Source organism: Ipomoea triloba, chromosome 5 (assembly GCF_003576645.1).
Source record: "Ipomoea triloba cultivar NCNSP0323 chromosome 5, ASM357664v1".
Lineage (NCBI taxonomy): Eukaryota > Viridiplantae > Streptophyta > Magnoliopsida > Solanales > Convolvulaceae > Ipomoea > Ipomoea triloba.
In genome coordinates this window covers 16842686-16986864 of record NC_044920.1, presented here as the reverse complement: position 1 = coordinate 16986864, position 144179 = coordinate 16842686, and the positions used below count along the sequence as shown (strand labels likewise).

The 144179-nt window shown below is 36.4% G+C and overlaps 5 protein-coding genes and 1 pseudogene across 9 annotated transcripts; 3 read left to right on the top strand and 3 right to left on the bottom strand.

The window, feature by feature from the left end:
* Positions 1-25941: 25941 nt before the first annotated feature.
* LOC116019229 lies at positions 25942-27726 on the top strand. Of its 2 annotated transcripts, XM_031259376.1 has the most exons (3): positions 25942-26189; positions 26289-26332; positions 26433-27726. In XM_031259376.1, exon 3 carries the CDS (start codon positions 26435-26437, stop codon positions 27548-27550), a length of 1116 nt encoding a protein of 371 aa, XP_031115236.1. In that variant the 5' UTR covers positions 25942-26189; positions 26289-26332; positions 26433-26434; the 3' UTR covers positions 27551-27726. The 2 variants fall into 2 exon arrangements, with proteins under 2 accessions (XP_031115236.1, XP_031115235.1); XM_031259375.1 differs by lacking the exon at positions 26289-26332 and having other exon boundaries at positions 25944-26189.
* Positions 27727-54260: 26534 nt separating this feature from the next.
* LOC116019352 (synaptonemal complex protein 1-like) lies at positions 54261-62921 on the bottom strand. 4 transcript variants are annotated; one of them, XM_031259525.1, is made up of 19 exons: positions 62404-62921; positions 62257-62306; positions 61909-62116; positions 61702-61827; positions 61480-61578; positions 59192-59868; positions 58866-59114; positions 58655-58783; positions 58501-58569; positions 58315-58425; positions 58100-58207; positions 57894-58004; positions 57731-57817; positions 56474-56563; positions 56276-56380; positions 55829-55933; positions 55647-55715; positions 55342-55445; positions 54261-54622 (listed from the first exon to the last, which is right to left on the bottom strand). In XM_031259525.1, the coding sequence occupies exons 1-18, from the start codon at positions 62561-62563 to the stop codon at positions 55344-55346; spliced, it is 2655 nt and encodes an 884-aa protein (XP_031115385.1). In that variant the 5' UTR covers positions 62564-62921; the 3' UTR covers positions 54261-54622; positions 55342-55343. The 4 variants fall into 4 exon arrangements, with proteins under 4 accessions (XP_031115385.1, XP_031115386.1, XP_031115387.1 ...); XM_031259526.1 differs by having other exon boundaries at positions 55647-55709; XM_031259527.1 differs by having other exon boundaries at positions 55829-55921.
* A 9210-nt stretch (positions 62922-72131) lies between these two features.
* On the bottom strand, positions 72132-72897 carry LOC116019403 (multifunctional methyltransferase subunit TRM112 homolog A). The gene has a single exon (XM_031259586.1). The coding sequence runs from the start codon at positions 72751-72753 to the stop codon at positions 72379-72381; it is 375 nt and encodes a 124-aa protein (XP_031115446.1). The 5' UTR covers positions 72754-72897; the 3' UTR covers positions 72132-72378.
* Positions 72898-92895: 19998 nt separating this feature from the next.
* Positions 92896-99524, top strand: LOC116019309 (syntaxin-81-like). The gene is made up of 8 exons (XM_031259461.1): positions 92896-93050; positions 95552-95631; positions 96210-96293; positions 96484-96588; positions 96781-96927; positions 98591-98857; positions 98982-99113; positions 99227-99524. The coding sequence occupies exons 2-8, from the start codon at positions 95554-95556 to the stop codon at positions 99368-99370; spliced, it is 957 nt and encodes a 318-aa protein (XP_031115321.1). The 5' UTR covers positions 92896-93050; positions 95552-95553; the 3' UTR covers positions 99371-99524.
* A 248-nt stretch (positions 99525-99772) lies between these two features.
* Positions 99773-118237, bottom strand: LOC116020323 (annotated as a pseudogene).
* Positions 118238-135173: 16936 nt separating this feature from the next.
* Positions 135174-137211, top strand: LOC116020749 (transcription factor MYB93-like). The gene is made up of 3 exons (XM_031261268.1): positions 135174-135306; positions 135425-135554; positions 136331-137211. Exons 1-3 carry the CDS (start codon positions 135174-135176, stop codon positions 137046-137048), a joined length of 981 nt encoding a protein of 326 aa, XP_031117128.1. The 3' UTR covers positions 137049-137211.
* The last annotated feature ends 6968 nt before the right edge of the window (positions 137212-144179 follow it).

Below are 144179 nucleotides of genomic sequence, written 5' to 3'. Positions count from 1 at the left end.
AGATTGAAGCTTCTTCTGGAAAGTGGTGAAAATCCATAATTGATCTCTACAATCCTTCTTGGAGATTTGCTTGATCTAACTTTTCAAAATCCTCAACAGATAGTGCATAGAAACTTTCCTCCATAACCGGCAACTTTTCTTTAGATCTTGCCAACTTTGCCTGCACTTTGTTTGTATAAGCTTTTTCAATTGTAGACATCTGGATAGCAGTGGCTATATCCCTGGTTCCTAGCCAATCAAGTGCAAATAATTCTTCCTTCTCAATCTCAGGTCCAACTCTGGAAATATGAGATTGATACTCTTCTAATCTCCATTTTCTCCATTCTTTTACCCTCAACAACTCAATAGCTAATATTGGATCTTCATCAAAGAAAGGCTCACTCCCCTTTTCCAGAATATTTGCCTCAAGTTGGGAGTCCAGTCCTTCAATTTGTAGTGGAGATATAAGAGCTTCATTATTTGTAAATTCAGTTGGCAGTGATGGTGGATATGTTTGATGGTCCCCAGTTGGCATGACAGGCACAATGGCAGTTTCAATCAAATTTGAAGTTACTACCTCATCATTTGCAGACTCCATAACCACCAGGGATGCTTCATTTGATCTTAGCCCTTCAGAAATTCTAGAAGTTCTCTTTACTGGCCTTCCTCTTTTCTTTTTAGGAGCATTGGAACCCACAGTATCTCTGCTGGTGGTAGAGGCCTCAGTAGGTTTCCTCCTTCTCAAGGTTTTAGGGTTCCTAAACAAATATTTGAAGCTAGCAACATTCTTTGGCTTTCTTAGAGGCACTCCCTTCTTCCTCATAATCTCAGAGATAACAAAACCATAACTCACATGTTGCTTCAATTTCTTGAGTACAAAAGTTTCATCAGGTTTATCAGGTTTAGCATTCTTACAGAATTCTGCAATGTTATTGTAAACATACCCAGCCCAATTAAACTTAATTCCCTGCCATACTCCATTCATCAAGACAATTTTCTATGTCTTTATCTCATCTAGACTAGATGTCTTACAATCTAAGCATTTGTATAATATGTCAATGAATTTTTCAAACTCCCACTTCAATGTGTTCTTAAAACCAGAAAATTTTGGTGTAACAGACGAATTTTCCCCTCGAATTAAAGACCAAAATTCTTCGTGATCAAACTCATGATTATCAACCTCCAAGTCAGTTTCAGGCAAATCAAATATATCCCTTAGGTCACTAGGCTTAATCTCAAAAGGGGTTTCATTCACAATAGACTTGATAGATAGATTATCTATTGATGAATGTAAGTAGAATTCAGCAACATCTTCTTCATATATACCTGAGAATGGATAGATACATAACCTGAGTATACCACTGTTCCCTAGGACTTGAATAATTTGATTTCCCAAAATTTTGTCGTCGACCACATTGAGAAAATCGGGAACGTGCAGTATTTGCCCAGTGTGAGTCTGCTTTGCCAGTTGAGCTAGGGTAGGCTTCTCCAAATTTTCTTGTTCAGTTGAGCTAGGGTAGGCTTCTCCAAATTTTCTTGTTCTTCTGCATTTGATGGATGGTTCCCTTGAGGTACTGGGTTTGTCGCTGAGAGATTTTTAGAGATTGGCGGTGGGTTGACTGGATAGTATGTTTGAGTGGGTTTCTTTGGGTAGTGAATGGGTTTCAGACTTTGAAGGTGAAGGGTTTTATACGTTGTATGGGAGAGTGTGTAGTGTGTTTTCTCATTTTTGCCCCAAAAGGATGGCTTATAACTATTAAGAACAAAGGGTAAGATAGGGAATTTTTTTGAGAGGTGGCGCCAATTCTGATGGATTTCATCATTAGGAAAACATGGGCATTAAATGCCATGCAAACCTAATGTGTAGGTTTAGAAGAATGTCTGACTATGGCCACTCCAGAGAAGAAAAGATTAGAATTATATAAGACCTAGAACACTCAGGGATAATAATAAAACATATAGGAAAATAGATTTTTCTTGAAAACTAATTTTCAAGGTTTGATGAATACGTTTATTTTAAACAAAAAGATTAACCAAAATAGACCTTGGAATTTTGGGAAAATAATTTTTTAAAAAAAAAATTATTCACGAAAGAAAAATAAATATTGGACATATTTGAGGAAATTGAGACCATTTTAAAAGCTTGTGCCCAACAATTGGGATAATTATAAACCATTTTAAAAGCTTGTGCCCAACAATTGGGATAATTATAAGTATGTATATATATACGCATATAAAGAAAAATTAATATACATGATTAATTACATATACGCATATAAAGAAAAATTAATATACATGATTAATTACATATGTCACAAGATAAAGGCATCTAACAAATATTCTATAAGAGAAATATTTTGGAAACAAAGTTATAAAATATTTAAACATATTTTCTATAAGCAAGTATACAGAATAATAAAATTTCCCAAAACAATTTAAAGAAATTAAGCATAAGGAATCCTTGGCTCATGCGCGACTCATAAGGGAGTTTAACAAATTTTGCCACAAAATAATTAATGAATTTTATGCATAAAAAGGCAAATTATTCACATAGTATATTTCACATGCTCAGAATGTCAAAGATTCATGCTTCAAGACTTAAATCTTGTCCTAAGCTTATTCCTAAGCTCAATATACACTTTCATGCATACACATGCATTCAAGAGACACGTAGCAAATTGTATAATCCATGCACACAATACTCATATTTAATCAATTAAATCACACATGTGACATAGAATCTATGCTCAAATTAATAAATAGTCAAGTTTGCTAGATACAAAAGAAATTTAAATTCAAGCCTTATATAAACCTAAACTCATACCTAGGTTTAGACCTAAGCTTTATGATTGTTAGCTTAGCTTTATATAAGTCTTCATGCACACATATATCATGTAACAAAATATTTTGTGTGTGTGATCTAAGAATTGTGGAATAAGTGTGACAAACATATATAATAATATCATATAAATCACATAGAAAATTGAGAATATAATAAGAAATGTTTTAGAGAATAATTAAGTACTTAGCTCAACTCAATCATGCCCATCTCATGCCTTAGTGTTGCAAATCTCGTCTCGCACAAGGGCTTAGTGAGAATGTCGGCAATTTGATCTTTAGATCTTTCTTTTCAACGTGATCCCTAATAAAGTGATGTCGAATATCGATGTGTTTAGTTCTGGAGTGAAGCACTGGATTTTGTGTGATAGCAATAGCACTAGTATTGTCACAGAAAATACTAATGTCTGCGCATTTTATTCCATAATCCATCAGTTGTTGCTTCATCCACAATATTTGTGCACAACAGCTTCCTGCAGCAATGTATTCGGCCTCGGCAATACTGGTTGCTATTGAATTTTGCTTTTTGCTGAACTAAGATACAAGTCTTCCCCCTAAGAACTGGCATGTCCCGAATGTGCTTTTTCTGTCTATTTTGCATCCTGCAAAGTCAGCATCTGAAAAACCAGTTAGAGTAAAATCAATACCTTTAGGATACCACAACCCTACATTGATTGTGCCCTTCAAATATCTTATGATTTTCTTTGTGGCAGTGAGATGACTCTCTTTTGGATTTGATTGAAATCTTGCACATACTCCCACGGCATAAGATATGTCTGGCCTGCTTGTAGTGAGATATAGGAGTGAACCAATCATTCCCCTATATTTTGTTTGATCGACATCCTTTCCATCTTCATCTTTGTCTAGCCTCAATGATGTGCTCATTGGTATTTTCACTGAAGATTTTCCATCAAGGCCAAATTTCTTGATCAGGTCTTTGGTATACTTGGCTTGATTGATGAATATTTCTTCTTTCAATTGTTTGACTTGTAAGCCCAAGAACTAATTTAATTCACCCATCATGGTCATCTCAAACCTATTCTGCATAAGCTTAGAGAACTTTTCACACAAAGAATTATTAGTGCTACCAAATATAATATCATCAACATAAATTTGTACTAATAAAATGTGTTCTCCATCTTGAATTCTAAATAAAGTTTTATCAACAAGGTCTTTGGTGAAACCACAACTAATTAAGAACATTGATAGGGTATCATACCAAGCTCTAGGTGCTTGTTTCAACCCATACAATGCCTTCTTTAGTTTATAGACTTTATCACCTTCGCCTTTTACCTCGAAACCTGGGGGTTGTTAGACATACACCTCTTCCTCGAGTAATCCATTCAAGAATGCACTTTTGACGTCCATTTGATACACTGTGAAGTTTTTGAATGCGGCGTAAGCTAGAAAAATTCTGATTGTTTCAAGTCTTGCAACTGGTGCAAAGGTCTCATCAAAATCAATTCCTTCTTCTTGTGAGTACCCATTTGCTACTAGTCTTGCTTTATTCCTAACAATCACCCCGTCTTCATTTGCTTTGTCCCTAAAGACCCACTTTGTACCAACAACATTATGATTCTTTGGTCTCGGAACAAGCTCCCAAACGTCATTTCTTTTGAATTGATTGAGCTCTTCATGCATAGCATCTATCCAGCTTGGATCGCATAGATCTTCGTCTATCTCCTTCGGTTCAATTTGTGACAAAAAACACGTGAATAAGGCGTCTCTTGTTGCAGATCTTGTCTTTACGCCATCTCGCACATTTCCAATGACTTCTTCTGGAGGGTGATCCCTTAACCATTGATAGACGCCAAAAGTACCCAATTATCTAGAACTAATTAAGTTGATTTCTTGCCAAAACAAAGTTTTAGAGAATGCAGTTACGCGTTTCCATGTTATTTTACTAACAAATTGCAAATGAGTTTCATGTGGAGTGTTTTGAAGAATTCCCACAGGAATGAAGGCTGAAATCAACCAAAGAGAGCAAAAACCAGTAAAAGGAAGAATCAAACCACACGGCAGTACACAAAGACCAAATTGGAAACAACAAAAGAGACGAAAACGAAGAAACCCACGCCCACGAGCACCACCATGCGTGTGAGCTGGCGTGGAATTATTCCAGTAACCGTCCACACCAGTCCACACGCGTGTGAGCAGGCGTGGGACGGCACCAGAATCCTACACGATGTTTTAGTATTTAAGGATCATTTCAGCTAGGGGGAAGGAGTCTTTTGTCCATTTTTCACTCCTCACTTTAGGTTAGGGTTAGATAGGATTAGGGAGAGGAGGAAGAGCTCCTTGGAGAAGAGAACTTGGATCTTCATAGCCTTGAGATCCTTTGGGTAAACTCTTTCATTAAGACTTGTTTTCTCTTTGGATTTCTCTTGCTTTTCCTTTTCCTTAAAGTTATTTGCTTTTTTATCTTGATCTTGTAAATATGCTTTTCTATTTGAATGAGATGATATTGTTAAGGCCTATGAAGGGCTAATCCCTAGGATAGGGGCTAGGTAAAATGGAGATTTGGTATTCATGATCTAATTTGATGAATGAGTTTGATTTCTGTGGGGAATGTTGAAATTGTGTGTATGTTTTGTATGATCTTGTTAGATCGAGGGCCCTGATCTCTTCAAGAGTATAGGATCATCTCTTTGGCGAGATATCGCAAAGAGATGTAGCCCACTACCCACATCTCCCGCTTTCAATCTGAGAAGATGAGATCCGGAGGGAACTTGTAGACAAGGTGTTTGACAAAATTCCCCAACCGACTGAGGATTGGGAGCTTGAGTGTGACACCACTCAGGACAATGTTCCAAGCTCCTTCTGGGACGAGCCGTATCTCTTCAAGGTGTGTGCTGATCAAATAATTCGACGTTGTGTAACAGAGGCTGAAGGACATGAAATTCTGGGAGAATGCCACCGAATGGGCCATCACTCAGCAAACAAAACTGCAAAGAGAGTACTCGAAGAAGGATTCTATTGGCTCTCAATATTTTGGGACGCTCAAATTTGTGTAAGAAATTGTGACAGATGTCAACGGACTGGGAACATCACTGGGAGAGATGAGATGCCACAAAATTACATACTGGCATGCGAAATTTTTGATATATGGGGATTAGACTTTGCAGGACCATTTTCGGATTCCAAAGGTTTCAAATATATCCTTATAGCAGTGGATTACGTATCAAAGTGGGTTGAAGCAGAAGCACTTCGAAACAATGATGCCAAGAGCGTAACAAGATTTCTAAAGAAATTATTCACAAGGTTTGGAGTGCCACGGATTGTCATTAGGGATAGGGGAACACACTTCCGGAATGTGCCCATGCGGAGATTACTTCAAAAGCAAGGCATACAACATCGGGGAGGAGTTCCGTATCATCCTCAGACCACCGGGCAGGTTGAGAGTGCAAATAGAGATATCAAGGCCATATTGGAAAAGACAGTGGCTCGACATAGAAAGGATTGAGTTGACAAGCTTAGCGACACACTATGGGCTTTCCAGACTGCTTATAAGACGCCGATAGGGACTACTCCATACAGATTGGTATATGGCAAAGCGTGTCACCTTCCAGTTGAAATCGAGCTAAGGCGTATTGGGCCATTAAAAAATTGAATGAAGATCTATTCATAGTAGGACAGGAGCGAATGTTTCAACTGAATGAATTGGAAGAATGGCGTTTGCTTGCCTATGAGACATCCAGATCTTACAAGGAACGATCCAAGTTTTACCACGACATGCATATCAGGAAGAACAAAGAATTCACTGAAGGATATAAAGTGTTGTTATTCAATTCCAGACTGCGACTGTTTCCTGGAAAGCTTAAATCGCGATGGACGGGGCCATATATTGTTACAAAGGTTTTCCCTTACGGAACTTTAGAAATCATGCATCCCAAGAAATGAACTTTTCAAAGTAAACGGCCACCAAGTCAAGAAATACTATGGGATGGAAAATGCGCAAGGGATAGTCCAGTGTTGCAGGTTGGTACCCTGGGATGCTGAGTAACAAGATCCTCATGTCATTATCGTCGGGCTAAAGACGTTAAACGTAGCGCTGATTGGGAGGCAACCCGCTATTTACTCGTCTTTATTATCATCTTTACTTTATTCTATCAAATAACCCTCCAAGTTGAAATTCCCTATTTTTGTAGATTCTATATTTCCATGCAGATCTCGTTGCAAGAACATGAGAATCATCTATCCAAGCATTATGAGCAACATGACAGGGGATGCTTACTAGGTCCTCTACCTCTTATCCCTTGTTTATCTATTATGTGAACCTCATGTTTTCATTTTAAAGTGTGGAAAAATGCATGTTTGTTGTTTCTTTGTTTCATTATATTATAAGTCAACATCGAGGACGATGTTGGATCTAAAGTGTGGAAAAAGTTGTGCTTAAAATGAAAATTTTCCCTAAAACTAAGCTCTATCTCATTTGTTTGAAAGATAATCAAGCCACAAGTATGTGTTGTTATTCATTCTATCTTTGGAGAATGCTAAATCTGTGCCAAAAAGTTTCATCTTTGAATAACCTTGGAAGTACCCCTTTTCTGACCCTAAAAATTTGAAAAATTTGCATGCTTGTTTGGTATTCGCCTCTTATTTTGTAAAAACCTTAGTTAAGTCTCTCGAAGTGGGAGTGTGCAACCCCTAATTTTAGAAAGATAAGTTAAGCGAAGCCCGGAATTGAATAATCATAGAATAGAACATGGGGCAAAAGGAGAGCTTTCTGTGAGCATTGAGTGAAATATCCCTTTTCCCAAAGTAAAAGGCATGAGGGGTCGTTGTTCGGAGAAAAAAGTAGAAAAGGCAAAAGGCCAATCCCCGAGATAAGATACGAGGAAAGCCATCTCGCTAGGTGGTGAGCAACCATAGTCTTCGAAATACATAAATGCTATATCTAAAGTCGGTTCTCACAATAAAATGGCCCTAGGAGATGAGGAAAGCCGCTTCGCTAGGGTTCAGGAACCCATTGCACTGTCTTCGAAAAAGCATGGAGCTCCATGTGAAGTCGGGTCGCTGGATGATGGTACCCTAGGAAGTGAGAAAAATGAGTAACTGCCCAAGCCACTGGCGGAGAGAGGTCCATGTATCTATTTTCACTTACTTTTATGTTGGGCTTTGGCAATAAGGGATGCCGATTGATTAGGTTTTGTACATCGTTCCCACTAGGGGGATCAGCTTAAGGCCTTGGCACAATAAGAGGTGAATGAAACTTTTGGACTGCATGCTTGATATTGTGAAAACTTCTTAACTGTCCAGTTTATGACCAACAGGGGTTTTGCTTTGTTTGAATATTCATAGCAGTGTATGGCACATTTTTATCATTCGTTGAAGATATTGTGAAGGATTTCACATCTCCTGGTAGATTGTGTTTTGAATGTATGCTTATCATTGAGCATATCTTTAGCTTAGATACTTTTGGAATCTAAATGAGAAGGCTTTGAATGTATAATTTGCTCGTGGACGAGCAATCTAAAGTGTGGAAACTTTGATAGACGCCAAAAGTACCCAATTATCTAGAACTAATTAAGTTGATTTCTTGCCAAAACAAAGTTTTAGAGAATGCAATTACGCGTTTCCATGTTATTTTACTAACAAATTGCAATTGAGTTTCGTGTGGTGTGTTTTGAAGAATTCCCACAGGAATTAAGGCTGAAATCAACCAAAGAGAGCAAAAACCAGTAAAAGGAAGAATCAAGCCACACGGGAGTACACAAAGACCAAATTGGAAACAACAAAAGAGACGAAAATGAAGAAACCCACGCCCACGAGCACCACCACGCGTGTGAGCTGGCGTGGAATTATTCCAGTAACCGTCCACGCCAGTCCACACGCGTGTGAGCAGGCGTGGGATGGCACCTGAATCCTGCGCGATGTTTTAGTATTTAAGGAACATTTCAGCTAGGGGGAAGGAGTCTTTTGTCCATTTTTCACTCCTCACATTAGGTTAGGGTTAGATAGGATTAGGGAGAGGAGAACGAGCTCCTTGGAGAAGAGAACTTGGATCTTCATAGCCTTGAGATCCTTTGGGTAAACTCTTTCATTAAGACTTGTTTTCTCTTTGGATTTCTCTTGCTTTTCCTTTTCCTTAAAGTTATTTTCTTTTTTATCTTGATCTTGTAAATATGCTTTTCTATTTGAATGAGATGATATTGTTAAGGCCTATGAAGGGCTAATCCCTAGGATAGGGGCTAGGTAAAATGGAGATTTGGTATTCATGATCTAATTTGATGAATGAGTTTGATTTCTGTGGGGAATGTTGAAATTGTGTGTATGTTTTGTATGATCTTGTTAGATCGAGGGCCCCGATCTCTACAAGAGTATAGGATCATCTCTTTGGCGAGATATCGCAAAGAGATGTAGCCCACTACCCACATCTCCCGCTCTCAATTTGAGAAGATGAGATCCGGAGGGAACTTGTAGACAAGGTGTTTGACAAAATTCCCCAACCGACTGAGGATTGGGAGCTTGAGTGTGACGCCACTCAGGACAATGTTCCAAGCTCCTTCAACCATGACTCAATGGAAATCAATCCTCTACCGCATGCTCCAAACCAATCTCCATGATACTCTAGCCCCCATCCGCTTTTATTTACATTTACTTACCTCCAATCTTATCAACCTCTGCACCCTTACTACTTCAATCCAACCATCTCTACATGTTTGACCTTAGTGTTATCCAAACAACTCAAGATAGGAAATCCGTATATTCTCCAATTTGCCATCCGCGAGAGACACAACACTCGGAGAGTTCATGACTCTTCGTTTTAACATCCTCCACATTCACTCACACCGTACTCATAGCATCAACCATCTTAGATCTGGCTCAAAGGTGTTTGAGCTTCTCATGGTGTTGGCTTGTTGTGTGCTTGTGGTTGGTCGGTCTTCGACTCTTTCATTAGTTTCGACCTCATTTCCAGCTTCACTTGCATGTCCATCATTAATTTCATCTCCAACTTCATTTCTTTCTATTGTGTGGTGGATGGGATTTTCTAAAGAATTAATTTCTAACTCATGTAATCCCTACAAAACGTCATCTCCACACAATTCATTAGTATCACAAAAATCAATCCGACTTTCTTTACCGTCATTCACAACTTGCATAACATTTTTGGCATTGTCTTTCTCATCAAATACGACGTGTTTGGATTCTTCTACTACCATTGTCCTTTTATTCAAAATTCTGAATGCCTTGCTGGTAGTCGAATAACCTAAGAAGATTCATTCATCTGCACGCTCATCAAAAGTTCTTAGATGCATTTTATCATTAACATGAATAAAGCATTTGCAACCAAAAGAATGAAAATAGCTAATGTTAGGTTTTCTCCCGTTCCAAAGTGCGTATGGCGTCTTGTTGTACTGCTTGTGGATCATGCTTCTATTTTGAGTATAGCAAGTAGTGTTAATTGCTTCCGCCCAATAACGTTTAGGGAGTTCGGCTGCTGAAATCATCACACGTGCAGCTTCTTTGAGTTTTCGATTTCTTCTCTCAGCTACACCATTTTGCTGAGGTGTTCTTGCAGCAGACAATTGGTGAGAGATTCCTTGTGAATTGCAGAAGGATTGAATTATACTATTCACGAACTCGGTTCCTCGATCAGTTCGGATTTTTGATATTTGCATTTCTTTCTCGTTTTGGAGTTGCTTCAATAGCTTTGGCAATGCTTGCTCAACTTCATTCTTCTTTTTGAGAAATGTAGTCCAAGTGTACCTAGAAAAATCATCAACAACAACAAGAGTATATTTCTTACCACTTACACTTACTGGATCAACTGGNGGTTTTTCCTTGCAAGTTGATTGATAGTCTTGAAGTTTAAGTGATTGAGCTTCCTATGCTATTCCCAACTAGTCACGTTTGAGTTGTTGACAACTAGGCATACTGAGCTTTTGGTAGTGTTCCAGTCTACAACATACATATTCTTCCTTCTTGTTCCTGTAAGTACTACTTCATTTGTAGACTCATTTTTGACTTGACATTTGTCTTTACAAAATTCAACAAGGTAGCCTTTGTCGCAAAATTGACTTGTGCTTAGCAGGTTGAATTTTAATCCTTCGACGTAGGAAACATCTTCTATTTTCAAACCATTCTTGATAACTGTTCCTACTCCTTCGGTGATGCCATGATTTCCACTTCCACCAAAAATGACTTTTGGTCCTTTGACTTCCTTGAGTTGTACTAGGTTTGACTTTTCTCCGGTATATGCCGTGAACATCCATTGTCAAAGTACCAAGTATCGTACAAAAAAGATTAGTTCATTTTAGGTACCCACACTTGTTTGGGTCCTTCACTGTTAGTAATTTTTGGTAGCCAAATCCACCTAGANGTAACCATTGAGAACTTTATAGTTATAATAAATCCGTGAAAATGATTTTGGTGCCTGGTTTTGAAAATTCATTTTGTTGTTTGGCACCGGGAAGTAGATTGTTGTTTAAGCCTATGGAAGTTGGTATATCTAGCCTTGTTCCATGGTTTGGCTTCATACAACCAATCTTGCTCGGTGGGATAAAGTCTCCCAGCCCCATTCATAGAAAAACTTCCCTTTTTCCTATGGGTTCTTTGTGCACTAGACTCATTGGTCTCATGTTGAGAAACAAACTTATGCACTTTAAGTGCTTTCTGCTTTGGCGGAGTAATGTTTTGATGTTTTGCCTTTGCAATACTTTTTGTGGCATTAGTTTGGTAACCAATTCCTCGTCTCATTGTGCTATCCTGACTTTTAACGAATTTTACTGCTTGAACATTATTGATTAAAGGAGTAGCAAAATTAGTCAGGTTTTCAGGGGTTTTAGAACATATACGATTGTAGCCAAGTCCGGCTTTATCTCCCGAGGGTTTTTGCATGCTTATCATTTTATCCATTATCTTGGATGAATTTGTAAACGTAGCTATAGTTGCCCTCAGGTTATGTTCTCTAACCTCTCTTGATTTGCACTCTTCTTGAAGACGAATTACTTCAGCCTTCAAGTTTCTCACTTCAAGTAGAGCATTTTGCAATTTTTCAGTCATTTCTTCTTTTTCAAGAATTAGAAGATTATTGCGCTCTTTGAGTTGAGAATGAGTAGTCATAATCTCTTGACAATCCTTCATTAGGTTAACGATGGATTCTCTAGAGTTAAATGATGAAGTAACTGAGTCAAAGGTGTTAGAAGTTACCTCTTCTTCATCTATTTCGTGAGCCATTAAGCATTCTTCATCTGAATTCAATTCTATTGTCTTGCTCACCAAGCAGCATAGAGCCATGTCTTCTTCTGATGATTGACTTTCATCACTAGATGATGGCTCTTCTGACTCATTTAATTCAACTGGTTCATTTCCGATGAGTGTTTTTCTTCTATCTTTTCTAGGTTTTCTTTCCCTTGATTCGAACTTTTCCTGTGAGGATTCAATAGGATTTTTACCTTTATTTTTACTCACTTTGGGATAAGGACATTCAGCTATGAAGTGTCCTGGCCTTCTGCAGTTGTAGCATATATTTGTGTTTTCTTCGACAATTTCTTTTCTTGGCTTTCTGGAGGAACTTCCTTGATTTCCTTGGGTTGGCTTTTTGAAGTTGTTCTTTCTCATAAATTTTTTTAATTTCCTAACAAATAGAGCAAACTGTTCATCAGTCATAAAATTTATATCATCTACTGACCTTAAGGACGATGGCTGTTCGACTATGAGAGCCGTGGTTCTTTCTTCACGTTCATCTTCTGCTTTTGTCTTCATTTCGAACTCGTAAGCTTTCAGATCACTAAAAAGCTTATCCGTAGAGAGAGTTCTAAGATCTCTATGATCTCTCATTGCTGTTACTTTCATATCCCAACTTGAAGGTAGTNGTAACCATTGAGAACTTTATAGTTATAATAAATCCGTGAAAATGATTTTGGTGCCTGGTTTTGAAAATTCATTTTGTTGTTTGGCACCGGGAAGTAGATTGTTGTTTAAGCCTATGGAAGTTGGTATATCTAGCCTTGTTCCATGGTTTGGCTTCATACAACCAATCTTGCTCGGTGGGATAAAGTCTCCCAGCCCCATTCATAGAAAAACTTCCCTTTTTCCTATGGGTTCTTTGTGCACTAGACTCATTGGTCTCATGTTGAGAAACAAACTTATGCACTTTAAGTGCTTTCTGCTTTGGCGGAGTAATGTTTTGATGTTTTGCCTTTGCAATACTTTTTGTGGCATTAGTTTGGTAACCAATTCCTCGTCTCATTGTGCTATCCTGACTTTTAACGAATTTTACTGCTTGAACATTATTGATTAAAGGAGTAGCAAAATTAGTCAGGTTTTCAGGGGTTTTAGAACATATACGATTGTAGCCAAGTCCGGCTTTATCTCCCGAGGGTTTTTGCATGCTTATCATTTTATCCATTATCTTGGATGAATTTGTAAACGTAGCTATAGTTGCCCTCAGGTTATGTTCTCTAACCTCTCTTGATTTGCACTCTTCTTGAAGACGAATTACTTCAGCCTTCAAGTTTCTCACTTCAAGTAGAGCATTTTGCAATTTTTCAGTCATTTCTTCTTTTTCAAGAATTAGAAGATTATTGCGCTCTTTGAGTTGAGAATGAGTAGTCATAATCTCTTGACAATCCTTCATTAGGTTAACGATGGATTCTCTAGAGTTAAATGATGAAGTAACTGAGTCAAAGGTGTTAGAAGTTACCTCTTCTTCATCTATTTCGTGAGCCATTAAGCATTCTTCATCTGAATTCAATTCTATTGTCTTGCTCACCAAGCAGCATAGAGCCATGTCTTCTTCTGATGATTGACTTTCATCACTAGATGATGGCTCTTCTGACTCATTTAATTCAACTGGTTCATTTCCGATGAGTGTTTTTCTTCTATCTTTTCTAGGTTTTCTTTCCCTTGATTCGAACTTTTCCTGTGAGGATTCAATAGGATTTTTACCTTTATTTTTACTCACTTTGGGATAAGGACATTCAGCTATGAAGTGTCCTGGCCTTCTGCAGTTGTAGCATATATTTGTGTTTTCTTCGACAATTTCTTTTCTTGGCTTTCTGGAGGAACTTCCTTGATTTCCTTGGGTTGGCTTTTTGAAGTTGTTCTTTCTCATAAATTTTTTTAATTTCCTAACAAATAGAGCAAACTGTTCATCAGTCATAAAATTTATATCATCTACTGACCTTAAGGACGATGGCTGTTCGACTATGAGAGCCGTGGTTCTTTCTTCACGTTCATCTTCTGCTTTTGTCTTCATTTCGAACTCGTAAGCTTTCAGATCACTAAAAAGCTTATCCGTAGAGAGAGTTCTAAGATCTCTATGATCTCTCATTGCTGTTACTTTCATATCCCAACTTGAAGGTAGTCCACGTAATACTTTGAGAGATATTTCTTTCTGAGTAATGGTTTTACCCAGATCATTTATCTCTCCTAGTATTTTGATCATCCTTGCTTCCATGTCGTCTATACTTTCATTTGAAAGCATTTTGAAGTCTTCAAATTTCTTCATGGCAATTGTTAACTTATTGTCTTTTTCCTGTTCGTCTCCTTCACCTATTTTGATGAGTGTCTCTCATATTTCTTTGGCAGTTTTGCACTTCCTTATTTTTGGAAATATGGTATCATCAACGGCTTTGAACAAAATATCATTGGCAATGATGTCCAAGTTATTTCGTATTCTATCGTCAGAAGTCCATTCCGGCTTTGGCTTTTGTATGTACTGAGGAGCATCCGGTGATAGGACAAATGCCGTGTTAGCCTTCAATATTTCTATTGGGCCATTTGAGATTACTTCCCACATTTCATCGTGTAATGCAGATAAATGTACCTGCATACGTATTTTCCAATCATCAAATTTGTCAAGCGAGAATAATAAGTTTTGAGCTAAATCTCTCTTCATTTTGAAGTTAAGATCTGTCTAGCAGTCAAGGATTGACTCAAATAGACAACGTGCTCTGATACCACTTGTTGGTCCCAAATGGGTGGTGAAAAGTCTAGAGGGGGGTGAATAGACTTTTCAAACAAATTAAAATTTATAACAGTTTAACAAAATAACTCAAATTAAATTAGACTTGAATAAATCTAAAGTAGAGTGCACAGCAGAATAATCATATGTAAAGTGCTATAATAAAATGAAGAATTAACTGGGCATTCACGGTATGCAAAATTATAAAGAAATACGTGAGTTGTGTGTGAACTTAATTGTGTTGCATGCAAGATAAAGTATGCGTAAAAATAATAAGTAAAGTAAAGAGAGAGAGAGAGATAGGCGATTTTATAGTGGTTCGAAGGTGATGTAATCCTTCTACTCCACTCTTCTCCTTTCACTCCAAGGAGGAATTCACTATCTTCTGTCACCAAGATACAATAGTGATTGCACCAGTGCTAGTTCTTCTAACTCAGCACTTCTACAACTTCTCCTTAGTGCCTTGAACACAAAGCCAGCACTAATCTCACTTCGAGTGCCTCTGCACAAAGCTTGCACTCCCTAGGGCTTTCACAACTCCTCTGCTACTCAACCCTCTACCCACACTCAGTAGGGAATTTGTTTTACAAGGAAAACAATTTTTCTTTCTTTCTCCAACTCTAAGAGACTCTCAGAATATTTATTTGAAATAGCTTAGTCTCTAGATGAAATATTGAAGAATTTCTCTCTCTTAATTTTTGTATAGCACTTGTATTTAGCATGCGTAGAATTTGTGTTGTGTGATTGGTTGTTCTTCTTCTTCAAGTCTTCATCTATTTATAGTTGTGAATTTTTTAAGTTGCCCGTTGGAGATAGGCAATTTCAAAATTTGAAATCTTGTACTTGAGATCTTGCTGTGTAGAAATGTTGAAAATAATTTCAACTTTTAAAAGATGTCAGGATGATTTTTTACTTTGTAATATTTTCCTGATCTTGCAAGTAATCTCCATGCTTTCTTGTCAGATGTGTGTCTTGAGCTTCCGTGGCTGATGAATATATTCCTTAGCTGATGAATATATTCCTTGGCTAAGCAATTAATTCATTGACTTTATGAATTAATTCCTTAGCTCATGAATTAATTCCTTGGCTCATGAATTAATTCATTGGCTCAATATTTAATCCTTTGCTCTTTTTGGATTAACTGCTCTCAGTGGGATTCGAACTCAGCTTCTAGGACCGTGACTCATAGCGTAGCTCCTTCGAACTCAGCTTCTAGGACCGTGACTCATAGCGTAGCTCCTTAATTAAATCCTTCTAGGACCGTGACTCATAGCGTAGCTCCTTAATTAAATCCTTGGCTGATCATTTTAATTTTGCTTCCATTAGGAATTGATGCATGGATCAAATCAGCGTAGCTCCTTAATTAATAAATAAGAGCGTGGCTCATTTACTTCATAAAATAGAGACCGTGGCTCATTATTTAAAATGTTCCTCATGAGTGTTGATCCCTGGTTTTCTTCAATATCAACCGTAGCTCATCTCCTTGAATAAATTTAGAGCGTGACTTTTCCTATTTAATTAAATTTGAGCGTAGCATCCTTTTAATTCCAATCCTTAGCTGATTCCTTTTATGAAATAAGAACCGTGGCTCATCCTTAAATAAATTGAGACCGTAGCTCATCTCTATTTCCAATCCTTAGCTAATTTTAGAGATCCATCCGTAGCTCTTCTTCTTTCTTGGCTTCTTCAAGAAATTCCCGGACTTAAATATTTCTTGTTCTTGATCAAAATAAAATGACTCAAAATTCAAATAAAAATTGGGGGTCTAAAATTTTTATCCTAGAAATACAATTTGGCTCATCAAAATCTAATTACAATTTATTCCTAACAACAACTAAGTGCAAAACACAATGCAATAACACCCCCCCCCCCAAAAAAAAAAATAATGCTATGTTTAACGTCTTTAGCCCAACGAAACATTCTTTCATTAGCTAACTCCTAGAGAGGGGAACCACTTGGCTTCCATTGCTTGCACCCCGAACTAGCTCCTCCTTTCCTTGACTCTTTGTTGCCTTTGCTCGCATCCTTTGTGGTTCTTGTCTCCAACACCACTTTCGGACTTTTAAATTGAGAGGGGTCTAAAGCGCTTATACATTTATTTCACTTTACATCATCAAAATCTATTACAAATATTCCTAACAAACATTTGAAAAGTCTTTAAAAGTCTATAAATTCATGAGTGAATACATCTCCATTAATTACACAAATTCGACTTGATCAAGGAATTAATTACAACTTTTGAGTTAGATATCTTAATTAAATTTTCGTGTGCAGTTCAATGGCTAGTTTGGCACTTATTCCATTTTTTAATTCAAATATTCAAATAATCAAGTTTGGATAAGATTTTTTTTACTATAAATAAAAGTCACCACTCCAAATGAAGGGTAGACGGAAATATTATCCAAGCAAGTGCATAGAGATTCTGAGGCAATTGGATGCAAGTATTCAAAAATTTAGGTAAAAATGTCTAAATACTCAAATCCAAGTGCTCAAGCTTCAAATATTCAAGTTGTTGAAGTCCAAGTTTGTTGCATTCGAGCCAAATTTGTTCATGTCAAATATTGATCCTCAAGTAATTTCTAAGGGAACAATAAAGTGTTTGAAATACTAATAAGTTAAGGGATAAATTGGTTATTAAGTATGAAAAAATGTGTGACACTTTTGTAGAAAAATATAATAATTTTAAAATAAAATGTAATATTTAGGGTTGAATAGTTACTTATGTGAAAAAGAATAATACTAATTATNACTCAGCTTCTAGGACCGTGACTCATAGCGTAGCTCCTTAATTAAATCCTTGGCTGATCATTTTAATTTTGCTTCCATTAGGAATTGATGCATGGATCAAATCAGCGTAGCTCCTTAATTAATAAATAAGAGCGTGGCTCATTTACTTCATAAAATAGAGACCGTGGCTCATTATTTAAAATGTTCCTCATGAGTGTTGATCCCTGGTTTTCTTCAATATCAACCGTAGCTCATCTCCTTGAATAAATTTAGAGCGTGACTTTTCCTATTTAATTAAATTTGAGCGTAGCATCCTTTTAATTCCAATCCTTAGCTGATTCCTTTTATGAAATAAGAACCGTGGCTCATCCTTAAATAAATTGAGACCGTAGCTCATCTCTATTTCCAATCCTTAGCTAATTTTAGAGATCCATCCGTAGCTCTTCTTCTTTCTTGGCTTCTTCAAGAAATTCCCGGACTTAAATATTTCTTGTTCTTGATCAAAATAAAATGACTCAAAATTCAAATAAAAATTGGGGGTCTAAAATTTTTATCCTAGAAATACAATTTGGCTCATCAAAATCTAATTACAATTTATTCCTAACAACAACTAAGTGCAAAACACAATGCAATAACACCCCCCCCCCCAAAAAAAAAAATAATGCTATGTTTAACGTCTTTAGCCCAACGAAACATTCTTTCATTAGCTAACTCCTAGAGAGGGGAACCACTTGGCTTCCATTGCTTGCACCCCGAACTAGCTCCTCCTTTCCTTGACTCTTTGTTGCCTTTGCTCGCATCCTTTGTGGTTCTTGTCTCCAACACCACTTTCGGACTTTTAAATTGAGAGGGGTCTAAAGCGCTTATACATTTATTTCACTTTACATCATCAAAATCTATTACAAATATTCCTAACAAACATTTGAAAAGTCTTTAAAAGTCTATAAATTCATGAGTGAATACATCTCCATTAATTACACAAATTCGACTTGATCAAGGAATTAATTACAACTTTTGAGTTAGATATCTTAATTAAATTTTCGTGTGCAGTTCAATGGCTAGTTTGGCACTTATTCCATTTTTTAATTCAAATATTCAAATAATCAAGTTTGGATAAGATTTTTTTTACTATAAATAAAAGTCACCACTCCAAATGAAGGGTAGACGGAAATATTATCCAAGCAAGTGCATAGAGATTCTGAGGCAATTGGATGCAAGTATTCAAAAATTTAGGTAAAAATGTCTAAATACTCAAATCCAAGTGCTCAAGCTTCAAATATTCAAGTTGTTGAAGTCCAAGTTTGTTGCATTCGAGCCAAATTTGTTCATGTCAAATATTGATCCTCAAGTAATTTCTAAGGGAACAATAAAGTGTTTGAAATACTAATAAGTTAAGGGATAAATTGGTTATTAAGTATGAAAAAATGTGTGACACTTTTGTAGAAAAATATAATAATTTTAAAATAAAATGTAATATTTAGGGTTGAATAGTTACTTATGTGAAAAAGAATAATACTAATTATGATAAATTGATTAATTATTACAAATGGGAGGAAGTGCAATGTTAATGTTTTTAGCCTAAAACCCCACCGATGTAACTGGCTATTTTATTATGCAAATTAGTTAGAGATAAGTCTAGAGTCTGTTAGTGTTAAGAGTGAAGACCTGATTGATCAGACTCTACATCAAAGCGTCCGGGAATATTCGCTGATCTTCACTAACTTATCCTTGTTGATCTAAGTAGAACGGTTATCATCAAATAGGTGTGTTTACAAGAAAGTCCCTATCATTTGGACACCTCAAAGGGTATCATGGTAATTATCTACAAGGCTTCAAACTCTAAGGATTACTGTGTTGCCTAATTCAGAGTTCTATTTAAAGGTGGTGGATGGTTCAAGACATTGATACACGAGAATATAGAAGTTCTAAACAAAAGAATAACCATCATCCCTTAGCTCTAAAAGTTTCACTATGACTACTTCGTCTTCTCAAGAAAACAAGTTATGGAGATTTTCAGTTGAAGAACTTGAGAAGGCAAAATTCATTTATCCTTAATAAGTAGACATAAAGTCCATGCAACTGTGGAAGAGTAAAGGGTGAGTCAGCAAGACGAACTACATCAGAATAGCTCCCTAAGAAGGGGACTTCATTAGACTTCTGACGCACGGATATCCGGTCTTGACAATCTATTGTAAACCTTAGTCAGTCGGGCACATACCTTGTGAGGGATCACTTGGGTGAGAACGTTTCTCTTACCTTCTATACTTTGGGTGTTGTGTATAGTGGATTGGATGAACTGTGGCCGTCTCCCATACGTAGATACTGAGGTATCAAACTGGGTTAACAATATTGTTTGCCAGTTTAGTTTCTGCATTTACTTCCCGCATTAGTATCTATATAACTGTTGCATAATCTGAGCGAAATATTAACCATGGTTCTTAAATGATATCTTTCTATAGAAGCCTAATCAGCAACTTACTATATCTGACAGCAAGTCGACTAGATATTACGCATAGTGTAGGCATGTGTGCAAGGTACCCAACAGCTCCAAAGAAATCACATTTGATTGCAACAAAAAGAATTATAAAGTATGTAAAAGGAACTGTGGAATATGGATTATGGTATTCAAAAGACAGTGAGATATACCTTGTATGTTACTGTGATGCTGACTGGGCAGGTAACATTGATGATCGCAAGAGTACCTCTAGTGGATGTTTCTTCATTGGGAAAAATCTAGTCTCATGGATGAGTAAGAAACAAAATTCAATCTCCTTAAGTACTGCAGAGGCTGAATATATTGCAGCTGGTAGATGTTGTACACAATTAGTTTGGATGAAACATATGTTTTTGGATTATGGAATAACTCATCAGGACACAATGACTCTTTACTGTGATAATATCAATGCTATAAACATCCCGAAGAATCTAGTGCAACACTCCAGGACAAAGCATATAAACATAAGACACCATTATATAAGGCAATTGGTTGAAGACAAGGAAATTGAGCTAGTGTATGTTCAGTCAAACCACTTGATGTCTCGGAACCATCAGATGGAAATAAGGCTGGAGCCTTTCTCAAATTTTTTGGACAACGTGCCCTAGCCTGGGAGAAGGCTCATAAGGAAGCAAAAGAAGCAGCCAAAACATCGCATCAAGGTTCTTTAGTCATAGATAAGGTCACCCTCTGAAACCCCTGTTATTGATTTATCTCCTGATGAGAAGGTTGATGATAGTAATGTGTCTGTTCCTGAAACTGTTATTACTATTGGTGATTTACTTGGGTCTGGGTCCATAAATCAGTTTGTTGAACCCGTTTTACCTGTTTCTGATCGATCAATATGTTGAACCTGTTATGCCTGTCTCTGAATCTATTGCTTTGACTTCGGATAAGTATAATTTACCTGAAAATACATTGAGTAAACCTAAGGAGAAAATTTATGAGTCTGAAGAAGGGATCCCTGTTTATGTGTCACAAAATTTGAGCCAATTACACTCCACTATCACCCAACTATATGATTTACCTTCTGACCCATTAGTTGGTGAAAAGAATTTTGTTGCTATCCGATAAGCTCCCAAGATACCCATTATTTGAGTGCAAACTAGGGTGCTTTATAATGTTTTCAGTATCCTTAAATGATAATTTTATGATGATTTGTGCTTTAAATTCGTTAACCGCACACAAAGCTACCTTTGGAATGATTTGAGATAATACAGAGGTCCCGGGAGCTATTAGGAACAAAGAACGAGCTTAAGAAGCAAACCGAGCAAGTCTGGAGCCCCGAAGGACCTGGAATGATGCCCACACGCGTGGTGGTGCCCATGGCAACATTCCAGTAGCCAACCACGTACGCCACCATGCGTGTGGGAGACGTGGTTGGGACTCTGCACGAGAATTTTCCCTAGGGCGAAATTTCGAAGACTATTTAAGCCCCCTTGATAGAATTTCAGGGAGAGCCCCTTTTTCCATTTTTGGGAGAGTTCCTCCTTCTTGCAATATTTTCATTTCTTAGTTTTTAGAATAGTTTAGCTTAGCAATTTCTCTTTGTAAGGAAGACAACAAGCTTGGATTGAAGAAACACTTCAATACTAGGTGATTTCTATTACATCGTAATCTATTTTACTATTTTGTTCTTGGATTAAATTAGCTATTGTCTTTGAATTCTTGATCATGAGTGGCTAGTTTAATCTAGGGATTTGGATTGTGTGAAGATATGTTGCTAGTGTGATGATCTTATATCTTATTTTGGATTTAAATGCTTGGATTGTTGGAATTTCTATTCTTGTCTATTGATTGTTGTTTTGATGATATCTTGTTTGGATTTGGCCAATCTAGATGAGAGATTGAGCTCTTGACTCTTTCATGTCTTTGATTAGAATTAGGATTGAAAGCTTTTTAATAATCATAGATCCTATGGACTTCTTAAGAATAGTAGGAAAGTGTGTAGCTAAGGTGTTCGATAAAATGTCTCTTAGGACTTTGGTTGCTTAAAGGCACTCCTAAGTCCAAGAAGCCCTAGTACACAAAGGTGGAAGAGGACTAAGAAGACACACTCCTGAATAGCCAACATCTTTGCTCCGTTTATCCATTGCCTTAGACACACGAGGATGCAACATAGATGAGCACTATCCAATCTCTTATTTCCTTACACACATTTACTCATACTTATTTTACTCTTATTCTCACACAAACCTTATGAACCCCTTCACTCTTGAATCATTATTCACCACACTCAAATCCTTAGCATGGCTCAATCAATTAAACGCACAAACACTTGACACACCTCCACGTCCTTCCTTCGAGACCGACACTCGGGGAGTCACTGACTTTCCGTTTTATCACATTCACACATCTTTTGACATTTCACCCTATGCACGCAAGTGTTGTCACTATCCCTGCTTACAATATTAAGCCTAAGCCTACTAAGGAAACTTATCTTGAGATTGAGTGACTAAGGCCGTAGATGAGCCTGTAGAACCTATTACTGAGTTGAGCCTGTTGAATTAAAGATTGCACATCCCAAGTCTACTACGCTTAAGGTCCAAAACCTGGAAAATATTTTCTCAAGGGCACAGTCTGTTCCAATTACTTCTGTATTTGTCCCAAACTCACCTGCAAGAGGAACCAGACAATAAAAAATGAAGGGTATTCCAGAGAAGTTTACTGAGTCTGTGTCTGATACTATTCTAACCTCATGTTCTGAGAAGAAAAGGAAGTCCACTAAAGAAGAAGTTGATCCCCTAGTCCATCAAGTGTTCAAACAATTACAATCTGCTACTAAGGGCAAATAGTCGGTTGCTACTCCACTAAATATTTCGAAAGGGAAGAAAGCCAAGTCCACAAGAAAGAGGAGTATGACATCAGATGTTGATACATCATAATCCACTAAGTTCATACCTACATTGGCTAATGAAGTTGCTGAAGATAAATGACCCTCAATGATCAAATGGTAATCGACAGTTCAGAGGAACATAGATATGATCAGTTAAATTCTGTGTGTGATATTGTGCATTTATTGCAATAAGTGGGTCTAATGACAACTGTTGAAGATGTTGGATCATACTCTAAGCTGTTGGTTAGTGAATTCTACCGCAACCTTATAGATTATATCAAAGATGTCACCTCCAAGAAATTTCACAAGATCTTTATTAGAGGAAAGTGGTACAACTTCAGTCCAGAAGTGATAAACAGCTACTATGGTCGAGATTGTTTTAAGACGACCAAATCACTGATTGGGATCTAGTAGCAAAGACACTCACTGGAGGAATTACAACACAATGGCCATCCGTAGAATTTGATGTTCTCTATAGGACTGATCTGTCTTCAAAGTTTGTGATCCTACATCTTCTATCGACTTATAACTGGCTTCCATCTGCCCATCACTACATAGTACCAAAGGAACTTGCTGGCTTTCTCTACAGGATTGGTATAAAGAAGAAGTTTGATTTGGGCCGTAGCATATTTGAGCATGTTGTGACATTCATCAATCCCAGAGAGCAAAAGGTAAAATTGCATTTTCCCAATTTGATATATGGAATACTCACTGCACAGGGACTAAAGCCTGAGGGAAATGAAATTATTCGGTCATCTCTATTGTATAAAGTTGATGAAAGGCTAGTGGGAGGTAAACATGTAAAGGATGTAAAGCCAGTGACACAACTGGAAGACAATGTTATGGCTAACCAAGATGAAACAATGCTCACTCCCTATGTTTGTGATCTAAAGCAATGTAAGGTTCTGAAGGTGAAAATTGCAGAGTTGGAGACTATCAATCGATTGGTCAATGGACAATTGGAGGTTGCTAGAACAGAACTTGCAACAGTGTTGCTGCGTCTGAGTTTGACTAAAGGTGAGTCTGAGACCCCTGCCGAGAGTGGAGGAATGACTCCTACGACTTGAATGCTACTTTGGCTATTATTTAGCAATCCAAGGGGAGTAATCAGACTCAGGGGGAGTATGCGTTGCTGGATTAAAGAATTGAAGAAAAAGAAAAAGAAGAAAGTTTGTTTGTTTTTAGTTTTTGATTACTATGATCTAGATTACAGACATAGCATAGTGTGTGTGCTTTTAGTTTATGGGCTTTTCGGGTCTGTATTATTTGAATTAAGACAATTGGTCCTTAATAGGACTTTCTATGTTTTTCATATGTTATTCAACTCTTTGCATTACCTGTGTGTTCGTCCTTATTGAGTTATTTTGCCAAATAAAAGCCAAAGAGGGAGTTTGTTAGTGTTTTTAGTCTAAAACCCCACTTTTATAATTTTCTGTTTTGTTATGGAAAATTAGTTAGAGATAAGTCTAGAGACTGTCAGTGTTAAGAGTGAAGACCTGATTGATCAGACTCTACACTAGAGCGTCCGGGAATATTCGTTGATCTTCACCGACTTATCCTTGCTGATCTAAGTAGAGCAGTTATCAACAAAAATGTGTGTTTGCAAGAAAGTCCCTAGCATTTGGACTCCTCAAAGGGTATCACGATAATTATCTACAAGTCTTCAAACTCTAAGGATATGATTACGTGTTGCCTAAGCCAGAGTTCTATTTAAAGATGGTGGATGGTTCAAGACAATGATACACGAGAATATACAAGTTCTGAATGAAAGAATAACAGTTATCCCTTAGCTCTAAAAGATTCACTCTAACTACTTCGTCTTCTCAAGAAAACCACTTTTGGAGATTTACAGTTGAAAAACTTGAGAAGGCAAAATTCATTGATGCTTAATCAGTGGACGTAAAGGCCATGCAACTGTGGAATATTGAAAGGTGAGTCAGCAAGAAGGACTGCATCATAATAGCTTTCCAATAAGGGGCCTTCATTGGACTTCTGACACACGGATCTCCGGTCTTGGCAATCTACTGTAAACCCTAGTCAATCGGGTACATACCTTGTGAGAGATCACTTGGGTGAGAACGTTTCTCTTACCTTCTATACTTTGGGTATTGAATATACGGGATTGGACGAACTGTGGTCATCCCCCAGACGTAGATATAGAGGTATCGAACTGGTTTAACAATATCGTGTGCCGGTTTAGTTTCTGCATTTACTTTCCACATTAGTATCTACAACTGTTGCATAATTTGAGCGAAATATTAACCAAGGTTCTTAAATGATAATCTTTGTATAGATAAGACAGAAACCTAATCAGACTTAATAGAATATTAGGGTTGGTGAAATTTCATGTAATACTTATGAGGAAAAGTTTTTTATAAATTGATTATTACTTATAAAGAAAAAATATAAGTAATATAATACTTATGAGAATAATGTAATACTTTTTTTAAAACACCAAATGTAATTGTTTTAAATTAAAATTTAACATTTAGTTATTGTTTATATTTTTAAAATGAGACTATACGAGCTGGATCCATTGACTATTGCGATTTACATGTAAAAGTATCTGGCATGTTTAATTTTTTACTCGATTTAATCCCTAAACAACTAAAACCTTACCTAAAATTGTCCTCTTCTATTTCATTTTCCGTTAATTCTCCATCCAAATTAGGGGTATACTTGTCCTTTCAAGTCCAAAAAAAAAAAAGCAAGGCACTCTAATTCAGAGAAACCAAAGCCCTCCGGCTCATCACTGGTGGCGCTGCCAAAGGAGCACCGGCGTGTTCGCCACATTCCAATTCCCCTTATTTCAAATACTATGTTGGATTTGAAAGGGCGAGTATACCCCTAACTTGGATGGAAAGTTAACGTAAAATGTAACAGAGGACTATTATTTTAGATAAAATTTTAATTGTTTAGGGACGAAATTCAATAAAAAATTAAACATTAAACTTTTACATATAAATCGCAATAGTCAAAGGACCCGGCCACTGGTATAATCTCTTTTAAAATTTTTGTCAACATAATTTTCTTGTTTTCACACTCAACGTCAAAGGGTTGCCAAATGCCAACTATCCTCTCAACTTTCCCAATCCATTTGAGTTTGACCCGTCGCCACCAACTGGCCGCAGCTTCTCTTTGCCTCCAATGGAGACCCCACCCACCCACTCTCTTCAATCTCAGAGCCCTCCATAAAAGCTCAACTTTTCTTTTCTTCTTTCTTTTTCTCGATCTCCTCTTTCCTAAACCCTAATAATCTCCAGCGACAAAGTTCATAAAGTGAAAAAGACTCAGGATATCTGGCCGGAAAAAGAAACCCAAATCTCGATTCCTTGTGTATTCAAGCTTGTGGTCCAAGAAAAGAAACACAACAAAGAGATAAGCGAGCTTTATATACCATATAGGTACTTCAATTAATTGATTGGTTTCATATGTGATGATGTTAGCTGTTTTCTATGTTGAAATTTGAAAATCTCGTATATATGTATTTGCTGCTTTTTCAGATTCTTAGTTTTCAAACTTTGCAACTATCACCATCTCTTTGCAGGTTTCAGCATGCTTCTTTTTAGACTTTTTTACACTCTTTTTTTTTGTTTCTTTTGTTCACTTTTCTATTTTAATGTTTTTTTTTTTTGGTTTCTTTTAAGCTATGGATTCCGGTAGCCTGCAGTCATCGAGCGGTGGGGAGGAAGAGTATGATTCACGCGGAGAGACTTTTTTGAACAATTTAGATTTGGTCTCGCCATCATCATCATCGACTTCACAACAAGGACAGTTTTTGTCCCACTCGGGTTTATTATTTGATCATAACTTTCAGCAATCACTAGCGTTAACAGCTCTCAATTCCCAATACAATAATGATAATAATGCTCTTCTATGGCCTCTGGGGATGGGTTTAAGAACCCAACCCAATAATTATGGTGGCCTAAGTTCTCAGCCTCTCTTGGAACAGCCATTGGTGGAGACTACAAATGTTGTGGGTCGATCAAATCATTCTCCGCCGTCGGATCAGCCACCGCTGCCTAAGAACCCCAAGAAACGGACCAGGGCTTCCAGGAGAGCACCCACCACGGTCCTCACCACCGACACCACTAACTTCCGGCAAATGGTTCAAGAATTCACCGGCATACCGGCCGGTCCGTTCTCGGGTAGTGGCGGTGGGTCGCTTTATTCTCGCCGCCTCGATCTCTTCTCCACCGCCGGATCCTCAGTGAGGACCGCCCATTCTGACCCTCTAGGAACCTTTCACCACCACTCCTTAGGGCAGAAAGTCCATAGTTTACCCCTCCACAAACTGTCAGGTCAGAATGGGGACGATTCCCCGTTTTGTCACAAGAAAGCAGAAATGCCATCCTTCATTCCTTCCTCTTCCAACACAAATTTTCAACTCTCCACAGAAGTTGGCCTTGGGATCACAAAGCAACAAAGTAGTGCACTTTTCAACATGGAAGAACAGATCCTCACATTCCAGCCTCTCCTACAATCCTCACTCAAGAACCCATTGGGGAATCATGAACCTAATGAACCGGTTTTCGGGTCGAAATCTCGGGGGAGTAACAGTCACCTGTCCGCCATAGATGGATTGGGGATAAGCCATGAACAAGCAAGTGGGAGTCTTAGTGGGTTTCTAGGTCAAGGAAGTGCTAATAATTCTGATCAAGCAAGAAACTGTTCAACTTCTTCTGCTCATGATAAGGGTTTGGAGAATGCTGTTCGCTCAGGTGGTGATGGAGATGCTGGTTCTAGTTGGCCATGTCCTAATTAACATTTCCATTACAAGTAATTACTGGTTAGGTTTCATTCATATATACAATTATCATTGACACCTAGTTTTTATTCAATATCTAATGGTGTTTATTCTAGAAAATTTAGAGCATGTTTGCTTGGATGGAAAATTGTTTTTTTAAGGAATTCAAATTCTTAAAATTTGATAGAGAAAAATGTTGTTTTTATTGTTGCTTCCTTGAATTTATTTTCCAAATGAAATAGAACATATACCTAACATTTGACGAAAAAGTTCTTTCCCCAACTAAGGTATTTTATTTTTCATGAGAAATGTTTTCTTTGCTCACTTGATAGGATAATTTTGTCTCCATAGAACTTTTTAAATTACCATTATTATTATTATTATTATTATTATTAGGGTCACAGTTGTGTGAGACGGTCTCACGGATCCTTATCTGTGAGAGACGGGTTTAGTTGGGTCAAGTTAATACGCAAATGTAATACTAAATTAATTTTTTTGAGGACAAATACAATACTTTTATATGTTGATTTAAAATATTACTTTTTTCATCAAAAGTATTATATTTTCCCTAATAAGTAATGTTGCACTAATAAAAGAAAATGTAATACTTTTGATAAAAAATGTAATACATTTATATCAAAATGTTAAAGTATTACTCCCTCCGTCCCATTTGATATGTCTGGTTCGATTAACGAGGCTTGACAAAAGTTATTTTTAATTCAATTTTTCATAATATTAAGTTTAGTATTAATATACAAAATTTATATATTTAGAAACTACACTAAAAGTACTATTAAACATAAAAAAATCAAATTTAAAAATAAGTAAAAAAGATAATAAAGATAATAAACAAAAGAAGAAAGAGTTAGTTTGACCAATGAATAGTAAGTAGGACAGATAAAATTGGACAGAGTGAGTACATTTTTTTTTTCAAAAGTATTACATTTTCCATGCATATAAGTAATAAACATTTTATTCTTGATGATTTAGTATTACATTTACTAGTATAAGTATTACAATTCATCTTAACCCGACCTGTCTCACGGACAAGGATCCGTGATACGATCTCATACAATTTTTTGCCTTATTATTATTATTATTGTTATTATTATTGTTATTTAGGTACATATTGACTCTTTACTCATTATTATTACTTACAATTCAAAACCCAAGCCAAACAAATGAATCAATATTTTCAATAATATAATTTTTTTTATCACCCACCAAATCATGAAATATAATTAATCTTCTTAGTATTTTTTTTCATAAAATTTCAATTTCATTTCTATTCAAATATTTTTTGTACACTAAACCGGCCGTTAATTGACATATCACTCCTCGTTATTGAATGTTAATTAGTTTCGTCTTGTGAGCTATATCTAGAAAATAAACATTTTACTATACATTACACTTTTTAATACATTCCTGGTGCACAAGCTAGGACTTTGATCAAAGGTATGGCAAAGGAGTGCACACGTATATTATAGGCCTCATTTTACTAATCTACTCTATGATGATTAAAACTCTTAATGATAGATTCGAGATTTTCATTATATTGTTGATGATTTCATCTCTTTATTCTTAATTTATATGTTCATAGTAATAATCAGTAGTAAATTTCTATTATTATAATCCTTTTATATTAATTCTTTATTTTAGAAATATTTATGTCATCCTTATAGAAAATGGTGGGATATGTTGAGATTTCTGTAGTTTCAGAAATCAAAATTTCAGCAATGACATTAGTTTGGCTTGGGGGGAAAGGGGGTGTTCATATATATATATATATATATAGAATATGGCTCATATGCGGCCTTGTCACCCCATGCGATTGTGTGGTTGAATCTGTGTCATCCAATTGAATTAATCTAATGGTGGCAATTGCAGTTCGTGCATATTAAGTGAGAGTTGTTTGGTAATTTTAGTATCTATATTGAAATGGTGCATTTTAGTACATGGTGTGGTGCGTTTTAATATATGATGTGGTGCGTTTTATTACGTATGTTGGTACATTAACTGTGTTGTGGAATGGTGTGTTTTTATCCATCCGCTGGTGCATTTTCATACGTAGAATGGTGTGTAACTGTGTTGTGGAATGGTGTATTTTAATCTGTCCTCTGATATATTTTAATACGTAGAATGGTGTGTATTTTAACACATGTTTTCTAATAAGTGTAATAGTGCATGTTTATAATCTGGGACGAGTATTTTCAATAAGTGAAATTGTGCATTTTAATAGACGTTGTGGTGCATTTTAATACGTAGAATGGTGCATATTGTAGCGCATGTTTTCTAATATGTGTAAATGGTGTATGTTTATAATCTGACATGAAACACGTTGTGGTGCATTTTAATACGTAAAATGATGCGTTTTATTACGTATATTGATGAATTTTAAGTGAATAGGTGCATTTGGTTATAGTGTGGAATGATGTGTTGTATCAGTCCTCTGGTACATTTTAGTACGTAGAATTGTGCGTTTTGTAACATATATATAATATATATTGAGCGTTGATTTGATGACTTGATGTAATCTAATGGCTGAAAAAGGCCACACAACCACACCTAAAGAGTAGGCCACACTTGAACTCAACTATATATATATATATATATATATATATATATATATATATATATATATATATATATATAAAGACGGATCAGGTGCGGATGTTTTCTTAGGTGAAAAATAAAGTTTAATCTTATCTATTGATTCAATCAAGATTATGGGTCCAAAATGGGGATATCTTTTAAAAAATATGCGGTGGCATTATCGTAATTTTGTGCAAGTTAATTTTTTTTGTCTTTCAGTGCATTTTTTTCCTTCTTGCAGAGCGCAATATTGTACAATTCAAAGTACAATGTTGTGCTTTCTAGAGCACACTGATGTGCCTTTCAAAGCACGCGAATTGGTGTGTCTTCTAGTGCATATTGTTAAGCGTTTTACAACACATTATTGAGCCTTCCAGAACATATTATTGTGTCTTCTAGAGTACATCGTTGTGCCTTCAAAGTAAATATTGTTGCCTTAGAGTGCACATTGTTGAGCCATCTAGAGCACATTGTTGTGCCTTCGAAGTGCATATTGTTTTGCCTTGGAGTGCACATTGTTGAGCATTCTAGACCATATTGTTGTGCTTTCTAGTGTTTAGACTATTCTGCCTTCTAGGAGACAATTTTGTGCCTTCCAAGAGACAATTTTGTGTCTTCCATTAATTGAACAAAATGCAAAGACAGTAGATCAAAGATGGTTTACTAGAGAATATGGCGTCGTGTAAATTAGAATCACTTTTTTTTTCTTTGAGTCGTTGATTTGGACAGATCAAAGGCTCAAATCTCTCCTCACTTTTGCACTTGAGGCCTTCTTCGTACTAGAGTCTAAGTATATATATATATATATATATATATATATAGAGAGAGAGAGAGAGAGAGTAGAGTTTAGATGCGACCTCCTCCTTAGGTGCGGTTGTGAGGCTATTTTGCAGTCATTAGATTACAACAAGTTAGCAAATCAACGCTCAATATATATGTGTTAAAATACTCACCATTCTACGTACTAAAATGTACCAGAGGACAGATTAAACACACCGTACCATTCCACACTATAAACAAATGCACCTATTCACTTAAAATGCATCAACATACGTAATAAAACGCATCATTCTACGTATTAAAATGCACCACAACGTGCCTCATGTCAGATTATAAACATGCACTATTACACATATTAGAAAATATGTGCTAAAATATGCACCGTTCTACGTATTAAAATGCACTACAACGTGTGTTAAAATGCACAATTCCACTTATTGAAAATCTTCATCCCAGATTATAAACATGCACTATTATACTTATTAGAAAACATGTGTTAAAATACACACCATTCTACGTATTAAAATGCACCAGATGACGGATTAAAACACACCATTCCACAACACAGTTACACACCATTCTACGTATGAAAATACACCAGCGGATGGATTAAAACATACCATTCCACAACACAGTTAAATGTACCAACATACGTAATAAAATGCACCGCAACATGTATTAAAACGCTACCACACCATGTACTAAAATTCACAATTTTAATTCACGTAATATAGATACTAAAATTACCATAACACTCTCCACTTAACATACGTGAATTGCAATTTCTTAAACACTAAGATTAAATATTGCCACCGTTAGATTACTCTGATCCGACGACAAAAATGCAGCCACACGACCGCATAGAGCTTTAGGCCACATATGAGCATATATATATATATTTCAAATCAAATGAGGACCCTTCCTTAGGCGAGGATGTGAGGACTAATATTGTGCGTTCATTTTTTTTATTTGAATAACAAGGATTTGATTTTCTAAGATGACATGGATTGATCTTTTTCTCTTTTTTTTTTTTTTGTTAAAGTGGAGATAGTAGTGTCTTTTTCTATTTTTTAAGCGTGAACGCATGGGTAATCCTTGGCTAAATTGGTTTCCTATTTTCTTGGATCATCTTCCTTGTGGTTTGGAGTCGCGATTTCTTCATCATCGATCAAGTGTTCGTCCATGCAAAGCGATCAGTATTTTTTATTTTTCACTCATTCTTTTGAGTATAATATTGCCTATATTTGAATGTTGGTGTATATGTACACATGTCTGGGTAGTACGGTTGTGCATTTTGGTGTGCTGGTTGTGCAACCTAGTGTTGTAAGTTCTGCATCATAGGCTGGTGAGCTGTGCATTAGTGCACTTACTCTGATGCATCATAGGACATTGAGATGTTTATTGTTTATCGTAGAATTTTTTGACATAATTTGAATGCACAATCAGAGGGTTACCGTTGCACAACGCTTGATATAAGAATGCACAATGTTCTGTATAGGAATGCACTAGTTCTAATAAGGTTGATTTACCGCTGAATGTATATTTTCTAATATTTTGAAGAGATTTGTTTCCTTAATCCGTGTGATTTGTTTCTTTTAATCTTATCCATGCATCATTATGATTTAATGGTCTCAATTAGTCTTCACGTCCTCACCTAAGGATAGGTTCTCATGTGCACCTTAAGTGTAAAACTTATGCACCATTAGGAATGGCAACTGGGCGGGACGGGGACAGGGAGTACCCGTCCCCGCGGGGAATTTGGCCGGGACGCTGAATCCCCATCCCCGGTCAACTACATAATCATTAGTTTAAAATAGTACAATTTTAAAAAAAAAATTGAAATTCATAAGTTCTATCGAAATATTTTTAACAACATCCGAAATACCGAAATTCAAATTCTAATCCAAAAATAACAAATACAAACTACAAATAGTCCAAATGTACAATGTTCTATAGTCCAAATCTTCAATCAACATGATTATATACAAATACAATAACAATACAATAAAAATAATAATATATAATTATATTATATAATGGCATAGGGTTATGCCTTATGCGAATACTGGCATACTGCCTTTCACCAAATATATATATATATATATATATATATATATATATATATATATATTATTTGGGGATGGGGCGGGGCGGGGAGGGGAGGGGTATCACCACATTTTTTAAAAAAATTGATCTAATCCATCCGAATAGAAGGGGGCAAGTTCGCGAGGAAGTCATTCGCCTAGGAACATACAAGCTTAGAACAGTAGGAGGCAAAATGGTCAACAGAATATGGAATTCAGAACATTTAACCAAATATTATCAGTGATGTTTCGCAGAAGTAGTATTAATCATGGTCCGCCCAAATTAATTTGTTCTAATAAATTTTTATTTACGAAGTTAAAATGCAGCTATCACAGTCTACTAAAAAAACAACTTAAAGGCCGAGACCACCGAATGGGAGAACACTTGAATAAAAGATGTTTTATTAAGCGTATAAAAGCTATCAAAAACAACGAAATGTCTAAATATTAGGTGAAGATTTCAAATATAGGAGACATGAGAAGTGTAATAACAAACTATTCATCCTCGGTAATATCTTCATGACTATGTTCTCTAGGGGAACATTAGGAGCATTGCTGGTATTCACACGGAGAAGGTCGACAATGGAAGAAATTTCGCGGTCGGCATCCTTCCCTGCAGCAGCCGTATCAACTTTATTATTAGCATCTAGGTCAAGATTCTCTTCCATCACTAGCAAACCTATGGCCACTAGGTCAAAACCGTGAACTTTCTTGCTTAACACCGGATAAATTTCTTGATGCAAAGTTTACATCCCAAGCTCAAATGCAACTTGAGCTTCTGCCTCAAATGCTTCTAGGCTCGTTTTGGTCTTCAGAAATTCCTTAGCACCCTCAGCAGTGCTCAGGTACTCCCTTGCATCTTCTTTGTATTTGGCGGACTACTTGTAGACCTCATCCGCCTCTTTAAGGGTAGTAGCATGGGACTCTTTCAAAGCAAGGATAGTGGCTCGAGTCTTTTAATGATCCTCATGTTCTTGTGTCAATGCAGCTGTTAGCGCGTCATTATTTTTCCTCAGCATCCCAAGCTCACCTTCCCATGCCACTAAAAGCTCCTTAAGGCATTTATTATATGCAAGGGCCCAGTACATAGTTGCTCGCACTGGCGTGAAAGACTTGTCCTTCCAGCAAAGCCTGCAATATAAGAATAAGGTGAGAGGTGTTGAAGTATAAGTAAAATAAGCTTTTTGAAGTAAATATCGAACCTCCAGCATGTGTCTGAGGTACCGCTCCTAGAGCACGCTCACATCCTTGGCGCCTAGGAAGCTCACATCAGCAGGAGGAGCGAGGCAGGAAGCAAACTCAACGGCATTGATACTCCCATTTATTATAGATGCTCAAGGAGGCACGTCCGCTCCTAGCCAAATCAGGTTGGTTTGGACACGTAGATTTCAGTCTACAAAAGTTTCTCCCTACTTGGGGAGCTGGGAAGAAGGAACAGATGAATTCAGTAGAGCCGACATAGAATTCAGGTTTGGCGAGGAAGGCATCCCATCCTCCGCCACTATTGCTTGACTCTTTTTTCCTTTCTTGTCCGTCTTGCTTTTTTTAGACAGAAGATTTTTTGCAAGCCGCAACAAATATCGGTCTGCTCTTGAAGACATGGTACCTTCAAAGCAAACACGATTAGTGTAAGCAGTTAAGAAAAATAGTCAAGCGTCATGAACAGTAGAATAATACCGGTTGGATCAAGGACAACTAGTCGAGTCCTCAAAAAACCCAACTTTGCAAACTCCCACTCGGTAGTATATTTAGCAACCTTTAGAAGACCACCTCTCCTCAGCTCAACTACACCCTTACGCATAGAAGGACTCTTATCTAAAGGTGGGTGGCACCTAACTTGGGATCCCCACCTAACGACAAAAGGGGGTGGACAACCGAGGGAGACAAATATAAATTTTGATTTTCACACCTTGTTAAAAGTAGCATGATCGTCAAAAAGTTTGAGGCGGGGTATGGAGGAAATCACAATAAAACATTTACCCACGGAGGAGGTGGACGACCTACCAACTAGAAACAGGGATTGGAAAAAACTTAATGTGGGTACTACCCCCCCCCCCCCCTCTCGGCATAGAGAAAGGAAACCAGCAATTGCTTGGTGGCCATCGGGACAAGTTGACCTGGGACTATCTCGTAATAATTTAAAAACTCTGAGGAAGCTATGGAGAAGAAACCTGAACCCCAACTGCATGGGAAAAAGATGAGCTCTAAAATATGTGTCAGGAGGGCTCATAATATTATAGTCAGGATCAAGACTTGGAATGAGAACATTAGGACCAACAAGACCTCGGGCATCCTCCAAATCTTGGGAATCTAATTGAGGTTATTGTATAAATGTTATAAGAGAATTGTCAAGGGGGGAATGCGAGGCCCCGCGCCTCTTCATTTTTAGACGAGTTTTTTTCACTTGTAAATCGGAAGAAGAAGGGTCATGAGTATAAGGAATAGTGGGGAATTTTTAAAAGGGGAAGTAAGGCTATCATCATCTGGTAAATACTCCTCCTCGTCATCATCTAAAGAAGGGAGATCATCAACATCAATTGAATATAGCACATCCATTAAAGAATTAGGGAAACTAACCTGGTTAGTGAATAAGAAGAGAACCAACCTGGTCAAACAAGCAAGAAAACATTTTTTTTAAATGCCGCTTCAGCCACATCAGGCTAAGGCTGCACCTTGGCAAAGGCTCTGTCGACACACCCCATTATTATTACCCAGCGCTCAATGTAGGTGTGTCATTATGAGAGCCCGCAATAAAATATATTATACTAATTATACTCAATATTATAATATCAGTGTCGATAAATACCATAAAACTGCTATATTTATAATAATTGAAATGCATTCATATGTTGTGCATTCGTATACATAATGTCATGCATTCCTATACCAAATATCGTACACTGATAACTCTCTAGTTGTGCATTCAAACACCGCAAAAAATCTTACAATGGACATCCCATTGTCTTACGGTGCACCGCACTAAGTGCACTAATGCAGAACTCATCAGCGTAAGATGCACAACACTGGGTTGCATAACCAGCACACCCGAATGCACAACCGTACTACTTAGACATGTGTACATATACACCAATATCCAAATATAGGCAATATTATATTCAATAAAACGAGCGAAAAATACTAATCTCTTTCCATCGACGAACACTCGATCGACGATAAAGAAATCACGACTCCAAATCGCAATGGTGATGATCCAAGAAAAAGGAAACAAATTTGGCAAAGGATTACCCATACGTTCACACTTTAACAAAAAAAAAACAAAAACAAAAAGACACTACTACCCCCACCTTAACAATAAAGATCAATCAATATCATCCTAGGAAATCAAATTTGGGTCATCCAAATAAATAAATAAATAACGAATATACAAGATTAGTCATCATATTCTCATATTAAGAGTGATTCTCATTTGAACGCAATTATATATATATATATATATATATATATATATATATATATATAAAAGAGAGAGAGGTGATATGATTTGGCATGAGCTTAGGGGAAATTGATGTGGGGAAATGAGTAAATAATAATTCACTTTCAAGAGTGCAATGATAGTGAAATCTGGGATGGGAGTGGGAGAACAAAGCTGGGAAAATGAGATGATTATCCCTGGAGATTTTTTAGAGGAGTTTGAAAGGATGTTATGGCATGTGACACCCCCTCTTTATGGAATCATGGTGGCCCCCTCCCACTGAATTATCTGGTTTTTAGCAATCATGACTGTTCCTCTCCATCCATTCATCATACCTCTCTTTCACCTTCTCAACTTGTCCTCCTGCCTAGCCTTGTTTAACTAGCTAGCTTACCTACTAATACAAATCCCACCATAAGCGCGATGGGCGAATCCCTTCCCTACCTAGCTACCATTTTAAATTAATTAGAGATATGGGAAAATTATAATTTCAGTCTCTCAATTATTTCTCAACTATTAATGTAGTCTCTAGTTTTCAATTTCAATCAATTTGATCATAGAATTGTTTAAAATTTCGTCAATTAAACCCTTTTAGAGACTAAATTGACGAAATTTTAAAAATGTGAAAAATTATCATTTTGATCCCTGAAAGGGTTTAATTGACAAAATTTTAAACAATTCAAGAGTTAAATTGGTTGAAATTGAAAACGAAAAACTATAATGACATTTGAGAACTAATTGAGGGAGTAAAGTGGTAACTATTAGATATATATATATATATATATATATATATATATATATATAGAATATTTATTGTTGTCATAATCAATGTGTGATATACAATTACACATGTAGGCAGAATCCAAATCAAAGTAAAAATTATTATAACTTTATAAGTCAATTATACACAATAACATTATAATCGAATGAGATTATTCTATAATTTGCTATAGAACAACAATATTATTCTATTCTGTAAAGTCTGTGTGAAATTTTGTCCACATTATATGAATGATTACAAGTGAACCATTCAAATGATCTAAAGAATGGATGTATCCATGAAAATTTACTAAAAGCTTCTTTATGGTCACGAGGAAAACTTGCAATCACTATCGTATCCTAAGGTGTCCACCAGGTAAACCCCGCTTTGTGATCTTAACCGATTAATCACAAGGACGTAAACAAGTCTAAATTGTCCATAGTTGACTCTTGGCTTTTGTAGCTCATGAATGTTTTTATTTGACTTTTTAATTAAATAAAATGTTATTATATTATATTGTATTATATTTTGGAGGTGACTTGAAATAGAAGAGATATAAAGAAAATATTAAATAAATTGTAAATATGATGATATATTATATATATTATATTATATTATATTTTGAAGATGATTTGAAATAGAAGAGATGTAAAGAAAATATTAAATAAATTGTAAATATGATGATATGATTGTACAATTTTTTTTTAGGTGAGAAAGTTTAAACGGATAAAGTTAGTTTTAGGGTGTGTTTGGTTGGAGGGTTTAGGCATAAGGAATGGGTATGAAAGTGATTGTTTGTGTTTGGTTGATAGGTTTTGTGAATGCTACTATGGGTTTGGAATACCCCATTAATGACAAAACCCATACCCTTATTAAATAAGGGTTTCATCTCCCTTCCTCCTTTCTTCCTCAACTATTAATAATCATTCCCATTCCACCTAATTACCAAACATGTTAAATACTTTCACCAAAACCCATTACCATTACCAAGTATTTGATACCCATTCCGATTCCGATTCCCATGTGCGAACCAAACGCACCCTTAGTTTCCCCTGTAAACTAATTTATACGTAGTATGATTTTAGCCTTGTGTTGTCGTCTAAATTACTATATTAGTGTTAAACTATTTTTAGAAAACAAATTAAAGATCTATAATCCCCATCGGCCGTTTTCCATTTAGGATGGGAGAGAAGTAAAGCAAGATAAAAACAGTTGGACTATTTTCCCACAAGATCAGATCTTAGATCAAGATTTTGCAATTATGACATATAAGTGCATTTGTCTTTCTTTCAATAAGTCATCTCTTCTCGAATATTAAAAACAGAAAACTTTTTTTTAATAAACCATGAAAAATATATAATCTTCTTTTTTAAAAATAATCCAGCTTTCCCTCGGCAGGTCTTCACCACCACAAATAGGGCGGTTAACGAATCGAACATAAACGAATAGAGATTGTTTGTGTTTGTTTATTAAGGTTTTTGGAGTGTTCGTGTTCATTTGTTAAGGTTTTGTAAATTCTGTTCGTGTTCGTTTGTTAAGTGTTCATTAGTGTCTGTTAACGTTTGCGAACACGTTCACGAACGTGTTCGTTAACGTTAACTAACATGTTCACGGACATTTGCGAACATGTTCGTTCACGTTTGTGAAGGCTTAATAATCAAATATATGCACATGTTCATGATCACAATTCGTTTGTGAACAAGAAATAATCTATGTTCACGAACAATAACCAAACAAGTAACACAACTATAGTTATGTGTGTGTGTGTGTGTGTGTGTGTTTGTGAACATGCTCGCAAACATTATTAAACGAACACTAAACGAGCTTGTTCGCGAACATTATAAAACGAACACAAACGAGCTTATTCAAAACCTCTTAGCAAACGAGCTTACAAGTATTCAGACTTTGTTCGTTTATTAACGAAGCTCTAAATTTTGTTTGTTAATGTTCGTTTACCTTAATAAACAAACATAAACAAACATTTACCGAACACGAACACAAGTAGTTTATCGGATGCTCTATTTGCTAACACCCCTAACCACAAATCATTGAAAACAAGACTAAATGTTGACTAAGAAACCACTTGAACTATTACAATGAGACATAAAAAATTTACTATGCCTATAGATGTATTAGCTTAGTCCTTCTATTAAAGTTTGGAGTTCAATTGGATGTGTTCGAATAGTGAGAGGTCAAGAAAGTGAAAAGAAAAAGTATAATTTGAAAAAAAAAAAGTCTAATTCAAATGTTTACAAGGTGAAAATGGAATAGAAACCAGAACTGCTGCACAGAATATGGAAGAAACTTCAGAGAGGATGTCAAAGCTATCAGGAGATCTATCACTGCATGAGAGGCCTCGTGATACGATAAATGCGAGAGTATAATTTGAAAAAGTTTTTTTTTTCATTTGGAGGGGGGGGGGAGGGGGGGGATCAGACATTAGTTTCATTCTCCATTCTTAGAACCCTAGATAGAAAATTTACTTTATTTCTCCTTTCAATTTCAAGGTTCAATACAAGCATTAGTTAGATTCAAGTTTCATTTCTACTTTGGAGCAAGGATTGAAGATTTTGATTTGCAATTTCATCTTCAAATAGATAAGTCCATTCCAATTTCATTTCATTGCAATTTTGCTTATTAGTTTTTTACTTCGATCTATTGCTTTGTGATTATTATGAATTCCTCCTTTAATTTGATCTTTAATCAAACCTATTTCTATTATGATAATATGTGAGTAGTCTACTTAGGAGGGAGATATGAATATATATTTGGTTCATGGGGATGTGACTTTGAATTGGTTAATTAGGGGTGACGGGATTTAACTTTGATGATGTTAATCAACATGAAAGAGTCTCAAGTAGGAGGGATTATTACCTAATCAAGCTCATGGGGTTGACTAATCACACTTCACCTTTGAGAAAAGGGGAGTATGGGATATCAAGACCAATGTGTTTTATTAAATGTCTCTTAAACATTTATAGGTTATGAGAATGTCCTTGTGTGTTCTAAGAGTGTAAAATGACCTTGAGAAAGGCTTTCTCTCGATTAAATGGTATTTGTTGTCAAGTCAATTGATTCTCACTCTTGATCTGGTTTGGTCACATTACCTTGACCTAATCCAATTTCCTATTCTCCCCTACTTTTTATATTCTTGTTATTCATCTTAATCTTTCTTGTTTTACTTTGTTACTTGTCATAACGCATCTTTGTTAGGCTAAATTTCCATGAAATTGATAGTACTTTGTGCTTGAGAACGCATAAGCTTAATTACATCTATTGCCAATCTTTTGAAACAACAAATTCACCCTAATACTCCTTCAATTACCCAATATCCTTTACAAGTAATGATGATGTGGCATTGAAATAAAAATTTTCTATATCTAACATGGATAAAACCAAATTCATATTGGAAAGTCATCTTAAAAATTATTTAAAAAAAAAAACCGTTACAAATCCAAATTTAAGGGTTGTTTCCTCTTTGTCGACTGTTTTTTTTTTTTTTTTTTTTTGAGGAGAATGCATTCAAATTTCATTTTGTCCACCATGAAAGATAGTTGAATAAGTTTTTTATAAAATCGTTTTATGTGAAACATGTAAGGTTGTTTACAAACAGAAGGGGCCTATTACTAGCTTTTGAAGATACCCTACCTAGATCTTAGCATAAATTTTGTGTACGACATCTACATGAGAATATGAAAGTTTTTGGATTTAAAGGAAAGGCAATTAAAGATGCTATGTGGAATTGTGATAGGTCATGCATGTATTGTATCTACTTTCACAACAGCTTTAAGAGAGTTAAAGGATTTCGATGTCAAGTTATAGGAGTGGTTAAATGGCAAGCACCTAAGAGAATGGTCAAGATCTCAATTCTCATGCACTCCACAATCTAACATGCATGCTTGTAAACAATGTTTGTGAGTGTTTCAATTCAATTATCATGGGAGCTAGAGAAAACCCCATAATTGCTTGCCTAGAAGCCATGAGGCATATATTGATGACTAGGTTTTATGATTCATATGAGAAAGCTAAGGAACTGAGTTCTAAAATCTGTCCTAGAGTGCCAAAGAAGTTGTAGGTGAATGAGAAGCAATTTGCCAGTTATAGAGGATTTTAGTGTGGTCAACATGAGTTTGAATTACAATGTTTTTATGGAGACCAATCGTCTATCAATTTAGAAAACAAATCATGTACTTGTAGAAGATAGGATTTAACTTGATTACCATGAAAACATGCTATATATGCCATTTGGATTAGGCATGGGAAAGGTTCTATGTATGCCTATTTCAATCCTTGTTATACAAAAGCAAGGTATTTACATATATATGAAGGATTAATTCATCTTATGATAGGTCAAGTGAATGGCCCATTGTTGATAGACCTGTTGGAAAAAATAGCATAAAATGACATTTTTAGTGGCTATTTTAAGATACAAATATATGTGGGGTCCACTTCTGATTTAGGTCGGGTCAATGTGGATTCGGGTTCTTCGTAGTTAGACGAAGAGATTGATATATTGTACGCACAAAACGGATAATGGGTGAATGAGAAATTGGTTCTCAAAGTTGACCCATTTGAGTTGAAAAAATGGAGGGAAAAGCTTTAAAGTAAGCTTTTGTCCCACATTCGTTTGGGAAGTAGGTGTATACCACTATTTATACAGGAGTTTTTCTAAGGCTTATTGAATTGTATAGCATAACGGCTCTCTCTCGTGCGCAGGGGGTGTGCCTCGGCACTTATGGGCATGGATGTCATTCAAAAAATTAGTTGGCCTTGCGGGCTGAGTTATGCCAAATTTTCGTAACATTTTTCCAACACAGAGCCACTAACGAGCATTCTGGTACAGTCACTGATTCGGCCTTCGGCTCGTGGTACCATTCGATCAACTTGGGTTGGTCGAATGGTCGAATTCGGCCTTCTTGTTATCTCGTCTCGGTCGAATTCGACTCAAGCTTACCTCCTTCCAGAAAATCCTTTCTTTTTCTTGTGCTTGTTATTTTTCCGAAAATATTATTTTCGTAGTATTATTTCCTAACAAGCTTAAAATCATATTCGTTTATTCCTTTCTATTTTTGTCTCTAATTTCCTCAAAAAATATAGAACCTCGAATTGCTAGTTCACAATCGGGAGGAGAATGTTGTTATTGAGAACAACAGTGGTGGGAACGGCAACAATGTTGAACATTCCCAGGCATCGGTGAATGTTGGTTCACAGGACGGTGTGAGCATTGAGGGGTATATCCCTACGATGCGGGTACCTATGGTACCGAGTGGTTCGGCCGAAAGGCCGGAGAAGTTCACTGGTTTGAACTTCAAGAGGTGGCAGCAAAAGATGTTGTTCTACTTGGCAACTCTCGGCTTGGCACGGTTCTTGACCGAGAGGGTTCTTGAGTTGAAGGAACATAATCCACAATCCGTGATGGCTGTTGAGTTTTGGAAGGATTCGAACTTCCTTTGCCGCAACTACATTCTGAATGGGTTGTGTAATGCTCTTTACGATGTATATCGTAAGATTGGCATAGCGAGAGCACTATGGGAACCCTTGAATCATAAGTATAAATGTGAGGATGCCGGCGCAAAGAAATTTGTTATTGGCTGATTCCTTTACTTTAAAATGTTTATTCTAAGATCGTGCTAAGTCAGGTTGAAAATTTGCAATTAATATTTGATGAGATTCGTGACGAGGGCATGGAGATAACTGTATCCTTCCTTGTGGCATCTATGATCCACTTGTTGCCTCCAGGTTGGAAGGATTTCAAGAACTACCTTAAGCACAAGCGAAAGGAGATGAGCCTGGAGGTCCTGATCCAGCGACTCAGAATTAAGGAGGGGAACAGGAAGATTGACGGGAAAGGTCCTGTCATTGGTGGTGCTAAGGCCAACGTGGTGGAGCACGGTCAAAACTCCAAAAAGGCTAAGAAGGACAAGCAGAAGCTAGGTCTAAAAGGTGGCGTTACCAAGGGTAAGTTCCACGGTAAGTGCTACAATTGTGGCAAGCCTGGCCACAAGGCGTCTGAATGTAAGGCTCCAAGGAAGAAGAACAAGAGTTCTGAAGCCAACGTTGTTGGAGATGTGAGCCAGAAAGTGGCCAAGAATAGCCTTTCGGCTATGGTGACGGAGGTAAACCTCATGGGCTCCAACCCGCGTGAGTGGTTCATCGACACCGGTGCAACAAGGCATTTGTGTTGCAATCGGGAGATATTCAGCACCTTTGAGACCGTTGGGGGCAAAAAGGTCTGAATGGGAAACTCTACTCAGTCCACCGTGGAGGGCGTGGGCAAACTGAAGATAACTTCCGGGAAGGAACTGACGTTGAAGAACTTGATGTATGTTCCGGAGCTAAGGAAGAATCTGGTGTCTAGCTCATTGCTGAACAAGCATGGCTTCAAGATGGTCTTCGAGTCAGACAAAGTTATTTTGTCAAAGTTAGGAATGTTTGTAGGCAAAGGTTATGTAACTGATGGACTTTTTAAGCTTAGTGTAATGCCTATTATCATGAATAAAAGCAACGTTACTTCTGTTTACTTGCTTGAGCCTTCCAGTTTGTGGCATGGTAGACTAGGTCATGTTAATTTTAATTCTATGCGTAGATTAATTAGCATGAACCATATTCCTACTTTTCAAATTAACATAAATAATAAATGTGAAATATGTGTTGAGGCAAAACTAACTAAAGCACCTTTCAAATCGGTTGAAAGACAAACTAAACCACTTGAATTAATTCATAGTGATTTGTGCAATTTTAGATCGATACAAACGAGAGGTAGTAATAAATATTTTATGACGTTTATCGATGATTGCACATGATATTGCTACGTGTATTTGCTGAAAAGCAAAGATGAAGTCATGGAAAAATTCGTTCTTTATAAGAATGAAGTGGAAAACCAACTTAATCGAAAGATTAAAAAGGTTATAAGCGATAGAGGTGGTGAGTACGAAGCACCAATTGGTGACTTCTGTGCAAGTATAGGTATCATACACGAGCATACGGCACCTTACGCACCTCAATCGAACGGTGTTGCCAAATGAAAGAATCGTACATTGAAAGAGATGATGAATGTGATGCTTATAAGTTCGGGCCTACCTCAAAATATGTGGGGTGAGGCGATTTTGACAAGTAATTACCTTTTAAACAAGGTACCCCGCAAGAAGCTCAATAAGACTCCTTATGAGTTGTGGAAAGGTAGGAAGCCTTCCTACCAATACCTCAAAGTGTGGGGATGTCTTGCCAAAGTTTTGGTGTCAATACCTAAGAAAATAAAGATAGGTCTAAAGACAGTGGATTGTATCTTTATTGGTTATACACATAACAGTAGTACTTATCGGTTCTTAGTACACGAGTCTCATGATTCGGGCATACATAAGAACACGATAATAGAATCAAGGAATGCATCTATCTTTGAAAATGTATTTCCTTGTAAGACTAGTGAGGGACCGAGTATGTCAAAACGGACGTTTGACGAAGCTATGGATAATGATAGAAAATGAACTGGATTTTCTATCTTATTTGATAGAAAATGATCCTCGGACATATGTGGAAGCTATGACTTTTACAGAAGGACCAATGTGGAAAGAAGCTATTAAAAGTAAAGTGGATTCTATTCTACAGAATCACACTTGGGAACTTGTTGATCTTCCTCCGGGTAGTAAACCCTTAGGATCCAAGTGGTCTTTAAAAGGAAGATGAAACCGGATGGTTCCATCGAGAAGTATAAGGCTAGGCTTGTAAATAAGGGTTACAGGAAACGCAACGGCCTTGATTACTTCGACATGTATTCTCCCGTGATGAGAATAAACTCCATTCAGATGATACTTTCTATAGACTCGTTGCGAAATTTTGAAGTTCATCAAATGAATGTGAAAACAGCTTTCTTGAATGGCAAGTTAGATGAATAAATCTATATGGAACAACACGAAGGGCTCATTGTTCCGAGCCATGAAAAGAAAGTCTGTAAGTTGGTTAAACTGTTATATAGGTTAAAGCAAGTGCCTAAGCAGTGGCATGAGAAGTTTAACCATGCGATGTTAACCAATGGGTTTAAAATAAACGAGAGTGACAGGTGTGTCTACGTTAAGGAAACGATAGATGGGTATGTCATTCTCTGTTTATACTATGATACACTCATCATTGGTAGTAATGATCGAATGATCAAGTCTACCAAAAACATGTTAACTGTAAGATTTGACATGAAGGATATGGGTTTGGTTGATTTAATCATCGGGATTAAAATCATTAGAAGACCAGATGGTCTCATGTTGAGCCAATCTCATTATATTGATAAAATCCTTGCAAAATTCAAAAAGGATGATAATCAAGTGGCTAGGACACCATTTGATACAAACGTTTTACTATCAAAGAATCACGGAAAGTGTATTTCTCAAGTGAAATACGCTCGAATTATTGGTAGTTTAATGTATCTAATGAGCTATACTAGGCCAGATATTGCCTTTGCGGTTAGTAAACTCAGTAGATATACGAGTAGCCCCGGTGGTATGCACTGGAAGGCAATTGTAAGGGTTATGAGATACCTAAGGGATACTCATAACTATGGATTGCACTATACTAGATATCATGTTGTACTTGAAGGGTATAACAACGCTAATTGGATATCTGATATTAAGGACTCTGAGCCATGAGTGGCTATGTATTTACACTAGCCGGTGTAGCCGTTGCATGGTAATCTTCCAAGCAAACCGTGATAGCAAGATCCACGATGGAATCTGATCTGATAGCCTTGGACAAATGTTGTGAAGAGGCTGAATGGCTACGCCATTTTCTTGAGGATATTCCTAATCGGGAAAGACATGTACCTCCAATATGTGTGCATTGTGATATTCAAGCCACACTTGGGAGAGTACAAAGTCATATGTATAATGGTATGTCTAGACATATACGTCGTAGACATAATACCATTAGACAACTTCTCTCAACTGGTGTTGTCTCGGTTGACTACGTAAAGTCAAAAGACAACATACTGGATCCGTTAACCAAAGGGTTAAGTAGAGAGTTGACCGAGAAGTTAACACGAGGAATGGGTCTAAAGCCCTTGATATATGTTCTATAGTGGATACCCAACCTAGTTGGCACCTAGGTTCAGTGGGACAACTAAATTATGGAACGAAGCGTGTCACTATGGGGGTCTCAGACTCTCTACCACTCCTCGTTAGAATAGTGGCTCCTGCACGAGGTTAGCACGGTTGATGCTTTAATGATTCAAAATGTCGGTTGACATGTGTGAGTATGCGGGATACTCGAGAAAGAATCACCTATGTGAGAGAGAAGTAAGGGTCACTTCAAAGGAGAATTGAATGGGCTCAATTCTTTAGAAACTCTTGCAGAACAAGGAACAGGGACCCACGACCAAAATGGGCACACGCATGAGAACAAAACAAGGTTGGGAGGTTCCTGTGTGAGATATGTCATCGTCTACACAAACCGCAGTCGGTTCAAAGGCATCGTGTTCTACTGTACAGCCAGTAGAGTAAATATATCTTCACGAGGGAAGGTTCAAAGGGTAACACCTACCTATCCCATGCAGGGATCGACTGTTGAACACAGTTGTTTCCAATTTCAAAATAACCCCGAAAATCAATTTTCATTCATGTGGGAGATTGTTGAAAAAATAGCATAGAATGACATTTTTAGTGGCTATTTTAATATACAAATATATGTGGGGTCCACTTCCGGTTTGGTTAGAGTCAAAGTGGATTTGGGTTCTTCATAGTTAGACGAAGAGATTGATATATTGTACGCACAAAATGGATAATGGGTGAATGAGAAATTGGTTCTCAAAGTTAACCCATTTGAGTTGGGAAAATGGAGGGAAAAGCTTTAAAGTAAGCTTTTGTCCCACATTGTTTTGGGAAGTGGGTTTGCACCACTATTTATACAAGAGTCTTTTTAAGGTTTATTAAATTGTATAGCATAAAGGCTTTCTCTCACATGCATGGGGGTGCAAATCAAATCCTATGAGCCTGAAAAGGCTTGACTTATATGCATAGGCACCTGCGGGCTGAGTTATGCCAAATTTTCGTAACATTTTTCCAACACAGAGCCACTAATGATTACCTGAGAATGCTATCAACTCGACCTTCAACTCGCGGTAATAGTTCGGCCATTCTTGATACGTTGATGCTTCGTCGCCTCGCATTCTGGTACAGTCATTGATCGGTCATCGGCTCGTAATACCATTCGATCAACTCAGGTTGGTCGAATGGTAGTCCACTCGTGTAATTTGATCAACTCGAGTTTAACTCCTTGTTGATTGTCTCGTCTCGTCTCGTGTACGATTCGGGTAGTGACCATTCAGAGTCTTGATTCATCTGTTACGCAATTAATTTCGAATTAATTCTAATTTTAATTTTCTGAATCAATTCTCATGTAGTGGTCTGCTATTACAGTGGTTATAAGTATGTTTTTATTATCAGATTAATGTCATGATCAAATACTATTTAATCCTTCAACTCTTATATAAGTTGATAGTAGAAGCATCAGATTTACACACAACACAACGAAATTATATCTTTTCTCTCGAAAACTCTATGTCTACTCCTTTCTAGCCAACTCTGATGAAAGCCTTGTTCTTGATCGTCGGGTTTCATTGTTTGAGTGCTCAAACATGAAGCCGTAGCTTGTTTTATCTTGGGAAACATAGGCTACAACGCTCCTAGCACCTTGGGAGGTAGCAAATAAGGTTTTAAGGATAGCGTAGTGAGTACACGACTCAAGCTTACCTCCTTAAAGAAAATCCTTTCTTTTTCTTGTGCCTGTTATTTTCCTGGAAATATTATTTTTGTAGTATTATTTCCTAACAAGACCTTCACATCTACCCTCTATTTATAATGCTAAACTTGGAAAACAAAAGAAACTAAGGAAAATGGTCTACTTATGAGATAACCAAAGATAGAAATTGTTGGTCCCGATGAGGAGCAAAGTGAATCTAGAGGGGGAGGGGGATAGACTCACTAGGGTTTTTGAAAATTTCTATGCAAGTAAATATTCTTTCGAAATATTACTTGATCAAAGCGTTTTGCAACGGAAACAAATGTTACTCAAATTTTAATTTTAACTTTGCACGATTTTGATAATGGATAAGAAATACGTTATGTTGGATTTGGTAATATGCAGTGCGGCAAATAATAGAGTGCATAAATAAAAGAGAGAGAGATTTTTATAGTGGTTCGGCTGTTAACAAAGCCTACTCCACTCTTCTTCACAACGTGTGAAGGATTACACTAATGTCTCCTTTCTTAGTACAATATTTTCTCTTCGTGCTCCCTTGATCACCAAGCTAGGCAATCACGTCCTTAGGTTTTTCAACTTCTTTGAGTTTACTCCGCCTCTTTCTACTTCTTCACCAAGTAGAGAGTGTTGTTGATGATTTAAACTTGTTTTCTCCAACTTGAAATCTTGACCTTGATGTTCTTGAATGAACCCTTTGAGCTGCACAAGATTTCTTGAAAACTAGATAGAACTTTTGAGCTTTTTGGATTTTGACACACTAGATTGCTTTAGAGTTTTTGAGCATAAAGGTTGCAATTTCACTTGAAGATCAGCAAACCCAACTGAGTGAGGGTGTGGGTATTTATACGGGTGAATTTTTGTGTCTGTTGGAGGGAGAGACAAAAATTCAAAATCCTTCTTTGTTTAGTGTGTAATAACCGCCAGGTATATGAGCCATGTGAGTGTCAGTATTTTTTAGCCATTTGTCCAATAAAGTGTAGCCATGTGAGTGTCAGTATTTTTTAGCCATTTGTCCAATAAAGTGTACAGACAATTTGTCTTTTTGTCTTACACTAAAAGACATGACATTAAATGCACTTTGGGATTGGTTCCTAGGACATATTTGTCCAAGGTTGTTCACTCACATCTTTAAGCTTTCGGACAAAGAGGCGCCCAGAGAATGTTGTCCCGTCCCACAAGTGATTAATAGCCCGTGCCTTAAATGCTCATAAGAATGATTGACTTTATCATTCCCCCACCATCTCCTCGAATGATTTATCTTAACCATTCGGCATTCTCATTCATCAAGAGGCGAGCCCTTCTATGATTCGGCCTTGGCATCCTCTTGGTCTTCTCTTTGCCATCTCTTCGGCCTTCAGATCTTCCATCTTCAATGTCACGTGCTTCATCTGTTCGGCCTTGATAACGAGTAGAACTATGTAGCACTAGACTTCTACTATTACATCACTTCGGTCATGAACTTTAGCCTATTCTAAATTACCAAAGATGGGGAAAAAATTGGGGACCTAATCTATGAATATTAGTATCATCAAAATCTAAGAGTTCGGAGTTCGTAACAGAGATCATGTTGCTAGAACTTGAATAATATTGCATTGTAGCAAGTGTAGATAATTCGATCACAACTCAAGAGGATGTCCTCGAAACACAGAAAAGAAGGAAAAACAAGTTTGATGTTAGTCCTTGTATCTTTGTTTTTTTCTTCTTTTATTTTGTTAGTTCTCCTATTTTCCTTCATTCAAAAATGCTTTTATTACACTTTGTGTTAGATGAAGCCAAGAAAAAGAGTTGGAGATCTAGTGCATGTGAAGGTGGAACTCCCCTTACTGCTAAAGAAGGGGACCACCCTACTTTGAGGAAGGAAACCACCCTACTACTAAAGAAGGAGAGTAGCCTACTACTGAGGAGGGAAACCACCCTACTTCTAAGGAAGGAGACCACAACATACTTACTAAAGTAGGGTATGATCCAATAGAAGCCATTGTCTTTTCCATGGAAAAGCTAGACTTTGGCATGTTTAATTTTTCAACTCCAACTAAAATTGACCCCCTCCTACCAGTTGAGCATATAATATATAAACATAAATGTGAAATCTAACTATCAGCTTAACCTTTTAGTTTAGATGGAGCACATGTTTCAATTTGGTATCAGAGCCAACCCCACCCAAAAAGTCATGGGTAAATAAATAATTTTTTAATAAAAGATACTATGGTCCACGTGTTGCTTAGAGCCAATCAAAAAGTAATTGGCTCACACACGTGACGGGACGTGTTGAGCATATAATATATAAACTTAAATCTGCAATCCAACGATCAGCTTAGACTTTTAGTTACCGGTTGATCCTTCTCAATAATCCTAGAATTGTTTTTGTAACTCTCTTGCACATAGGCGAATCAAACAATTCCATCACTAGTACAAAAAAAAAAGTGTTTGATTAAAAAAATATGTGTGGTGGAAAAATTGTAAATAAATTAACAAGAAAGTGCGACCCATTTTAAACAAAAGGGACACAGTTTCTTTTATTTAAAAAAATGCATTTCTCGAAGAATGGGTTGTGGAAAGTGACCTCAGTTATCGTATCCAAATTTGGATCGCGGTTTTTCCTTCATTCACACACTTCCCACTTAGCTCACTTAATCTCCACTCCTCTCACAAAACCTTCATTGCCCCGCCATCTCTCCCTCTCTCACAATCATTTTTGTTCATCGTCGACGCATCACTGTCATCTCTCCATTATTGTTGATTTCTTCATGCCTTCTCTCCATCATCACTAATGCAACGGTCTCGCTCCTCTCTGCCACTACCACCTTTAATCGACATCTCCTTGGTTTCCTCCCTTTCTCTCTCTCAGTCGTTGAACGTATGCCGTCGCACATAATTTTCGTTGGTAAGCTCACCTTTTTTATATTGTAAAAAATATGTGTTTTTATTATTATTTTGCTAAATATGACTTTTTATTATTTTAAAATTTTTATTTCAAATTTTTATTATTTGTGGTTATTTTTGTTATTATATCTTAATATGCATAAAAATATGAATTTTGGTGATTATATATATGAATTTAAAGTATTTTTTTGTTATTATATATTAATTTGTGCGTGTTCATGACTTTTGAATTTTTATTTTTATTTTATTTCGAAATTTGGTGATTTTAAGATGAGTTATTGTGATTAAATATTAGTGTGTGCATACTTATGAATTAAGAATTACTATTATTATTTTATTTCATATTTTGGCACTATAAATATTTAATATATTTTAATAAAAAAAAATTTTGTGAAATAGATATTTTGATGAATTAGGTATTTGATTAAATAGGTATTTAGATGATTTAGATACTTTAATTTGATTAGTTCTGTATATATTTTGATTATGAATTACGGAGTATGTAGGTTGATAAATTAGATTGAATTTATTGTGTTAGGTATATAATTTGATTATAAATTATGTGGTTTGATGAATTAGATATTTTGATTAATTAAATACTTTAATTTGATGAGATAGGTATATATACTTTGATTATAAATTAGGTAATTTGATAAATTAGATTGAATTTGATGAGTTATGTATATAATTTGATTATGAATTATGTACTTTGATGAATTAAGTACTTTAATTTGATGTTTTCAAAAAAAAAAGTACTTTAATTTGATAAATTAGGTATATATACTTTGACTGTAAATTAGGTATTTTAATGAATTAAGTGTCTTGATTAAGAATTAGGTTCCTTGATTACGAATTAGGTTCTTTAATTTCAATGCAAATTACCTAATATTGTTTCTAAATGCGTCCATCATCGATTATCAATATATCTACCATACTTAGATCAGCATTTTATCAATTGATAAATATGGATCGAAGTTGGATGTATAGAAACGCACTACACTCAAATATATGCAAGGGGTTCAAGAGTTTATACAATATGCTGATAAAAACAAAAGTAAAAAAGACAGAAGAATTTACGGTGTATACCTGTGTTGTGATTATAAAAATTTGAGAAATTATATAGTTCTAAGCAAGTGAAGAACCATTTGATATGTTGTACTTTTAAGATAGGATACAATCGATGGATATCACAGGATGAAAGCTTACTTCCTAGTACAAGTACTAATAAGAATGAAACTCATATAGACAGTGAAACTTATATGCAAATAGTCAAACTCATGCAGATAATTAGAGAATAATGAAACTTATGCTAGCAATTAAAATGATGTGTGATGTGTAGGGAGATTTTAGTGAATTGTTAGGTATATATACTTTGATTATAAATTGTTATATATGTTTATAATTAGTGTGTGTGTGTGTGTGTGTGTGTGTGTGTGTGTGTGTGTGTGTGTGTGTGTGTGTGTGTCACTAAATATTTATCGGTTGATTGTTTAGATGGGGATAAGTGAATTTAAATAGAACTATAATTAAATTATAATTTATTCAAAAAATAATAATTAAATTATAATTTATTAATTAACATATTTAATAATTTGATTAATTAAATTATTTTTTAGGCATTTGAAGAAGCATTGTAATCTTACAACGAAATATATGAGATTCAAAATTTGTGGGAGAGTACGTACGTCTATCATTGTGCTTTTTTGGGAATCATCACTTGTGGGAGTCTAACTCGGGTCCTCCCAAAATTCTTCCCCACAAAGAGAGCTCACTTGCCACTTGAGCTACCCCATTAGGTTTGTTATTGTTGTGCTGATATATTGTATTGATAGTTTAGTATAATTGTGAAGTTTAGAGTACATTATTGTGTTATTGTGAAGAGTATATTATTGTTGTGTTGGTTTATAGTTTGTAGTTTTGCTTTTGCAAAATTATGTAGAAGATTTTTAATAAAAAAATTAGGGAGTTTTAAAAATTAATTAATTTATTTAAAAAAATTATCTGTGGATTAAAAGCCATTTTTAAAAAAATGGTATTCGCGACCTTTCCAACATAGAAAGGGTCGCGCATACCCATTTATTTTTTTAAAAATAATATAGAATCCGCGACCCTTTTATCGAAAAATGGTTGCGGATTCTTGACTTTTCTGGACCAACTCTTAGGGTCGTGGATTCTCTTGTATAAGGGTCACGAATTAGCTTTTTTGTACTAGTGCTTATAATCACAATCTGTATCATGTTGGCAAAATTCAAAATTTTAAACTCAATATACAAAGTCATATAATTTTTTTTAAAAAAATTAGTTTATTACTCCACTTATTGGGCATCTCCAAAACCTTCGATTTGTATTATGTGCGGTGTATGAAGTCTTTAATTTCATTTCAGAGTTTTTTCCACTTTTGGTCCTATGATTTTAGTGTCTCCGTCAATTTAGGTACACGACTTTCATTCCTGACATAAGTAGTGCTTGACTTTGATTTTTTTGCTACTTTTAGTCCTTGACTTTGATTTTTTTTTCCACTTTTAGTCCTTTCGGCCATAAGAGCAACAATTTTTAATCAAAATCAACAAATTGTTGTGCCATTAAGAGTAAATAACGTTTAATGTATTTATGAATTTATCAAAAGACAATTTTACCCTTAATGGCACAACAATTTGTTGATTCCGATTAAAAGTTGTCGCTTAAAAAGCGAAGCAGAACAAGCAAATAACGTTTCTTTTTCCTATTTTTTCTATGATTTTATTTATAAGTATATTTAGGGCTTTATCAAAAGACACTTTTACCCTTAATGACACAACAATTTGTTAATTTCGATTAAAAGTTGTCGCTCACATGGCCGAAAGGACTAAAAGTGGAAAAAAAAAATCAAAGTCAAGGACTAAAAGTGGCAAAAAAATCAAAGTCAAGTACTACTTATGTCCGGAATGAAAGTCGTGTACCTAAATTGACGAAGATACTAAAGTCATAGGACCAAAAGTGGAAAAAACTCTTTCATTTCATTGGCCACATCGACATTGTGTCACTGTAATCCACTCTCCATACTCATGCTTCTTCTATTATTCGAAGAAGAAGACAAATGAGTGGAACAACTTGACATTGGAAACCTAAAGCCTTATACTTTTGCAGAAGAAGAAGAAGAATATTGATTTAAGGCTGAAATCCCTTTTATTCGTGCTGAAATTGGCATATTAAACATGGATGGACACAAATATCCTTACAAAATTGTCATCTCAGCATGTTTTAACCAGAGTGGTGACCGACATGATCAATTTTAGCACGAAAACAGTAATTGTAGGACCAAAATTGACTGTAGTTAAACATGTGGACTAAAACTATCATTTTGCTAATACTCGTGAGATCAAAAATTATATTTACTCATTTGTAATTTGATACCAAAAGAAAAAAACACACACACTGACGCATTACATCTTTAACAGCCAGTGAGCCAGCATTTCTTAATTCTCCTCAAATTAAAGTTCAAAAAAGTGTTTTCAAAAAAAAGTTCAAAAAAGTAGTTATTGAGGAGCATTAAATTGGCAACTATGAGTGATCAGTATCAGTATGTCTGCCTTTCTTCCACAGCAAGAGTTTTTGTACAAACTATATATACATTGTAATTGTCTGATTGTGTATGAATATCTACAACAACCTTCCTTCTGCGGTTTACTGATTGGTTCTTTTTGTACATTTTCAAGCATCAGTTTCAAAATGTGCACAAATAGCTGCTCGTCGCAATAGACAAAAGAATACACGCAGATATTTTCTCAGATAGAATGAGCAGGCCAGAACGTTGAACAAGAAGTCCACATTTTCTGCACCTGAGAAATATTAAAGATAATTGGCTGAGAATTCTCCCAGTAGGCATATTACTTAATTTAAATCTGGCATAAGAATTGAAATACTGAAATACGAGAACATAATTGAAAAAATAAAGAAACAAAAATTGAAACAAGATGGTATTAGGCATTGCAAATGTATGAGTGAGAAATTTTCAAAACATTTTGCACCCCGTAAACCCATTGTCATAGCACAGAAATGTTCTCTTTGGTTGATGAAAGTTAACCACGTAAGAAAATATTTGATCCGTTGATAGTGCAAAGTTGGTAAAAACTGAGAGGTTGGCTCGGATGTTGTATGCCGGATAACAACTGCATTTATACAATACTGCAAAGTGAACTTAAGTTTATACAACCACATGGTAAGTTGAGTGTTTGGGTAGTAGAAGAAAGAGATTTATTACGCATTGGTAAAGCCTATGATTATGAATTATGAATAATCCAGAGTCTATTTCAAGTTACTTAGAGATTTTTTGTTTAAATAAGCTAAAAGGTGTTTACAAATCATACTCCACAATTTATGCAAATATGTAGAAAAGTGATTATTTTATCAATAAACCAAAAATCTAATTACATAAGCTATACCAAACACCCCATCAAACTTGCAAGTTGCAACACTGATTCAAAGAGTTGGAGACTAGAGACTATATAGTGCAGATTAATAATTTCGTAATTTTTTGAGTATAATGAGATGCAAGTACCTCTAATCAAATGCATATGGATCATCTGTGTATGGATTCAAAGATCCTTCAGAGAACAAGTCACCTATATTGGCAGGTTTTGTACGAACTGTCTCCTTAGTTCCCTACATTGATATAGTAGATGTTAGAATCAGTTAACAAAGGAACAGATATGGAAAACAGAATTCCTAATGGGCTAATGGTACAACTTGATTGGGCAGATTGTAGAGTTTATAGTTGAATCTTTCATGACTGTACAATTAATTAATCTAGGATTCTAAAGGAAAACCACAGGAAATTGGAACCTTGCTAGGAAAGATCAATACCTTTAAAGCATGTCTTGGAGTATTGGCTTTTGGAGTTTCTTTCTTCTTTGGCTTCCTCATCTCCTGATTCTAACCAAAAAGTTATGTAGGATTAGATTATTCTGTATTTCTCATAGTACTAACTATGAATATAAAGTCATACATAGTGAAGAAAATAGCATGAATTGTTAAAGAATGAATACATGTGCCCCAAACATGACTGTGCTCTTTGTTCTCCTCCTTTTGGTAACTGTTCCATCATTTTTTGTCTCAACTTCATATTCATGATGGGTAACCTGGAATATAAACTTTTAAGAAGTCAAAACTAGAAAAAGGGCTAGTTGGAGAAGGGGAGGGGGTTGGTAGTCCTTTTTCACTGATAGAGATGAAAATAAAGTGCTGAAATAATACTTGGCATTATCTAAGAAGATATACCCATCAATGAAAAAGTCAAGAGGCTAAGACAGGCCACCTATGTTTAGAAGTTAGAATAAAATGTAATATGAACATGCTTTTTGTTTTCTTTTGCTTTTGCAGATTTAAAGTTCAATCCATTGGACAGAAATAAAGGCATATGCAGCCTAAGCTTTAAATTATCTTCCACAGCCACACCATGAATGCATTAATTGCTAATTCATTGTGGTCCTTACCTTTCTACTCTTAGGAAGACTCATAACACTTCCTGTATTAACCTTGTCCACTTTCCTAAGCAAGTTTGACACCGGTGTTCCATTTGCTCTCAAATAAGTGGAATCCTAGAGAAAACCAAAGAAATATAAGCTATGAGGGCCATAGTATTGCAGACATTGAACAAAAAGGAAAGAATCATCTTTTCTTTTGATGCATACCTTCTCCTGTACTTCTTCTTGGTCTACTGCATGATGGTCCCATTTTCCATTTTCAGAATGTTTTTTCTTTGCTGATGAAACAGAATAGTTCTGCAAATGATACAGTTTTCAATCCAGATATGATGGCATGATTTTATTTACACAAGTGGCCATACTCTCCACATTCAAAATCCCACATAGGAAGATGCTTTCCCATCTCTCAAAGATAAGACAAACATAAATCTAAATACTCATTATATTATCACTGTACTAATAAATAATGAAACTTATTTCACTTCCTTCTTTACGTTAGAAGAAATCACATAGCAGCTCCAAAAAATTATTTCATTTTGTTCATTCTATTGGTGTGCTAGCAAAAATTATATTTGGCCACGATATGTGACCAATTGTTCACCTATTGACCATTAGGCCATGGGATCAAGCATTTGGAACAACCCCTCTAAAAATAGGGGTAAGGCTGCATACATCATTCTTCTCCATACCCCTTGTGATGAGAGCCTCACGGGCTCACTTCCTAGTTCTGATCTTTCCATTGGTGTGATAAGCTATTTCAAATATGAAGCATTAGCATCATGCAAGAGAAACTATGGCATCCTTTGCATTTAGATGTGTACAATTAAAAATTTTAAGCTTTCACTAATTTGTCAAATAATATAACAGGGATTATATGCCAATATCATCATTCTTTTCTATACCCCATCTGTTTGTCAAAACATTCCTGCTTACAACCTTTTTTAGGTACAAGGGGAATTGAACACAAGACTTCTTCTAAAATTACAAGGTGTACCATAAACTATAAGGTGCTTGGCCTACTTACTATTTTTAGATGTACCATAAAATTATCATATACTATATGGAGTACTAGAATACTATTCCATTTTAAATTGTAAATAAAGTTGCTAAGTTAGACTTAAAAAAGAAAACTACATTTATGAAGGATAAGCCTGAAAATAATCGAATAAATTAAATACCAAGCAGAACATTAAATACTATTTCCTAAATCCCTGAGTTTTCCCTTTTGACCATTTTTTGTGGACGGAATATATAGCAAGGAATTATAATCACTGGCATAATAAGTAGTTTATCATTTTATAGTATGGAGTATGCTAAGTAGTTTCAGTTAGAGGAAACAGGATTAAGTATTTTCTTATGAGTTGCAGTTGTAAAAAAAATTGAACACAGCAGAGAGCTTAAATTCACACTGCAATACTGTAATATAGTAGGAATATATCTGATGTATAAACTATAAAGTCAAACCTTCCTAGAAGTTACTTCTTGGTCTTCTCCCAAATTGTTACCCATTACTTTCCACTGCATCTGCAATAAAGCCCTTTGCTTCTCCTCCTGGAATTGAAATATAAAATGAACATAGTAATGAAAGTACAACTAATATTAACAGCAAGTAATTCAGAGGAGATACTTTAGATTTCTGAATATCCAATTCCTCCTGCAGTCTTCTACACTCATCCTCATGCTTACACTTCAAAGTGCTTAACTGACCATCATGTTCATTCCTAAGTGATATTATTTTCTGTAAAAGCGACGCAGATCACATACCACCAATAGAACAAGATGTGAAATATCAAATATTAAGCATGGACACAGAAATAGTCATAAGGCAAGCACTTCTCTCAATTCATTTTCGGCATGAAGTTGGATGCGCTTTATCTCATCTTTGTGACAGGATAAAAGATTCATTTCCCTCTTGTCATGTTCTTGTTGAATGCAACTAACCTGCAAAGTTATTCAGGCTTAAACTGAGACAATCCAATGTTGTTTACTACAACAAGTTTTTTATATGGAAAATAATCAAGTCTTTCAAATTGTATTTTACTACATACAAGAACAGCATGTTCTTCTCGTACACGCAACAAGTACTGCCTAGATTCTTCTTTGCATTCCACAAGCTGCTGCTCACATTTCTTTTTCATCTCTCCAACAAGTTTGTCAGCCTGAACATGAAACCTGTGAAAAACACACTTACATAGAATAATTATTAAAAAACTAATAAAGAACAATCAGCAAACCTTTTCCTTCTCAAGGTTGATACTCTCCACCTTCTCCATCTCATATTTTTGCCGTATTTCATTAATGGCCTGATCAAAAAGCCTGACAGGGTCAGTTGCAAAAATGTAAAGTTTATACAACATATAAATGAATTAATTACTTATAGAAGTTGACCTGATCATTTTTTTGAGATATATCCTTTAAATGCCTTGAAAGCTCTAGTTGCTTACTTTCTAACATCAGTTCATACTGCTTCTTAGCTTCTGTAAGTCTGCTTTCGGTGTCAATCAAAGATTCTTGAATCTGTGATCAATTACAAGGTGTTAAATACATTCAACTGGTTATACTTTTAATAGATAATAATAAGATGAATGTGTTAGAACACCTCAGCCTTTTGATCTCCCAACTCTTTCTCCCTGTTCTTAAGTTCCAAAAGATGTCGATCTTTCTCCTCCAGTGCATTTGTGATCTGACTGATTTGGTTGTCCAGTGATCCCAGACGTTCTTCATATTTCTCAATTTCCTTCTGCAAATGATTAATTTCGTCATCTTTTTTCATTAGATCCAACTGTTGCTTGTCTGTGAAATCCTTGTTCTCAATTTCTAATTGAGCAAGCTTTGATAGCACCTCTTGCTGCATAGTTAAATTCATTACATCAAATGAAGCCAAATAGCAGCACATAAGAATCCAAAATTGTGGAAGAGTTTTACCATGTTCTTATCAGATAGTTTTGAATTTTCTGATAAAGTTTCAATATCCCCCCGCAAGTTAGTAACCAGCACTTCCAATTTCATTTTCTTAGAGCAAAGGCTTTCTATTTCAGATTCTAAATTCCTAATTTTCTCTTCTGTTAAATGACATTCTTCTGCATGCTGCACCATTGCACATTCTTGATCTTTCTGAATTGCTATGATCTTATTGTTTAAGTCCTGATTAGACAATTGTAGAGAATTTCTCTCTGAAACAATACATGTATACTGATTGTGGAGCTGGTCAAATTTGTTTCCAGCATGTTGACCGGCAAGTTCTTTCTCTTCATGGACCATCTTAAACCAATTGTCAAATAAAGCATTAAGATGAATGACCTTCTCTGAAAAGGTTCGACTTTGATTATCCAATTCAGTGAGTTTCATAGCCAGAAAATTGACAAAATCATGAAGGTTCTTTACTTCCTGAAGTGCCATTTCTAATCTGTCAGCAACATCTTTGTTGCTAGATATAAGTTCACACTTCTCTTTCTCTAAATTCTGTGAGATGTTGCTCAAATTTATCAATTCATCTCCTTTCTGTCTTGATTCAAGATTCAACTCTTCCAATTTAGACTTCAAAGTCTCCATTTCCAATCCATCAGATTTCGCAGTTGCTTCAAGTTTCTGGATTGTAGCATCTAATCAAGGAAAGAACATAAATAAAGTTTATCATTTGAAGCTCAAAAAGTACTTTTCAAACATCAGACGAACTGAAATAGTAATATCAATTTGGCACTAGGCATTGGTGACATGAACCGATGTGAACAACCTAACAATAATGTGAGGTATTAACTTTTGGAGAACAATTGCAATACTTTATCATTGCATCCTTATGAAACAAAGAAAAATACTCTATTAAGATTAGATGATAATGTATTGTCAGAAACAAAGATATTTAACTTTAGATAACCATGCATTGTGCAGTTTCTGATTGAACTGCCCAATAATACTCCTATTCTGAAAATAGGTAGCACCATGCAATTCCTATAAACAAACAATTGCTTGTAGGGATTGTGCATGTGTAGAAAGAATTGACCAGAGGTTGTGTACACACACCTCCAGAAACATCTTGCAACCTACCAGCCTCACCACCTCCTCCCCCTCCCCAAAATAAATAAATAAATTCAATGGGTTCACACACAAGAAGCTTTCTGAAGTCAACTCCTAGGCTCCTAGCAATAAAGCTGTTGTGCCAGATTTCATGCCCGAGTTACAACAAATAACTAGTATTCACAGGGAGGATATCTACTTACTGTTTGGAGCAACCATACATGGAAACATTCAGATGAGATCATTTATAACTCCTGAATGTAAATATGTAGGTCATAGGAAGGCACTATTCTCAACAAAATTATGATAAGTAGAAAACATGTTACCTGGTTCTTTCAGCAAACAGCTAATGCTAGAAAGCGATAGAGGTAGATAGCCTTAACAACATAGAGAAAATATTGGAGATAAAACGTATTTTCTTTTGTGGTCAGAAGCCAGGTGCTATAAAAAAATAAAAATAAAAATAAAAATAAAAAACAGAAAAGCCTGAAGCCTAGTCCAGAACATGTTTAAATGTTGTCCAGAACATTTACTAGGTTGATAAGAAACAAATAAATTGAAACCTAGTCTTGAGTATATTTGGCGTGTGTTATCATCAAGGAAATAAAAATAAACTGTATCTAAAATCTGAATCAATCCAGAAATGAAGGTTGAGATAGTAAAGAGAAGAAAGAAGATCTCAGAGTGTCACAACTTAATTTAAATGAGCTCAGCCTCATACAAAGTACAATTTAAATGTATTGAATCATGTATACTACTTCCACCGATTAACTCAATTTATTTAACTTGCACTGCACGTATAGATGAAACTAAGAGTGCCATAATATTCATCTTTATAGAAAATAAAAGAAAACAAGAAAAACATCACCTCTCCATGAATTGAAATCTGTTATAGAGCATGGTTCTCTTTTTCTCAGACTGAGGACACATCAATGTCAGAGCAACTTTCATTGTTGTTCAATGCACATTATTCATCAATAATTATCTGAATTTGAAGCTACAAGGTGGTTTTTTTCACAAAGCAGAAAAGATACCAACATGACTTATCTCTCTATTTCCTAGTCCACAAAGTAACTCCAACTCCTATACTCCTTTATGCATAATATTCTTTAAGGCACTAAAACTCCCAACAGCTAAGCTGCAATTTAAAAAGTGAGTTCCAAATTTCCTATGAATAGCTTACTGCATAGACATTATACCTTTTTCGGCAATTATACTGGTGGCTTTATTTTGTTCATCCCTGAAATATTCCTCCATTTTCTCCTTCTCAACACCAAGTTCCTTCAGCTCCTTCCCACCTTAATAAAAATTTAGAAACATGTCATCAAACTAAACATACTAAATATTTAAAGAATAGATATATGTAAAAGCAAGTTGCCTGGTTAGGGACAGAAAGGCTAGCAAAGAAATGGAGATCTTACAATTTCTGATAGTCTCTTCTAAAGATTCCACCCTTAGTGACAGGGCCTTCATTTGGTCATGCAAATTATCAAGAGCAACTGATGATGCAGATAGTTTATCTTCAAAAAATGCTTTATTTTTCTCCGCTACAGAGCAAGTTGTGAATTTAGTATCAATTCTCGAAGTGGTACCATTTCAAAGAGAGTTCATAGCATCAAGTTACTTACCTTCTTGAACTTGACCAGCTAAGTGTTGCAAAGTCTCAGTGAGTTGATCACACAAGGTCTTTGTTGAAGAGAATTTAGAATCCAGTCCATTCCAAAGTTTCTCATCTTCTTTTTGCTTCACTTTTAATTTGGCATTTTCATTATAGGCATTTTGTAATTTTTCTTCCAGAACACCGATGTCTTCTGTTAATTTCTTCAGCTTAGAGTACTGTATTCATTCACGATCAGAAAATTCAATTCCAATGATGATAACAACCATAAGAAATTGACTACTCCATCAATAGCCTAATATAAACAAGATTGTAAAAGCCAGTATCATAGGCCATTCAAGATAGAGAGGTTCTTTACAGCTAATTGAAGATCAGTTTTTGCAGAAGCTTGTTCCTTCACCAACTTCTCTGGTACAAATAATAACAGTAATTTGTCAACAAAAACAACAAAAGACACTTTTCCTTAGAAATTCAAAGAAAAATACCAGAAAACTAAACAAATTACCCGCTGTTAGCTTCAAATTCACGAAGCTTCCCGCAGAAACTGAGTCGGAAGAGACGCGCGCAGGAATTGAAAAACTCTGTGCAACTCCGGAACGGGAAGCAGTTAGCGATTTAACTCGATCCAGGCTACTCAGGCCGGATAGTCCTACGAGCTTACTCATTTCGAAATCAAAGCTAACACTTCATCGAAACCCTAGATATACGACCTCACGTTGCTCAGGCCTGAGCTTTTCTGAACTAAATGTGAACACTAGAAGTCGGAAATCCTTAAATCGAAACAAATGATGAGCAGAACTCTATGAAAATTTAGTTTTCTCGAAGATCGGAGATGAGAGATCGGACACGAATACAGTAGAAATGCGAGTCTGGTAGAGATTTCTGAATAGCTCTCCGATGATACAGTTGAGATTAAGCGCTTGAAATGAATTAGGCGCCAACGGTGTTTATATACGGTTGCCGACTTGGGGCGGTTGGGATTTTGGCGCGGACTCTTACTAAAGTGGACTTTCATTTTCTTCCCCTCCCCCAATAGCCGTTGAGGGAAAATAACTGAAATGATCCAAAACGGGGAAGAAGAGACTAAAATATAATCCATAACACTTTTCAAAGTTGCACATGAAAAAATTTATTTGGATTTCTGTTAAATGAATTTCTTAAAACTTCAAAATGAATTTTTTTGCTGCTAAAATATTAGAAATTGCGATGATTGAGAAACGTTTCTTGTATTTATAGCGAACAAAAAGTGTACAATTTTGAAACTCAAGTCCCAAATGAGTTTTTTTTTTAATATTGTACAACTTTAAAAAGTGTCCTATTTTAGTCTTTTCTTCTCCATTTTGGATCATTTCTATCTAAAATCCAGTTGAATCCCCAACTCAGTAGCTTAACAGATAAGGTCAATACTCAATACCAATAAACATAAGAGATCTGCCCCTTTTGAAGATAATCCTCACACTGCAACTGCCAAGTTTTGAACCATGTCTCTTCCCACATGATATAGCAAATACAGACCATAAGAACTACAGATTACGAATTAAGGTTGGCCCAGGATGAGGTCCTGAATCAAGACAACTCGTTAGTTCAAGTGTTTGGGCCCAGGCAATGTGACAGTAGGTCAGAGATCTCCGAGCTCCTCTTTAACTTCTAGAATTTAGAAACAGCCAAAAGATTCCCTACTCAGCATTAAATGCGGTATTTATAGTAGTGGCTAGGGGACAAATTCCTATCCTTTGGCATGCTAGGCACGTGGAATGCATTCATAGGTCCTGGTCGGGGCGGAAGGAGAGTCGCACACGTGTAGCCAGATGTTCCCAAAAACACGGAATGTAGTTGCTGGAGTCAAGTCAGGAGGCCGGTCCGAGCTATATAGATCGGGACAGGCCAAGGATATGTTGAATTTGTCTGGAAACCAATCACGTTGGCTCGGTGCTTTGGGGTGGTAGGGAAGAGGTCTAACCCGGGTCGGCAACGGTCGGTTCGAACCTGTTTCGTGCTATAGTCTTGATACCGACCATGGTACGTATGCCTACCCCGAGGAATAATACCTATCACCCAAAATACTGTCTACTGGACAGTAAGTTAAACCCATGTGGGTTGGACTTTCGATCACTTTCTAAACTAACGTGGTTACTTCGTGAAAAATATTTAATTAAAAATTTTAATTTAAAGGGAAAAGTGTCAAATTGGCCCCCTAAGTCAAGTGGATAGTGCAATTGGGTCCCCTAAGTAAAAACAGCTCCATTCAAGTCCCCTAAACTGGTAAAATTGTACAATTAAGTCCAAATTGACTTGTTTATCAGGTCAAATTTGTGAGGTGTTCCCACGTGTCATTTTTATTTTATTTTTCAAAAAAATGTTTTTTATTTATTAAAAATTAAAGATATTAGTTTTTTAAATAAATAAATAATATTAAAATTATTTTTTTTTAAAAAAAAACAGCCACCGTCTATCCGTACCGGACAGCCTTAGCTGTCCGGTAGGACGGCCATGGCCGCCGAAGGAAGACGGCCATAGCCGTCTTCTAGATCTTGAATGAGGGCAACGGCCATGGCCACCGCCCTCGTTCCAGTCCCCTCCGTCTGGAACGAGGGCGGCGGCCATGGTCGTTGCCCTCCTTCCAGATCTAGAAGACGGCCATGGCCGTCTTCCTTAAACAGTCGTGGCCGTCCTACCGGACAGCCACGACTGTCCGAGAAGAAGACAGCCATCGGCGCGGTGGCTGTGTTTATTTATTTATTTATTTATTTATTTATTTAAAAATTAATATTTTTAATTTTTAATAAATAAAAAATCATTTATTTTGAAAAATAAAATAAAAATGACACGTGTCAACACCTAACAAATTCGACCTGATAAACAAGTCAATTTTAAACTTAATTGAACAATTTTATTGGTTTAGGGGACTTGAATGGAGCTTTTTTTACTTAGGGAACCTAATTGCACTATCCACTTGACTTAGGGGACCAATTTGACAATTTTTCCTAATTTAAATGGTATGAAATATAAATTATTTGTAATATTGATTTTATTGTTTAATTAATGAAAAAAATAAAGATATGCAATAGTAATATTAGAATTCATATTTTAATTTAAAAAAAATACTAAAAGAAATCAAGGAATGCATTTTCTTTAAATTTGAGAAATTTATTTTTTATTTAAATAAAATCTCCATCAACCAAAAAAGTTTTAAAAAAATCTATAAAAAAAAACATTATTTTTTATAAATCGAACAAGCCATAAATGTTACAAATATTTTTTCAGTTTGGGTCATTATTGAAAGTTGATTCTTATTAGGGGGTGTATTCAATAATGACTTTCGTATAATTTTAAAGACTTTTATAAAATTTAAAAGTTTGGAGGTATTCAATTTAAACATTTAGAGAATATTTAAAAGTCATGCGGTATTCGATCAAGATTTTTAAAGAGTTTTTAAAAGTCACGTGGTATTCAATTAAAACTTTTAAAATGTTTTTAAAAGTCATGTGGTATTCAAAAAGTTATGAATTTGTAAGGACTTTTTAATTTTAGAACTTCTGTAGACTTTTATATACTTTTCCTTCTCAAATATAAATAGTTGAAATCGAACCCCCAACCCCAAGATTTCAAAATTTTCTTTCTACCAACTCTGAAGGTTCTCTCTCTCTCTCTCTATTTAAACTCTATTTTTTTTCTCCTTATTTAAAATTTTAAACTTTATAAACCTTATACCTAAATTTAATAAATTATTTTTTCTTCATTATCCTATATTTTCTTCATACCTAAACTCTACCAATTTTTTTCTCTCTCCTAAACTGTACAATCTTCCTCTAAAAATTCAAAATAATATTATTTTTATTTCATTGTTGCTTGTATAGTTTGATTTTTTTTCTATGAACTTTTTATCCCTAACTTCTAAACTTTTTCTCCTAAATACATGAATACATTAAAATTTTTTTTATCTATCACCGTCAATTTTTACTATATATTTCATAATATTCATATGTTTATTCGTAATATATTTTTTCTTTTTTCTTTTTAACAACATGCTATTACGAATAGTGAACTATTGTTCGTAATANCATGCTATTACGAATAGTGAACTATTGTTCGTAATAGCAATTTGAGGCTACAAAGACAAGCACCTTGTTGTTGTTAGCAGTCCTATATTGTTATTGCAAATAATAGCTCTTTGCTTGATGCCTAGCAGTATATCAAATATAATTTATATATATATATATTATTAATTTTTTTTATTTTATGCAACTAGTAATTATATTTTTTTAAAAAAAATATTAATTTCTCAAGAAAAAGTAATTATATTTTTAAATATTTTATTTGAACAATTCTATAACTATAAATTTTAGTGTTTAATATTGTTATGAATTGCTTATGAAAGTTTTAAGGATGTATTCAATTTAGAATTTTAATGACTTTTGTAAACTTTTTAAAATAAAAAAGTTTGATAAAAGTTTATGCAAGTTTTTTATAAATACTTTTATAGAGTTTTACAGAGTTTTAAAAAGTTTTGAACGACTCTATGAAAGTCAATAAAAATTTATTAAAATCTATCATTTTAAAAGTTTACAAAAGTCATAATTGAATACACCCCCTAATTTATACGTAAATTAATCCGTTTTCCCTTTTCAATAGGGAAAATATTATTTTTTCAATTGTTGATTTTTCTAATAAAACTTGTATAAATAACAAGTATTATAATCTTTTATATTCATTAATTATTTGTAAATTAATCAACAACATCGCATAACAAATAAGAAGTTATCATTAAAATGTATTAAGTTTTTATTGAATTTATTAAACATGCATGATGAGAATTTGCATGCAAATTAAAAGGCAGTAAATTTTTTATGCACCAAAACTATATTTTCTTTTCAATTACATAAAACATCATCAGAAAGAGCATTTTTAAATATGAGAATTGCAATAAAAAAAAAAAAAAAAAGAGAATGGATCTTAGTAAAATTGGTCTTTTGTTTGACAATAAATTCGAGCATAAATCATTATTAAAATTAAATTTAAAAAAATTAAAATGCAAATCATTACTAATATTATTGTTAAAATATATACAGTTCCAAAATCAAAATAGAATTAAACTTGAATCAGAGAATAAAAAACACCTACTTGATTTATTTAAAAAAAAAAAAACTCACAGTTACTATTCAAAAATATATTTTGAATAAAGTTTGCCTTGTGACAAGATCTCTCTTTCTTTTTCCTTAGCTAGCTTAGCTTGTCTATAGCGTCTTCTACTTTCTCTTTGAGCAGTGGAGTCCTTCCTCACATAGAGTGTCCTCCTTTCTCACTATGTGATTTTGGTCAAAGATGAAGGCATCACCACAGCTCAATTGTTATAGCATGAATCAGGTTTATCTTGTATTGCGAATTTCAATTGTTATATCATGAATTGGGTCTATCTTGTATTGTGAATTCTGATCTTAAAATGATGTGCTTGTAACTAATGTGTCTTCATTTAATTAATTATATGTCTATAAATAAATTAATAAATTATAATAATAAATAAAGAAATAATTAGAATATGATTTTTGTAATGGGTGAGTCCAGAAAAAACTTAACTATCGAGAAGAAAGATTTTTAAGATTAGGTTAGATAGTTAATAATGAGGTGGACTACTTACAAAAAAACTAATGTTATGGTTGTTCTTACATCACACTTCAGGTTGACATGTTCTAGGCTTATCAAGCTAATGTTATGGCGATAAGAGAAGCTTTGAGTTGGTTGTAGGAACTTGGGTTGGAGTGTTGGACTTCATTAAAATTGAAACTGAGGCGTTGTAGATCTATCCTGAAATCCATATGTTGACTAGTTCTCATGCTTCTAGTGTTTTTATCAAGGATTCTAAAAAAAAAAAAAAAACAAAAAACAAAAAAAACAAAAAACAAAAAACAAAATAAAAAAAATCATTTTCATTATGGTAGTTTTTCATTTGTTAAGCAGTTTATGAACCGAGTTGCCTAAACTATTTTTTTGTCTAATCGTTTTGAGTGGTTTTTCACTCCCTCCTTCCTTTTGTATTATTGACTTGTTGATGTGAGTTTTGCATGTAGTCAATCCAAAACCTTCCGAAGAACTTGATGAAACTTGAAGTTGTAATGATTGACATCTCAAACTTGCAAACAGCTAACCGTGAACAATTTGGAACCCCTCGAATCATAGATAATCCATGCTTGACTGAGGAAACACTAGGATAATGATTGTAGAACTCAAAGTTTGATACTCTAACCCTTTAAGAAAAAATGACAATAGATGCTCTTGATTCTTTCGCGAGACAAGCCACATGGCTAAAATTAAAATTGAACTTTTATTATCATTAATAACGACAATGCTTTGGCCCTATTTATAGTTATATATGGCATGTGCTAAGCAAGTACTAAGTAAAGTAGAAATAAAAATAAAAATTCAAAATTACATAAATTCTAGATTAAAATGTCAAATAGGCTTCTAAACTTTACACCAAAAGTCAATTAAGACCGTAAATTTTAAAAGGTACAATTAAACCCTCAAACATGTTAAATTGAGGCAATGAATCCCAAAAATAGGTAAATGACCTGTAATAATAGGTCATTTGTATCAGTCCGGCGACCGACGAGAACTTCCAGCGACCGGCAACGACCAAGTTGTCGCCGGTCACCATCTCTAGTAAAAGGCGACCAGTAAAGGTCGCCTTCCCCTGGAGAAGGCGTTCTCCAGGCGAAGGCGACCTTTTTCGACTAGATCTGGCCGCCTTCTCCTGCGACTCCCGGAGAAGGCGACTTTTTGGTCGTTGGTGACGTTTTTCAGCTATTTTTTTACCGTTGGTTACCGGTAAATTTGATTTATTTGACCAAAAATAACATGTTTGAGGGTTTAATTGCACCTTTTAAAAGTTTAGGGGCCTAATTGACTTTTGGTGTAAAATTTAGGAGCTTGTTTGACCATTTTCTCTAAATTCTATAATGTAAAATTAAATTAAATCATCATTATTCTTCGTCCTTTCCATGTCTTCTTGTCAAATAAGGCCAATTTGACTGAACTTCAGTCATTATACGGTGGACCATGGTCCCAAAACGCTATTGTTTCATTAAGTAAAGAAACGGCTGCCGTCAAAGCTTAACGGAGCTCCGTAAATGAAACTACAATTCATCTCAAAAGATACTGCCTCACATTTGTTTTTATATTATCAAATGAAACTGTAGTTGTGTTGAAAGGGAACTGCAGTGCATATAAAACGAAACTCAATAACAGTTTCACATATTTGAGTGTATATTATCCAATGGAACTGTAGTTATATCGAAATGATATTGTAATTGTGTTAAAAGGAATCTACAATGTATTATAAAAGAAAATGTAGTTGTGTTGAAAGAAAACTGAATAAGAGTTTCACATATTTGAGTGTATAATGTCGAATGAAACTATAGTTATATCGAAAAGGAACTATAGTTGGGTTGAAAGGGAATTGCAGTGTATATATAAAATGAAACTGAATATGTTATACACACAGAGTTAATGGCGAGAAACGGAGTCGCTTCAGCCGTTTCTTTTCAATAATCAAAATGGCGTCGTTTTAATGCATAGATCACAATCCATTGTGGACCGTGGTCCACAGTAAAATTTGCGGAAGAACTTAGACATGGTCTTGATGGACCAGTTGTTATGCCATGGATCTGGGTCCACATTGCAAGTCTATGTTCACAATTTTTGAACTCTATGTTGACAATTTCAAAACTCTATATTCAATAGTATAACACAATTTTTAAATTTATATAACAAAATTGTGAATATAGTGTTCAAAAATTGTGAATATTATATAATTTTGTATATTAAATAATTAAGATTAAAATTGTGAATGTAGAGTTATAAAATTGTGAACATGAAAATTTTAAATTGTGAACATGGACCTGAGTACACCTTGCAAGATGGACCGGGTGCATAGCATAATTTGCCTTGATGGACCATGCCATATTGGACTCAACTTGGGCTCCTTGGACATTAATTTGAAAACAGATAATTCTTATACTCTTCTTATTAGGCAAATTATGCCATCACCATGGATCAAGATTTACTTTGCGAACTTTGATCCAAAATAATTGTCAGATTATATGCTTTCAATTGACATACAGACACAAATAGTTAATCACAAACACGCAATATATTGTTAACATATTATGTGTTTGTTATTAACATATTATGTATCTACAGTTAACATTTTGTGTCTATAATTACCATTTTATGTGTATGTAATTAACATGTTATGTGCATTCAATTTATTATCGAGACCTAAACAATTTAATTGTAGATACAAAATATAACAATTGTAGACACAATTATTTGACCAGGTCCAGAGTGCAAGATAAATCCTAACCCATGGCATAACGATTATTGTTATTAAGCCTGACTTTGGTTTTCCTGTTCGGCTTTTATCTCACTTGTTGAGGCTTGATTTGGATAAATGATTTGGCGTGATAGCCATTTCATTGTTATTTCTGGACAGCTTCTTCAAAAAAAATAAAAATAAAAATTGCTCTCAATGCTGCATATGCCCCTCCAAAATTTGTCAACATATTTGTACTAGTGCATAAAGAGATCAGATGTGTGATCTCTTATTTAAAAAAAAAAAAAAAAAAAAAAAAAAAAAAAAACAACAACAACAACATTGCCATGACCATAATGAAAAAATTCAGCTTCCAAAAAATGTAATAACCTGTTAAGAAATGCTTGAAAAGAGGATGCCAGATTGCCAGTAAAATATCATCATCATCCAGGAATAACGCAGCCAGAGCCATGTTATACAAACAAACATGATGAATCTAGCAAAGCTTAAAATTAACTTAATGCACAGTCCGTATATATATTTACAAGTGACAGTAAAAACTACAGATTTAACAGATGGCACAACTATTCCCAACAACAATGTTGGTTCTGATTAAGATATCATGGGCAGAGAGGAATGTTCTATTCATATCTTAATCTAGGTTGGAAATTACTTATGTGATGAACTACACTTCAATCACAAAAACAATCTTTGACTATGATGAAGCAAGGAAAGTTCGAAATAACAGTCAATACAAACAATGTCATATTTTTATTGATTTCTAGCATAATCTAATGGAGCTTACTGTAACACATGCTGTCAGCTGAACATAAAGATTGGTGAAAGACACTCATTAAGAATTTTAAAGAAATTTAAAAATAAAAAAAATAAAAAATAAAAAATAAAAAAATAAAAAGCTACCAAAGTAACCAAACAAAGTAAAAATCAGCAAACCTTGGATGATACCTCCCCAGCTTCTCCATATCATCCTTGTGACATTTTCTTCTATGGCCTAATCAATATCCTAGCAGGGCGGGATAGCCCCAGCCAAGATGGCTAAGGATACAAACTAGTAACCACAAGGTCATGAGTTCGAATCCCAACCCTCTTGGTTTGAACCGGTCAACTATGGACAACCTAGTTTGGTTTATCCCCTGTGGTCATTTGTCGGTTAGGGTCACAAAGCGGGATTTACCTAGTGCACACCCTCAGGTAGTGGCATTTCCCTCATCAACCGAGAAATAAATAAAAACCCTAGCAGGGTCAATTACGGAAAACAATGGTTATACAAGTTTGAACCGGTCATACTGCTTAAGCTTCTGTAGTTTACTTTCGGCACCAATCAGGATTCCTGAGTCTGTGACCAAACACAAAGTATGATTTAAATACATTCAACTGGTTATAATTAAATACAATGTTCAAAATACTAAGACGAATTAGCTGGAAAACCTCAACATTGAGCTTCCAACTCTTTCGCTCTGTTCGAGTGACTATCAAAACAAGTTGATCACTTTCCTTGAATAAAGTAGTGTCCTGACTTGGTTGTCCAGTGATTTTACACATTTGTCATACTCAATCTCCTTCCACAGAATATTAATTCTATCTCCTTTTGATCGTTTCATCTAATTGTAGATTGTCTCTGCAATCTTTGTTCTCCGATTCAAATTGAAAAAGTTTGGACAAAACCTATTTTCCCTTGCTGCATTATTAACTGTATGAAATCTCAAGTGTAGCCAAACACCATTGCATCAAACTCCCAAAATGTGGAAGAGTTACACTATTTCTTATCAGAAAGTTTTGAATTTTCTCATAAAGTTCCAATATCCTGCAACTTGCTATGCAATTCCAGTTCCATCATCTTCAGAGAACAAACATTTTCTATTTCAAATTACAATTTTGGAATTCTCTAATTTGCTAGTTTGAACTGTTTACAATCCAGAATTCTAGAGATTCGTTCTCTTTGTCAGTCAAATGCATCTAAATCTGATTGAAGTCTGATACAAAAACTAATGCTAAATCTCAATTAAGCATAGAAAGCAAACGGATTTCTCCTGAATACTGCATTTTCATAATAAGATTCCAAAATGTTTCATGTTACAGAAATCAAGCCACAACACGTAAAGCACCCTTAAACCCTAACTCACACCTCTTTAAAAATAAAAATAAAAAAAATCAGACCTCGTCTTCGTGAAGAAGCATATTGGGAATCCCCTTATTGACGGGAAACTTGCGGCCAGTCTCGGGGCAAACCAGCGCTCCCTCTTCGAGGTGAATCTCCAAGAGTGCATGGTGTAGCTTCTGGAGGAAGTCTGGGGAGTCGAGCATGGAGGCGGCGGCCTCGGCATCTTCCGGGAGGTCCGCATAGCCCAGGGTTCTGGAAGCTCCGACTAGCGCCTTCCACTCGATCTTGGGGAACAGATTCTTGATGAAATCCGGGTTGAAATCCACCGTCTTCTCCATAGCCTTCTCCACCTCGATCAGGAGAGGGAAGCCGTTGGTAACTCCTTTTATGTTGGAGGACAGCATGTTGTGAGTCAAGAGCTTCATTGTCGTCGATTCGCAGAATCGCTGCCGGCTGCGGAGGACGAAAGCTGCGCAATGGAGCTCGGCGGAGCGGGTTTGGAGGGTTTATAGACTAGACCAGAATATAGAGGGTTAAGGAATATGGATTTTCGCCCAAAATTCTTTTCGTGAAAATTGTAATTGGACTTTGGAGCGGATTTGGACTTGGGAGGGTTTATAGACTATAATTAGAGGGTTAAGGAATATGGATTTTCGCCCAAAATTCTTTTCTGCTAACTATTTCGTGAAATATGGATTTTCAACTTCTTTTTTTTTTTTTTTCAAAAAAACTTTTTTTTTTGTCTATTAACTAACCTAGTTATCTTTTCAAAAAAAAAAAAAAACTAACCTAGTTATAAATTATACTCCGCAATACACGGATATATAAAATTTTAAATAAGAAAATAATTTAATATAATTTTAAATATAAAAGTTGTTTTTTTGAAAGCAATATAAAAGTTAATTAATATAAAACAAAGATAATATTTTCAATAGGGAAAAGGGTCAAATACACCCTCGAATTTTTGCTAAGAAGTCAATTAGGCCCTTGAACTTTTGAAAGTTGCAATTAAATCCACAAACATGTTATTTTGGAGCAATTAAACCCACTAACCTGTTGGTGACCTGTAATTGCAGGTAATGTTGAAAAAATCGTTAGGCGCCCGATTTTTTATTTTTTATTTTTTTTTATTTTTTATTTTTTTATTTTTTACATTTTTTTTATAATTTTATAATTTTTTTAAAAATATTTTAAGAGTTATTACATTATAGTTTATTAGTTTATTACTTTATAACATATTAACATTAATTATTTAATATTTTATTCACATTATGTCATTACTCATTAATTCATTAATCATTATAATTATAAGTTTTAAACTTTTAATGTTGTCATTTCACTTATTTCATTTGTTATATTTACTTATTTAGTTAATTATTTACATTGTAAATTCACATTTTCACATTTCACAAATGACAAATCACAAACTAATGAAACTATCAAAGCTAATTTTCAAATTTCCAAATCAATTCATCATAAAAATTAAAAATATTAGACTTAACTACTCAAGTAGTAAAGTCACTCAACTACTCAAGTTATATTTCATGCAAACTCCAAAAATACAAAATAAATAAACCATCAAATCACTAATTTAATACAAACACTCAAAGTTTCAAAATGTTCATCAAATTCAACTTTCAATATTTTCTTCTCCATCTCCTTGTCCATATTGTTCTATCACATGATTTTCATCATCTTCTTCAAACTCAACAACAACATCAATTTCTTCTTCAGCTTCGGATTCAAAGTCATCTTCTTCAAGCTCCCTCAATCTACTGCTCCTCCGTGGTCTTAGTGCTTCATCCATCTCTAGCTCATCATCAAATTCAACTCCCCCTTCAACATCTACTTCCTCTTGTTCAACCATCCAATCTTGTGCCAATCTTGAATCACTAGCAAGTAATAATTCAACATTTTGTTCTTTTTTTCTTTTGTTCATCAAGTTTGTATTAAGGGTCCGTTTGGAAAGCAGTAAAATGACTTTTGGAAAATGTTTTCTGGAAAATGAGTCATTTTCCGGAAAACAGTTGATTTTCCAGTGTTTGGATGTATTATGGAAAACTGTCTTTGTGTGTTTGGTTCGTTTTCTGGAAAATGAGCAGGAAAATGAACAAAATTGTATGCTTCAACATTTTAACAAAATAGTTGTTACTCATCCAACATAAGCAAGTCTTAAACATAAGCAAAAAGTAACATACATAAAAAGTCTTGCATTCTTAACAAAAAAGTAACATCAAATTACAACATAATAACAAAAAAGTCTTCATACAACATTAATAACTACAAAGACATACATAAAAAGTCTTAAAAATTACAACCTACATTATAGTCTTATCATCCAACATAAGCAAGTCTTAAGTATCCAACATAGCCAATTACAAAGACATACATAATTTAATTCAAAGAAGAAATAAATTTCTCGATTCATTTCCTCTTCAAACTTGCATTCTTCGCCTTGAATATCCTTGCTTGAACTTCATTTGTCATGAGGAATTCAAATGTTTTGCATAGGTCATCCTCATGAAAGCCATCACTTATGCTCATCACATCCTCAAACAGTTGATTTTCATTGATACCTGTATTTAACGACTTAATTGCCGATGCAATGTTACCGAGCTGTTCGGCCATTTCATCGACCTTCAAGTCAATTGACTTTCACTTACGCCCGGATTTTCGGGACGAAGCAATTGATGCTGATGTTCTTCCCCTACTTTCTTCTTCAATTTGCTCAGGCAAAGTTTCATCGTTGTGATCAGAAAACATCTCATCATTAGGACCATCTAAAGTAACATCTGCAAAAGACTTTGCAAAGCGTCCTATGGCACAATCTCTACCAGCAACAATGGACATCTCCTCATAGCACTTAATTTTCTTGTTCAATAACATTTCGTACTTGGGAGTTGCCTATGAATATAAAAAAAAACTTTAGAATTATGCAATAGTAGAAAAAAATAACATAAAAACTATGATAATAAAATATTACCGGGGTCATTTCCATTTTTGGTCCTACTATTATTGAGGCATTGCCAATTTTAGTCCACTTCATTAATTTTTGCCATATTGTGGCCAGTCTTATTTAGTCATAGCCACTTTTAGTCCACCGTTAAAATTTTCGTCAAATAACCATCCAAAATAGGGGTATTTTGATCTTTTCATGCTTTGATCATCTCCTTTACCCTTTGTAGTGGTTTTCCTTATAGATTTTCATCAAATGAAGAGGGCCGGCAAAAAGCCATGTGAGCCACATTACAAAGTCATGGCTTTCGCCGGACCTCTTTAATGGATGAAAATATGTAAGGAAAACCATTGTAAAGGATCAAGGAGATGACCAAAGCATGAAAAGACAAAAAATACCCCTATTTTGGACGGCAATTTGACGAAAATTTTAACGGTGGACTAAAAGTGGCAAGGACTAAATAAGACTGGTCACAATGTGACAAAAATTAATGAAGTGGACTAAAATTGGCAATGCTCCAATAACAGTAGGACCAAAAATGGAAATGACTCATTACTGAGATAAGCTCCATATACGGGGCTGGATCACATGTAATCATCTTCAAATTATCATCCCATCCAAGGCCACTCATATTCTTCAGCTTGCAAATCATCATCCATGTATTCTTCACAGTTCTCAAATGATTCTCCACATGTTTGGGTTCATAGGCAACATTAAATTGTTCAGAAATAGCAGATGCAACACGATTGAATGAAGAGGCTCTAAAATTGTTAGTTGGATTATTTGGATTCTTAGCCTCTTCTGCTAATATCTTTAAAAATGTGCCCTCCATTGGCTTTGTCCATCGAAATTGCCTAGAAGTCATAATTCCCTTTCCTTTATTCATGTTGCTATAATGACATAAAAAACAATAACAACCAATGTCAACCATAAAATAATCCAATACAAAGCAATATTTAACATAAAACCAATATGAACCAATGTCAACCATAATTCCTAATAACAAGTACACAACAATAAGAAATGTTCAACTACTATCAATATCCAATACAAAGCAATATTTAACAAACTTCAAGAAAATAAGCATTAATGACTAATAATAAAGTCATTCCACATTTGTTCCGCAATCTCATCTCTCTTTACATTCCACTGTCTAGCTTCTTGTCTTTCTTCACTTTGGGTATGAGATAAGGGCAACAAGTTATCGTCATCAAACTCAACATTTGCTTGATTAAATTCATCATTAGGATCAACTCCCATAATATGGTTATGAATTATACAACAAGCTAAAACTACATCCACTTGTGTTTGGTAATCCCAAAAAGGTTCAACATCTAACACACGAAATCATTTCTTCAAAATTCCGAACACTCTCTCAATAGATGTACGTAAGGACGAATGACGAAGATTGAAAAGTTCTTTCTTATTCTCGGGACGATGAGCACTAAACTCTTTCAAATGGTATCTAACACCACGGTATGGGGTAAGTATTCCATTTCGTATGCCATATCCAGCATCACCAAGATAATATTTCCCTACAATTTTACACAATTTGATTACTTATATGGCATTTTTATACAATAACAAACAACACAATGTAAAAAGTGATAACTATATTGGTTTTATACCTTCTGAAATTTTAAATCTATTTGGACGTGTGAGTGCATCGTTCAAGACTCGAGAATCGTGTGCACTACCTTCCCACCCAGCTAGCACATAACAAAATCGCAAATCAAAAGTGATGGCAGCAAATACATTTTGTGTTGTTCCACCTTTACGTCCCCGAAAGCTTCCTTGCATATTAAGTGGCACAGATGCACGAATATGGGTTCCATCTATTGCTCCTAGACAGTCTTTGAAATATGGATAAAATCGTGGATTGCTAATGACTTCATGAGGAGTTAGTTCACCGTTTGGTAATACTATGAGGTTCTTATACAAAGATAAAATGGCTCTCAAAACACTTCTAAAGTAACGGTGAATTGTCTCAATTGATCTATAATACCTTGACCCAACTACTCGAAAGCGTACATTGTGACCTATTATATGTAAAAATATTAGTACTTGTTCCTTAACACTTACAGCTCTAGTTGTGCGTAATAAGTTCTTACTAGCCAAAAGGTCACACAATTTATAAAAAGAAATTGGTCTCATTCTAATAACACTTATACATTTGTTATCACCCTCACATAAGATACTATTTATGTAACTCTCTCGTTCATAATCTCTATTGGTAATGTCATGCTCTATTTGGTTCCTATTTCTAAGTTGTTGCAATAGAAGAACTCCAATAGCTAGTGTAGCACTTGCTGCACACATAACAGTGGCACGCACATGATTTCTATCCATCTATACAAACAAAAAAAATAATATGACAAGAAATATATCACAAAACTAACACATAACCACAAACAATTCGATACAACATATACCAATAAATATTTTTCCAAATTTAAATTTTTTACAAACAATTTACATAACACATAAAATTAATGTTTTTTTCCAAATATAAATTTTGTTTTCCAGTTCTGGTTTCCTAAAGGAAACCAGAACTGGTTCGGTTTCCAGCACCGGTGCGGAAATTCCGCACCAGTGCGGAAACCAATTCTGGTTTCCGCACAAAACAAACCTGTTCTGGTTTCCGCACCGATGTAGAAACCAGAACTGGTTTCCAGTTTGAACTGAGGAAACTAGAGGCTCTGGTTTGCAGCTCTGGTTTCCAACTCGCCTCTGGTTTCCTCGCCCATAAATTTCCGGCTGTGGGTTTTAGTTCCAACAGCCGGAAAATATTTGTGTATCTTTCAGATCTACGATTTGAAGAAAAAAAAATATTGGCGTTGATGGAGCTTTGTTGATGGAGAAGAAGATGAAGATCTGGACTTGTTGATGGAGCTTTGGAGTTGGTGGAGCTGGAGCTTTGATGTTGATGGAGTTTTGCCTGACTTGGATAAAGCTTTGGAAGATGTTGTTGTGCTGTGTGAAGGAGGCAAGGAGCTGGCGTGAATGAGCTTCAAAGATGTAAAATGACTTCCCCCAAAAAAAAGGGGAAGTCATTTTACAAGAAATAAGGGGCATTTTACATTGACCAAAGGGTCATTTTACATTGACCACCATTTTACATGACTTACCAAACAATGGAAACCCGGAAAACGATTTCTAGAAATCATTTTCCGGGTTTCCAAACACACCCTAAATTGCACAAAGACAAGATTGTTTAGGCGGTTAGATTCCAACCTTTTTTTTTGTATGTACCTAAAATAGACAAATAGAAAAATGCAAAACATGTTATAACTTGTTAGTTGTTACTTTCTTAAAACTTAAAACTTAAAAAATAAAAAGTCAAGTAGTATTCTAGTAAACTAAAATCAACTAACCCTTTCAAATGTACTCCAATTCCTTTCACATCCTGAAGAACTTGAAGTAAGAGATAGAATCTTCATTGCTAGTGTTCTCAAGTTTGGAGCTCCTGCACCAAAAGTTGACCACCACATTGCTACATCCAAGTATCAAAGAAGACAAATAGTCAAAATTATGCAATTAGCCAATTAGTATTAAAAATGTAATTGACTAGTATTTAGTTATTTACCCGGATCATATTGCTCATCATTAGACTCACAACCTTTTATTGCAATCGATTTTCCAAACATGCCTTCTTTCAACTTATACTTGGATAATTCTTCTTTTAGTACCTTGTTTTGCATGTCTATGTCTTCAAAGTAATATGTCTCAAGAAACTCAATACTTCCAAAAGAAATGTCAGCATCCCTATGAAGTAGAGGATCTTTATAATGGTAATAAGGATTCAGAAAGTAAGCCATCAAATGAAGAGGGGTGTCTAGCCTATTTTCATCTTCTCCTCAATTATTCTAATAATAGGCTCATAATTCTTTTCAACTCCATTCAAAGCCCTCTTTATTTCTTCTTTGGCATGCATAATCTCACCATATACAAATCCCATGGAAGGTTTCTTATCCTGATTAACAATACGAAGCACCTTCATCAACGGTGCAAAAACCTTCACGCATAATACAACCCCTTGCCAAAATGCCTGACTCAAGACAGTATTAAAAGCATGTTTCCCTTTAACTGTTTTGGCAAATTTGCACTCATCCCATTCATTGCTTGTAAACATAGCTTTTAGCTCAATTTTCTTATCAAGTAATTGAGCTAAGTCAACAATTCTATAAGCCAATAAGGCAACAACTCAACAAGTAATTAACTAACTAACTAAACTAAGTAACTAACTAACAATGTGAGTTTGTGAGTCGTGTGACCATTAAGGCATTAACTAACTAACTAATCTTAACAATGCAACTAGCCAACTAAAAACAACAAGTAGCCAACTATAAAACAATAAGTAGCCATTGTGAAGTGTGTGACCATTAACAAACTAACAACTAACAAACTAACAAAGTAACAAGTAACTATAAAGTATAAAGCATAAAATTAATGAATTACCAATGCAACTAGCCAACTAAAAAGTAAAAACAACTATAAAAAAATTAAACAATGTGAGTATGTGACCATGGCATTAACCAAAAATGCTAAATGCATATATGTTTTTATTGTTTTGCCCATTGCCGAAAATCCAAAATACATATATGTTCACTTCATTTTTATTTTTGATATTAGTATAATAGTATCTCTATAACTACCAAAGTTAAACAATTAAAGTATTAAACAAACTAAAACTTAAAAAAAAACAAATTAAACAATGAAATTGAAATATTGAAATTGAAGCATCCGGCAGGACCTGAGGAGGGTGTGGCAGCCGACGACGTAGGCAGAGGTGTCTGGTGGAGGCGGCGGCGGGCAGTGGCGCTAGCGGAGGAGGTGGGCGCTGGCGGAGGAGGCAGTGGCGCTGGCGGAGGCGAGTTGCGCAGGCGGTTCGGGCTTCTCCAAATCGCGATCTGTGAACTTGAAGGCGTAAATCAAAATAAGGGTTCAGTCGCCAAAACGACGTCGTTTTGGCGACTGAACCTTAAAAAAAAAATTCGGCGGTTCATCGAGGCGGCCGCCTAGCCAGAGGGCCGCGGAGGAGGCCGATTACGGCCTTCCTCGCGGCGGCCGCCGGCCGCCTAGTGCCTAGGCGTCGATTAATCGACGCCTAGGCGCGATTTTTACAACCTTGATTGCAGGTCAATTAGGTTTTCAAAGGTCCTACGGCAAACCTCAAACCAAACTCCAACGAATCTTAAGTAAGTTAGGTCAAAATTAACGGTCGCCGTCGATCGCGCTCTGCCGGAGAAGGCCTTCTCCGGTAGACGGACATTGTGATCAGTTTGGTTGCAATCTCCAATCGACGGAGAAGCCATCTCCGTCAACTGGATGGCGACAAGTTGGTTGCCATCTCCGTCGACTAGAGGTGGGGACCAGTTGGTCGCCATCTCCATCGACTGGAGATGGAGTTGGTCGCCACCTCCAGTCAACGGAGATGGCTTCTCCGTCGACCAAACTAGTCGCAATCTCTGTCGACCGGAGAAGGCGACCAGTTTGGTCGCCTTCTTCGGCAGAACATGACCGGCGGCGATTGTAACAATCGTCGGTGGCTGATTTTGACATAACTTGCCTAAGGTTCGTCGAAGGTTTGCCGTAGGGTAGACGAAAACCTAATTGACCTGCAATTACAGGTCAACGTGTTTAATTGCTCCAAAATAAAATGTTTGTGAATTTAATTGCAACTTTCAAAAGTTTAAGGGCATAATTGACTTTTTAGCAAAAGTTTGAGGGTGTATTTTACTCTTTTTTCCCTTTTCAATATAATTAAAATGATTAGTTTTAACTTGTGATATAAGTAGTAGTCAAGATGAGTATTGTTGTAGATAGTTATAATCAAAAATAAAAATTATATCTTAAAAAATTTCATATTAAAATGAATTAATGTGATGTTGATGAGTCGATAAACTTAACTTATTTTTTCTTAAAAGTGAAATGATTATAATAGGCGATGTTATCGAAGTTTAATTAAATAGTTATGCAATGAAGTTATAGTATACAAATTCCTAGGTTTTCATTGTGTATATGATTGAGATTTCAATTGTCACTATATGTAAATTTCGGCGGAGCGGACCGGATTTGGAGGGTTTATAGATTATAGATGGTTACGGAATATGGATTTTCGCCCAAAATTCTTTTATGCTAATTGTTTCGTGAAAATTGTAATTTTCAACTTTTTTTGTCTATTAACTACCTTAGTTATAATACATGCATTACACGATTAAATTAATGTCCAATATAAAAGTTCAAGTAAGTAAAAAAATTAAATATAATTTTTAATTATGAAAGTTCATTAATATAAAATAAAAATAATTATTTTCAATATAATCAAAATGACTATTTATAAGTTGTGATATACTGTAACTCTGTAAGTAGTAGTAAAGATGAGTTTTATTGTAGATAGTTATTGATAACAGCTAGTGTTCCTCCTACAATTAAATATTAGAATAATATTCAAAATATCTTCCAGTATCTTCGATTTATAAATTTATGCGATATACCGATGATGTGTTTTTCATAAATCACTTGGTATTGAGGCCCTATGTGAGAATAATAAAGTGTGCTTTATACAAATTATAAGTGGGTGTGTTTAAGGAATATCAGACATGTTATATAAATATTCAACCCACGTAAGCTCTAGCAGAGTCGCAAAATTATTGTATAAAATGTTATTAACTTCTAGTGACAATTAATCCAGGAGGTTGTACCATATCTCTTCGATCTCTACACTCCTTTTGAAACAATTATTTTACTTTAAGCCATGTAGAACTTGAAGATTGTTATCTTCATGGGGAGATGGGAAATACATTTACTTAAATCAATCTTGAAGATTGGGTCTTAAAAAGACTAACAGTTGTACTATTTTGCAACATATGAATACATGCATACCATGTACTCTTTTCCTCACTAGATTTTTTCCACATGATTTTTCTAGTGTGGTTTTTAACAATACATGAGCACGATATAGTAATGTCAATGGGGAAGAGTTGCAAATAAATACTTAAATAGACAAACCCCAAAATCTCGAGGATTATGCTCTAAAGGTCGGGATTATGCCTTGAAGGCTATGGTTGTACTCTTTTTCCCTTAACTAAGTTTTTTCCCACAGGATTTTCTTAAGCTAAGGTTTTTAATGAGGCAACCAATACAATATATGATTTTACAAATATCATGTACTTTTTTCTTCAACTAGGTTTTTCCCACATGATTTTCCTAGTGAAGTTTTTAACGAGGCATGAATGTATTCAAATATACTATTCATATACGTTGTACTCTTTTCTTGTTCAGCTTTTCTCTACAGGGTTTTCCTAACGAGTTTTTAATGTGGCAAGATTGTGGACAAATAATGTCCAAGGAGGAGTGTTATAAATATATCATTATGTGGACATTATAAAAAAAATCCACATATAATAAAGCATATAAGGGGCAATAACTTACACCATACAGAAATTACTCAAATTAGGACTCATACTCATATAGTAAATCAGAAATCCACATAAAGCAGATAATGGAAAATAACTTCCGCCATTAACTCCATAATCAGAATCCATCAAATATATGGAATTGCCCAAATTTTAAGGCTCATATATTCATATAGTCATAAACAGACAGTCAAACATAGAATATGGAAAACCCCAACAATTAGGGATCACATATGAGATATTCATCATAGAAATTACATTTTTACAGATTAACAGAACACATTAACGATCAAACACATAAACAATATTAAAAACAAAAAAAAAACAGAGAACTACGATGGTGCGATATACTTGTTTTCTCCCTATATTTCCTAGAGAAGTAGGGCTTCAAGCAAAGGCTTCCAACACGGGCTCACGGGTATGAATACCTCAAACTCTCCAAGGGTCAGAGTACCTTGCTTCCACCCCATGTCCACACTCCATAGCACCACCAGCGTCCGGCGTCAAAGAGACTATGAGAGACATAATAAGCGAATAGTAGAAGACTAGAACCGTATAACGTCTATAAGAGACTCAAGAGAGTATACTCAATACTCAGTGGAGAAGAGAGGGAAGGAGATGTCTTAAATAGGGAGAGAACTCAGAAAAGAGAAAGAGAAGTCGCGACTGAGCTCTAATGAGAAATGGCAAACCTTAGGGCTTCATAACATATATGTGTGTGTGTGTGTGTGTGTGTGTGTGTGTGTGTGTGTGTGTGTGTGGGGAAGGGTTCAGGTGCGTGTATAGCTTCCCGTGCGGTTGTGCGGTTACACACCTTAAACATTAAAATGGCGCACCTTAAGTACACAAACCACGCACCTTAAGCTAAAAACACAAACCTTACACCTAAAGTTTTTAAATGGTTCACCTTTAGTACACAAATTACGCACCTTAAGCACACAAACAAAGCACCTTAAGTACTTAAGTTATTGAAGCTGGCTGAGGAGGCCAAGCTGGAGGTTGAAAGCTTTTTTGATAATGCATTAAAAGAGTTAGGAAGGGCAGAGTATGATCTGAAAACTGGTGAGTTAGTACACAAAGCTAATGGCATTTTCTTAAGAAGAGTGGCTGCAAGAGGAAAGAGTGAGGAGTTGGGTTTGAGGAGTGAGTTGCGTGGAAAAAGAGATAGAGCTGATGATGCTTCTAGTGTGGAAAAAACTCTGGAAAGGGAGGAGAGCTCAAGTAAGGAGAATGCTAGTAGTAAAACTGCTGGGATTGAGGGGAAAGGAGCTCAAACTCAAGAGAGTCAAGGTAGTTTAGCTGGGAAGGTGGATAATGAGAAGGAGAATAAGGAGGGAGGGATTAAAAGTAGAGCAGATTGGATGCGGTTATTGTTTGATTGTATGAAGCATGATAAAGGGTTTGCTAATCTAGTGATGGAAGCATTGAGAGAAATAAATGAGTATCTATGGACAGTGTATGATAAAGGGAAAAAAGAATATAGTGAAAGCAATGAAATATTGGCTATGAAGGCAGCTACAATTCTTATGGAGAAGGCAAGGTTTAATGTGGCTAAAGGAAAACTTGATCCAAAAGAGGTGTTGGGTCGTTGCTTGAAGGCAAACCCAAAGTTATTGGGGTGGGAGATATGCTGTTTGGCTGAGGATTTAGATATGCTAGCTTCTGGAATGGAATTATGAGCAGATTGATGGGGTTTTGATATGTAGCAATACAAGAACTGATGTCTGGATATGGAATGAAGAGGCTGAAATGTACATAATGTGGCAGATTATTGAAATAAGACAGTAGCTCTGATTTGCTGTTGCTGGTTGTAAAAAAGAGAGAGAGAACAGAGGTGAATGAATCTATTCTGGAATAAGAAGGGATGTTGAGGTTTTGGGCTTTGAAGTCAGTAATAAAAATGAGATCATTTAGATGCTTTGAATATAGATTGGGATTGATATTATGGAGTGCTTTGCACCTGAATTTCTGAGGTGCTAGATTAATTTGCAGCAGATATGTGCTACTGTAATTGTGTGAACAATGTGAAATGAGGTATGTTAATGCTCCTGGAAAATGGATTTATGAGTATAAGGCAGTGTGGTGAGGGGATTAAAGCTCATTTTAGAAATTTAGGATGAGAAAAGAGTTATGATTACTGAGAAAAGACTGCATAGTTGATGGTGGATTTGTTTATGATGTCTGTGAGACAATAGCTTGTGGTAGGTGGCTGCTGCTGTGTGTTGATCTGAATTCTGCTGGAGTACATTGGAGTGTTGGTTTAAAAATGGAGGGCGTATGGAAATTGAGCTTTGGAGTTGGTTTTATGAAATTGGCTGAGAATTTAAATAATTGGGCTATATGATTGATTGAATTAATCCATATGGTCTGAAAAAGAAAAAAAAAAGGAGCTTAGAAAGGAATGAAGAGCATATGCTAAATTTTGATGAATGGGCCGTATGGAATTGTTGGATGCCCAATTGGGCCTAATTGAATAAGCTCTTTGTTAGCCTAGTTAGGCCTCTTCTTTTTGCTAGACTAGATCTTGCATTAGTAGTTTTGGGGTTTGGCCCTTTTGGATTTGTAGGCCTTTGGGCCCTTTGGAAAATAGTGAGCCTTAGGTCACTTTTGGGCCTAAGGCGTTTGTAAAGCTTAGACCTCTTTTTGATCAATAAAAGCTTCGGTTTGGTAAAAAGAACAAAAACAAAAAAAAACAAAAAAATAATAATAAGAACACAAACCACACACCTAAAGTTTTTAAATAGTGCACATTCAGTACCCAAACTACGCACCTTAAACACACAAACAAAGCACTTTAAGAACACAAACCACATGCCTAAAGTTTTAAAATAGCGCACCTTAAGTTTCAACATTGACGCACCTTAAGCATACAAATCACACACCTTAAGAAGGAAAACCACGTACTTAAAGCTTTAGGTTGATGCACCTTAAGTTTCAACACTGACGCACCTTAATCACACAAACCACGCACCTTAAGAAGGAAAACTACATACCTTAAGAAGGAAAACCACGCACCTAAGTAACCGCACCAAAGAAGGCCAACCGCATAGGAACCTATTTATATATATATATATATATATATATATATATATACGACGATGTATGGAACACATACACATATGTATACACATATAAAATACTTCGAATATTCGGGCCTGTCGGGTGGCCAAATCCCTGACTCTACTCAAATTATATAAACCGTAAAAGTAAAAAAGTCGGATTGGGTATAGCATATCAGATTCGGATATCCCCTTGTGTCTATGTTCGGATCTCGTATCGAGTGGGTTCATCAAATTGTGTAAAGTTTACACAACCCTAAGAGAAAATGAAAAGTTACTCTCCTAAACGCATGTTCAGCACAAGATGCGCGTGCAATGAACTTGGGAAATAGATAGAATGGTAAAGAAGAAGATTGAGGAAATTGGAGTTGAGAGAAAGAGAAGTTTGTTATTATGATTCAGCATAAGAAAATCCCTTCAGTTCACGAGAATTTAAATACATAGGAACATCTCATCAATTACACAACACTACTTCCATCATTATCGGATCGCAACAGAAGGATTAGCTGGCAGGGGCGAAATGACGTCGGCTGAAAGGGAAATTGCAACTGATTCAGCGGTTGGTTAAAACGACGTCGTCTGAATCTGTGCGCCAACGACTCTCAACGGCTCATCATCATGCGATGTCGTTTTGCTGCCACCTTCCTTAGCTTCTGTTTGCCATTTCTTCTTCCCACCATTCATGTCAATCTAGTGACTTTCCAGGGATGTTACAACACCCTCCCCACCAGCTGATCCTTGTCCCTATGGATCAAAGGAGGGAAATTGATTCTTGATGTGATAGTAGTCTTCCCACGTCGCATCTTCCTTAGGCAAATTAGCCCACTGCACAAGTATTTCCACCACAGCATTGTTATTCTTCTTCACCATTCTTTTTCCCAGAACAGCCAAGGAGTCAGCTAGTATTTGGTTATCCTTCCCCACAGAAGGAGGATCTAATTGAGCTACCCTTCCTTCCCCAATTATTTTCTTCAACTGAGAGACATGGAACACAGGGTGCAACACTGTTCCTGGAGGTAATTGTAATTTGTAAGCAACCTCCTTTATTTTATCTACCACTTCATAGGGTCTATAGTATTTTGCAGATAACTTTGAATAATTCCTCACTGCCAAGGTAACCTGTCTGTATGGTTAGATCTTGAGATAAACCCAATCACCTATGCTTAGAGACCTTTCACTCCTCCCCTTGTCAGCCTGCATCTTCATCCTGTTGTGAGCATTCTTAAGATTCTCCTTTAGCGCTGATAACACAACACCCCTTTCTGAGAGCCAAGTTAGGTCACCTTCTATCAAATTAACAGCCATAAGTGGCGGAGGATATCCATAAAGTGCCTGGAATGGAGTATACTTGAGGGAGGAGTGGTAGTTGGTGTTATACCACCACTCAGCCAAGTGCAACCATCTTGCCCAACTTTTAGGTTTCTGAAAAACCATGCATCTTAGGTAGGATTCCAAACATTGATTGACCTTCTCAGTTTGTCCATCAGTCTGTGGATGGTAAGCAGTGGAGAGATTAAATTTGACCTACATGTTTTTGAATAGTACTTGCCAGAATTTGCTGGCAAAGATTTTGTCCCTATATGTTACAATACTCCTAGGCAGACCATGGAGTTTGTAAATATTTTCCATAAACAGCTCAGCCACACCCTGCAGTATAAGGGTGAGCCAAGGGTATGAAATGAACATATTTTGTAAACCTGTCAACCACTACTAGTATGATCTCCTTGTGGTTAGATTTTGGGAGTCCCTCCACAAAGTCCATGTAGATGCTTTGCCATGCCCCATCAGGAATTTGCAGTGGTTATAGGAGCCTAGGGCTAGCCACATTCTCATTCTCACACTTCTGACACGTGTCACAGCTCCTTACCCATTCCTTAACATCTTTCTTTAACCCCTTCCAGTAGAACAAGGCTTTAATGCTTTGGTAAGTTCCATTTTGACTAGAATGGTTTCGTAAGGCAGATTCATGTAACTTGGCTATCAATTCTTGCCTCAGGTTTCCAGTAGTTGCAACATAAAGTCTACTTTTATATCTCACCAGACCACCAACTACATTGATCTTGGGGTCTGTGGAGGGGTTAACTAGTGCAGTAGTGAGGTTCTCAGCTGCCCACTGATCATCCTTGTAGCTCTTGATTATGTTCTCCATCCATTGTGGTTGGACAATTCAAATAGCATGCATGTAGCCACAGTTCCATTATCCCTTCTAGAGAGAGCATATGCTGCTGCATTTTCAATTCCCTTTTATACTGAATAAAATAGTCCAACCCTAATAGCTTAGTCAGACCCTTTTATTGGACGGTAGTGGTAATCTTTTGCTCCAACAAGAATTGTAGGTTGTGGTGATTAGTTTTGATTGTAAAGTGTCTACCCAAGAGATAAGACATCTACTTATCAACAACATTGATGATGGATAGATATTCTTTTTCATAGATTGATAACCCTAGGTGTTTCTCCCCAAAAGCTTTGCTAAAGAAAGCCACTAGTCTGCCTTCTTGAACTAAGACAACCCCCATCCCTCTATAACTGGCATCAGCTTCTACCACAAAGGCCTTCTGAAAATCAGGGAGTGCTAGTACATGCGAATTACACAAGGCACTCTTCAACTGAGCAAAGTCCATCTCAGCCTCATGGGACCACTTGAATGCATCTTTCTTTAACCCCATACCCTTGATAAATCTTCTGTAGTATCTAGTTAACCCAAGGAACCCTCTTAGAGCCTTGACAAATAAAGGTTTGGGCCATGCTGCAACATCTTCTAGTTTGGCTACATCAGTCTGCAAGCCTGCCCGAGATATTATATGGCCCAAATACTCCACTTGAGTTTGGGCAAAAGAACACTTGCTTAATTTAGCAAACAACTCATGCTGCCTCATGATAGTCAAAACCTCCCTCAAGTGTTGCCAGTGACTTTCCCAATTGGAACTGTAAACCAATATATCATCAAAGAACACTAAAACTGATTTCCTGAGTAATGGTTGAAATAATTGGTTCATGAGTCCTTGGAAGGTTGCAGGGGCATTGGTAAGCCCAAATGGCATTACCTTGAACTCATAGAGCCCCTAATGAGTTCTGAATGTTGTTTTATACTCCTCACCCTCCTTCATTCTGACTTGATGATAGCCAGACCTCAGATCCATCTTGGAAAAACACACAGATCCTGCTAATTTTGAAAACAGATCCTCAACTAGGGGTATATGAAATTTGTTTTTAATGGTAATGTTATTCAGGGCTCTGTAATCCACACAAAACCTCCAGGTATTGTCTTTTTTGGGCACCAATAGCACATGGGAGGCAAAACAAGAAAAACTAGGGGTGATAACCTCAACTGTCAGCATCTCTCTCACAATCTTCTCAATTATGTTCTTCTGATCAAAAGAATATCTGTATGGTCCAGTATTAACAGGCTTGACACCAGGAATCAAGGGAATAGTGTGATCATGGGCTCTTCGAGGGGGTAAGGTGGTGGGTTCTTGGAACAAGTCTTGGAAATCTGTTAACATTTGGGCTAGATCTGGGGCTGTATGGTGGGTGGTGGTGTGATTTAACTGGGATCTCTCACTCACAGCAATAGTGGCCATAGTACTGCACTGCACTAGAAAACCCTAAACACCCTCCTTGTGCCATTTCTTTATTTGTCTCTCAGTTGCTGCTTTCAACAACACCTTCTTAGTTAGACCTTTTAGGAAAACTCTCTTGCCCTCCTTATGGAAAGAGATCCCTAGGGGTTTTGTATGCAATTGGATTGGGGAAAATTGGTCCACCCGACACCATATCACAACCCCTAGCCTTAAGAGTCTAAAATTCTTCACAAAGCTTTCTTGTTGGATCTGCCAGCTGAGATCTAGACAGATTGAATCACTCAACACTATTTCTCCATTAGCTACTGTAACCCATAGGGGTTTAGCCTTCTCTGGTTCCTTTCTCAATTGACTCAACAGTTTAGGATCTAGGAAGCTATGGGTACTTCCACTATCAACCAAGATTACTATAGGCTATTTTTGGATCATTCCCAATAGTTTGATGGTGTTCAACCCTCTCCCCCTACTACAGCACAGAGAGAGACCTCAGCCCCTTCTATTTCCTGCCTTTACTCTACTGGTTCTAAGTCTACTGACTCCAAGGCCTCTTGGTCCTCTATAACATTAAAGGTGGATCCCTTACATTTGTGCCCTAGTTGCCAGGGGTCAAAGCATTTGAAACACCTCTTCTGCTCTCTCAATTGGTTTCTAAACTGGGTAACTTCTGGGGTTTTGGGTGCAGTAGTTTGGATTGATTGGGATGGTTTGGAATTTGGGTGAGACAGTATGGGATTATTTGAGTGGGAGCTAGGAGCTTTGGTAGTGGGGGCAGGTTTGGTGTTCCATGATGCTGTTCTAGGATTCTCATTGGATTTTAGACCCTTTCGTACTGCCTTGCAAACCAAATTGCATCTTCCAATTAACCCTCTTGGTCTGGAAGTCCTCACAAAACACCTTCAATTTTGCTTAAGTCTAGCAATATAATTTTCCATAAAGTAGTTCTCAGTCAAGTAAGGATGGGATTGCAACAATAGACTCTTAAATCCCTCATATTCATCTGTGAATTCATTTACCCCATTCCACTGTTTAAAGGCTGCAAAGTCCTCCACTATGGAGACTCCACTGTCCCCAAATCTCCTACACACAGCCTCAGCAAACACATGCCAAAGGAACCCTTCCCTCAAACCATGAATATAACTCTCAAACCAGACTCCTACCCTTCCCGTTAGATGCACAAACAACAAGTTAACAATATCATGCCTAGGAACATGAGAGAGTATGAAAAAAATTTCACACCTGAGGATCTACTGTCTAGGGTGATTATAGTCGAAGGTGGGAAACTCACTCCCGTACCTCATGAGCTCTTGATTCTGCCCAGCTAGACTGATGAGTAAAATGGTAATAGTAAAAAGAGGGTGTAAATCTCGTTCCGCTGAGATTGGGACTATGGCACGCACTTGTATGATATGTAAAATTCTAGGCACTAAAGTCTTGGAATTCGCTAGAATCCAAGCAACTAGATTAAAGAATGGAAATAAAAGGATGCAAATAAAATAAGGGATAAACTATATGATAAAAGAATGGGCCCAGATTAGGGGTGTTGCTATCTTGATGCACTAACAATCTCAGAATTAAGGGAAAATAATTAACCAAGGAATTATTGGCAATGCACTAAAGAATTCAAGTTCAAGCTACTTTCGCAATCAATAAACAGGAATTAGAGTAGGATTACCCCACTTTCGTGATGCATCAATCCTAACCATTGAAACACACAAGCACTATAAGCCCCCAAATTACCCCTATCTCATAGTAGGAAAATTGGGTTCGACATTGGTTAGGCCTGAGTCTTTCATCCAACTCTCATTGAAATTAAATCCTCTCCAAAGAAAATCAATAAAAGCTGCGCATCAATTATCAATAAGAAGAATTCATAATCCAATTCAAACATAAACCCTAGGGAAAACAATTCATTCCCTTTATGCAATAATCACAAACCTAGCATCAAGAATAGCAATATGACCCTAATCCAAACCCAAAAGCTAACTACTCACGCATCATAATGGTAAACAAAGCAAAGCTATAATAAATAACCATAAACATTGCAAGAAAACTAAGAAAAAAGTAAATAATGAAGAGAACTTTACTAATTATGAAGAACAAATCCAACTCCAATCCGTGATTCCAAGCTTGAAATTAAATAATCTAATGTAAAACTAATCTAAACTATGCTAGTTTTCAAAAAAAAAAATCTAAACTATGCTAGGGAAATCTAAAGAGAAGAGGAAAAATATACTAAAACTAACTAGGGTTGGGAACCACCCTAAATAGCAGAAAAATGCAAAATAAATAGTAGCATCGCAGGCCTCACGGCCGTGGGCCTGGACGTGAGGTCTGCGGGTTTCTTCCAACTTTGGGATCTTGTTTCCTTTTGCACTTTGCTGCTCCTTTCCTTCCTTAGGCAAGTTCCTTTGCTTCAAAATCTGTTCTAAAACATTCCAAAATCCTTCTTTTGCTATTCGTTTTAGGCAGTTACACCTGTAGCCGCCAAATATATAAAATAGTATCAATTTCATATTAAGAATTAAACAATTACTATAAAAAACAACTAAAATAGGGAGTGAATAATGGTTCAGAATCAAAGACATCACATACCTTGTCTTATTCCTTCCATTGCTCCCCTCCTGGGAGCCCACTCCACATTTCTCGCAGTCTGGCCCACCCCTCCTGGTGTCTCAACTCCTAGATCTAGTTCCTCCATCTCTGCTTCTTGGGCCGGAGCCTTATCTGGTTCCCAGGCCTTTCCCGCATGGTGCTAGGCTCTCCTGGAAACTGCCCCGGGATGGAGGAGTGCCTAGGCTAATGGCCCATCATAGGAGGAGCTGGTCGATTCAACCTCAGCAGCTGCAGGAGCTCCTCTCTCAAACTACCAAATTGGGTTGAGAGCTCCGTAACCGAGTCCTGTGTGTCCCGAAATCGGTTGTCAATCTTACTGTTAAGCTCAATGATTGTAGCTTCCAAACTTCTTTACTTGATCGTCCAAGGTGGGGCTCTGATAGCAGCTGTAATGAACTTGGGAAATAGATAGAATGGTAGAGAAAGAGATTAAGAAAATTGGGATTGAGAGAAAGAGAAGTTTGTTATTATGATTCAGCATAAGAAAATCCCTTTAGTTCACGGGAATTTAAATACATAGGAACAACTCATCAATTACACAACACTACTTCCATCATTCTCGGATCGCAGCAGAAGGATTAGCTGGCTGGCAGGGGCAAAATGACGTCGTCTGAAAGGGAAATTGCAACTGATTTAGCGGTTGGTTAAAACGACGTCATCTAACTCTGTGCGCCAACGACTCTCAACGGTTCATCATCCTGGGATGTCGATTTGCTGCCACCATCCTTAGCTTCTGTTTGCCCTTTTTCTTCCCACCCTTCATGTCAATCTAGTGACTTTCTAGGGATGTTACAGCGCGCCCTCTGGAGGGGCGCATATAATGTATATATTTTTCACTTGACAATTGTTTCTTTCTTTTATTTATTTTTAATTATTATTATTATTATTATTTTTTTAATTTTTTGCTTTTGTTCTCTCCCATCTTTCTTTGTAATTTGACAAAAACTCTCAAAATCTGATGTATATTGGGATGGTCTCCAAAATTCCCAATTCTAATTCGTTCTTTCACTTCCGCCCTTCCCCTGCGAATTGCGATTCCCGTCCGAGTGTCCGACTGGCGACAACCTCCGGCGAGGCGGCGACTGGCAGCAACAGGTATTTCTTCCAGTCTTCCAATCTTTCATACTTCGGTAGCTTACCGTGTAGGTGAATGGTGGATATGGTGTCGACTATCGGCGGTCGACGGTCGCTGGCGGTGTTGTGGGCTGCGGCCTACGGCCGGTGCTGCAGGCTACGGCCTGCGGCGGCTGCGGGTTCCGGCCTACGGTTGCGTTTTTTACTACTTTAAAATTGATGAATTGCTATTCTAAAAACTCTACTATGGTATCTTCTTTTCTCTTCTCTTCATCTGTTTCTTCCCTAAAGTAATGGAAAGCCTTTTGCATCAGAAATTAAGAATCCACTGCTTGCCTGACTGTAAGCTGTAACAGCTCCTTGAACTGTTAATCTACATTTTATTACGAATTTCTTGCAGAAAAGTTGTGTTTTGAAGACTATTATTATTATAATTATTTGTAATAATTAATTTCACCTAGAAGAATGTTATACTTGAAAAATTTTCCATGTGAACTTGACCAATACTTTTGGCATGGTCTCATTTCAGCTTCAAATTTTCTACAACATTTTGATATGAATTTCAACCTTCTAGATTTCAGAACTTGGGAGAACTTCACTATTGAGCAGAGGGACAAATTGAAGTGGTCTAGAAAAAATTAGTGATTACTTAGCCAGAATAGGATGCTGAAGCATGCAAAAACAAGTCTTTTGGAGTCAATATCATACCATTCAATCTGATTTGGATGTCAAAAGCCCAAAATGTTGTGTGTAGCATAGGCATCTTTGGAGTAGTCTAACATGTGTACCATTGGGGAATATGTCCTGATGGTGTCTAGGGAATGTGTCTTGTTTGTCTAAATATGGAACATAAAAATGCTTCAATGATGCTTATATTTGTGTATATACATGTCGTAGAGTGTTGTTACAGTTGTTTTGGAGCTTAAAAATGCTTCAATGATACTTATATTTGTGTTGGATTTTTGTATTATGCACTTATGGTTTCGTGCTGTGTTTAAACTTGTGTTGGATTTTTGTATTATGGACTTGTGATATTGTGGTTATTAAACTTGTGTTGTTGGATTTTACATTGGCCCTGTTTGGTAAATAATTAGCCTATCAGCCAATTTTGGCTTATTTGACCACTATTAGTTGTTTGACTTGGTTAAAAAATCAATATAAATGTTTGGTTAATAAGTTTTTTGTAACTCCAAAATACTAAAATTGAAAAGGCTACTCAAAACAACCTTTTCAATTAGCTTTTTGAGAAAAGAAATTATACCAAACAACTATCAGCTAACAGCTAATTTACTAAACACTTTTCTACAATCAGCTAATATTATCAACTAATCATAGCTTCTAGCCCAATCAGCTAACAACCATTTACCAAACAGGGCCATTATGAACTTATGGTTATTAAACTTGTGTAAGTTGTGTTGTTGGATTTTGTATTATGAACTTGGTCTTGTCATTTGTGGTTAATTGGTTATTGATTGATTCTCATGTGATTCATGGATTTGTAGTCATATACTTATGTATTAGTTTTGTATTATTGTATATTTGTGTTAGGTATATTTTAAATTTTTTTTTTACACATGTATGCCTTAAAAAGGCTTAAAGCCTGTAACATGTAGGCCTTAAATAGGCTCAAAACCTATTTTGGACTTACTTTAAAGCCTTTTTAATTGCCTACATATTAAATAGGCTTTTAAAAAGGTTTCAAGCCAAGCTAGGCCAATTGGTTGCAGGTTGGGACTATTGCTCTTCTTGCCTTGACAGGATTGCTAATTTATATGGTTTTCTTTGTCTTGACAAGTTACAACTCAATGCTGTGTTGTAGTCTCCCTTCTCATGCCTTTAGGCTGTAGCAGCATTAGATGAATTCTTTACTTATTTAATAGGCATTTACGTTGGGCCTAGGATCGCTAGTGTTGCGAATGCAATTGTTTAGAGTCATTATCTGAAGTGGCTTGTAATTTTATTTTGTTTGGTTTAAGACTTGGAAGTTGAAGTTTTGGTTCAGTGATCCATGATAGATCACATTAGTTGGCTATCAGAAAGATTGTAATACTCGTAACCTTTTATTTAGTGTATATTTGAATCGGATGGGGATTGGGGAATTTTTTTAATAACTGGTCGGGTCAGGGTTAGGACCAAGGGCAGAGAGTGGAGGGTGAAGTCTGGCTTCCCTGTTGACATACTTAACTAATAAGTATGCAGCCATTGTTCTCATATTGATAAAATTTCACATAAATGATTATAGACTGCAGTCTGGAATTGTTTACTTTCAGCTCAAATAAAACTAATGAATTTAAACTTTGAGATTTCATTTTGCTGCAGATGTTTCCATCAGCAGAATAAATCATTTCTTTTCCGTCCTGTATACACTTCTGATTGTTGCATAAGTTTTTCTGCTTGTATTAGGCTGACATTTTGAAGCATAATTGTAATAGACTTATGGAATTTTGATATGCTAACGATGCATATTTTTACTTACTCTACCTTCTTTAGATTTGATGGAATTTGGTGTTATTTCTGTATAGGAATGGCAAAAATTAGAGATAGAACTGAGGATTTCAAAGACACTGTCCATCGATCAGCTGTGTCTCTGGGGTATGATGAGGTACTTTGACTTCATTAGCATATTTTCTTTTTTTGTCTGCCTGAAGACCTTAATAAGGCTTGATGCTGCATATTCTGTTTTGGAGATACTCCTATGTGGCCTAATGCTTCTCTATTTCCCTTGATCACTAATCTACAGTTTTAAGGATTTCTTAACCCAAATAGTTTGTTAAAGTCCTCACTGGTCTTGCTTTTTCAGTATCAGCATGTCTTGCTTTTCCCCTGCACTTGTACCAAGATTGCTTCTAATAGTGGCTAGTAGCTACTATTGGGTTTACTATGTCTTTTTATACTGTCATTGAGTTCTTATATATTACTATACATTCACTGGAACCCAAAGAAGCACCCTGTTGCTTGTGCATTTGTTTGTGTTAACGTTCACCTCCATACTTTTATCATAGAGATTGTGTGTTCATATGCTAATTCTGGGGTTTCAATGGTTCTATCACTGTTTCTTAAGATTCAATATTGACAACTACCACTCAATTTTATTTGATGTCATCCTTTTTGTGAAATTTTTGCTCCTTGCCTAGTTTTGGCAACAAATTGCTGTTCTCTGACCATAATGATTGCTTGCAGTCCAAAACAGCAGCCATATTAGCATCCTTTATCTTGCACAAACCTCGACAAAGATCATCTTTCACCAAAGCTGCACTGAAGACGGTATATTTTTATGATAACATGCTTTTTCTCTTTATTTTATCATGTATACTTTATATTCACAAAATTTTAATTTCATAATAGACTGCCATTAACAATGAATATACTGTATACTTTTTACTCTGTAGTATAGGACTGAAACAGACAACAGAATGTTAATTCAAGAAATCCTTTTAATACTAATTCATTTCAGTTAGAAAGCATTGGAGTCCTGGAAGAATTCTTGTTGAAACATAAGAAGGATTATGTAGATTTGTACCGCACAACTGAACAGGAAAGAGATAGCATTGAGCATGAAGTAAGATTGATACGCTTTATCAACATTTTCTCCCAACCCCAACTTAACTAAATCATCAATTCAATTTTCACATAGCTTTGCTACAGTGGTTAACTAACTTGTTTGCTCCTTGAAGCTACAATGATCTACCTTTTTTTTTGAGTGCTTTTAGTGACTCTTTTAAAATATCTTTGTTAAATAACTTTTCTGCAGGTCACCATTTTCATAAAATCATGCAAAGAGCAAATAGATGTTCTCAAAAATAGTATAAATGATGATGAAGAAGCAAAGTCAAGGGGCTGGATTGGATTCAAGGGTGATAATTCGAATGCTGATACAGTAGCACACAAACATGGGGTGGTAATGATAATTTCATAGTTTTGTTTGTTTGTCACTAAATTAGTATTATCAATAGTTTATGTTTTTGTGTGTGATTAAACTGTTTCCCACCTCTGTATTGTGAAACTAAGATAGAGTTGTTCACTTTTTCTCTATTTGTGCTTACATACATACGCATATACATACATACATACAAACCCATCTCTTCAAAGAGAGTGAGCAGTAGATTTTATGAACCACAGCTAGAATATACAAAGCAGAGGGAGACATGAATCCAAAGTGTACAATCACCAAACCCTGTCACAGCTAGACTATGCAAAGATGGACAGACCTCATCTTATACAGATGAAAGTTAGTGTGAGCACTTAAGAGTGCATGATATCTAAGGGTACTCCCCTTAAATGATATGTAAATCATATAAGCGTGTGAAGCTTAAAGTGCTAGTTCAAACAAATGCAATAGTGAGGACCTAAGAAAATGAAGAATTTATACTCTTAGAACCAGGCCTTTGTGCCTTGTCTTTAAGAAGGCATTGTCGGGTTGTATGGGGGAGAGCTTGATAGTCAAAGAACAACTGAACATCTGAAATCTTGACACTCAAGTTTTCTGAATTAGCCACCCAATTTCCATTCTAAAATAATAATAATAATAATAATAACAACAACAACAATAATAATAATAAAATAATAATAATAATACTAATAATAACAATGAGAACTAGAGCAGTCCAACTTCTGCATGGCATTTTGAATTCGGAGGCAGTTCAAATAATGACCATTGGACCTTAACCATTTCTGTAAGAATAGGAACTAATAGCTCAGAATCCAATTCAATATTCACCGGTGATAAATAAACACAGTTCTTCAGTTTCTGAATTCTATAAAAACCCAAACTTTTCTTCAGCTAGATTGACAAACTGAGTTGTTTGTAGCATTCAATGTGATCATTTTGCTCATTATTTGTCATAATCATGTTAATGTTTGCTGTAAAGTTTGTTCACGTACACGATTATTAGTATTTCTGAATTCTGAAAAATTTCTTCAGCTAGATTGAAAAACTGAATTATTTGTAGTATTTAATGTGATCTTTGTGCTTATTATTTGTTGTACTGGTTGAAGTTTGCTTAAAGTTTGATCATGTGCACTATGCACAATCACCATACAATTGTTTCTTCTATGAAGTAGCATGTAATCATTTTAATTTGTTATTCTCTAACTAAGCAATGAATGATGTTGCTAAATTACAAATTGTTCAAAATATATTTACTTGTGCTATACTGTGTCTGGAATTCAGAGCGACAGAACCAAAGTTTATACTTTAATTGATGACTTTTCGACTATGAAAAATTAGCTATTCCTAAGAAGTCAAGAATAGCTAGGGGTTCATGACTATTCCCATTGCAAGGGGATAACCAAATCTGCAGAATAGAAAATGAACCTAATCACACAATAGATCTATTATGAGGAATACTATTTCATTCCCAACTTATTCTGTGAACCAAAGGCCTTATAAATATTTTAAGCCAAGGGTCTGAAATAAGCCATAGTGTGAAGAAAGGTTGTGGCTTGTGCTTCCTATTGTTAATTGTTGGAATTCTTGTAAAAATGAAAACGCATCAATGGGTGCATACCTAGTTTTGAATAGCATTAATTCTTCTATCAACTGATTGACATTTGAATTACAGGTATTGATTTTAAGCGAAAAGCTCCACTCTGTCTCATCACAATTTGACCACTTGCGAGCCTTGCGCTTCCAAGATGCTATTAACCGGGTAGCACCAAGAAGGAAACCAAGACGGACCGGCAAAAGTAGTACATCAGAGATATCTACATCTAGCAACTTAGACCAGAGGCAGCAGAGTGATTCTGAGGCCAGGAATCCAAATGAATTGCAATCTGAGCCTATCAGAGTTCAGGAACAATTTTTAGATGATGAAACACGTGCTCTACAGGTAACTGGTAATCTTAAAATTTCTCCATAAATATGAGGTTTTTAGTGGCAGATCTTAAAAGATTACAATCTTGGATAGGTTTGAGATTTCTTAAATCTTAACTGTTCCTTTGGCTGTAATTCAGGTAGAGTTGACTGGTCTTCTAGATGCTGTTCAGCAAACAGAAACAAAGATGGTGGAAATGTCTGCATTGAACCATCTCATGTCCACACATGTTCTGCAACAGGCCCAACAGATAGAATATTTGTATGACCAGGTTAGATAAATATTAATTTGAATAAAAATGAATTTATCTACTCTCGAAACCTTTGATTACCTTCATAAGTCATTAATAAGCTGTTATTATTTTAATTTCCTTTAATTTAACAGGCAGTTGAAGCTACAAAGAATGTAGAGCTTGGTAACAAAGAGTTAACAAAGGCCATTCAACGGAACAGCAGTAGCAGGACTTTTCTTTTGCTCTTTCTGTTTGTACTTACATTTTCAATTCTTTTCCTTGATTGGTATAATTAGTTGGATGGTAAATTATGAGTCATATCCAATCTAACACAAGGTCCTGTTCCCATATTTTTGATGTTCGCAGTACATGATGTTAATTAGTACAGTGATATTAAAATGCCGAAATACTATATTGTTTTTTTAGTAACAGTACTTTTCTATTTCAAAACATCTAGAACTAGAATGTGCATATTCTATTATTATTACACATATCCTTTCTAAATTTGGATCTAGTACAAAATTTACAGCATACTTTGGAAAAGTAGCAACAAAAAAATGCATATTCTTCACTTATGTATGGTTTCCAATCTTTACTTCTGCCTGGCTGGAAGGCAAAAGTAAATGTTGCTGCTTAAAGTGCAGCTGGTGGCAACGGCAACAACATAGTTCTGTTCCTGTTTATGCATGTGGTCATGGTTATCTTCTGCTACAAAGACAACCTGGCAGAAGATTTGCATAGAAGTTTTCCTCCAACTTTGCTGTCTGTCCTACTACTCTGGGATTTGGCCATCCTGTCCTATTTTGCTGTAAGTTTCTCAACTCTGATGCAAACTCTTTCTAAGATAATTCCCCCCCTGACCATTTCAGCCAAAATTCTAACAAATTTTTTCCTGCATACAGTATCAGATAACTCAGAGGAAGTGAAAGACTGATATCAAGTAAGTGGGAAGCAGATTAAATCCCCAAAAAAACAGAATATCAGGTAGTGTCATCTACTTGTTAGGATTGATGGTTTTCCGGAAGCTTTCAAACATCCTGTGGCCACGAACAGCCTTGGCTATGTTACCATCGTAAGTATAAGCAAAGACATCACTCTCAACTGCCACAATGTAATCCAGGGCCGCTAGCTGATTGTGCCTGTTTATAAAAGGCTTCAGCTCCTCTGCAGTTGCCAAGTTAGAATGAGAGTATACATTTGGGTAGTCCTGCAACGCATTCAATCCATTCGGCCCAAAATTTGTCCCTGTGACTATGTAAATCTTTATGTTGGCTGGATACCCCATTGCCTCAAGGAAAATAGCAGCCTCTTGGGGAGTCATTAGGCATGCCCCCTGGAGCCGCCTCTCTGTCCCATTTATCCGTTTCTCCTTCCAGTGCCTAGTTATGTGTCTTAGTTTCCTCAGCTCCTCAGCTTCTTTCTTGGTAAGATTGTGATTACAGCCAGTGAAAGCTAGCCTATCTTTTTTATACCTGCATTCAATTCTCAAGGATAAAGTTAACCCTATATATATATATATATATATATATATATTTATATATTTTGGTGTACTATCAATTCTAGTACAAGGTAGTATCTGTTCAATATACTTTCTCAAACTATTGTAGCTCAAAGAGTCAATACTCCATGTTAAAAAATAAAGAGTTAGGTTTATCTATAGGGTTGTGTCTGTTTATGAATAGGTGTCAGTTATGGATAGGTACTTACAATTATGTGTATGTGTATATATATGTACTATGTTTCTTTGTTAGAAACACACAGATAATATAGAATCATATATTTTCTATATCATTCAAGTACTTGATTCTGCATCTTTGCTTCCGCCTAACTGGCGGGTGGTTGTTATTCTCCACCCGCCAGGCCATTCCATCTTCCAAATTCAACATGGTATTAGAGCCTACTTTCCTAGGATATTTCAAACATCAAAATTGCATTTTCCAGTCGCATGAACAGTAATACACATAAGTTACTGTTCACGCGAAACCCTAATTTTTCAAATTACTTGCTTTTGGTGAGCTCTTTTGTCAAATTGGTGTTGTCTATCCCTTCTACACCTCCGGCGAGCCTGACCCAGGAAGCCTCATCGTCGCCTCCTCCGCCACGCGCCTCCACGCGCCGCCACCGTGTCGAACTTCCGACCTCTCGCGTTGGCGCGTGAGGCCACATCCGGCCGGATTTTTTGGCGAAAATTTCCAGAAATCTCCGTCAGTCCTCTGTGACTCCATCTGTGTGGGTTTTTCTTATGGTGTATTTTTCCGGTGAAAGTTTTACAGATTGTTGTTTTGCCCTTTGGACCTTTTGGTGAAGTTTGAAGGTTGTAGACACCGAAAATTTGAGCTCGAAAAATGGACCGATTAAATTATTATTGGGCCTAATTTTGAGATTGATTATTGGACCAATTTAATTAATTGGGTCATGATAATTAAATTAATTTAATTAGCCCAATTAAATTGATGTTGGGTTATTGAATTAATTGATTAATGGTCCAAGCCCAATTCATTATTTGAATTTAATAATTATAATTAATTTGAATTTGAAATAGATGATAGAGTTCTGAACCGGGACTTGATTGTGGCAATGTTCATTCCCTTAATTAATTAATTAATTAATTAATTATTTAAGGAGTTTGTTGAGGAAAGTTGGTTGCACACTCCACTATAAATAGAGCCCTTCATTTCCCATTACAAACACACCTTGAAGATTGAAGACTTGAGAGCTTTTGAAGGCATTGAAGGCATTCTGAAGCAGTAAGAGGCTTGAAGTAATTTGACGGTTCTAGTTGAATATCACGCCCTTGAATCCCGGAAGGCCACGCCACTTGAATCCCGGAAAGCTACGCCATTTGAATCCCGGAAGCTACGTCAATTGAATCCCGGAGGCTACGCTATTTGAATCCCGGAGGCTACGCCACTTGAAACCCGGAGGCACTTCAGTAGAACACGTCAGTGAAGAATCAGAGGACTATACAGAGATTTTGTACCCGCACCTTCAATTACACACACATTATAACCCGATATTGTGAATTTATACAATTTCAAATTTTTTGTGTTTACAGATTTTGGCACGCCTAGTGGGACAACTCTGCCTCTCATCTCTTCACTTCTAAGCTATACAAAGAATCCAAATGGCATCAAGAAAGACTTACGCTCAAGCTACCGGCTCTAAGGCATCTTCTGTGGCCGGCTCCGACAGGCGCGAGGTGCAAGGTGCACTGACTCGGAGTCGAGTGAGGGACCTAGGGGTGGAGTTGACCGAGACCCGAAACATTGCTCGCAACGTCGTCCGAAGGCTTGGAGGTGTCTCCATCGGCTCAAAGAAAGCTACATATGATAGGGGTTCATCCTCAACAACAGAAACCGTTGGTAGCAAGAGTCCTATTCCCTGAAATGAAGCTACTCGAAGCGAAAGTCCTTCCCCTACTCCCTCAATTACAACTACCAGCAGCAAGGGCCCTGCGAGTCCTACTCCATTAGGCGAGCCCCTTAGCAGCGGAAGCTCATCTCCCGTATCTCATCCATCGCCGATGTGGAAACCAGCCTCGGAGTGGACCCACGTCTACACAGTCATGCCCGCTATGGCAACAAACGCAGCTTCGGTAGAAGAACAACTAGCAAACATCACCAAAGCTCTGGAGGGAATAAGCGGGCTTCTTCACAGTCAAGAAAGGAGGATTAATGATCTAAGTGAAAAGGTGGAAAGCGGAAAGAACGGCGAAACAAGTCGAGCTTCCGAGAAACGACCTCAAACCCAAGAAGAGGCTATTGACGGCGAGTCGCCACGTCATCAAAGCAGGCACATGGAAGAGACTACCTCTCGCCCGCATCCCGCTGAAAGGAGTGTTCAAGTTTCTGGGGGTATGATACACGTCGACCAGCTGAATGACTATATCATGGGAGCAATCAAAGGGAGACTCGAGGGAGGACAACCTTCATACACTTACTCCAAGCCTTACACCCAAAGGATTGAAGAAATGAAGATGCCGCTGGGCTACCAACCTCCCAAGTTTCAACAATTCGATTGAAAAGGCAACCCGAGACAGCACATCGCCCACTTTGTGGAAACTTGCAATGATGCTGGAACATATGGAGATTTCCTCGTCAAGCAGTTTGTTCGCTCTTTGAAGGGCACCGCCTTTGACTGGTACACTGACTTGGAGCATGGCTGCATCGACAGCTGGAGTGACATGGAGCGTGAGTTCTTAACTCATTTCTATAGCACAAGAAGAACTGTTAGTTTCTTGGAGCTCACCACCGCTCGCCAATGGAAGGATGAACGCGCAGGCGCTTACATTGAGAGATGGAGGGAATTGTGCCTCAACTGCAAGGAAAAGATATCACAAAGTTCAGCAATTGAGATGTGTATCCAAGGCATGCACTTCGGGCTATCATACATCCTGCAAGGTATCAAGCCCAGGACATTTGAGGAATTATCCAGCCGTGCTCACGACATGGAGTTGAGCATTGAGAACAATGGAGGGCTTAATATGTCAAGTATGCCTAGCTCCTCTAAAGCACCTGCAAGGCAAGAAGTCAAGAAAGGGGGCAAACCCTTCCCAAAGCAAGAAAAGAAAGAAGCTATGAACGTGATAGGTCATTCTTTGGGCCATCAAGGGGAACTAGAATCATTGAAGAGATGCAGCAGAAACAGTATCCATTCTTGGACTCTGACGTTTCGCCCATGTTTGATGAGTTATTAAAACTCAAGTTGATTGATTTACCAGAGATGAAACGCCCCGAAGAAGCTTCTAGGGTGGATGACCCCAAATATTGCAAGTATCATCGCCTCCTCGGACACCCGATCGAAAAATGCTTTGTTTTTAAAGATAAAGTAATGGCGCTAGCTCGCGATGGAAAGATTGAACTTACTGATGCGACTGCGAGCTCTAACCAAATCTCATGTGGGATGTACTCACCATTACTCGAGGAGGATGGTGAGAATGATGGGGGCAAGCAATGCAAACGCCCGCTTCCCTTCATTGTGAAACATACTTGGGGGCAACACTCAAAGCCGCCACAAGTCGATTCGGTCTACGAGAGGGATTGGGTACTCGTTACCCGTAGAAAGCAAAGGAATAATGCTGAGCCTGTTAGGCCATTGAAGAGAATGACGAAGCGATGGATTAAGAAAAAGCCAACAAGAAACCCCGTTTCTAACGTGAAAAGGAAAGGGTATCCCAACAAGCCGCGAACACTAGTTACCCTGGCTCAATACATGCCAAAGGTGTTTCATCAACATGGGACAGATATTCTTGGGGCTGGCTTGAACACTAAGGAAAAACATGTTGAAGTTGGAGAATGTTCATTCCCTGTGGTCGAAGGAAGCGACGAGATCCAAGTCCACAAGGCCACATCTTTCACCACCGAGATAGCATTCAAAGATGAAGATCTATTACTAGGTGGAACCCCTCACAATCGCCCATTGTTCGTTGAAGGTTATGCTCGCGAACAAAAGATTAAAAGAATTTTGATTGATCAAGGATCGTCCATGAATATTCTATCACTCGGAGCCGTGAAAGAACTTGGTATTTCAACTGATGAGCTCTCGCAAAGCCGCTTGATGATTCAAGGATTTAATCAAGGCGGGCAAAGAGCCCTGGGTATTATCAGACTCGATCTCAGGATCGGATCTTTGAGTTCAAGTACTTTGTGTTATGTGATAGATGCAAGAACATCCTACAATCTGTTGTTGGGTCGACCTTGGATACATGAAAATGGAGTAGTTCCTTCATCATGGCACCAATGCTTAATGTTTGAGAAAGGCGGTGTGATAGAGAAGGTCGTCGCCGATGAAATCCCATTCACCGACGCAGAGTCATACTTTGCAGATGCGAAATTTTACTTAAGGAAACAAGTCGTTGAAGACGACGTTGATAAGAGCAGTAATGATACATTCCCCGATCCGAAATGGAAGGGCAAGCAAGTTGTACACCAAAGTCATTGTGACTAGGAACTTGTTTTCCCATTGACAAGAATTGAACCATTAAAAGCTACCCCGGTCAACCCGTTGGAAGATCAAGTGCGGGTGGGAACAAGTCAGACATTGCCCGCAAAACGCACAGATGGTTTTGACCCCAATGCCTATAAACTCCTGTTTAAAGCAGGCTTCGACCCCAAGGAACCGCAGAAATTGGGTAGGCTCATTCCAGAAGCCGGTGGTAGAGGCAAGTCAAACCAGCAGGAACCACATGCACACAAAGGATTAGGCTATGTCCCTCCTAAACCTGTGCGAATTTTTATAAATAGAGCTACAAGCAATTATATATCTACAAATGAAGGTGAGTGTGATCCATAACTCACTCCTGCCAATGGCAAAAGGAAGTCAGTCTTCAAGAGAATGGGGAAGATAGAGTCTCAGCGCTCAGTCTTTGATAGATTGGGGTCAAAACCTCAAGCCCCCAAAATAAAGTCAATCCATGATCGACTTGGAGTTGTCCAAGATGTGAAAAACAACGCAAGTCATCCTGTTGAAGCGGAACCTTCTAAAAGGCCTCGAAGCATGATTCCTTCTCGTATGAGACGAGAAACAGATATTCATATTTCATGCGGAGAAGTGTTGAAAGTCCAACCTAGGACCATTGTACACACTCGTGTACAGAAAGGGGAGAATGAGGAAAGCGTTGGCTCAAGTGATGATGTAACACCACCTCAAGGCGAGGAGGCGTCGTCTTTCCACATCACCCTATGTGATGAGATCCCGATTGAGGGAGAAGACGCAGAAGAGGCACCCCACGAGCTAGAGGAAGGGGTACGAGCTGCAATAGACGAATTAAAGGAAGTTGATCTAGGAACTCCTGAGAATCCTCGGCCTATCTTCATTAGTACACTTCTTTCTGATGAAGATGAATAAATATATGTCGAATTACTAAAAGAGTACATTGATGTCTTCGCATGGACGTACAAGGAAATGCCAGGGTTAGACCCAAAGGTGGCAGTACACCGCCTGGCAGTGAAAAAGGCATGCCGTCCAGTTAAGTAAGCTCAACGGCGCTTTCGCCCTGAAATTATTCCCTCAATTGAAGGAGAAGTCAACAAACATATAGAGGCCGTATTTATTCGCGAAGTGAAATATCCAACTTAGATATCCAGCATTGTGCCCGTGCGCAAGAAGAACGGCCAAATTCGCGTATGTGTAGACTTTCGGGACCTTAATGTTGCATGCCCAAAAGATGACTTTCCACTTCCCATCACAGAATTGATGATAGATGCTGTAACTGGGCATGAGATCATGTCATTCATGGATGGCTCCTCTGGTTACAATCAGATTCGCATGGCGCCGGAAGATGAGGAGTTGACAGTGTTCTGAACGCCTAAAGGCATCTATTGCTACAAAGTGATGCCCTTTGGTTTGAAAAATGCAGGTGCTACATACCAAAGGGCTATGCAGAGAATATTTGATGACATGCTTCACAAAATGGTGGAATACTACGTCGATGACTTGGTTGTGAAGTCAAAACTTCGCATAGATCACTTGGGACATTTAAGAAAAGTCTTCGACCGCTTGCGAAAGTTTCAACTTAAGATGTATCCCTTGAAATGTGCTTTTGGGGTTGCTGTTGGGAAGTTTCTTGGGTTCACTGTTCGACATAGGGGCATCGAGATCGAACAAGCTAAGATCGACGTTATAATGAAGATGCCCGAACCACGAAACCTTCATGAGCTTAAGAGCTTAAAAGGGAAGTTAGCATACATCCGAAGGTTCATATCAAACCTGGCAGGAAGATGTCAACCCTTCAGTCGGCTAATGAAGAAGGGCACCCCGTTCGTATGGGACGAGGCGTGCAAGAACGCGTTTGAAAGTATCAAGTCATACTTGATGAAACCGCCCGTGTTGACCGCTCCTATTCACGGTCGCCCATTGATCCTTTATATCTCTGCCCAAGAAAGCTATGTGGGTACCCTACTCGCTCAAGAAAATGACAACGGGAAAGAGAATGCCCTTTACTATCTCAGTAGAATGATGACCCCGAATGAGTTAAAATACTTTCCAATTGAGAAGCTATGTTTGGCACTCGTGTTCGCCATTAAAAAGCTTAAGCACTACTTCGAAGCTCATATCATTCAACTTGTGTCGAAAGCGAACCCGGTAAAGTTTGTTATGGCGAAGGTCGTTATCTCTGACCGCCTGGAAAGGTGGTATTTATTGTTTCAACAGTTTGAAATCGTCTATGTGCCACAAAAGTCTGTCAAGGGGCAAGCTTTAGCCGATTTCTTGGCAGATCACCCAATACCGACTGAATGGGAGTTATCTGATGACCTACCTGATGAGGATGTGCTTATCATTGAAGTCCTACCCCCATGGAAGATGTATTTTGATGGAGCTGCGCATAGAGGAGGGGCAGGAGCTGGAGTTGTGTTCATCACCCCGGAAGGTGAAGTGTTGCCATATTCATTTACCTTGACAGAGCCATGTTCAAACAATGTTGCTGAGTGTCAAGCATTGATACTGGGACTAGAGATAACAGTTGACATGAAACAGCTGAGAATTAACATCTATGGAGATTCAAAGTTGGTCGTCAACCAAGTGATGGATCTGTACGAAGTGAGGAAAGCAGAGTTAGTCCTATACAACAACTACGCAAAGATACTCATACAATGGTTGGGGGACGTCACGATTGAACATGTACCAAGGAAAGAAAACAAGCAAGCTGACGCCTTAGCCGCATTGGCTTCAACTATTGCTCATCCTACTACTCGAGTACAAGTATGTCAAAAGTGGGTAGTTCCACCTATCTTCAACGAAGATGGCTCAGTCGATGAAACTGTTGAACTCCCTACTGCTTCCGTTTACGACATTGGCCAAGATGACTGGAGGCAGCCGTTGATTGACTACTTCACTGATGGGAAGTTACCAGAGGATCTTCGCAAGAGGGTGGATATAAAGCGCCGAGCTCCTCGTTTCATCCACTATAATGAGACGTTGTATCGTCGTTCATTTGATGGAGTATGGCTCCGATGTCTAGGAGAAGAAGAGGCATTACAAGCCATGCAAGAAGCTCATTCTGGGGTTTGTGATGCACATCAGTCCGGCCCTAAGTTGCATTTCCACATTAAAGGAATGGGTTATTATTGGCCTACAATGGTAAAGGATTGCATAGATTATGCTCGAAGGTGCCAAGCTTGTCAAGTTCATGCAAACTTTATCCATCAACCACCAGAACCTCTACACCCAACAGTCGCATCTTGGCCGTTTGATGCTTGGGGACTTGATGTGGTTGGCCCAATTACGCCCAAGTCATCTGCAGGGCATACATACATATTGGCCGCCACCGACTACTTTTCAAAGTGGGCAGAAGCCGTGGCATTAAAAGAAGTAAAGAAGGAAAATGTGGCAGACTTCCTCCGTGTTCATATCATCTATCGGTTCGGCATCCCACGATATATCTTGACTGATAATGGGAAACCCTTTGACAATAAATTAATGGACAAGATCTGCAAGCTGTTCGACTTCCAGCAGCGGAACTCATCAGCATATTACGCAGCTGCGAATGGACTTGCGGAAGCTTTTAACAAGACCCTATGCAATCTATTGAAAAAAGTGGTCTCATAATCGAAACGTGATTGGCATGACAGAATGGAAGAAGCGTTATGGGCATATAGAACCACATACCGCACACCTACTCAGAGCACTCCATATTCTCTGGTGTATGGTGTGGAAGCAGTCTTGCCTCTAGAGCGCCAAATACCTTCTTTAAGGTTGGCCATACAAGAGGATCTCACTGATGAGGAAAATGCCAAGTTACGCTTGGCTGAGCTAGAAGCCTTGGATGAAAAACGGCTGCAAGCTCAACAGAGCTTGGAATGCTATCAAGCTCGTATGTCAAGAGCCTTTAACAGAAGGGTGAGGACCCGTTCCTTTCAAATTGGTGACAAGGTACTAGCTGTTCGAAGACCAATCATTGTGACAAGGAAAACCGTCCACAAGTTCACTCCAAAATGGGATGGTCCCTATGTGGTTCAAGAAGTATACACCGGTGGGGCTTACAAGTTGGTTAGTGAAGATGGTTTGAAGGTTGGTCCAATCAATGGGAGATTCCTAAAGCTCTACTACCCTTAAACTTAGGGTATCAACACAAGTCATAAACGCTCTTGGCCCGCATGAGTTAAAACTGTGAACGGCTTTACTTATTTAAAAAAAAAAAAAATCTTTTGAACTACGTTTGACTTGATCTCCTTCGCAGGGGTACGTAGGCAGCTTAGAAATACTTTCTCTTCTAAGTTCAGTCATAATTAAAATAAATCCTTTTATGTCAAGTCCGTTCGAAACAACTTAGATTCATTGAAGTTTAGTCATTTCGTTGTATGTTATGATTTAAAGTAGATTCTCTCGTTAGTTGATTTCGAAGTGACTCATTTGGGGTTTGTTCAAGCTTGTGAAAAGAAAAGAAAATCTATTGAACTTAACTCATGTCGAAGTCTCGTTTCAAAAGAAAAGAACACATATAAAGTCGAAATAAAAAAGCATAAACTAAAGGAGTACGATATCTAAACATCAAAGATCTACACTATTCGAAAATTCATCAAATCTGCTTTGTCTGCTTCTAGATCTTTCTCCGCTAAGGAAAGCTTACCTTCATCTTCATCTGTCAACATGGGAGTCTCCTGAATGCGTTTCACACTTTCTTCAGCAGAATTCACAGCCTCTTGTGATGTGTTGCGCTGTTCTTGAGCCTTATCACAAGTTCTTGGAGCTTTGGCCTTTCCTCATAGATCCTTGTCAACTCCTCCCTTGAATCCTTTATGGTTTTCTCTGCCTCCTTTACGGTTTTCTCTGCTTCCTTTATAGCTTCTTCTAGGAGGGTCACTTGTCCGTCAGAATCCTCAAGGATCTTTTGCTTCTCCGATAGAAGGGTGTGAGTTTCAGAGAGCTTTTGTTGAGCATCCTTGAGAGCACTTTGCGCCAAACATAACTCCGCAGCTTGAGTTTCAACTGGCATCGCTTCTAAGTGCTTGGACCATATCTTATCATAATACTCAGCCTTCTTAAAGAAAACATCCACCCTGTTCTCTAATGATGACAGGTCTACCGCGTTATGTTTCATAAGTTGGATTTGTCTCTCAACACTTCCTTTGAAAGAAGAAACACTTTTGGCTGGAGTTTCCTTTAGCTTCTCGCAGATATCATTCCAAATGCCTGCGATTATGGCCATATACTTTGACATGAAGGAATCTGCACCAGGAAGAATGGAGACATGAGACGGTTCCGGTCGTGCTCCTTTGTGAGGTGGGTTTGAGGACAACGGTGATTGCTGAGATGCTGCCACTTGATTAAGGGATTCAGAACTGTCGCTATGTTCCACCTCGCTTATAGAAGAATGTTGATTCGACGACCGGGCGTCATTACTGACATGTAACCCAGCAGAACCCTATAAAAGGAATACATATATCAATAAAGCTAAGATTTTGAATCATTATGAAAGAGAAAAGTTTAGGAAGGTTTCCTAACCTCGGTCGATGGTCTTCTGTTTCGTTTAAAATTGCGATCACTATCAACATCCTCATCCGAGCTTCGGTGCCTCACTTGCTCCTCCCTCCTCTTTTGGGTTGCATGTTCTGGTACTTGATCATGGGGGGCATCTTGTACTGGTGTTTTGCCTTTTCTTAAAGTATCCAGTTGATCCCTTTGCTCTTGAGTTATTCCCTCTCTAACGGTTACGTTTGGGTCACCATTAATGACTATGTCTGTGACGCGAGTCTCAAGGAGATTTGCATGCACGTCAACCAACCAGGCTTTGTAGGTGTCTGACACATGTTTCTTTGGAAAAGTCGGGATTATGGGAAATGTGGCCCTAGACATAGAGTTGAAGTGCTCATACTGGCGATGGAGTTGAAATCCCTTACCAAGTGTGACGTCGCGGTCATCCGTCAGTAACAAACCGGGGGCAGATGCTTGGTAGAATCCAAACTGACGACTGAAGCGATGGGGTACATAAGGCTCAGCCTTACATTGGCGTCCTTGGCGTAAAACAAGAAAACCAGGGCGCAAACATATGAAATATTCAAAATTATCTTTACCCCCTCTCTTGTCATCATAGAAAAAGAAGTCTCTACCATTTTGACGAGATGTGCAAAGCCAAGACGCGTGTTCGCCCTTAAAAATCCTCTTACGAGCATCAATTCTGTCGTAATACTTAGCACCGCCTTCTCCGGAAGAAGTGACCATCTTTGGAGACGACGACATGAGGCTAGGGGTCTTGAAGTGAGTATTGAAATAAGCTGATAGCCATCCATATACATAATGGATGGGAAAGGGAGTGCCCATTTGACCAGGAGAGATAGACTCTGAAATTGAGTTTAACCCATAGTAGATGCTGGCAAGGACTGGAGGAGCGAGGCATACCTTAATCCCTTTCGCCATTTTGCACGCCATATTAAAAGTCTCAGGGCGAATGGTTTCCGTTGGGTTGCCCGGTAGTACGAACGTACAGAGCCAACACGTTAGAAATGCTGCTAAGTAGACTTCCTGTTCAAGGTTGAGGGATGTTTAATTCGACGAAAGGTGCTTCACTCACGTGCGACCATCTACGAGCAGCTTCAAGGATCCCGCTTGGGTTGTGAGTAGCCTTTGGTCGAGATTTCTTATTCTCTTTTCGAGGCGGAGGAGCTGCATATCTTCGGGGTTTCCTGCACCAGAAGTCGATCCATCGGGACGCTTGAATAAAAGTGTGTGATCTTCTTGTTGAGTCAAATGAAAAAACACCTCGAATAAGTACGCACAACATTTGTATGAACCCTTGTTCAAGTCCAAGGCGTTTGGGATGCGCTCATCGTAGATATCCCCAAGCAATGGCAACCCTCCAAGCATGTACAAATCTCGCAGCGATATAGATATCTCGCCGGAGGAGGTAATTAATGTGTTGGTTCGGGGGCACCATGCTTCGCAAAAAGCCTTGACAATGTCGACATTGCGGTCATATGTGAATAATGACTCGAACACAGCGTCATATATCATGCCTTCCCTTAGAGGTTTTCTGAAGAGGTTAAGTACATCTTCAGCCCATTCACAGTATCCTGGCGTGTAAATGAATTCACCTTCAAAATCGATGTCTTTACCCCACTTGACCTCATCATCAATTATGCGACTCCCCAGCGTGGGAAGGATGTCTGTGGAAGGTTCGTGTTTCAAGCCTGGTTGCAAGGTCCACACTTTGGACGGTGGAATGTCATACTCAGGAGTCCAATTGCGTTCGTGATATGACACCGTGAGCTTTGGCGGTGAAGGGGATGCAAGGGGTTGATTGATGGCCAATGTGACTTTATGGTTGCTCTTGGTGCTTGATATCACCAATTTCCTTTGTCCTTCGAACCATTGGTCTTGAAATTGCACCATCTTTGAGCCGCGTTGAGATTATGTCAAAATTGAGAAAAATTACTGCAAAAAATAATGATGATAATGATTAAGGTTATTATTATTATTTTCATCATTATTAACAAAGTTATTATTATTATTATTATTATTATGATCTAAGGTATAATATAATAGTAATAATTAACTTTGTTGTTATTTAGAGTTATGAAAGTAAAAAACAAAAGAAAAAGCAAAACACAAAAGATAAAAAAAATGAAATAGAAAAGAAAAATGAAACAGAAAAGGAAAAAAAAGCAAAAAGAAACAAAAACATGGAAATAGAAACAAAAAGAAAGAATTAAAAAAAATGTAGAAATCAAGAAAGCAAAAATGAAAAAAGGGAAAAAAAAAAAGAAACAAAAAAAAAACGTAACAGAAAAAGAAGAGAAGAAAGGAAATTGACAAAGGAAAAAGAGGGTGGTGGGGCCGACAAGTAACATGGGGTATAATTTCATGCCCATTAGAATATATATTATAATAGTATATATTCTGAATGTGGACATGCGTTGTCATTGTCAGTGTTATTTCCACCAGATAGCTTCACATCTGCTCTTTAATTTCAACCACGCTGCACAGCTCATGATTCCGGTTCTCTCTCTCCTTCCCAACGAAGAATACCCAGTTTGAAGCTCAAAAAAAGGGAGAATGGGCTCCGACCAACAGTAGTCCGGCAACCTCCAGTAGCAGCGACGGTAGGGAAATGGATACAAAGTGCAGTCCAGTGGCGTTGTTGACGACAAAGTAGACTCCGGCGGACAAGCTCCAGCAGCGATTGGATCTGTGTATCCCAAGAAGAAACCCACGCTCCAGCGGTATCATCAATACCGCGCTTCGGTGGTTGTTCTACTTAGGCAGATTTCCCTTCGCTCTATTTGAGGTAGTTTGACGGCGAGGAACACACTCTCGCGACGGATTGGGCAGTAGATGAGCGGCGGTTTCCGGCGACCCCTCCAGTGAGAAGCTCGGTCAACAACGGAAATCCGTCCACTCCGAGTAGAAACCCACTCTCGGGCGGCATCAATGATACCGCGCTCCGGTGGTTGTTCTACTCAGCAGACTTCCCGTTGCTCTTCGTTGTAGCAATTTGACAAAGACCCCGCAGGTTTCTCGTTGCTTTCTTCTTGAGTTTGTGAACTCTGTTGATTTTTGAGTCTTGAGTTCTTGTTGTTTCTTGAATGCTCTTCCTACCCTGTAAATAAAAATGCATATGGGGAAATAGTAAGAGTGGATAATTTACCTGATTGAGAAGCGGATCACCGATGCTCTTCCTTGCTCTTTCTTGATTTTTTGTTTCATTGATTGCTGTGGGTTTGGAGGTATTGAAGGAGGTATTTATAGTGTACTGTCAGGAGGTGTTGGAGTCGGATTACACTTCTAATGTTATCATGATTGAACAAAATAGTTGGATAATTAGATTTGAATTTTGCTGAAATCACGTATGAGATAAGCTGGAGCTTTGATTCTGTTATGTCATCCTACGGCTGTTAGTGTTGAAGAGGAGTTTAACTGTTAGTAGACCCTAATTTCGTTTGGGGTTAGTTTAGCTCCAGTATGGCTCAACTTGATCCAATGATTTTGGGCCCACAGAATGTCCAAACACATAATTGGGCTCAAGGAGTTTAGATGCACAATAACGAACTTAAAATATTATCTGTTAAAAAAGGAGGTTGTTTGTTATGTTTCGAGACTTCCTCGCTCCAAGCACATCAAGCAGCATGTCCCGACAAGTCTCGAGTGGGCAATTTGTAGACACCAAAAATTTGAGCTCGAAAAATGGACCGATTAAATTATTATTGGGCCTAATTTTGAGACTGATTATTGGACCAATTTAATTAATTGGGTCATGATAATTAAATTAATTTAATTAGCCCAATTAAATTGATGTTGGGTTATTGAATTAATTGATTAATGGTCCAAGCCCAATTCATTATTTGAATTTAATAATTATAATTATAATTTAAATATAATTTTATTATATTTGAATTTAATAATTATAATTAATTTAAATTTGAAATAGATGATAGAGTTTTGAACCGGGACTTGATTGTGGCAATGTTCATTCCCTTAATTAATTAATTAATTATTTAATTAATTATTTAAGGAGTTTGTTGAGGAAAGTTGGTTGCACACTCCACTATAAATAGAGCCCTTCATTTCCCATTAGAAACACACCTTGAAGATTGAAGACTTGAGAGCTTTTGAAGGCATTGAAGGCATTTTGAAGCAGTTAGAGGCTTGAAGTAATTTGACGGTTCTAGTTGAATATCACGCCCTTGAATCCCGGAAGGCCACGCCACTTGAATCCCGGAAAGCTACGCCATTTGAATCTCGGAAGCTACGTCAATTGAATCCCGGAGGCTACGCTATTTGAATCCCGGAGGCTACGCCACTTGAAACCCGGAGGCACTTCAGTAGAACACGTCAGTGAAGAATCAGAGGACTATACAGAGATTTTGTACCCGCACCTTCAATTACACACACACTGTAACCCGATATTGTGAATATATACAATTTCGAATTTTTTGTGTTTACAAAGGCTTTTTGGTTTGTTGTCAAACTTCTTTCCGCGGTGTTTTGGTATTACCGTATTTGTTTCATTATTTTCGGTATACCATATTTATTCCCTAGGGTTTTCAAGTTTGGCATCTTTTTTATTTCCGGAAGCCGTTTTTGTTATTCACTTATCCTATAAGAGGGTATAAACAACAACCATGTGGTGTTCCCGGTATTCATACTTTATTCTTTGGGTGTATTTGTCATTACTATGGGCTCTACTTCATCCCCTTTGCTAATCATGCTTTGTTTTCTCTGCCGCTCTTGATGAAGATTGCAGTTGGCAAATCCTAGAGCTTATGTTGCTATGAGGTTGTTCGTGACAAGCTTCTCCCTTGGTGCTTTCATTCCCATGGGTTGTGTATATCATTGTCCCTTCGAAGTCATCTAGCACTGTTATTCTCTAGCTGCTTTTAATCTTCATTTGTAATTTAAAGTAAGGTAGAATGTATGTTTTAATCCAAGCTTGGAACTTTTAGATATTCCAGCTTGAGGGGGAGTGTTGAAAAATAAAGAGTTAGGTTTATCTATAGGGTTGTGTCTGTTTATGAATAGGTGTTAGTTATGGATAGGTACTTACAATTATGTGTATGTGTATATATATGTACTATGTTTCTTTGTTAGAAACACACAGATAATATAGAATCATATATTTTCTATATCTTTCAAGTACTTGATTCTTCATCTTTGCTTCCGCCTAACTGGCGGGTGGCTATTATTCTCCACCCGCCAGGCCATTCCATCTTCTAAATTCAATACCCCACCACCGAGGTTCGATTTTATGACCTTCCTTCAAGGAGAGCCACAAAGGTGCCAACTAAGCACAAGGTGCTTGGCGTTTTAACCCTATCTAATTCTACATTTAGTTATCAATCTTTATACATCAAGTGCAGTGAGATGTAATGATCACCATTTCCTTTGAGTATGCTAACTAATTTTTTTGCAAGCTCTTCAATTCCATCTGTGAAACGTAGGGCTTCAAACATAGCATGGCATTTGAGCTTCTGGATTGAATTCGGGATCCCATCGTTGGCAAGGCGTGAGTTCGAGTGAGTGAATTCTATCACTTTATGTTTTTTTAATAGTTTCGAAATGACTTTGCTGTACTAATCAGGCTGCACATAAACAACAATTTAGATTAATGTCCTATCTCAATCTATACCTTAAGACAGTCCCAAGTTGTTGGTCCCGATAGGGTGGGAGAAGTCTAGAGGGGGGGGGGGGGGGAATAGACTTCTCAAACAATTAAAAACTTTATAACACTTCAACAACAGAGATTTCAAGTGAATAAATTCAACTTGAAATGTGCAGCGGAATATCGTACGGTAAAGTGCTATAAAATAAAACTGCGTAAAACTGAAGAGATGCTTGACATGCAATACGTTGGAAAAACTTAGAATAGCTCATAGAACATGTATGCAAAGTTTGAGCCACATGCGAACGTGGGAACACACAAACCCAGATGATATGATCAACACAGTACGTAAAGGGTTAGTATGTTAAAACATGCAAATATGTAAAGTGCAGTAAAGTAAATGAGAGGCAGATATTTATAGTGGTTCGGAGATGGTGTACTTCTCCTACTCCACTTCTTCCTTGCTCCAAGGAAGGTTTCCACTATCTTCAATCACCCAGATACAATAATGAAACTCCCGAGTGCTACGCACAAAGCTACACTCAACCACGAGCTCTTCGCACAAAGCTAAGCTCCCAAGCACTACGCACAAAGCTACGCTCCACGAACGCTACGCACAAAGCTACGTTCCCGAACGCTACGCACAAAGCTACGTTCCAACCAAGTGTTACGCACAAAGCTACGCACAAAGCTACGTTCCAACCAAGTGTTACGCACAAAGCTGCACTTAGTTCACCCGAGTGACCAAGTGTTACGCACAAAGCTGCACTTAGTTCACCCGAGTGTCCAAGTGTTACGCACAAAGCTGCACTTAGTTCACCCGAGTGTAACGCACCCAGCTACACTCCTTTCTACCCTCGGTAGAGATACAACTGTTGTTCAAAGAAATAAAGATTTTTTCTAAGACTTGAATTCCTCTCGTGTATAGCTCAATATCTCAGCACTTTGTATTTTGATTGCATTCACCGCTCAATACCACTTTCTTCTCTACCGTGTATCTCGTCCTCGTGCTGTTCTTCAAGTCTTCTTGGGCTTTTTATAATTCAAAGAATTATTTGCCCGTTATGAACATTCAAATTTTGAACGTTCACTTGATCTGATTGGTCATTCCAATCTGATCTTGATGGCCATACCTTCTCATTTAATGACCATACCGTTGATTTGATAACTTGCCAATTTAATCTGATAAAATCTCCAATTTGATCTGCACATTTAATGTCGCTGGTAACTTTTGACAAATTACCTCTGTAATTGTTCACAAAGTATTCTTTTACGGCTTGATTGATCCTTGAAACTTGTAGCCTCCAATTTTTGACTTTGTTGCCTTCTCAGCTTGATATTGCAGACTTTGTATCCTTCAGAGCTTGATATTCTTGACTTTGTTGTATTCTTGATTTTGATCTTGGGCAAGTTGTTCTTTCAAAATATTTTTCCGGGTGGCTCTTGCTTGAGTATAAACAATGATCTTCAGAAAATCACCACCTTCAAATTTCTTCTGGTTCAGGGTATTACGTACTGAACCTAAAATATTTGAGACATGCAAAAATGACTAAGTGTAAGTCACACTCTTAGTTGCTCCATAGCATGCTCCATAGTGCTTTAAATTAGCCTTCACGCGTGTAGAAATGGTGTAGTGTTCACGCGTATATAATCCATGCAAAGTTACTCCATGTTGACTTTGACTTCCTCCATTGACCAAACTAGCTCCATAGGTAGTTCTATTGACAAAAAATTAGCTCCAAAGACTTTGGCCGTGTAACTTGCTCCCAAGCTTCTTCCTTAGTAATAAAATGTAGCAAGTAGGATTTGAACGCTGGACCATTAGGTATATGCTCAAATCTTTAACCATTTCTCCGTTTCAACTCATTCAGTCATATCCATCAAATAAATATATTTGATCCTTCTTAGCATTGTATAGCGTATGGTGTAGAGATAGTGGATCTTGAACTTCTTCTCGTCTTTGACCATTTGACTTAAACTTCCTCCATTTGACTATACTTGCTCCATTGACCAAAATATTGACTTTGAGCCGTGATACTACTAGCTCCATTCCTTGCTCTCCAAAGCTCAAAATGTTCGCAATAGGATTCAAACTCGAGTCTTCTAGCAACAATAATTTGGCCTTGTCCATTAGATCATATACACTCATGTGTATAGTGGAAGCAAATGACTTACAAGAGTCATGACACAAAGAATTCTATAACACAATAATTCGAACCAAACTATTGTCATGACTTGCCTTTCGGGTCCAAACTCTACACTCTAAAAATAAAATAGGGGATTTCTAAAAATTACAAATTGGCTCATCAAAACTATTACAATTTTATTCCTAACACAAGTTATTTCTTCTAGTCTCATACTATGATGTTTGTTCAGCAATTATCATCTTCATTCATAATCATATAGGTCTAAGGCATAAAAATCGTTTTACTAATGTATTAGACATAGTAAACCTAGCTGAGGTGGTAATACATACATAACTAGCCTAGTTTTCTGCGGCAAAAGACAAAGATTTCAGTGATGTGAGAGCTTGTCTTTGACCAAGAAACTGGAGTTTTCACTAGGGATATCTATTTTGTGTGTAGCAAGCAGTGTTAATGTCTTTTGCCTAAAATCTTTTGGATACTCCTACTCTGAAATCATTGTTATCAAGGCGGACTTTCTAGGCGAGATTCTACCGACCGCCTAGGTGATGAGTATATACATATATAGGTATTGGATCATATGAGAACAAGTCCTTGAGAGAAAAATAAGAATCAATTTCAGCCTTATATCTGAAAAAATTGGACGGATCAAATTAGATTTTAAAAAAAAGATGCGGTGACATTTTGTAATTATCACCAACTTTACTATGCAAACTTAGCTCTAAAATCTGCACTTCTTAGAATTTTTTAGGTGAGTTAATTCCATTTTTTGTCCTAGATTTATAGGTGACAATCCACTTTTAGTTCTTTTTTATTAGAACATCCACTGTTGGTCATAGTATTATTGTGACATGACCAATTTTGGTCCTTTATCACAAATCAGTTTAAATATCATTAAATACAAGGGCATTTCGGTCTTTAATTATGAATGTTTTCAAAAAAATAAACATAAAAAAAATACCGATTCAACATACTTTGTATAAAAAAGATTTAAATGTCTTTGTATTTAACGATATTTTAACGATTTTGTTGCTGAAGGATTAAAATTGGTAATGCCACAATAATACTAGGACCAAATGAGAATGTTCTAATAAAAAATGACTAAAAGTGGATTGTCACCTATAAATCTAGGACCAAAAATGGAATTAACTCTTTTTTAGGTTTACACATTTAGTATTAATATATTGCACATTTAGTATTAAAAGATTGAACTTGCAAAAATGTGTAAGTGCATTGCAGTTAGGGTTTGGATTTTAGAGTTTATGATTTTATTTGGTTTAATGATTCACTTTTTATTGCTTAGAGTCTAGCATTACGGTTTAGATTAAAATTTAGTTTTTTTCATTGATTTTTTAAAATTTATCCACGTTTGCATATTTAATTGTTATAAATTGCATATTTAAGTGTTCAGATTTGCAAAGTGAAGTTTATGATAATTACGAAAATGACATCGCATTTTTTTAAAAATGATATGATCCGTATGATTTTTACAGATGTAAGACTGAGATTAGTTCTTGTTTTCTCATGAGGGTGTGTTCTCATGGGATCATAAGCCTACACACACACACACATCAATGTTGTAAATATCGCGCCTAGTCGCCTGGCCGTCGAATATATAGCATATTTTTCATAGTATTAATAAAATATTTGGTAAATAAATATATAACATATTTTATATTATAACTTTGATATTTAATCACAAAATAGTGTAAAAAGAAGACAATGGACAATGTAGTGAATATAATTAATTATTAAATTTGAAGGTAAGGAATCTTTGCATTGTAGAAAATAAAGATAATATAACTAATAAAATTATATTTCTTTTTTAATTTTTTGATAATGAATATTTTTTTTTGAATAAAGGCATTGTAGTCATCTAATTCTAAATAGAGAAATGCATATGTATTATTTTTGGTTGTAGCTACTAATTAAATTATTTAATAATTTAATAAGAGTAATAGATAGATTGGGGTACTTACTTTTCATTCACAATAATGAAGTCATTGATTTTTTTATTTCCATTCATTGTTGCGGCAAATTATTTTGGGAGTTTGTTAATGACAATTGCTACAATTTCTGTCAATAGAGGATGATAGTAATAAATAATTCGAAATATATGGTTACAATAGATATTGTTATAATGATATATTAAAAATAAACTTACAAATTTCTTTAGAAGTTTTCATGCATTGATAAAATTATGAGAATGATGTGTATTTTAGTGTCTAAATGTAGTTGTGTTTCTGATCAACACCTCTATAGTTAGGTCGCACAGGTTTGACAATGATGTAAGAATAATTTTGTCATATAAAAAAATAATAGTACAATATTTGCAAAGCAATGTACAATTATACCATTATAGAAATAAATACAAAAAATATTAATACCATAATGACTTAAATCATTCCATTAATGTAAAAGCATAATTGAAATATTGTTTTGTTCTAAATAATCAAAAGAAGATTAATTAAACCAAAAAAAAAAAACTTAACCTAAATTTGTTTTTAAAAAATGCAAGAAAATGATTTTCATGGTTCCTTATTATAATATTTGATGCTCAACTTTGAATACTATGTATTTAGTCAGGGTAATTATTTAACCAACGTTTATGTTAAATTTTATATTATATTTTTTAATACATTCTAACATAGTTATAGTATATGTTTAACAATCTGATAGCGAAGCTCCTCTTTTTCCGGGCAGATGGTAACGAAGCTCATGAAGTTAAGCGGTGTTTGGATTTGTACTGTGTAACATCTGGTCAATTGGTGAATTATGACAAGTCCAGCATCACCTTCAGTGCTAATACAAGGCCGGTCATGTGCACCCAGATTGCGGGGATTTTTGGTGTTCATCAAGCTATGGACTTTGGTCATTATCTTGGACTTCCCTCCTTTATTGGGCGGAACAAGAAAGCGATCTTTCAGTATGTTGAGCAATGTATGAGAGACCGGATTAACAATTGACAGAAGAGGTTTTTGACGAAGTCAGGCATGTTGACGAGTGTGGCGCAGTCCATGCCAATTTTTACTATGTCTGTATTCCTGCTCCCCCATGGTGTTTGTGAGTCTATTGAATGAATGATGAACCGTTATTGGTGGAGTAAAGGCACTGGCAATTCAAGAGGTATTCACTGGGCAAATTGGTCTCGGCTAGCTGCTCCAAAATCTATTGGAGGTATGGGTTTTAAGAAGATTCATGAATTTAACATTGCTTTGCTGGCTAAACAAGGTTGGCGCCTTTTAAGCAATCCTGACTCTCTTGTAAGTTGTCTTTTCAAAGCGAGGTATTATCTAATGGGTTCTTTCCTTGATGCTAGGCTCGGACATAATCCCTCTTAGAGATGGGGTTGGTCGTCGCATTGGCGATGGTAAGGACACTTTGGTTTGGGACTGCCCTTGGTTGGCTGATTGTGTGGATCCCTACGTTCGAACTGTTAGATAAATGTCACTTTCATTAGGAAAGTGGATCCACTAGCAGAAAACATGTATCCACTATCCCCTTAAAATCAGGGCTTCATTATCTCATTATTAAGATATTGAATCCCACTATGATTTCTAAAAGGTCATTATAATGAAAGGCCATTTTCCTGTTCATAAGTGGTGCAAACAGTTAAACAGTAAGAAATAATTGGAATAGTGCATTGATGGACTGTATCTATATAAAGGCTCTATAATCCTCTCACTGCACAACATTAAGACTCATACACCATCTAAGAGGGTTGTGAAAGTGAGAGACAAAAACTCTTCTGCAGCAGTTCAGGCATCAACAAACAATCAACTATGGCTGGAGGTTAAATCCTATATGCTTCCTATTTATTCTTACAGTTGGTATCAGAGCCCATAAAACCTCTGCTCGGTTGATTAGTTTGTATGTATATATGCCTAAGACATACATATATTGAATTTACAGTGTATGCATATATATAATTTTTGACTTTATATATATATACAAACTTCTCCAAAGGTTTTATTTGGAATATGGCATGAATTTCTTTCGAAATAAAATCATAAAACAAACCTCTACTGCCGTTCATATTTGCTCCTATTTGGTCTCCGATTTGTCGCTCTCCGTTGACCGGTGACGGAGATGGTGACGCCGGCGACTGGAGCGGTGGGCGGTAAGTGGTGTGGAGGCGAGATGGTTGCGACGAGATTGGGTATTCAACAGTGGAAACATTGCTACCATATCTTGCGGTCGCTTCTGGTTCGGTCTTGTCTCTGTTCTGGCTGCGCAGATTAGAGGTAGAAGGCAGCTAGGTTTTTGGCTTTGGTTTGATTAAATAATAAGCTGATGGAATGGAATTAGTTAGATGGGCTGGACTATTAAAACTTTTATGGACCCATTTAAGTTATTTATGGCATTTGGACTTGTTGTAAATTTTGGATCCATTTAAATTTTAAAGTCTGGACCCATTTTACTGTTGGGCTTAATTAATTAAACAAGATGGGCATATTTATTTTTCAATGGTTCTGGGCTTATCTTTTTAATTAAGCTTCTTGCAAATCCTTCCAAATTCAAATTTTATTAGATTATAATTCAATTTGAGCTTATTAATTTTGAGCTTGTTTAGTTGAATTTTAATTTAATAAATGTGCTGCTATTAAATTGTTTAAGTATTGCAATTTAATTGTGAAGTATGAGTTTTTAATATGTATAATTTGAGCATGCTTTGTATATTTATTGCAATAATTATTTGATTGTTATAGTTATGCATTTAGAAAAGCATGTTCTTTAAGGATGAATTTAGAGCCTTTTAGGTCTGAATTAAATGTTTATTATGCATGGTATAGTGCCTTTTAGGTGTATTAGTGCCTTTTAAGGATAGATTAGGCATATTATCGATCTTCAATTGTGTCTAATTATTGGCACATTAAAGAATCCTAAAAGGATAGTATACCTTATTTAAAGCCTTAACTGTAAGTGAATTTACATTCATATAGGACTTCCAAACTATTGTACATTGAATGTGAGAATGCATGAACCAGGGAAAGTTCTTGGGGAGGAACACTAGTTCTATAGCCCTGGCTTAAAACGCCTTGCTGGCTGAAATTGCCATAGTGCCTTCAGTCATATTGCTACTAGTCCCCTTGCGACCCTACTCTGTCTAAGGAGTTGGTTTTTAAAGGAGCCTTAGCACCTACCAACTTTCCTGGGAGTATACTTGGGAANAAAGGCCATTTTCCTGTTCATAAGTGGTGCAAACAGTTAAACAGTAAGAAATAATTGGAATAGTGCATTGATGGACTGTATCTATATAAAGGCTCTATAATCCTCTCACTGCACAACATTAAGACTCATACACCATCTAAGAGGGTTGTGAAAGTGAGAGACAAAAACTCTTCTGCAGCAGTTCAGGCATCAACAAACAATCAACTATGGCTGGAGGTTAAATCCTATATGCTTCCTATTTATTCTTACAGTTGGTATCAGAGCCCATAAAACCTCTGCTCGGTTGATTAGTTTGTATGTATATATGCCTAAGACATACATATATTGAATTTACAGTGTATGCATATATATAATTTTTGACTTTATATATATATACAAACTTCTCCAAAGGTTTTATTTGGAATATGGCATGAATTTCTTTCGAAATAAAATCATAAAACAAACCTCTACTGCCGTTCATATTTGCTCCTATTTGGTCTCCGATTTGTCGCTCTCCGTTGACCGGTGACGGAGATGGTGACGCCGGCGACTGGAGCGGTGGGCGGTAAGTGGTGTGGAGGCGAGATGGTTGCGACGAGATTGGGTATTCAACAGTGGAAACATTGCTACCATATCTTGCGGTCGCTTCTGGTTCGGTCTTGTCTCTGTTCTGGCTGCGCAGATTAGAGGTAGAAGGCAGCTAGGTTTTTGGCTTTGGTTTGATTAAATAATAAGCTGATGGAATGGAATTAGTTAGATGGGCTGGACTATTAAAACTTTTATGGACCCATTTAAGTTATTTATGGCATTTGGACTTGTTGTAAATTTTGGATCCATTTAAATTTTAAAGTCTGGACCCATTTTACTGTTGGGCTTAATTAATTAAACAAGATGGGCATATTTATTTTTCAATGGTTCTGGGCTTATCTTTTTAATTAAGCTTCTTGCAAATCCTTCCAAATTCAAATTTTATTAGATTATAATTCAATTTGAGCTTATTAATTTTGAGCTTGTTTAGTTGAATTTTAATTTAATAAATGTGCTGCTATTAAATTGTTTAAGTATTGCAATTTAATTGTGAAGTATGAGTTTTTAATATGTATAATTTGAGCATGCTTTGTATATTTATTGCAATAATTATTTGATTGTTATAGTTATGCATTTAGAAAAGCATGTTCTTTAAGGATGAATTTAGAGCCTTTTAGGTCTGAATTAAATGTTTATTATGCATGGTATAGTGCCTTTTAGGTGTATTAGTGCCTTTTAAGGATAGATTAGGCATATTATCGATCTTCAATTGTGTCTAATTATTGGCACATTAAAGAATCCTAAAAGGATAGTATACCTTATTTAAAGCCTTAACTGTAAGTGAATTTACATTCATATAGGACTTCCAAACTATTGTACATTGAATGTGAGAATGCATGAACCAGGGAAAGTTCTTGGGGAGGAACACTAGTTCTATAGCCCTGGCTTAAAACGCCTTGCTGGCTGAAATTGCCATAGTGCCTTCAGTCATATTGCTACTAGTCCCCTTGCGACCCTACTCTGTCTAAGGAGTTGGTTTTTAAAGGAGCCTTAGCACCTACCAACTTTCCTGGGAGTATACTTGGAGGAGCCTTAGCACCTACCAACTTTCCTGGGAGTATACTTGGGAATTGTTTATCATATGTCAACTTTCCTGGGAGTATACTTGGGAATTGTTTATCATATGTCAGTATTCCTGGGAGTATACTTGGGAATTGTTTATCATATGTCAGTATAATTTGTTTGTTAGGCTTTAAATAAATCTATGCCGATGTGATAATACAATTTTAGTTAATTAAGGAGTAGCCACAGCATCCTTAATTTAATTAAAATTGTATATTAAGTTTTAATAAATCACATAAAGTTTAGGCATAAATTGTGATCAATCATACGTAATATAATAAAATTTTGCCCACAGGCAATTTTGTTACATTTGTATGATTAATTGGAATAAAATACTGAGCTGTGATCATAATTTCGCCCACAGGCAATTATGTATCGGCATACAGTTTGGTAGTTTTGTTATTATGGGTGGAAAATCAAACTAAAATCGTACCCATTCCGTTTCCACCATTAAGTTTTGATAGATTCATTATGCGTAAAAATTTAGCCCACAGGTAATTTTTATGGCATTCGAGTCTATCTTATGCATCATTTACATTGGTAATGTATGCAATTCGGTTCTACGTGTGCCTCAAAACTGATATGAACCTTTTGGTCTTTACAGCATCTCAACCCGTTACTCATACTGATCTGACCATTCAAATTCTCCAACTCTGTAGTGACAACTATAAGGTTTGAAAAGAAAGGATTCTCTTGAATTTAGGGTGGAAAGAGTTGGACTATGCTGGCAATAACAATAAACCACAAATCCCTACAAATTCAAGTACACCTGATGAAATTACACTATATGAGCGATGGGAGAGATCCAATCGGCTCAGTGTAATTTTGATCAAGTCTAATGTTTCGGATTCAGTTCGTGGTATTGTTGACGCATATACAGATGTCAAGCCCTTGCTTGAGGCCCTTGACGCTCAATATGCCAGCTCAGTGAAGTCTTTAACTAGCACCCTTAAAACGTCTTATAACACGCATAAGGAAAATTGGTCTATCGTTGATTTAATAACCATGTGTGTTGAAGAGGAGGAAAGGCTTTCAATGGAAATGGGTGAAAGTTTTATGCTTTCCATAACGCAAGGAAAGGGCAAATCTCGTAGTACCACTAAGGCTAAGGGAAAAAGCCAACCTCAAGCTGACATAAAGAAGATGCGAAGGTGTTTTTTCTGTAGAAAGAAAGGACACTTTAAGATAGATTGCATCAAGTTCAAGAAGTGGCTTGAGAACAAAGGTAATCTATCCTCATTTGTATGTTATGAATCTAATATGTCTGAAGTTAACACTAATACTTGGTGGATTGATTCTGGATCAACAATCCATATTGCAAATTCCTTACAGGGACTTCAAGCCTTAAGGAAGCCAATGGGAAGTGAGCATACTATCTTATCCGGAAACAAGATGGGCTCACAAGTTGAAGCAATAGGAACATGTAAAATAATATTAAGTAGTGGCTTTGTTTTGATTTTAGAAAAGACCTTTTATGTACCAAGTTTCTCACGAAACTTGATTTCTGTTTCAAGGCTTGTACCATTAGGATTTTCATTTAAGTTTCAAGACAAGTCTATTGTGATTTTTAATAAATCAACTTGTGTTGGAAATGGTACTTTGTCTGATGGTCTTTATCGCATTAATCTTCAAAGCAATTCTACATATAATTCTTTACATGTTCATACTGGCACTAAAAGACCAAGTATTAATGAGAATTTCTATATGTTATGGCATCGGAGATTAGGTCACATCTCTATTGAAAGAATTAAGAAATTAGTAAATGATGGGGTACTTAGTACTCTTAATTATACTGATTTTGAGACTTGTATAGATTGCATTAAGGGAAAGCAAACAAACAAGTCTAAGAAAGGTGTCACAAGGAGTTCTACCATATTAGAAATCATACATACTAATATATGTTGTCCGGATATGGACATGATAGGCCAAAAATATTTTATCACCTTTATTTATGATTATTCACGGTTTACATATATGTATTTGCTTTCTAATAAGTATGAAGCATTGGATGCCTTCAAAACTTTTAAGGCTGAAGTTGAGAACCAATGTGGAAAGCGAATACAAATAGTAAGATCAGATAGAGGTGGTGAATATTATGGTAGATACACTGAAAATGGGCAAACACCTGGTCCTTTTGCTATGTTTCTTCAAGAACATGGGATTGTTGCCCAATACACCATGCCTGGTTCTCCGGACCAAAATGGTGTTGCTGAAAGAAGAAACCGAACACTTCTTGACATGGTCAGAAGTATGCTTAGCAGCTCAAAACTTCCTAAGTTCTTGTGGATTGAATCACTGAAAACGACTACGTATATATTAAACCGTGTTCCAACTAAAGCTGTCCCAAAGACACCTTTTGAATTGTTTAAAGGTTGGAAACCGAGTTTGCAACATATGCGTGTTTGGGGATGTCCGTCTGAAGTGCGTATATATAACCCACAAGAAAAGAAGTTGAACCCGAGAACTATAAGTGGTTTCTTTGTTGGATACGCACAGTCCTCGAAGGGTTACAGATTTTACTGTCCATCTCATTCTACTATGTTTGTGGAATCAAGAAATGCCAAATTTCTTGAAGATGATTTGATTAGTGGGAGGGATCGGTTCAAGGATTTAATTCCTACTCAAGAACATAATGAACTCCATCCTTCTACATCATTAGATAGGTTGATAATAGATCAAAATACCCATCAGGATCACACGGGTATTGAACAACCTATTGATGAAATTCCACAAAATGCTGAGATTATTCCAGTAGATCAACCAATTCAGGAAATTCCTGAAGAGGAAGTTGAACCATCAACTCTTCAAAGAGAAGGTAGTCCAGCATTAAGAAGATCTACTCGAATTAGAAAATCGGCAATTCCTAGTGATTATATAGTGTATTTACAAGAAAGCAATGTTGGAGAAACAAATGATCCTGAAACCTTTTCACAAGCCATAAGTTGTAAGGAATCTGATTTATGGTATGAAGCCATGAAAGATGAAATGAGTTCCATGCGGAGCAATGATGTTTGGGACCTTGTAGAGTTGCCTAATGATGCCAAGGCTATTGGCTGTAAATGGGTCTATAAAATCAAAAGAGACTCATTAGGCAACATTGAAAGATACAAGGCTAGACTTGTTGCTAAAGGATTCACTCAGCAAGAAGGAATCGATTACACAGAGACATTTTCCCCTGTGTCAAAGAAAGATTCACTTCGTATCATTTTGGCTTTAGTTGCACACTTCAATTTTGAACTGCAACAAATGGATGTGAAAACAACATTCCTTAACGGTGATCTAGAAGAGGAGGTTTATATGAAACAACCTGAAGATTTCTCTTCTAGTAAAGGTGAGCATTTGGTTTGCAAGCTCAAGAAGTCCATTTACGGATTAAAACAAGCCTCCCGCCAATGGTATATAAAATTTGATGGGATTATTTCTGCATATGGTTTTTTTGAAAGTCCAATAGATAATTGTATATACCAAAAGGTAAGTGGGAGTAAAATATGTTTTCTTGTTTTATATGTGGACGACATTTTACTTGCAACAAATAATAAAGGGATGCTACATGAGGTGAAGCAATTTCTTTCTAATAATTTTGATATGAAGGATATGGGCGAGGCATCTTATGTCATTGGCATAAAGATCCATAGAGATAGATCACGTGGTGTTTTGGGTCTATCACAAGAAGCCTATATTAACAAAATTTTAGAAAGATTTCGGATGAAGGATTGCTCACCAAGTGTTGCTCCTATTGCGAAGGGAGATAAGTTGAGTTTGAAAGAGAATCCATGAAGGATATTCCATATGCTTCAGTTGTTGGTAGTCTTGGTTATGTCCAAGTCTGTACCAGACCAAACATTGCCTTTGCTGTGGGAATGCTAGGTCGATATCAAAGTAATCCGAGTTTAGACCACTGGAGAGTTGCAAAGAAGGTTATGCGGTATCTTAAGGGTACCAAAGATCATATGCTCATGTTTAAGCAGACGGATCTATTGGACGTCATTGGGTATTCTGATTCAGACTTTGCCGGTTGTGTTGATTCACGAAAATCAACATCGGGGTACATCTTTGTCATGGCCGGTGGGGCTATATCATGGAGAAGTGTTAAACAAACTTTAATTGCCACTTCTACCATGGAAGCCGAGTTTGTTTCATGCTTTGAGGCAACTTCACAAGGTGTATGGCTAAAGAATTTCATCTCTAGGCTTAGAATCATGGATTCTATATCTAAGCCATTAAAAGTTTACTGTGATAACTCAGCTGCTGTCTTCCTAGCTAAAAATAATAAAAGTGGAAGTCGAAGTAAACACATCGACATTAAGTTTTTAGCTATCAGGGAGTGCATTAAAGAGAAAATTGTGGTCATTCAGCATATTAGTACTGAGTTGATGCTAGCAAATCCTTTGACTAAAGGCATGCCTCCATTTAAATTCAAGGATCTTGTTGGAAAAATGGGACTTTCGTCCACTTTGTAATTTGTATATATATACATTCAGTTTTAATGAAATTCTTTTGCATTTGGAAATTTTCTCAAGTGTGTACACTTTAATTTATTGAGAAAATACTTCAGTTGGATTAGAAATAAACATATGGTTTATTTCATTAAGTTTTATTTCCTAATTAAGTGCTTGAAGGCAATTTACATTTGATCATAATGGATACTACTCGCACTAATGAGGACATATCATTATGGTTAGTGTTATCTTGTACTTTGAGTTTGATGTTTGCACAAAGTGGGAGAATGTTAGATAAATGTCACTTTCATTAGGAAAGTTGATCCACTAGCAGAAAACATGGATCCACTATCCCCTTAAAATCAGGGATTCATTATCTCATTATTAAGATATTGAATCCCACTATGATTTCTGAAAGGTCATTATAATGAAAGGCCATTTTCCTGTTCATAAGTGGTGCAAACAGTTAAACAGTAGGAAATAATTAGAATAGTGCATTGATGGACTGCATCTATATAAAGGCTCTATAATCCTCTCACTGCACAACATTAAGACTCATACACCATCTAATAGGGTTGTGAAAGTGAGACAAAAACTCATCTGCAGCCGTTCAGGCATCAACAAACAATCAACTATGGCTAGAGGTTAGATCCTATATGCTTTCTATTTATTCTTACACGAACTGCATGCATGGATAAGCTTAGAGAGACACGAGTATCTAATGTAATGGATACGAATGGAAACTGGGATATGGAACTTTTGCAGGATATTTTTGATGCGCATGATATCCCTAGAATCTTAAGCACGCCAATCTCTCCTACCTATCATGATATGTGGTATTGGAAAGGAGACCTCAGGGGAATCTACTCGGTTCGGCATGGCTATCGTTTGCTTACAAATAATCTGTGGGCTGAGTATGAAGTTTTTGCGTTCAAAGAGTGGAACAGACTGTGGAACTTGAAAACCCCGCCTAAGGTGCGTAATCTGCTGTGGCGTTGTCTGCTTAACATGCTGCCTGTCCGCGAGAATTTACGAATGAAGGGTATGGCTATTGATGGTGCATGTCCTCTATGTCTTTCAGCTCCGAAAACGATCAGTCATCTTTTCTTGGGAGTGTTCCTATGCGGACCAACTATGGAACGATCTTGGTGTATTTCAAGGGTCCTCGTTTGTGGAGATGGTTGAAAAGAATTTGCGTGCTTCTGATGGGCGCTATCCTGCTATAATGGCGGCGTGCGTTTGGGTGCTATGGACTACGCGGAATGATTTGCTATGGAATGGGTCGAGTTGTGACTTGGCTGTGATGAAGAGACTAATAGACTCACTTGTTGATGCATGGCAGTAGGTATGCACGAACCCTCCCTCCACGCCTCTTCTTTTGAGTACCCACCTGCCTACATAGACACCTCCTCCTCTTGGAATGCTAAAATGCAATGCTGATGCATCGTTATTGGGTGATGCTGTAGGTTTTGGTGCGGTTCTTCGTGATCATGGAGGCCGTTTTGTCGCTGCTTATGGAGGGCATCTCAGTTGTGGTCGTGATCCTTATTCTGCTTAGTCGATGGCTGTGGAGGAGGCTCTAACCTGGTTTAATTAAGGGTCGTCATACGAATAATGACTGTTTGAATTTTTGCTCAAATTTTAATTCTTGTAGCCATGACTTTTCTTATAATGGTCTGGTCTTGCCAATGACATTGGGAACGCCTTATATGAATCAATGAGTAAGTTAATAATAATAAATAGTTAAAGGAATATTATGTTACTAAAGTTTATACTAACGAAATGCGAGGTTATTTAAGGGTAGAAAATAATATAATAAAGGGTAAGGAAGGAAACATCATTCAAAAAAAAAATACTAAATTCAAACTAACATAAATCATTCATCTTAACAAACAATTACCCATAGAATTTTTTAGTTCTTGTTAGGGCAATAAGATTTGTAGATAATGCAATCAAAGTAACTCACACTCCAACACTAATACTCAATGCAAGCTATAAGTTATTGCCTCGTTGGTACTTCTAAATAATTTAGTGCATTAAGCTTTCTAACAATACTACAAACAATTGTATAATATCTTTGATATCATTCAAATTTGAAACTATAAATCAAATAAGAACTCCATAATAACACGAGTATTTTCCCAAATTATCCATAGGCAAATCATTAATCGCTAAGCAATTAGATGTGAGATGTTCAAAATAAAATTAAGGGATAAGGGTCAAATAGACTCTCCAATTATACCTCATTCTGTAATTAGGCCCTTCAACTTCAAAAAGTTTCAATTAGGCCCTCAAACTTGTTATTTTGAAGCAAATAAACTTTCAAACTTATTTATGACCTATAATAGCAAGTCAAATATATTTCCGGCGACCAAATCAGAAAATGAACCACCGGCGCCGCTCGCATCCAACCAGAGAAAGCTGGTCGCCGTAGAAATGGCGACCAAATCGGTCGCCATCTCCACTGGAGACGGCGATCAACTTGGTTGCCGTCTCCACTCCGGTGGTTTATTTTCTGATTTGGTCGCTGAAATGTGGTCGGAGGTTCGCCGGAAATATATTTGACATGCTATTACAGATCATAAATAAGTTCGAGGGTTTATTTGCTCCAAAATAACAAGTTTGAGGGCCTAATTGAAGCTTTTTGAAGTTGAAAGGCCTAATTGCACAATAAGGTATAGTTTGAGGGTCTATTTGACCTTAATCCCTAAAATTAAAAGCAAAAACTTATGTGAGAATGTCTCACGAATAATTCTTGTCTGTGAGATGGATCGGGTCAATATGAAAATGTAATACTTAACTTGAAAAATGTAATACTAATTAAAAATAAAGTGTTCGTTACTTATAGGGGAAGTGTAATACTTTTTAATAAAAATATACAGAGTAATATTTTTACATTTTGATTTAAAAGTATTGGCGTTTTTTCAAAAGTATTACATTTTTTCTTATCAGTAACAAATACTTTATTCCTGGTTAGTATTACATTTTCAGTATAAATATATTTTCATATCAATCCAACCCGTCTCATGAATAAGGATCGCGGATGATATCGCAAGAGAGTCTAACTCAAAATTAAAAATTATATTATATTTTAATTACGTGTAAAAGTTGCAAAAGAGGGAAAATAATATACTCCAATAATTTATTAACGAATATTGTCAACAACTCAAACCCTAACCAATTCTGATGAGCGTTTTAACCTACTTGATCTCTTAAATATTCCCACCCACTCTTACCTTCGAAATGGATTGATATCCACTCCAGTACTGTATTTCATTTTCTGATTAAAATATAATATAATTAAATGATAAATGTACAATAATTTACAAATCTCAGAACACTAATAATATTTAGCGATAGCAAATTACAGTACTGTTTTTAAATTTTTTTTTTCAGATATAAAGGGATAAAACAAAGATTAAGGTTCACAAAGAGGTGTTTGGCAAATAGCTGTTAGCGGGTTGATTTAGCTGAAGCTGTTAGCTAGCTGATAACATTAGCTGGTTATAGAAAGATGTTTGGTAAATTAGTTGTTAGTTGATAGCTGATTACATGCAAAATGACATTTAAGGGTATGAGTGTATTATGTAATTTTAACCAATAATAATAATAATCCTTTAAAAAAAAAAACTAGTACCGTGAAGAGACAATGAGAGCAACGGGATTGGAAGACGAGACTGCTAAACCCGTCTACACAATCTCGGTCTTTTTTTTTTTTTTTTTTTTGTTTTAGATAAAATAATTTATTTAAAAAAAAAAAAGCTAATCGTAAAAGCTGCTCAAGGCAGCTTTATGAATTTTAACCTTTTAAAGTATTAAATTATTATAAAAAACTGATTAACCAAACCTTTATATTGGCAGTTAATAGTGGTCAAACAAATTAAAATTATCTGATAAGCTATGTTAACAAAGGGGCATCTAAATCTTGACCCAAGCCACACTTTTAACAAATCTAAAAAGAAGGAACGAAACACCTCCGAAGGTGAAAATTATTCGTACTACAAATGGTTTCAAATAACCTCCAGAAAAAGGAAAAAGAAAATTGTGGGTCACAGAAAAGACTAAAATACTCTACATGATAATTATTATATATTGTTGATAAGTTCCTAACCCCTAACCTTAGGGGTATTTGATTCATATTATATGAAAAACGATTCTCCGAAGAGATGTGAGAGAAAATACATACATTTTTTTTCTTTGAGAAAGGTAATTTCATTAGATCAAATCAGAGGAAAGAACATTACAAAGGAAGATGGGAGGGTTAACAAACCACTCCGAACAATGACAAAGGAACAAACTGTCTGGCAAGTATATGAGCCGTCTGATTCGCAGATCGTTTAGTAAAAGATAAACTAATATGAGTAAACATACTCATCAAGTTTTTAATTTCCGCTAGCAGTACATGAAAGGAAGAATCACCTAAAGTAGAGTTGAGTCCCTGCACCACCTGTAAAGAATCTGTTTCAATGATAATATTGTCAAAGTCATGGCTTTTCACCCTCTAGAATTATAGGCGCCACTCCATTGTGATCCTCTTGCAGCAACAAAGTGACCTTGATCATTCCTAAGAACACTGCCAAAGCCCATTTTCGAGTGCAGTTTGTCAATAGCCGCATCAACATTCAACTTTGTAAGTGTACAAATGATACACATTTGGACCACCTTTAATTGGCTTAATTATTAGTCAAAAACATAGGTTTTTTTATTAGGTGGTTTTATCAGTTCGCTGGAACAGTTCTGGAGCAGAGCTAGCGAGCAGTTCAGTGGACTGTTTTTAATTCAAATCAGAATTCAGTCTTCATGATCCACCTTTTACTCAGATCTACACTTATGGTTGAGACTTTTTTTTGAGTGGTTTTCAGCTGCAAATCTTGAGGAAAGATTGGTTATTATTTTGGCTATAAATATAGCTCAATCACATGGGATTCTTGACAAGCTTGATTACTATTCTAATCCTACTTCAATTACTCTTTCGAATCAGTTTTCACAAGAGGATTTCACTCTGGTTTTTCTATAGTTCTTCACGTGTTCTTATTCTGGTTGCTTGGAGATTCAGCCGTGTTGGTGAATCGTGATGTATTGCACAGTGTCAGCTCCAAGATGAGGAAGGCTTAGCTAGGAGTATTTTTTTGTAACCATTAGTGTAGGATGGTTGTTGTTAGACTCCTTGTAACCCTTGTGATCATCTAGTGGATTAGGCTGACGTAAAGTGCCCCGCAGACGTAGGAGTGGAGCTCCGAACTGCGTGATCAATTCTGATGTCTGGTTCCATTTTTATTGCTTTATTTTCTTGTTGTTTATTTATCTGTTTTTATAGTTTATTTCTTTCAGATAAATAATTGTTTTAAAATAATGTTGGAACCTTAATAGAAAATTGTACGACCCACAATACAATTTCAAACTTCAATAATCCCAATTGAGGTTTAGACCATTTAGGCTGTATGAATGGAAAATAATACTCCAAAAAAGGTCACTGTCAATACTGTATAATTGAAGTCATACAATAATTAAGTAGGGACAAAACATATAGGGAGACTATGTCAAATCAATTTTATGTAAAAATAATAATAATACTAGAAGACAAGTAGAATATAATACCACTAAAATAAGACCAGAACGTTTGTATAAATACTATGGTTTGGCTTCATTATATTAAGACATCATAGCTAGCAAGAAATATAGGATGGGAAAGGTCCCCTGCTGTGACGAAAATGGCCTCAAGAAAGGGCCATGGACACCTGAAGAAGATAAAAAGCTTTCTGATTTCATTGAGAAACATGGCCATGGCAGTTGGAGAGCCCTTCCAAAACTTGCTGGTAATTCTATTCACAAATTCTAATTTTTATTTTATATTATTTCAATCAAAGCATTATTTCTACCATAGATGATAATCTTAATTGGTAGCTAGCACTTAACTCTTCATTTTTCTTTCAGGTTTGAATAGATGTGGGAAGAGTTGTAGGTTAAGATGGACTAATTATTTGAGGCCAGATATCAAGAGAGGCAAATTTTCCCAAGAAGAAGAGCAGACAATTCTTCATCTCCATTCCATCCTAGGGAACAAGTAAGAACATTATCCTAAATATTAATTTATTGATCTCAAATTTTTGAGTCACAGTTGTGTGAGACCCGTCTCACGGATTTTAATCTGTGAGAAATGTCGAATCTACGTATGACAGAATTCATAATAAATATTATAATACTTATAATTGAAACGGTGATACTAACCCACTCAATTGTCTACAATCCGAACCGTCTCGATCATAGACAAGGATCCGTAAGATGATTTCAGACAAGTTTTTACCCAATTTTTTTTCAACTCCAAATGGTGATTTTAAACTTTTATGAGTGACTCTCCTGTAAGACCGTCTCAGACGCGTAATAAAGTGTTTGTTACTTTTAAGGAAAATCGTATTACACTTTCCTTTATTAGTAACAAAACACTTTAGTCCCGATTAGCCGTCGTTATACCGTGGACCATGGGTCATGGCTGATACTGCAGTTGTGTTGAACTGATACTGCAGTTATGTTGAACTCATACTGCAATTGTGCTGAAAGGGAACTGCAGTTGCGCGGAACAGAGGTCGTTTCATCCGTCTGGAACTGCAGTTGTGTTGATACTGCAGTTGTGTTGAACGGATGAACGACCTCTGTTCCGCGTAACTGCAGTTCCCTTTCAACACAACTGCAGTATCAATTCAACACAACTGCAGTATCAGCCATGACCATGGTCCACAATATAATACTACAATTTGCTCCTGATTAGTATTGTTTACATTTTCAATTATATTTGATACGAGTCTCAGAATCCGAAATTGTCTCACACAAATTTTTATATAGGTGGTCAACGATCGCAACGCACTTACCGGGGAGGACAGACAACGAAATCAAGAATTTCTGGAACACACACTTGAAGAAGAAGCTGATCCAAATGGGATATGATCCAATGACTCACAGGCCAAGAACTGACCTATTTTCAAACTTGCCAAATCTCTTAGCCTTAGCCACTTTACTTCAATCCCACCCCCTAGAAGAACACGCAGCAGCAGCCGCCAGGTTACAAGCCCAAGCTGCTACACAGAACATGGCGGCCAAAATTCAATACTTACAAATGCTCTTTCAATCTTCATCATCATCATCAATGACCACAACCTCGTCATCATCGTACGACAACAATGGGGATTTCTGGGATTTTAATCTACCAAACCTTTCGAATAAAGAAACAGATAATAACCCTTTATTGAGCTCGCTATCTCAGATGGAAAACCAAACCCTTTTCTCCATTGAAAATTCAGGCGCCTCTCAACTGCTCCACAACGAGCAAGTCCCTTTCAACTTCCAAACACATTTGAATAATGATAACAATAATAAATCACTTAATTCTGATTCCATATTGCCGCCATTAACGGATTGTTTTTTGAACAACAATAATAATAATAATCAAGGGGATTCTAGCAGCACTTCTAGCAATGGTGATTATCAAGGCACTTCTTCGCCTTCTTCATACAACTGGCCTGAATTGTTTCTTGAAGAAGCTTTCATGCATGACATTTCTTGACTGAAATTAATTGCTATACTTCGAATCAATATTTTGACAAATGATTTATACTGCATGTATACTTCAAGTATAGAAGATTTTTCAAGGTTTTTCTTTTCTTTTATTTTTTATTATTAGTTTTTGTTTGGATTTGGGCCTTTTGGCAAATATATACCTTTTTGTTCTGCAGTATATAGATTTCTTTTTTATCTCCTGTCTTTTATACTGGAATGTAAAATATTGTGGATTTTATTATATCTCACCTCCCTCTTGATCTCTTTTTCCCATTTATTATAGTATAATAGTATTTTATATGCGCTATGCTCAAAAATATGCCTCCAAAATTAATACTCAATGTTAAAATATTTTTGTAAAATAATATCACATACTTTTTTTTTAAAAATTTATAGTTGTAGAATTCATATTATATTAAAAGTATAGTTGATAATTCGAGTAATAATTATGATATGATTAATATTATTTAAGCAAAAATTTTCAATATGATAAATTAAAAAATATAATTATTGGTAACATTTAAGTAAAATCTAATGAAGTCAAACTTGTATGTCTACATACATAAATTATTACAATTGGAGAATATAAGAAAAGATATTGTGTATGCATGTGCATAGTAATAATAATGGAAAAAGATAACACAAGTTATAATGGTATGGTTATTTTTGTCCAAAATTTTGTAGAGTACAACTTTTATAGCATAATGTATAAAAACCATTTAACGGGAAAAACAGACAAAAGCCATAGATATAACATGGATTGAGACTTATTATGTTTTTAGATTAGATATGTAGGTTTATTATTACAATACACTAGCTAGCCTCTTTAAAATGGCATCAATTTGCATACTATCATTTACACATATTTTTCTTTATTTTTTTTTTGTATAAATAAAATCAATGTCATAAAATATATGGAGTATTATTAAAAAGATCATATTGATATCTTTTGAATGATACTCATATTAATATATTTTGAATTTTAGTTGTTGATTAATGGACTTGCAATATTGATAAAATCAACCTTTAGTATTTTGAAAAATAAACCTCTAGTTTTCTTAATGAACATGTTGGTTTTATGGTTGCGCTACAACCGTTACGGTTGGCCAACATTTACGTAGAACTCAAGGAAAATAATAAATGTATAATATGAAAGCAATGGATATCCAGGCTTGCATTAAAATCAGAACGCTTAATAATGTGACCCATGGGGTATTTATACAAGAATAATAAGCTTAAACTAAGGAAATATGAAGAAATCTTAACAAATATGAATTTAACAAACTATTTTAGGCTGCTTAACCGCCATTGAAGTTGCTAAAATCAGGAATAAGAATGATCCCAAAGACTTTGCCGAAGATACCAAATTCTGCACAATCACCGCATTTTAAGGTGCACCCGGTCGGGCATCGCCTCCCAACTGCCTGCGTCACCTAGGTCACTCGGGCATGGCCCGATTCATAAGGTGGAAAGGGCTAACCAGTCAGCGGGCTCCAGATACCGGTCTTCTCGGGTCAGGTACCCTTGTCAAGGTATCCATCACTAATCCCCCGCTTTCCCGAGCTCTTGAGAAGCAACGACTCGAAAAAGTAATCCTTCAGGCAGGTTCTTCTAGGCACTGCAAGCAGGCAATCAACACCTTGTCAATCTTGCAATGTAGCTGAACACAATACCGCCTCTTAGTCGGGCTATAATTTGATGAGTTCCTCCTCCCGATCAGTTATGTTTTCCCGACTGGTCTCGCCTTTCTGGATTGGTTCTGCAACGGTCGCCATCAATACGACATAATCATTACAACTCCTCGATTCTCGCCGATTATCTTTTCGAGGTAATAACCGTCTTGTCTGTCAATCGTTACGGCTGGCTCCCTAGCCGTCCGATCTTCTACATGTGTTGCCATCCAAGCGTTTGGCCACTCTTGTAAATACTCTCCCTTTTCCCCCCTTTCTTTCTTTCAATTCTCCTCATTCTTTGGCGTCTCCATCTTTTGCTTTCTCGACCATCTTTTCCTTCTCTAGTCATCCTCTTTTGCTATCCATTCGCTATCTTCCTCCTTTAAAGGTCAGTCTTTTCCCTTTCCTCCTCTCTTCAAGCTACTTTTAGTCCCTTTGCAATGTCATCCACCGCCACTTATCCCCTATTCATCCTCTCGCCGTCAAGGCAATACCATTTTTCCGACGACCTCCTCTTCTTCTCGCCTGACTATTGCCACCCAAGCCACCTCCGTTGCCCGAATAATTGAGAGAGATTCGGGATACTTCGAGGGCATGGACTGGCCGCTTGCTTGTCATTCCTCCCTTTCCGCCGTCGACTACAACCATGCCCGCCGCTTACTTGGCCCAGCGACGGAGACTCAAGAAGTTGGTCAGCAGCCAATCTTGGACCCACCAGCTGGTGGTTTCGTGGGTATCCACTACCAGTTGATTCGCTACGGCTTTCGAGTCCCGCTTTTCCCCTTTCCCAACACTCTGGTGAAGATGGTTATAGAGAAGTCATCCAATTTGCATAAAACGGTGGTAGAAGCTCAGCAGCAAGAAATCGTGTGACTCCAAGAAAGTATTTCTCTTTCCGTTTGTGAGATGGGTTGTATGAAACCTCAACATTACTGTACGCTAGAAGGTTGTTACAACAATTAATTGTTGATGCTTATACTATGATGACATGTTTGGTTCGCGGAATAGGCCTGAAATGGCATAGCATTCTCGGGAATAGGCCTATTCCTCTGTTTGGTAATGCTTTTTATTCCCAGGAACATTGCTCCTGGGAATGAGCTATTACCCTTGCAAGGGTAATAGCTATTACCAGACCCCGCATCGGTATTGCCCTATTCCTGAGTTCTCAGGAATAAGCAAATTTTCTTATTTACTATTTTACCCTTAATTAAACTTAAAATATATTTATATATTTTTGTTAAATATTTATAAATATATTTTATATTATTAAACATAAATAATATCCTCTCATCAACACGATTAAATATATATTAATTAAATATTATACAAATAATCAAGTGTTGGGTATAATTTTTTAAATTTTATACCAAAAATAAATAAATCTTTCCAAATAATTCACAATATACACATTTAAATAAATAAATATAAAAATGAAATGTAATCTAAGTACATGTTTAGCTCAGGAATCTAAAATCTCATTTGGTTAATTCATAATACAACATTTGTTGGTTATTTCCAGTCAAGTGATGATCTTCTTGAATTTTCCAGTGGAAAGATGCCCATGAGTGATTGCGTTCTTAGTGTTCTTGCTGCACTCACTACTACAGGAAATACATTTAACGTCGCCTAAATGACGTCGGTTTTTTACAAAACCGACGTAAAAAAATTACTTAAATTTAGAATTTTTTAAAAAAGGGATACGACGTCGGTTTTTCTAATTAACCGACGTCGTATCTAATTAAAAAAAAATTCATTAATATACGACATCGGTTTTAGCTAAGAACCGACGCCGTATTGTATAATTAAAAATATATATATATACGACGTCGGTTTGTGCCCAAACCGATGTCGTATATTTATTTTATGTTTTTTAAAATTAATTCCTACCGGTTGTTTTTATTTATGAAAGAAAATAAAAATCCAACGGCGTCGGTTGAAGCAACAACCGACGCCGTAGATTTTAATAAAACCCTCCCACGTTCCAACGTATTTCAGATCTGTATATTCAAACTCCACCGGCCGTTCCACGTTCTTCTTCTTCGTTTTTCATTCTTCTTCTTCTAACCACTCCACCGGCCACCGCACCACGGCCACACGTCCGCCCGCCCAGCCGCTGCACGTCCGCAACGCACAGTCACCGCTCGTCCACAGCGCACAGCCACCGCACTTCGCCACAGCCCTTCGCCATTGCACAGTCCACCGCCTACCCGCCCAGCCACCGTCCGCCTGCCCAGCCACTACCTGCCCGCCTAGCCACCGTCCGCCCGCCGCCCTCGCAACACCGCATGGCCAACCCTTCCACTGGTATTTTTTTTCGAAATTCGAATTATTTTTTTAATACATTATGAATTTTAAGAAACTATTATGTATTTTAGGAATTATAATGTATTTTAGGGCTTAAAAATTAATAATTTCGAATTTTTATGAAGTTATTGTGTATTATAGGCTTTATAAATTAATAATTTTGATTTTAAGAAATTGTTGTGTACTTTAGAAATTATTTATAATATATTTCGAATTTTAGGAATTATAATGTATTTTAGGGCTTAAAAATTAATATTTTTGAATTTTATGAAATTATTGTGTATTATACGCCTTATAAATTAATAATTTTGAATTTTAAGAAATTGTTGTGTACTTTAGAAATTATTTATAATATATTTCAAATTTTAGGAATTATAATGTATTTTAAGGCTTAAAAATTAATAATTTCTAATTTTATGAAATTATTGTGTATTTTAGGCCTTATAAATTAATAATTTTGAATTTTAAGAAATTGTTGTGTACTTTAGGAATTCTTTATAATATATTTCAAATTTTAGGAATTATAATGTATTTTAGGGCTTAAAAATTAATAATTTCGAATTTTATGAAATTATTGTGTATTATAAGCCTTATAAATTAATAATTTTGAATTTTAAGAAATTGTTGTGTACTTTAGGAATTATTTAGAATATATTTCGAATTATTGTTAATGTTGTTTAAATTAATAATTCCTAAAACTTGTAGGTAATTAGTTAGATTCGGGATTTGTTTACGGACGTGGATAACAGATCTGTGGTGAGGTAAGATTTTTTCCTATTTTTATTTATGTTTTGGCTTTATTTTCTGCATCCGGTGATTAGCCACACCGTGGTCTATGTTTATTTATGCTTTGGCTTTATATATTGCATCCGGTGATTAGCCACACCGAGGTCTATGTTTATTTATGCTGGCTTTATATTCTGCATCCGGTGATTAGCCACACCGTGATTTATGTTTATTTATGCTTGGGCTATATATTCTGCATCCGGTGATTAGCCACACCATGGTCTATGTTTATTTATGACAATCAAAAAGCTAGTTCCCCAGACCCTTTTGCTGATTTATCGGCGGTAAGTAATTGTTTATAATTAATCTTATTATTATTATTATTATTATTATTAATTAAAATATATTTTCTATTACTCTTCATTAATTAATGCAGTTAGGAGCACGATGCCAATTGTACTTGGAAAACCCCACTAGACGTCCCGTAGCATTTGGGATAGCCTACAGTGGTGGACAAGTTCATGGGGTTACACTAAATGTAGATCAAGTGAAGGTGAGCATAGACAAAGTCATTGATCCACGTGCAAAGGTACCATTCCCCACCAGTGAAGTTCAGCTTGTAGGTTCTGCATTTCAACAGTTTATTATTTGGCCAAAGAAGCTGACAGAGTTATGTACTCAAGCTGATAAGGTATGTACGCTATAAATGTATTTGTATTTAAAATAGTATACAATTGATTTTTTTAAAAATAATAATTGTTATTTATATTAAAATGGACAGTTAAAAGGAAAGACCAAATCGACTTTTGAATCAGTTGTGAAATCTCATCATCATGCATTGACTTTAGCTTATCTGGATTCTGTGAGTAGAGCATGCAGAAAGGCATACAAGATTGCTTGTAGTCTTGAACACAATGTGGTGACGCAAATGCCTCGTGGTGTTGTGGGTAAAATTGATTATGAATTACAACTTGAGAGTTTGGAAATCATGCGCTTATTGAATATGAATACCTTAGATATTTCTATTATTCAGTTCTTTATAAGGTAATATGTTTTTAGTATTATTTGATCAAAATAGTTTTAATTTTATTTAACATAATTATTAGTAATTTATATGATTGCTTTTGATTGTGAGCAGGGGTATTTATAAACAGTATGGTTTTCAATCACAAACCAAGTATGGATTTTTAGATCCAAGTTGGATTCAACCGAAACTGTTGACTAGAAATAAGAGGATAAACTATATAAGTGAAACCATGGGATATGGTGAGATGAAAGATTGCTATTTAGGCCCATATAATTTCGAGTAAACATTTGATTATGTTTTAAAATACAATACGTTATATATAATATACTATAAAGTAATAAAATTCTTATTTGTAAGGGGCATTGTATGTTGATGGCTATTTGTCCTAAATTATATGAAATCTATTGGTTTGATTCCACTGGTAATCCGCCACGTGATGATATTAAAGATATAGTTGAAACGTATGTAAATTTATAAATATAATTAATACTTATTATTAATATAGTGATGTCAAACATTTATGTATATTTTATATGTCTTATATTAATAAGTCTTTGAAGGCAACAAGCATAATAGGTGGAAAGAAAACAAGTCGTCAAGTAAAATGGATTACATGTTCGGTAAGTACATATATCTTATTTTTTTTTATTAATAAAATCTTAATTATATTAATTATTTCAAATGTAGTGTGCCATACAAAGAGGAGGTACCGAATGCGGATATTATGTGATGAAATTTATTTTGGAAATCATTTCATTGGGAACATGCAAGGGAATGAATAAGGCAAGTACTTTAATAAAATATCTTTCTCCTTCATATTTTTTAAAATACTAAGTTATTAATTCTTTTTATTCTCTTTTAAACATGGTTGAAAAAATCGCTAGGCGCTCCCTAGGCGCTCAGGGAGCGCCTAGCGCCTAGGACGCCTAGCCGGGGATTAATCGGCGGCTAGGCATTCGTGTATTTTTTTATTTTATTTTTTATTTTTAAAAAATTTATTTAAGTATTTTTAATTTTTTAAAGACTAATAATTATAAATTATAAAATACTTTAATATTTAATACTAAAATATTAAATATTAACCTAAAAAATATCTAAAGTTTGTACAATTTAGGATTATTTTGCTCAAAACGATGTTGTTTTGAGTGAAATAACCCATTAAAAAAAAGAACAATAGTTAATCAACCGACTAGAAGGCCTAGTCGGTCTAGTCGACGCCTAGGCGGTTAGTGCCTAAGCGGCCTAGGCGGTCGCCTAGCCGGCCAGCTGCCTAGACCACCATTTAATGTGATACGCTAGGCAGTCGACCAGCGCCTAGCGCCTAGGCGGGGGTTAATCGGCGCCTAGGCAGGATTTTTGCAACACTGCTTTTAAACTTTATAGCTTTTGGAGAGACAAGGAAGATTGC

Excerpts from the sequence above, each read along its gene's own strand:
- LOC116020749 (XM_031261268.1), top strand. The coding sequence starts at position 135,174 with ATGGGAAAGGTCCCCTGCTGTGACGAAAATGGCCTCAAGAAAGGGCCA. Across the intron at positions 135,307-135,424 it reads AGCCCTTCCAAAACTTGCTG|GTTTGAATAGATGTGGGAAG; the intron begins GTAATTCTATTC and ends TTTTTCTTTCAG. Across the intron at positions 135,555-136,330 it reads CATTCCATCCTAGGGAACAA|GTGGTCAACGATCGCAACGC; the intron begins GTAAGAACATTA and ends ATTTTTATATAG.
- LOC116019309 (XM_031259461.1), top strand. The coding sequence starts at position 95,554 with ATGGCAAAAATTAGAGATAGAACTGAGGATTTCAAAGACACTGTCCAT. Across the intron at positions 96,928-98,590 it reads TAGCACACAAACATGGGGTG|GTATTGATTTTAAGCGAAAA; the intron begins GTAATGATAATT and ends TTTGAATTACAG. Across the intron at positions 99,114-99,226 it reads TAGAATATTTGTATGACCAG|GCAGTTGAAGCTACAAAGAA; the intron begins GTTAGATAAATA and ends TTAATTTAACAG.
- LOC116019352 (XM_031259525.1), bottom strand. The coding sequence starts at position 62,563 with ATGAGTAAGCTCGTAGGACTATCCGGCCTGAGTAGCCTGGATCGAGTT. Across the intron at positions 58,005-58,099 it reads CCGAAAATGAATTGAGAGAA|AAAATAATATCACTTAGGAA; the intron begins GTGCTTGCCTTA and ends TCGCTTTTACAG. Across the intron at positions 56,381-56,473 it reads AAGAAGAAGTACAGGAGAAG|GATTCCACTTATTTGAGAGC; the intron begins GTATGCATCAAA and ends GGTTTTCTCTAG.
- LOC116019403 (XM_031259586.1), bottom strand. The coding sequence starts at position 72,753 with ATGAAGCTCTTGACTCACAACATGCTGTCCTCCAACATAAAAGGAGTT.
- LOC116019229 (XM_031259376.1), top strand. The coding sequence starts at position 26,435 with ATGGATTCCGGTAGCCTGCAGTCATCGAGCGGTGGGGAGGAAGAGTAT.